A 144,179-nucleotide genomic window follows, 5' to 3' on the forward strand; every position below is an offset into this window, starting at 1 on the left:
AATACCAAGTGCATGTGTGGATTGGTAGCGGACAATCAGGTCCTGGTGTCTGGGCCCTGGTATCATTTCAAAGTGCTGTAAAGATGTGTACTAGGGGGTGTGGATCAGTGGTAGAGTGCTTGCCTAGCATGCACAAGGTCCTCGGTTCCATCCTCAGCACCAACCAACAAACAAAGCAGGGGGGCATCTGCTGGCTGTAGTTAAATGACCTCAGCCTGGGCCTCTTTCAGTTCACTTGCTAGCCAGGCACAGGGGCACACGCCTGTAATCCCAGCAAGTTGGGAGACTGAGGCAGGAGGATTCCAAGTTCAAAGCCAGTCTCAGTAACTTAGTGAGACCCTGTCTCAAAATAAAACATAAAAAGGGCTGGGGATCTGGCTCCATGATCCAGTGACCTGGGTTCAACCCCCAGTACCAAAGGGAAAAAAATGCATGAACTATACTTCTGGTCCTCAGAGATTTTGCCTCTTTACATATCAGCATTTTTCATAGTTGCCATTCCTACCTCTGTATGTATGTGTTTTGGTATTTCATGACATTGTTTCAAATATCCAATATTCCAGGCTTTCCTTATTCATTTCTTGGTATTCATGAACACATACATGTATACCATACTTGATACTTGAAGGTACTCAAGACACTGTTTGTGGGAATAAATGAATAGTTCTTCCACAAATACAGGCATGTTACTTGGACTTTCTGAACATCAGTATCCTGATGGTGCCAATAATCATACCTATCTCCACCCATTTAGTATCTGTCTAGTTAGACTTCTGGACTTTTCAAATCCTAAAACTGAGCCTATTTGCAAATACTCAAGAGCATTCAGAGGAGCTATGTGATTTTCCCAAGATATGGTGGTAACAAATTACACACACACACACACACACACACACACATTGGTACTTAAAAACATAGACAGAGAAAAATGGAGATCAATGAGATCAATGACATAAGGAAATATATAGGCCCTGGATCAATGTCAGCAACTGTTGTTATTTCTGTGAATATACTGATTGTACTAGGGTAGTCCAGAAAATGGAACCAATAGTGTGTGCAGGCATATAAAGAGGAAAGAACAGGGATGGAGGCATGAAGGGAGGCAGGGAGCAATGGGGGAAAGAGCGAGAGAGATTAAGAGGATGAGATTGATTCATTAAGGAACTGGTTCATGCAATATTGAATAAGTTCAAAGTCTGCAGGGTGAGTGGCAGGCTGGAGACCAGAAAGACTGAGTTACAAGTTCATGTCTAAAGGCTGTCATATTTCTTCCTGCTGAGCAGAGATTCAGACTTTTGTTCTATTTAGGCCTTCAAATTGGATATGGCCCACCTCCATCGTGGAAGGCAATCTGCTTCACTCAAAGTCCACTGATTGCAGTGTTAATCACATTCAAAAACACCCTCCATCCCAGAACAGCCTGCAATCCCAGGCACTGAGGAGGCTGAGGCAAGAGGATGGCCTCAGTAACTTAGAGACCCTCAGCTACTTAGAAAGATAAAAAATAAAAAGGATGGGGATTAGCTCAGTGGTTAAGCACCTCTGGGTTAATTACTCAGTAAAAAATAATAATAATAATAATCTCTCAAACAACAAACATCCAGAATGATATTTGACTAAACATCTTAGCACCCATCTATATTCCCTTAAATCATGCATAATTTTTAAAAGACAGCAAAGAACAAAATGACCTCACTTCTACCTAGCATTATACAACATGCTGTGCACAATCCAAAAGGTACTCTTTTCCTGAGAAGAGCATGCAAAGGCTTTGGATAAAGTTTACTCTTCTCCGTGACATCTCGTAACTTAAATATGTTATGTAAAGTTAACACCATTTTAATATTGTGAAATAAAGCCCATACATCTTACATCACATAAGAAAAGAATAAGAGGAGGAAGAATACAAGATATTTGCAGAATAAGCATACCCACCATCATAACCAACACAGGAAGGTGTACTCATGACAACTATCACTGGTCATGTATGTGGTCAAAGCTGGTGTTTATAACTACCTCCATTCCACGTGAAATTTGCCCTCTGTTGGCCATGGTCCTTAGTCTGGTGAGATGACCCAAACCTTCATTCTAGAAGGGTCTGGGCCATTTGTTGTCCCACCTGGATTGGATGTTGTAGTTTTCTATTGACCCTTATCACAAGTCATAGTAAAGACTATCCAAGGACCTACGGGGTGTTCTCTATTCCAGAAAGACTTTTCTCCACTTCCATTATGGAGTAACAATTTCTCCTTGGTAGTCAGGATCAATTAGTCCAGCCACTAAATCCCTTTTTTACCAGCTGATTCAAGCCCTGAGGAGCCTAAAGGGACCAGACAGCAGTTTCAAGTTCCAGTTCGGTGGGATCTTTGTCTTTTGATGCAAGCATTCCTCCCTCTAGAACTAAGACCTTGGAGGTCAGCAAAGCAGCAGGTCCTGACTCTAATGATGGGGATGGTGGTGGTAGCCTAAGGATACATCCAGTCCTATGTACTTTGATTTATTTCAATAATGAAATAGTTAATCCATTGGCACTAATGCGTATGACACTTCAGGTATTTTGAATCCTGTAATTACTTACAGAAAATCACTACTAACAGTGATGGCCACCATTTACTGAGTGTCTATTGAATACATCATTTTGGACAGTGCTGTACAGATATTAATTTGATTCATGTGTCAAAACTGCAAGGCGGTTGTGCCAGCCCGTTTTAATAGTTATGAAAAGTAAAGTTCAGATGTCAATAAGCCAAAAGCACATTGCTTATAAATGTCAGAGCTGGAATTGGACATTATGTCTAGCTCCATGATTAAAAAAAATGGAATAATAAATTTTTGTGATTTCTTTAAACTGCTTCAGGAAATACTTTCCATGTCAAATTCCAAACAAGCTCCTTCTCTTCCTGCTCCCACGAACAACTTATTCTAACATGACTTATAGTATATTGAAATTTACTGTTTAGTCACCAATTTTTTCCCAACATTCTGATTCTTCTTTGTAGTCAAAAAGAATGGGATCTATGTCCAGATTCTCTTCTATTTAGCACAAGGTCAAATACATTGAGGGAGAGGAGAAAAGAGGAAGGAGAAATGGCTAATATCCACACATTCACCCCTATATATAGTCAGGTACTTACCTTGAACTGCAAGCTTAGTCATCCAGTTCTAATGACTTGGAAATTGTTACACAAATGGTATGATTGGAAGGCAGGTAAATAGACTCCTGGACTGAATTTCAAGAAATCTGAGATCTAATATTGGATCTTACTCATAAATATTTGTGATACTTGTCTTCTTGTCTCTAAATTAAAATCATTGGTCTAGCTTATCTCAACACACTCTTGCTTGTTTGGACATCTTATGATTCTGCAGTTTAAATCAATTTTTTCCTCCTCCCTGTGTGTATACTGTGCTATCCCTCCCAGCCTGACCTGTGGATAGGGAAGAATCATGGGACTAAGTACAGTGGTGAAAGTGATGTACATGGAACCCTCTCGTTCTCTCTCTCTCTGCTATAGCAGTCAGAGAATTAGCATGTAAAGATGGCAGAGCAATAGATGTAAGTGGAAGGATACTTCTTTTCCCTGTGCCACAGCTTGGAAAGGAACTTCCCTGAACAGGATTTCCATTAAAGTAAAAAAAAAAAAAAAAAAAAAAAAAAAAAAAAAAAAAAATCAGGGGCTGGGGTGGTGGCTCAGTGGTAGAGCCCTTGCCTAGCATGTGTGAGACACGAGGTTCAATTCTCAGTACTACATAAAAATGAATAAATAAAATAAAGGTATTGTGTCCACCTACAGCTAAAAACATTTAAAAAAAAAATAGATTCTGGGCCTGCCCTCTAAAGCCCAATAACTTCATTAAGTTGAGAAGCATGTGAATGAGAAGCAAAGAAATAACGATTTTTTAAAATCTGAGATCCGTGGTAAGTATGATCACTGGCACATGGAATTATCTGGAAGTAGATATATGGAGATCCTACCAGGACATTTGATATAATTTTGTTACGGAAAAAAACCTGAGCATGGAGGTGGTGGGGGGGTTGCAAAAAGTGTCACAGCTTCAGATTTAAAATGGCTCTTGGCCATTAAAAACTCCTATGGTGTGAGAAAGTTGTGTGGCACCCTGTAAGGACACAGGCCCCAGGGACCACTTTGAATGTAGCCAAGAAATAGAATGGGAAGAAACCCCAAAAAGAACAAGTATGGGGAAACAGAGAATAGTGCCCAGTGCAAAGGTAGGGTCACGAGAGGGAAGGAGAAGGGGGCCTCTTGGAAGAAAGGAGACTCACAGCAGTTGGGCCCAAAGCCGAAATCGTGTGAGCCAGAAATGAACCTTTATGTGTCCAGTCCCAGAGTTCTGCGGTTGGTGTGTCATCCATGCAGAGACCAACTTAACTTGACTATTACAGATAAATCTTCCATGTGGGTAAACACACAAGCTATTTCTTACCAACTATTCAGCTGGTTATTAATTTGGGGCACCATGAAAATGGACAGCTAGTTCTCTCTGACCAGAATTCCAGAAAAAAGATGAAGGAAAAGGGGAAAAGGACCCCTAGTAACATAAAGCAAACTGAGTCATTTGTCTTCTCCAAGACTTGGAGCTAATAAAACTTTCCAAAGTGTTTCCCTAGGACATGTGTGGTCATGATGCAGTTTCATTTTAAAAGAATTATAAGAAAACCAAGGTGATATGTACTTTGTTCTCTCTGAGATCAGAGTGTGTGCAGCTATGTGAGTGTGTGTGTGCGTGTGTGTGTGTGTGTGTGTGTGTGTGTGTCCTCTCCAGGGACATTAATAAATCTACTTACAGTTCGATGTGACTTTTATAAACTAATTCCTCCATTACATGGAGTGTTACATGGAGACTTTATGAGACTCATATGAGATCAACACTCAAGCAACTGAAATCCAGTCTGCCTTTTGGTAAGAACCCAGGTTTGTTATTTAGCAGTGATTAAAAGCTTAGGAGTCACAGTGCTGTAAGTGGTGATGCTTGAAGATGTCAAGATTATATCCCACTGGAGACCAAGCCCACTAATGTGCAAGGGGCCTCTGAGAATCTTGTACAGCTCTGTTCCTGATCTCGCAGACAGGAAGTGCCAAAATACTGACTCTAAAAAAAAAGTAAGACTCCTCATCCATTTATCACAGGAATCAAATGCATTGCCTTCTGTCCTTGGCAGTTGGTGCCTTGTTTTGTCTGTCTTCCTTTCCAGATGACCCTAGAGAGGATTGGGATTTTTTACGTATAGTGAATCAATATTCAGGAGGCAAAGTATTGGTATGGCAAACTGCAAAGTCTCAGCTGAGTGAGTAGGTCATACCATATCCATAGACTGTATTTCAATTATCTTCCTTCATTCTGTGTGTTTCAAATATGGGAAGCTTGCAGGCCCTTCTTTTCTGGTGGCCACACATGTATCAATGGCAATACATACCTGCTGTTTAATGAGAATTTATGACTTGCTATATATTGTTCTTCTAAGAGCTGTAGCATATATGTTTGCTTTATAAAACATACTATTTCCCATTTTTTTTAATGAGGGAAAAAATCAACATTGAAACAGCCAGAATGCCAGGCCTTTCTCCAAAAAGATCACCAAAGCTTACAAATGGAACCACCACGACAGGCAATATACATATAAACCAGAGAGCCATAAGCAAAACAGGAAAAACCTTTTTTTATCCATTTGGTCTGAATCCTCTCTACACAAGATTACAGTAGTATTAACCAGAATTGAGTGCCTCTACCCTTGCATCCATATGAAAACAGTACTTCTGAAAATTGACTCTTCAATAGAAGCGTACAGGAGTCCAGAGGCTTGAGACTGAAATAATTCAAATCTCTGTTAGGTAAAATTCCTTCAGAGTTTGAAATCAGTCTTAAATAGGAATTTGCAGACACACATTTTCAAAATGACTTGTTCAAATAAGTCCTAAAGAACTTAGTGAGTTAGAAACACTCTTATTTTAATCATGGAAGGAAGGAAGGAAGGAAGGAAGGAAGGAAGGAAGGAAGGAAGGAAGGAAGGAAGGAAGGAAGGAAAGAGGGAGGGAGGGAGGGAAGGAAGAAAGGAAGGAGGGAGGGAGGAAGGGAGGGAGGGAGGGAAGGAAGGAAGGAAGGAAGTCAGCCAGCTAGCCAGGCAGGCACTGTGGCACACACCAGTAATCCCAGAGACTCAGGAGGCTGAGGCAGGAGGACTGCAAGTTCAAGGGCAACCTCAGAAACTTAGCGAGGTCCTAAGCAACTTAGTGAGACCCTGTCTCAAAAAAAAAAAAATTTTTTTTAAGAGGCTGAGGATGTGGTCCAATAGTAAAGTGCTTCTGGGTTATATTACTAATACCAAAAAAAAAAACCAAAAAACAAAAACAAAAGAAGTGCCAACCTGCAACGGCTTGGGTTCAGTTTCTGTAATGCATGGGAAGCAGTTTGATACTTATTTAGGAGGGTGAATTGCCTTCACAGTCACCATGCCTGTTTTCCCAACTAAGAAACTGAGTTTCAGAGGTTTAATGATATCCTATATGAGCCAGGATAGCCAAAGTTATACTACAGTAACTAAAACACACAAATCTCCCATCTCAAAAATGTGAAGTATTTTTCCTCCTTACTTTATTTCACTGGTGATTGGGATGGGGGTTCGGATCAGCAAAATCACTCAGGACTTAGAGACATGCTTTCTGTGCAGATGGAGGCCAGGAGCCTGGGAAACCCAGGTGGTCCTTAGAACCTCTGGAAGTGGCACCCACTCACTTCCTCTTACACATCACTGACCAGAGCAAAGCCAAAGGCCCCGCCTAATATCATCACAGATGACCCCTGATTTAGGGTTGTTCTAATCTATGATTTTTTGGCTGCCTGATGCTGGGAAAAGTGTTACGAATCCAGGAGAAGCCACAGATGCCCATATATGTTTTTTTTACTTTCATTACATTATTCAATAAATCATGAGATATTCAACACTTCATTATAAAACAGCCTTCATGTTAGCTGATTTTGCCGTACTGGAGGCTAATGGAAGCATCCCAAGAACAGTTAAGGTAGACCAGGCTAGGCTATGATGCACAGTAGGTGAACTGTATTAAATGCATTTTTAAAAATTATTTATTTATTTTTAAATTTTTTACAGACTGAATTTTGATTCATTTGTACACAAATGGGGTACATCATTTCATTTCTATGGTTGTACATGATGTAGATTCACGCCATTCGTGTAATCATGCATGTACATAGACAGGGTAATGATGTCTGTCTCAGTCCATGATTTTTCATACCTCCCCTCCCTCTCATTTCCTTCTACATAATCTAAAGTTCCTTCATTCTTCTCTCACACCCCCACCCCGCAGCCCCCATTATATATCACAATCCACCTCTCAGGGAAAACATTCAGCCTTTGGTTTTATGGACTTGGTTTATTTCACTTAGCATGATATTCTCCAGCTCCATCCATTTACCTGCAAATGCCATAATATTATTCTTCTTTATGGCTGAATAATATTCCATTGTATATATATAGTATAAGAATATATATATATATATAATATAAGAATAATATATATATATCACAGTTTCTTTATCCATTCCTCTGTTGAAGGGCATCTAGGTTGGTTCCACAATCTAGCTATTGTGAATTGTGCTGCTATAAACATTGATGTGACTGTGTTACTGTAGTATGCTGATTTTAAGTCCTTTGGGTATAAACCGAGGAGCGGGATAACTGGGTCACAAAAGGTGGGTCCATTCTTTTTCTGAGGAATCTCTACACTGTTTTCCAGAGTGGCTGCCCCACCCCCGCTGCAGATAAATACATTTTCAATTGATGACGTTTTCAATTTATAACGGGTTTATTGGGACACAACCCCATCATTAACCAAGAAGCACATGTACTGTGATTAAAAAAAAAAAAAGGCACAGGTCTCCCCAGTGGGCCATCTTTTAACTTCCACTCCAAAGCCTTCCCCAGCCCCCTTCTGCTCCAAGGGACTTAATTCCATAAGCTCTGCAGTGAGTTTCCCCGTCCTCCTTGAGAGTGGAAGAAGGCACGTCAAGATTTTCAGTACTGTCAGTCTCTGCGATGTCACCTCCAGCTCACTGTGCTTCTGGAGTCAAGGCCACCACTTCTCTCTCAAGAGTTCCCTCAGGGCTGGGGATATGGCTCAGTTGGTAGAGTGCCTGCCTTGCAAGCCCACGGCCCTGGGTTCAATACCCAGCATTGCACACAAAAAGAAGAAAGAAAAAGAAAAAAGAGTTCTCTCTCTATATGATTCCCTTTTCCTGGCTCTGCTTACACTTTCTACCTTTGTCCAGATGCATTCAGGTTAGAAAGAGCTCCTCTGCCTTTGGACCCTAAATTTTTGTGCTATTACAACTACCTTGTACTCTGCCTTTGTGAATCACAGCTTTGTGAATCGCAACGCCTGGACTTACCCTCACCGGGGTGTGCCATCTGTTTCTGTCGGAATTCTCAAAGGGCAATGGGTGTTTGTGAATAATGATCCTGAGTTCCACACTGTTCTCTCTTAACACAGTGGCAGAGCAAGAAAGCGGGATTGTGAAGATAGTCTCACTGATCTTTAATGATACTATCAGGAACTATTCTCTGGAAACAAAGAACCTATTTGTTATGTGACTAAAACCAATATATTTCTTACTAGCAAATTTTCCCAAACACATGGTGAAAACTTGAACTCTTTATGGTATTGCCGGAAAAAAATATATATTTGTGTGTGTGTGTGCACATGCACATATAAATATATGTATGTGTGTGTGTATATCTATCTATATACATATATATAGTGTGTGTATATCTATATATATATATATAATGTATATATACACACACATATATATAAAATGGCATAAACGTATGTATAATTTGTTATCTGTTCTTTTCCCACATATTCCTCACAACTAATTTGCCCAAACTAATTCCTAGACAATGCAAATAATAGTAATCTAAGGATGTGCTTTTAGATATCGAATACATAAAACATTGATTATATTGGAGGTTTTTATCTTTTAAAAATATCACTTAATCACAGCTTGTCATACTGACTTTATTGATTTGTTAGCAACCATTGTTCATTAAAATGCCAGAGAGCAAGGAATTCATTTTTAGTACTCTTCCGTCTACCAGATTTTTATCTCCTCACAGTATAATTCAAGGTCAAGGGTGTTTATTGGGTTTAGACAGAAAAGCAATCAAAGTAGTTTGGGTTTTAAAACACACAGAGAAAGGGAAGTTTGCAGTTTTTGCTTACCCTAAGGACTGCTGCTTTGATCACAAGATGTGATCTGAAGAGTCTCTGGGTATTTGCTGAGGTTTCAAGGTTTAGAGTGGGAGTACCTCCCCCCATTTTAATTTCACTAGTTGCAGAAAGAGTGATAGTAATTACTGTCTTTTATTCCCTGGCAATTTTGCTTTCTGAGTGACTGCATTTTAAATTCTGTGATCTATCTCCAAGGTAATCTTAAAGTCAACAGACCGCTTAATTCACCACTTTCTGGAGCAGAGGAATCCGTTTAGAAATGTCAACAGCCAGTTTCTCCCCTAATCTTTAAGTTCTTCAGAAGTAAGTGACATAGAATTTCTGTATATGTTTGACCGCCATAAACCCTGGTGGACTTTAAGGCATAACAAGTAAAGAAAAGGTGGCAAACAGAGACTAACTACTCTTTTGAAGAGAATGTATATGAATTTCCCAGAGAAATTGAAATGAACATATGCAAATGACTAACACTTCCCCTAAGTTCATGGAAAAAAAAAAAAGACAAATCCCAGGGAAAGGTTATAAGCGGACAACTTTCAGAAAAGGAGGCACAAGGGCAGCATGCATGTTAAGTGATCAAGCTCACTTAACAGGGCAAAATGTATATGAAAAATGAGATCGCATTTCTCTTGACCATCGCAATTATAACGTTTATATAAATAATATTCAAATCCTGAGCATATAAGAGAAAATGAGTACTGCTAAGCACTGTTGGTGCAAATGAAATGCTTCTCTTCCGAACTCTAGAAATGTCTATGGCAACAGAAAAATCAAAAACCTATTTTTGATCAGGTGCTCCTACTTTTGGTAGCCTCTATAAAAATGAAAGTGCAAATATGCAAGAATATATCTGCAAAAATATGTATTACTTTACAATAATGGAAATGATGAGAATCAATAGGGATAAAATAAACTGATTACAATGTCAGTTACCATGCAAACAATGATTCAAATCCATCCATAAACACCAATCAAGAAAAGGGTAGTCAAGGGTTTTTACTTGAAAAAAAAAAAGTTCCCAATACATGTGTATAGAATAACTCTATTTTCTTTTTTAAATCTTTAGTCGTAAATGGACACGATATCTTTATTTTATTTATTTTTATGTGGTGCTGAGGATCAAACCTAGTGCCTCACATGTGTTGGGCATACACTCTATCTCTGAGCTACAGCCCCAGCCCTATGATAACTCTATTTGTTAATAACAATATGAGAAACTCTCTATATGGGTGGTAGCCAGCCTCTAAGATTTCTCCCAGTCACCCTTGCTTGCTGGCATTCACATTCTTATGTATTTTCCCCACCACACACTGTTATTAGAGTGCAATACTGGAAGATAAGTCAAAGTTCTGCTAGTCTTGCAACACATACCTCTTTTAACATCTTTACCATCGCAGAGAATAAAAATTAATAATCTATACTAAACAGCATGCCAGGTCATACTTTCTTTTACTTATATGCTAACTTACTATGAGTGTTAAAGAAGAAAATGTGTGCCATGATTCACTTCTGAAATCTACTCTGGTAACTGGGCGTGGTGGCACATACCTATAATCCTGGTGACTCAGAAGGCTGAGGCAGGAGGATCACAAGTTTGAGGTCAGGCTCAGCAACTTAGCAAGGCCTTAAGCAATTTTGCGAGACCCTGTCTCAAAATTTAAAAATACAGTGAGAGCTGGGGTGGTGGCTCAGTGGTAGAGCGCTCGCCTAGCATGTGTGAGGCCCTGGGTTCGATCCTCAGCACCACATAAAAAAATAAAACAAAATAAAGGTATTGTGTCCACCTATAACTAAAACACAAGATTTAAAAAATAAAATAAAATAAAATGGGCTGGGGATGTGGCTCAGTGGTTAAGCGACCCTGGGTCAGTTCCCAGCCAAAAAAAAAAAAAAAAAAAAAAAAACAAGAAATTCATGTTGGTGGAATCCAATGCTCCAGAGTAGAACTGGAGGACATGAAACTTTGCTCAGGTATTAATTACCCATTTATATAATGAATGGTAAATGTCCAAACAGTCAGCAAGAGTGTTCACTGGTCATATCACACTGGATATTCTAGGGCCTGTTCTGTGATTTGAACCCTCCAAAACTCAGGTGTTACCAATGCTGTTGCATGGTATGAACAGGAAGGCCTTATGAGGTGATTAGACCATGGGGGCCTCTCCGTCAAGAATGGGTTCAGGTCCCCTTGCAAAAGGCTTGAGAGAGGGAGTTCAAGTCATGTTGCCCTGACACCTTGTGCCACAAGAGAACACAGTATTCCTCCCGTCCAGAGGATGCAGTGTTCCAGGTCATGCTGGAAGCCAAGGCTGGACCTTCACCAAACAGAGCCTGCTGGTACCCTGAACCTGGACTTTCCAGTCACCTCACTTGTGAAAAATAAATGTCTACTGCTTATAAATTACCCAGTGTGTGGCATTCTGTTACTGCAGCACAAAGGGACTGATATAGCCTGAGACTAAGTGACTTGCAGGCTGAATGATGTCACTTCACATCAGTGCCCTTTAGATGCATCTGCAGAGCTGGGTGGCTTAGATTAACTCTGCCTTTTGTTTTGCACAGGACTTTCTAGTTTTTGAAGACAGCAGTCCACGTGTGCATTTGTAAAGTTACAAATGGTAATTATGAGTAGGCCTTTTTTTTTTTTCAAGCTGTCATATATGCAGAGTAAACACTGGGCTCATGTTTTTAGAAAACAGGATCTGGTATACAATACAGGACAAAATGACTTAAATAAATGAAAACCTGCCATTCTATTCCTATTCCCAAATCTCATTCTATGATAATTAAGACCTTGGGGATACATCTCTGTACATTTTATTTTTTATGGCATCCAATTCTTACACTTATTAGAAATGAGAGTTGTGTCTCTTTTATCTGCCTCATGCCGTTCTGAAAGGCATCATGAAGCAACGATGCAAGAGAAAGATTGACAATCCTTCTCTCAGTGCAGTTAAGACCATTATCTCTTAAATTCTGGCCATTTAAGTTTCAATCAATGCGGCAGGGAAGAGCTGATTTTGTGGACCAGCCAAATGTGTAAGTTGATTTCAAAGACAGAAATGTATAAAATGTTTGAACCACTCAGCAGTTATATAAATTAGGACTATGTATATTGTAAGTGACAGAAAATCTGACGAGTCCTGGCTCCAACAGAATATATTGATTATGTAGTGGGAAACCTAGAAGTTAGGATTACTTCAAGGAAGGTATTAGTCAAGACTCCTATGACCTCTCTGTTGATAGTCTGGTCCCCTTGTAAATTGAGTTGACTCCATTCTCAGAGACACTTGTTCATTATTGAGCCCAGATCACTCCTAAAGATATGGCCTTAGAGTCAATAAGGTTTGCATCTAGTAACATAGAGGATCTGCCTTGTATTAGGTATCTGCTGAATAGCACAGCATCACTAGTGCCAATTGCACTATTTTATCCACTACAACAGTAATCATGTGGCCCAGGTGATGAACTTCAGGTCCAGGCAAGCCCTGGAGCCAAAGGTGGGTTTAAAACCATTAGAATTATAAGGACTGGGAGTTCCAAACCTAGGGCTCTTGTGTCTTCTCAACACATCATCATCTATAAAGTTGTCAAAAAATAGTCCAAAGCATCATAAGGCTTCAAAGGTTGCATGAACAGTTTGATTTCCAAACCTTAGAGACTTCCTAACTGCTTGTCTCATTTCCCTAATTCTCTGTCATTCCTCACCTTCTGAGTTTTCCTGAAGTCCAAGGAGAGAGAAGAGGACACTGAAAGTCTGAAACACTCTTTTCCAATGGTGGATGCTAGCATTACAAAAAGCTTAGAGCTTTGAAGACCACTGTCGCCTTATGACCATTGAGTGGTCCATGACAGAAGGCATCACAGTCTCTGGGCCACACACATCCTGCCACCTGGGTATGTGAAGATAACGATTTAAGGATTTTTACATTTTTTAAGTGGTTAACACAATCAAAGGATTCTTATCTTATAGCTCATGACACAGGAAAAAGTGATAGGAATTTCAAGTAAGAGTGTTCATCCATAAATGAATTTTTGCTGAAACGCAGTTACATTCATTCATTTACATATTGCTACCCTTGTTCTTGTGCTACAATGACAGAGTTGAATCATTGTACCAGAGAGCATCCGGCCAGCAATGCTGAAAATGCTTACTATCTGGGCCTGTAGAGAAGATGCTTTCTAACCCCAGGGTCAAGGGCAGTTGCTCTTATATTATAGTTACTGCAGTTGCCAGAGCTGCTGATTCCTGGGCCCCTCAAAAAGAGTCTAGGTCCAACTCAGTAATATGTGGTTGGAGTCCAGGAAACTGCACTTTGAACCTCTATAGGTAATTCTGTACACATCTTCTGAAGCCAATATTTCAGAAAAACCACATTTTTCTCATAAAGTACTCTAAGGAGTAGGATCTTGACAATCTACGTTTGGATTTTTCTTTAACACAGCATTTATGCTGGAAGGCAACTTAAGGGCACCAGCAATTATGAACACAAAAATAAGAGCCAAAGGTTATTTTCATTTTAATAACAGCAACCCCTCAAGGGGAGAAAAATCATTGGTTTCTTTCCTGTTTCATTCAGAGGAGTTTTTAGGGATGAGACCCAGACAGGCTGTGGTTTTCTAAATCAATTTTTCATGCTCCTTAGAAGCCAGAGGTTAAATGAAGACAAGAGACGACACTGACCACAGACTAGAGATGGTGGAGCTGGAGGCAAAGCAAATCAAGCCACAAGAGAGGATTCGGGATCCCTGAGCTCAGTTTACCCAGGGAAATACCAACTAAGCAGCAAGTCAGAAGTCAGCTGGAAAGACAACTAGCCATGAAGAGCTTAAAAGGCAGGTATCAATGGTCAGAAGAAGACCAGAATTCCGGAAAATAGAGCTCAAGAAATGAACCTAAGAAGCAGACATTCTATGCAGGGACACATCATTTGTTTGCAGGCAATGGCAGGGCGTCTTCTCATTAAATAGGTATTTTGGTACTACATGTCAGTTCCTGAGCAAGAGAAAGATCATTAAATAAGACATATGTGACATCTAGTGCTGAGACCATCTAGCTACAAAGATAAACATTAAATGGCATGGCATATATATATATATAAATTTTTTTTTCATCAGTTCACAAAGTGCCCACAGGCCAGCAGCATCAACTTTACCTGAGAACTTGTTAAAAATGAGAATTCCCAAAATGGGAATCAGAAACTTTGGAGGCAGTGCCCACCAACCATCTGTGTTTTGATAAGCCCAGCGGGTGATTCTGATGCATGATTGACATGCTTGTCCTCAATTTCTTCATTTGCAAAATGGGGTTAATAACACTTTACGTATCTACAGATATAGTCCATGAAGTCCATGGTAACAGTCCCAAGATGCCTTTCAACCAAAGCTGGAGAGAGGGTAACCGATGGTATTATACATAACTGTCCAAAGCTGCAAAGAAGAGTAGACTGTTGTCAATTCTCCTGTGATTCAAAAAATGCTCCCTGCTTGGGAACATCAAAACAGCATCCCATGAAGCCAGCACTTGGAGATCAAAGTCATAGAGCAGAACAACTCTGATCCATGCAGACAGAAAATAGGCAGACACCAAACCACCAGTCTGCAATGCTGGTTTCCTGCTAAGAAGATGGATTCAAAACCTTCCAGGATCATTCATAAGCCTTTGATGCACAAAGCAGATGTCCCTGTGCATACTACCTGAGAAACAGTGGTATCAAACCTTCCACTGTCACCCTCTCACCACCCCAGTTAGTGGGAAGGTGCTGTATCGTGGGTCAGAACCCTTCACAAATAACTGCATTGTATAGGCGTTGTATAGTAGTGGGTAGAATGTGCAGGGTATAACTTATTCTCTGATTCCTGGCCTGGCAACTTCTTGTGTGTTTAGTTAGCTCCTGTGTGGCCAATTATGCAGAACTTGGAATTTAATAACCCAGGAAGAACTCTGAATCCATAAGAAACAGAGGTCATTCCATATATAATCCAGCTATTCCATGAGGCAATTCCAAAGCACATTCTCTGGGGAACCCCAGAGAGACCATGGCTGGATAAAGTCTCAGTCACACACAGCACTAATGAACCATTAACACATCCCCTTGCTAGCTACTCTTCTAACAGATGATTAATGCCTAGAACATATAAAGAACTGAAAAAAAAAAAAAAAAAAAAAACAGCAAAAAACCCAAATTACCCAATTAATAAATAGGCAAAAGAATTAAACAAACACTTCTCCAAAGAAGAAGTACAAATGGCCAACTATATGAAAAAATGTTTGACATCATTAGCAATTTGGTTAAAAAAAATCAAAACTACACTGAGATTCTATCACACACCAGTCAAAATGGCAGTCATCAAGAATACAAATAGTAATACATGCTGGAGAAGATGTGGAGAAAAAGGAACATTTTTTACACTGTTGGTGGGATTGAAAATTGATATAACCACTATGGAAATGAGTATGGATGCTCCTCAAAAGACTAGGCATGGAACCACCATATGACCCAGCTATACCACTCCTCCATGTTTGTCCTAAGGAATTAAAATCATCATACTACACTGACACATGTATACCCATGTTTATAGCAGAACAATCCACAATAACCAAACTATGGAATCAGCCCAAGTGTCCATTATCAGAGGAATGGATGAAGAAAATGTGCTGTATATACACAATGGAGTTTTACTCAACCACAAAGAAAAATTAAATTATGTCATTTGCAAGAAATGGATTGAACTTGAGACCATTATATTAAGTGAAATAAGCCAAATGTAGAAGGTAAAACTCTCATATTTGGAAGCCAGAAAGGAAAAAGGAAAATAAATGTTGGGGGTGGGAGGATCATGAAATTAAAAGGAGGCTAGTAGAGGAAAGATACCAGGGTGTGGGAGAATGGGAGGGAGGGGGAAGCACTGGGGAGTTATACTGGCCAAATTATATTTTTATCTTTTGTTCATGTACAAATATGTAACAACAGGGCTGGGGATGTAGCTCAGTGGTAAAGTGTTTGCTTAGCATGCATAGGGATCTGGGTTTGATCCCCAGCATCATAACTAAAAAATAAAATAAATTTGAAATAGTTTAAAAAATATGTAACAACCAATCCCATCACTAAGTATAACTATAATGTATCAATAAAAAATATGGAAAGAAAAAAATGTATACTTAAAAAAAAACAAAAACACATCCCCATTGTCTTTTCTGTCTTTCCCAGTTCCTCAACTTTGTTTCCCAGGATCAACTCCCAACTGAATGTCCAATGTCTGAAGCCAAGTTCCTAAGGGTCAGCTTTCAGGAGAATGCAAGTATTCACAGCTAGAACTCAGTGGCACTGTGGTCCAGACCCAGACAATTGGACCCAAGAGCAGACTGTTTTCTGTGTTCTTTTCTGCTCACTGTGTTCTACTCTGAGTACAGCATCTAAAAAAACAAAACAAAAGTTACAAAAGCAATGATCCTTTTCCTACATAAGCCAGGAGCAGAAAAGTTCCATCTCAAGTAATTTAGTCCTGAAAACTCCATAAACTAGATCAGGAGTCATTGGGAGAACAGAAGGAGAGCTTTCTCACTGAAAGAATTTGTAGTTTTTATTTATAAAACTACTGAGATGCTTCAAGGATAAGAATGCCTCAATGACATCAAACCAGCCTACCAACAGGAGCACTGTTTGATGCGTGTCTCTTGGGAGACCAGCAAGCAGTATAAATGCATTCTTGTTTTTCAAAAATGCCCATTGTAACAAAGGATTCAATATTTCCACCCATTGCAACACTGTTGATTTTGTTATGCATTTCAGCGTTTCAGAGACAGTCATTTAAAAAGCCAAGTTGAATTACACACACTTTTAGGGGGCTGCATGTCAGCTCATCTAAATAGTTTTATCATACAAACCTACAAAGAAAATAACAGACTTGAGTAAGCAGAATAATCCCAAAGGAAAGTACCAGGGAAAAATAATGCTTTCAGCCTTTCTCAAAGACAAGGAGAGAGATTAAAACGTCTTCTGAGATTCCTTCCATCTCAATGATCCAGGATATAAAAAGTAGGCGGAAAGTAAGTTTCTGGTCATATCTGTCCATTAGGTCTATTTGCACCCTTTTCTTCAGAAACCTTTCATTCTAAGACTTAATGAATGTCCTCAGTCTACAACAACGAATTTGTCTTCACGTTGGAAATAGCAGGTAGAAAAGTGGGTGACAGAGATACACTTCTTTGACTATTGACTAATAATCATCTACATCATTATCAGTATTGGGACAGCCTAGCATTTAATTTTACTCTACCACATTATTTTTCTACATTCAATTAAATCTGACATGGAGATCCCATTAACCAAAGTGGTAAGAAATCAATTTAATTCCTGCTGGAAGGTGATAGTTACACTTCCTCAGTTGTATAAGCATCCAGGGAGATTATGCAGTGTTTGCAAAAGAGGTGAAGACCCTGTTGCCTTTATTCAAATTTGGTCAATGGTAATATGTAAATTGTCCAGTAGGGTCCCCTGGAGACAAGTTGGCTCACTATACCTAATAACTCGTCTCAGGAGTATATCATGAGCTGCCAGAGTCACGTATCTTCTAATTTAGACCCCTGACCTTCTCAAGACTGTGTATGTCTTCTGAAGTAGCACTGCGGAGGAGTGGGGGTCTGGTGCTCACTGTACCTAGATCTAAAGAGCCTTTCCTAGTCTGCAGAATGCTCCAGAATTCCTGCTCCATTTCTGTCTCCTCCATACTTAGCTTTCTCCTTCATCAATTTTTCTCCTAAGAGAACATCTCCTTTCTCCTCTCAGTGAGCTTTGTGAACACCAATGCTAGCCCCCTCTCCTGTGGGTGGGAGTGAGCAGAAGGAAAAAAGACTCCTTTTATCTTCTAATTCATTGAATACACTGCAATGTCTGCTAAGAGTCAAGAGTAATGCTTCATACTTACTGATTATAATAATGATGCATGTTCTTCACAACTTTTACCTCATTTATTAATCACTAATGAAATGGTGTTATCCTTGTCATTCTGCAGATTATCATCTAAAACCCAGTAAAACTGGAAGCCTGTTCAATGTTGCATTGCTAAAAAGATGAGCTAGAATTTGATCACAGATTGTCTGACTCCAGTTATTTTATTTTTGCTCATTTACCCCTAAGTTGGACCAATAAAGGCTAACCATAAACTGTCTTAATAATTAACAAGTACTGAGCACTTACTAAATATCCTTCTAGACTCTGAAGATAAAGCAAGAGAAAACTTTGCCTTCCTTATTCACTGCCAAAGACAACACCTGGGAATTGGGGGTCCTTATAGAAATAAACTGAGAAAATTCTAATTGAACAGCAACCAGGGTCAGCCCACATGAACTCTATTAGGTGTAGTATAGAGGTAAATATCAAAGACATGTGTTATAGAAAAATTGGGAGAGTTCATCTAGATGCTACCCCAATGAAAGGATACAGCAGAGTGAGGAAGCAAAAATAGACTCACACACTCTGCTATTCAGTTATTTACTTTCCCCCTGTTTATTAAAAGCATAAGACAGAGTGTCTCTTCTTTTCCCAGCTTTAAACTAAAAAACATAAACTGTTTCTTTGTATTTAAAATTAAAAGCAAAATTCTTACCATGTTCTGGTCACTGCCTTCTTCTCCCAACCTAGCTTCATCTCCAACCCTTTAACTTCAAATGCAGCTGTACCACCTGCACAGAAACCCATTTCCTCCTTAGGACCTGGACATTCTCCACTTCCTCCACCTGAAATTTCATCTCCTTTTTCTTTTCTTGGCCAGCTCCTTCTCATCAGTTAAGTCTCAGCTCAAACGTTGGAGAAATCTCTCCTGGTTACCAGTATTGCAACTTTCTTATGTTTTGGCCCAGGGGATAAAGCAGGGAAAAAATTTGACCAAGTACTTGTCCCTGGGACCCTTATCTTCTGGTAGGAGGACTGAACCACAAGCAGGGAGGAAGGAAGTGCTCAGGAGTACTTCTTTCCTGGCCAGCTCTCTGGCACTGCACAAGCTGGCTGCCTGCCTTCATGGAAGTCACTGCCCCCGTTGAACAGTCCTCACTATACAGCCCTGCCCCAAATATCTATCACCTGTTTCTTTCTCTTGAAAGTCTCCTCGTCCAACTTAGGATACTATATTTTCCTTTGCAAATTTCCTATAACCTGCCTACACCCTTACAGCTACTTTATTCAAACCCTCACATGACCCAATATAGCAGTGCCAGGGCCCTGGGTGTTATGGAAGACTTCAGTGGGGAGATGGCAATAGAACAGAAACCTGGAGAAAGTGAGAGAGCAAGCTAGAGAGCTCTCTGGGAGGTAAACAGGAAAAAACATTCTAGGAAAGAACAATAGGGAATGCAAAGAGACTGTATTAGTTTTGTATTGCTGCATAACAAATTACCCCAAACACAGTAGTGGCTTGAAACAACAGAATCTATTATTCCACTGATCTTATAGTGAGAGCAGGTTCTGTGCTTGGGGTCTCATACGACTGAAATGAAGGAACTGGTTGGGTTGCTATGTCATGTAGTGCTCAGGATCCTCATCCAAGCTCATTCAAGTTGATGATAGAATTCAGTTCCCTGTGGTGACCATTTCCCCCATTTCCTTGGTGTCTGTGAGCTTATGGCTGCTCTCTGGTATGCATTCCCCTCTAACTTTAAGTCAGGAACAGAGAACTCCTCAAACATCAAATCCCCTTTATAATTTGAATTACTGACTTCCTCTGTATCACTACATTCATGTTTAAGGGTCCACGGAATCAGGGCAGCACTCCCCCAGGACAGTCTCCCTGCCTTAAAGTCAAATGACTTAGGACTTTAGCTATGTTTGTAAAATCCCATTATAGAAGTGCTAGATTCACATTTGATTAAATAACTGGGAGTGGGTACGTGTACATCAGGGCTCAAGACAATTGAGGTGCCATCTTGAAATTCTGCTGACCACAGAGCCTAAGGCAAGAGCACAGCTTCCCTGCTTGAGTAATAGCAAGAAAGTCAGTATCCTATGGAAGAGTTGGCAAGGACAAAGGTACTGGGAAATCAAGTCACCAAGATAGAGGGAGAGGAGCTGAGAAAAAGGCTTGAAGACAGGCATTGCAGGGACTCTGGCTTACACTCTGAGATCTGAGGCCATTGGCATGATCTGACCCATGTACTGGAAATGGACGTATTACTCTAGCTGCATGAAAACAGACTATAGGGAAGACAGGGACTGAAGAACAGTTAGGAGGTTATTATGATAACACAAAAACAGTGTGTTGGCTGGGACCAGAATTTAGAAGGTGTGGGACTCTGGATAGATGATGAAGGGGGAACTAGTTTTCCTAGCTGGAATGTGGGCTCTGAGAGAAGGGAGAAGGCAATTCACACCACCATTCTGCTTAAATAAATATTTTATGCATCTTTCACTCTCTTAAAAAATTTTATATGCTTCTTTAATTATTGTCTGTTGGCTCCTACTAAAAAATAGGCTCCATCGAGGCAGGGATGCTCTTGTACACTCCTGCAGCATCCCTAGAACCTAGCCTGCATCCAATGTGGAGTGTGCTGAATGAATGAATGAATGAGGTGACTTTCAAATTCAGTCACTCAGCCTCTTTTCGCTGTTTATTCCAACATAGCAGGAAGAGAAGGTAAACATAAGCGTTAAGGACCGAGGGCAATTTATACACTCCACAGGATCCGATCCAAACCTAACCATGTATTATGCTCCAACATACTGGCCTCCTAGGAAAAATAACTGATTTTGCCAAATGGTTATTTGTCAACCATTTTAAACTTCTGTAAAATACATGAGAGGTTCTTTCAAATCCCACAACTTGGGGGGGTGGGGATTCAATTAAATAACTTAAGATTTGCTTTGCTTTTTCTTTCTTCTTTCTCTTTGTTGTTTTTGTCTCCAATAGTCTGGGTTTTCATTATTCAATTCTGGAGGTTCTCTGGAGCAGAGATCTATTCACCCACTAAACAATGCATTTCTAGTTTTCCAGATAATATTCACTTGGTTTAGTTATTGGGCACAATGAGCTCTGAAGACAGAATTTCATGGCAACCTGTCCATGGGGCATTTAGAAAATCACAGAGGCAGGAAAACATGATGAGTGAGTTCAAAGAGATCAGGGACTGACTGACTTAGGAGAGGACAGAAATCCAGAGAAATTATATGGATAACAGTATATAAAATATAACCCAATAAAGTCTTTTACTTGGCAACAAATGAGTCATTATAATCATGAAGTGTTTATTGTAAAGATACTCAGAGTAAACAAAGTGGATCGTGGATAATGAAAAGAAAATGTGCACAATCTTATTTCTCCATTTTCATGAAAAATGTGTGATTTTTTTTCTGGTAAATAATAAATAGATACTGATTATGGAGATTATGGTTTCCATTCCAGAAATAATATAATCCAAAAAAGAATGAACTTTGACTATTTTCCATTTGTAGATGTAATCAATAATTTGTACAGCTTTCTGAAGGTCTGGTGATAAAACAGATTCTCCTCTTCTTTAAGGCCTGGGTGACTATACAATTGATTTTTATGCATAATAGGTCAGAAGATTACATATACTTAGTTGCTAAGTATATTTGTTGCTTGACTGGCTGAAGAGAATGCCTAAGCAATACTGTCCTAAAAGTGATGTGTTCCATCCGAGTGTGCTACATTCTGTAGAGGCTTGGGTAATAACTGATCAATTCCCCTCAGCCTTTCCAAAATGATCTGGGCTTCTCCACAAAATGGTGACTGAATTCTAGAAATAGGTATCCCAAGAAAGAAGTCTGAGAGAAATCCCGACTGAAACATCATGGAACACCACATCATTCTATTCATTTAAATGGTGACAGAAGCTCATCTAGCCTCATAAGAAGGGGAGAGAGATCCCATCTCTTGGTGGAGATATACCAAAGCTCAGGGAAAACATGTGGAGGATACTTCTGTGGTCATTTTGAGAGAAAAAATAAGTGTATTGTCACAAAGTCATGACAGAGCTGGGCACAGGGGCACAGATCTATAATCCCAGTGACTCAGGAGGCTGAGGCAGGAGGATCTCAATTTCAAAGCCAGCCTCCACAGTTTAGGAAGCACCCAAGCCACTCAGTGAGACCCTGTCTCTAAATAAAATATTTTTAAAGAGGGTTGGGGATGTGACTCAGTGGTTAAGCACCCCTGGGTTCATTCCCCAGTATCAAAAAAAAAAAAAAAAAAAGTCATTACAGTATTTTGGTCAATGTAAAGGTAGAATTATACTTTTATTAAAAGCTGCAGATGAGGGCTGGAGTTGTGGCTCAGGGGTAGAGCACTTGCCTAGCACATATGAGGCACTGGATTTGGTCCTCAGCACCACATAAAAATAAATAAATCAAATAAAGGTATTTTGTCCATCTATAATTAAGAAAAAAAAATTTAAAGGATGCAAATGAATGTCAATATTCAAACTTCATGGACTACAGGTAAAATTTAAGAGGCCCTAATGTCCCCGGGAGGTCAAGTAGGTTACAGTCATGCATTCTATTTGGTTTTCATATTTTTTTCCCAAACCTAATACTAGGTGTCTACATTTTGTTACAGAGAGTTCACTTCCAGTCAAGAGAAACCTTATATACCCGAACCCTGGAAACATCTGGTAAGCAGAATCTTTAGAATAAAGCTGACTAGAAAATCTAACTAAAACTGGCTACTAACTCATCTTTCATGGTTAGAATTCAGAACAGACATGGCTTATAGGGAGCTCCATGGATGTGGGAGCAATCTAAATTAAGCGCAAATTTACTTCTGCTTTTATTCCTGCCTCCACTGATAACAGAATGACGTATACCACCTGATCTTCTCCTTCTTTCCTTTCTGAGGTAAGACCTGAGAATTAAAGAACCTAAGGTAAGAAAGAATCTCCTCCCTGACCCACAATGGAAATAAAACACGGACAGCTGCCAGGACAGAGTTATGTAGGCTAGGGCTTGGTCTGCCATGATGCCCTTAGGTGACTTTCACAGAAGACCAACATGTGAAACAGAAACACAGAGACTCAGAAACGGTGCAGGAAAAAAACAGAAAGACACAGGGAGACTCAGTCTTGAAGGTGACAAGGAAAGAGAGATCAGATGGTCCTTGCCACTGCCCTGCTTACTTTATTGGTCCAAGACAGATAGCAGAGAGCTGAGATAAGGTAGAAGTAAAGTGATGCTTATCCCTAATCCTCTGGAAGGAATCTGTCATCTAAGGAGGAGCTGAGATCCTTATATTAGAGGAAGGTCAGAGTTATCAGAAGGGTTGAGCAAAGAAGGTTCTCTCAAGAGTTAAATCTAGTTCAAGTTTATTTATAGCTCCATTCAGATCATAGTTAATCCACATTCCTATACAGTACAGCCTGTCCTGTAGGACACCAAAGTTTCATTTTCTGCATTTTCCAAGAAGAATTAGAAAAACTCATATAATAATAATTTGGGCACCTCCAACCATGGAATATTCTCCACAGAGACTGTGAGGTGTAAGGGAGAGAAAATTAATATGAATGTTCTGGCTTTATCTCAGAAGCTGATTCCTGCTCCTTCCCAGCTTCTCCAAGGCCAAGAGTATACTTTACAACTTCTCAGCACATCCAGCTTTTTTTTTTTTTTTTCTTATGGTACCTGTATTCCTTAGTGTATGAGTCAGGGTTCTCTACAGGAACAAAACCAACAGGAAGTATGACTATAAAAAGGGGATATGTTAGATTGGCTTACATGACCAGAAGCTGTATAGTCCACAATGGCTGTCTGCAGGTCGGAGAGCTGGAGGAACCAGTAACTGCACAGTCCAAGATGCTGAAGCCTCAGAACAAGAGGGATCAACAATGCTACCCCAGTCTGAGAACAAAAGTTTCTAGAAACTGTCTGGAGAATCACCTGTAAGTCTGCTTTGGAAGAGTGAAAGAGCGAGGGTCAGATATGCTCAAACAATTGCAGCAGAAGAAACGTTCAAGAAGAATCCAGCTTGCATCTGCTGCTGCTTCCTTGTTCTTCCAACTTTTATTCCATCTAAGCATCCAATGTACTGGATGGTGCTACCCACACTTAGGGAGGGTCTCCACTTCAGTTCACTCTCCCACATGCCAATCATTCCTAGACCCTCACTGACACACCCAGATGCCTCTTAATCTTCTGCATCTCTTAATTCAATCAAGTTGACAATTCAAATAAAAGATTACACCTAGGAACCCATCTCTCACCCCAGGCCCTTATTCCATGTGGTTTGGGAGGGGGCTGGACCTGAGATGAAGGACACAGGAACTCATCAATAAGTTTTGAGTTCAGCATATCATCAAGTATTTCAAATCAGAACTAGTCCTTTGACTTTATGGAAGGAATATTTTATTTGATGCTGTATAGATGCAAATTTAGAGTTGCCAGAGAATCAAGAAAAGTAGGAATGAGAAACAGAGAAGACAAAACAGGATCCTGAGGACACCATTTGAGCCTTTGGATCTAACCGGTTCAGAAGTTGCTCCCTGGACTTCTTTACTATGTGATCTAATTAATTCCCTATCACACCAGTCTGGATTGTTCTTATTCCATTACTTGTTATTTGCAAAGCAATTTGTAGCCCTATATATATGCTGATGGGGTGGGATTTGTCAGCCTTTATATACAATCCCAGCTCTAAAACTTTGTGCAAGGTCATACTGTGGGTATGTGGGGTCTGATCCCATCTCTATAGCTGACATTGTAGCAGTTACAGGGTAAGGTTTGCTCCATTCTCAATTTAGGCCTCAGCTTTGGCAACCAGAGAGTTTGGGGTCTAATTTGGGAAGAAATCTCATTCCTAATTGCTTTTGCAACCTTAGGCAATATTTAGGGTAATTGCAACCACAAAAATATAAGAAATGATGGCAAACAGTGGTGGATCCAAATTTCCAATTGTTTATTGATTATCATGGGAAATTGGGTCCTATATTAAGAAGAATACCAAGTTCAAAACTCTGTTCTAATACCGAGTCCAGATTTGCAAGTTGTGTGGGCAATTACTTAACATAATATCCCACAATATAAGGATAAATTAGGGTATTATAAACTATTAATTGTTATATATTAATGGAAATATTTTTACTAATACTAGTATTAATGCCTAATTCATTTTATCTCTCTTTGGTTGTCATTTTTTCAGGTATAGAAAATAGTTCGCAATTGGATCTTCCTGGTAGTGAAATTTTTCCAGTGTTGCAAAATCCAACATTATGATACAAGAGACACCACTTAGATTTCCAGATATTCATTATATTATAAACAAGTCCTCTCTTTACTCCCTATCACTGTCTTTAAAATATGAAAAACACTATCTTGATTTATAGGTTCATTAAGTTATTTTATGGGAATTTTCAATGTTTCTGATCATCAGATAAACCCACAAGGTGGCGCTACCTTGAAGGTGAACACTTTGTTTAAAAGTAGAATTGTACATCTGGTCTACACAGCAGCTGTGGTGCCATATGCTGAGGGAATAAGAAGTTGAAAATGATCGTGTGACATCATGAAATCCCGGAAAGAGAACAGGACTTTTATCAGAATAGCCTAGAGACAGCCTGACTCCATGTCTGCTAAATTCACATCCAAGGAACAAATCATATTCTGTTTACACAATTGCTCTCTACTGAGAAGACCAGATAGGAATTATTTTTTATAACACTCTGTCTTTTTATATTTACTTGGTTGGAGAGTAATTTCAAAGGAGCCAAAGATAATTAATTGCTCTGAGTGGGTGTGCTGGATGTGATTGAATAAAAGCAAAGAAAAAAAAAATAGCTAATGAAGCCAAGGAGTCAAGGAGAAGGAACGAGTAGCTGTGTTTGTCCCCTTGGTGACTTTGGGAATATGCATGTTGGGGATAAGCAGCCCGAGTTACTTGAGTCTCCAGATTGAGACACATCCACCTGCTCAGATGTTGTCACTAAATGATGTTCCAGGGCCTCACAATGACCAAATAGGCAGTGACCCAAGAACTAATACCCTTCTGACAATGGTTTACTTTTATCACCAAATGAGGTCAAGGAAGTGGTTTTTAAATAAATGATGCAGATGTACTTAAAAGTCATGGAGCTGTGCACATCTCATGGCTACCAGCTGGATCAACAAAGCGTGCTCCTAAAGTTGCTTACATTTGTGGGTGGGGCTAAACCAATTTTGGGACCAAGATTTTGATCCATCGCTTTTCCTCTAAATTTCCTGCAGGGAGGATAGAGATTAGAAACTAAAACCAAAGAGTGAGTCTTTTCTCCACCCTTTCTGTTACTCTGCAAACCCAATTCACCAAAGAAATCCTCCAAAACACATCCCACTCTCCTCTACTTCCATGGACATCCATCTTTACTCATTAGACCCAGGCTAATGAGTAGTGCAGATTATAAAGCAGATTAAATTCCTTGTGATAGTTAAATAGCTCTTCTAGATCAAAGTTACGTGGGGTCCCCCAAAGCCTCCCTTCAGAGAAAAGAAAGGGTTTGGACAGCATCCTCTGACAAAGGCTGTCAATCAAGAGAACACTGGTAGACTCCTTATCAGAGAATTAATGAGAATTTTTTTTTTTCAAACTCCCTCTGCACTTGTAGGTAATTCAGGGGACCAGAGAGTATTTAGTGCCTCTACTCTTGCCAAAATTCATTTTTACAATGCTTTGTTTAACATCTAAACTCCTTGGTGAGACCTGGAAGGCCCTGGTGTGTGCTGCACCTTCCTTTCCTTCTTTCTGCCTTCTACTCTTCCTTCCTAACTCCCTCACCTTTTTCTTGGCTCTTCCCACCTTCTCAACCTTCAGGACTCCATTTCCACAAGCGCTTTCCTCGTCCTTTCTCTACAGCAAGCCAGCATCCTCTCTCAGAGCCTCCCCGACTCAAGTATACTCCTTCACATTGTTTAGGGGATATTTTATTTATGTCTTTGTCTCTGAGTTCCAAACAGTATAGGGATTTCTAAAAATCTTAATAGATCTACAGCAACCGCACTCCTATGGACTTGACTCCAAAGGACTTGAAACCAGTATCTTAATGAGACATCTCCTCTCCTATATCCACTGCACCATTACTCTCCATAGCCAAAATATGGAAATAATTTAAGTGTCTGTCAACAAATGAATGGATAAAGGAAATGTGAATTCAAAAAGAGAAAATTCTGCCATTGGTTAGAACAGGTATGAATCTGGATGGCGTTATGCTCAGTGAAAATAAAGCCAGACCCAAAAGGGCAAAGATGATATGGTTCATTTAGAAGTATAATTGTTAAAAATCAAACTCTCAAAAGCAGTGAATAGGATTGTGCAATGAGTGGGTACAAAGGATAAAACCTTTCAGTTACAAGATGAATTGATTCTGGGGGTCTAAGGTACAGGCAATCTAATTGCAACTCTAACTAATAATACAGCATTGAGGGGGATTTGCCAAGAATAGATCCGAAGTGCACGTTCACACATATGGTTAAGTATGCGAGGTGATGGATTTGTTAGTTTGATCATGGTAATCAATTCACAATGGGTAGAAACATCAAATCATCATGTACATCTTAAGTATTAATAATTTCTATTTGTCAATTATATCTCAATAAAGTTGGAAAAGAGAAAAATAAATTAAAAATCATTCCCTTCTGCTCTATATATTTCTACAATTTCAAACAGTAATGCTGTGCTAACTTTGCAGTTTGCCTCAACATCTACTAACTTCACAGACCTGCTTCCTTTGAGTTGGCCATTCTGAAGTGAATTTTGCAAAGTTAAGTAGACTCCAATGTCTCAAAGAAAAAGGCGGATTTAGAATCTGGTTTCTAATGAGGAGCATCTCAAGAATGCCGGTGGGTATATAAAGCAGATTAAATTCCTTGTGATAGCTAAATAGTTCTCCTAGACCAAAGTCATGTGGGCTTCCCCAAAGCCTCCCTTCAGAGAAAAGGAAGAGTTTGGACAGCATCATCTGATAAAGGCTGTCAATCAAGAGGACACTGGTGGATTCCTTATCAGAGAATTAATGAGTATATTTTCAAACTTCCTCTGTACTTGTAGGTAATTCAGGAGACCAGAGAATAACTGAGATGGAAAACATTAAGAAAGTACAGAACACAGTAACATAGGAGAGGTAATTAGGAACAGTGTATGTTATTTTTTAAATGAGAAACAGCAACATTTTCTAAAAGTTGAGGGTGAAGATTTCTGAACACAGGGAGCATTTTACATTGATCACTCACTCTCCGGAGGAGGAAGCCTGGAGGGCATTGCTTTTAAAGTACAGTACACCCTTTGGAAGAGGTGCACAGCCCTAGTAGTTCTCCGACACGACCTTTAGTAATCCTGTAGAAATGTCTTAGGCAATGTTGAAGCAACACCTCTCTTTAGCCCAAGGTGTCTTTGCTTTGGTGAACTGTAACTTTTAACACATTAACATTAAATGTAATGTCTGCCTATTAATTAAAATGCAGATTTTAATTAGGCTACAGGTTCTAATTTTATTAAATATAAATACGAAGCCGGGGCTGTGGCTCAGTGGTAGAGCACCGGCCTGTAAGGCACTAGGTTCGATTCTCAGTACCACATAAGAAACAAATAAATAAAATAAAGGTATTGTGTCCATCTACCACTAAAACATATTTTTAAAAATATAAATACAGGATAGGATTCTAGTTTGGATCAGATATTATTTTAAAATAAAACTCACACTCATGAGGTGCTGTAGAAGGAGGTCTTTGAACCTTGAAGCAGGAAAGGAATGCCTTAGTTTAACTTCTGCTCCTAGACAATCATCAAAGCTAGGTAAACTGCAAATCCAGGATCAGGAAATCTGTTTGCGGGTCTGGAGGGCAGCCTGATGGATTCATAATAGTATTTATTGACATCTCTTGTGAACCAAGCAATTAGAAGAACCTTTCTCAGAGATGGCAAACAGATTTGTAACTGCAGAGTCAATGTTGATTGGTTGATAGTGGTTATGTGGAAAAAAAACAGAAAAAAAACAGCAACTTGAACCCTTCAGCAGGAGTGAGTGTTAAGATCTCTTGATAATGGATTTCATCAAGGGACTGGGAAGTGGAAGTTGTGGCCCCAGGAACTTGTCATTCGTGTGCTAGTTAGGTTAATGATTCTCAGCAGTGGCTACATATTAACCTGGGGAGGTTTTAAAAGTACGGTGCCCAGTCCTTACCTGCCAAAGATTCTGATTTGACTGTTGTAGATGCACCCAGACAGCACGGTAACTCTTACGAGAATCAAGAACCAATAATCATTGCTAAAAATCATACATAGGCATCAGAAAGTCTCCAGCTCCTGGAATTCATTTAGATTTTTATATGGCATTTCTGGGAAGCTATCTTTATTCTTTAAGAATCTGGGAGCCACTGAAAAATAACCATTTTTATGAACTTCGTAAATGGTATCCAATTCCTGTGAATGCATTTTTTTACAAAATGAAAAGATACACTAGTTAGCAGATACTCTATTTCCATGTGCCATCAAGACCCTTAAATGAAAAGATAAAATGTTATTGGTGATTCAAATTTTATGCATTTATGAACCTGACTTGTTAAAAAAAAAAAGCTGTATTATAATTCTAAGCAATGATGATTTCAAAATGGTGGTGACACCTGAGTATCTTTAAAGCAATCTATTTTTTAATACACTCATTTAGCATTTATTCAACCTACTTTATTCTTCTGGGAATGCCACATTTCCAAAATAGCTTCCAGATTGTGTTAGGAAATTTTGAAATGATTTTAAAATAGACTTCTCACCTCTTGTGAAAATTACATACTAAAATGAAAAAGGGGAAAATCAGTTCCAACTAAAAGATGCTTTGACTAGTCAATGAGATTGTGAAACAGCTTCCCAATCTCATATTTGGTCAGACAATAATGTTTACTATGATACTAACTCTCTCCCGTATCCAGATCCCACCCTCGTTGGAATGCTTTGTAGAAGGTAATGAAAAGGGTAGAAGACCCATCTCGATCCTAGCATGAATTTTATATGAGTAGATTCTATCCATGTGTGGAGTTGCTCAGGGCTCCTACTTGAGGCTAAACATCCTGAGTACCTATTATGTCCACCCCTGTACTTTATTCTGGGGATATGGAGGTCAATAAGATACTGTTCCTCCCTAGGGTAGTTTATAATCTAAGCCTGAAACTAGACGTAGCAAAAATCCCTTGAAACAAACAAACAAAAGGACACCTGATTAGCTTTCTGTCACTGACAGGTGATCTGTAGTTTTAGTTTCTCAGATTTGTGAGCATGCTATAGTCAGATCATCCTCATTTTAAAGTTACTAATATTGCCAGGCACGGTGGCAATATTAGTAACTTTACACACCTGTAACCACAGCAGCTTGGGAAGCTGAGGAAGGAGGATGACAATCTCAAAGTCAGTCTCAGCAACTTAGCTAGGTGCTCAGTACTTTAGCGAGACCCATCTCTAAATTTAAAAAATACAAAAAAGGGCTGGGGATGTGGCTCAGTGGTTAAGTGCCCCTGGGTTCCATCCCCGGTACCTCAAAATAAAAATAAAATAAAATAAAATAAAAAATAAAGTTACTAATATTTTTTAAGACTTTAGATGGAAATCACTTTGACAAAAAGGACTGCCCTTAAAAAGTGGTGATAAGACCCCTGTGAATATGAACATCTGACATTAAACATATATATATGCACACACACACATACTCATATATACTATACTTATTGCCTCTTGACCAATACAACATATTCCCAAGAGGACAAACCTCATTGTCTCATAAAAACTGCCTGCAAAATTATGACTACATTACTGGTAAAATTAATTATTTCCTATTTCAGAGGCAAGGAAACTGAACTTCATAGCAATTGAATGATTTACTGAGGTTTGTAGTTAGGAAGGCTGGATTATGAAGGGGGTCAGTTCTGAGGACACGATAAGGGTCTTACTGCATAATGCCACCACAGAAATGTGCATAAAAATACAGCATCTCTCATGAGAATTGAAGCAAGTGTACCAATCACATGGGCAATTACCCATGCACCAATCACTGCAAAATTTACATAAATAAAAATCAATATTTATATTAATGATTAATTAGCAGGAAAAGAAGTATTCATCTTCAATTTTCCATAGGTTGTGTGTTTTATCTCAACTGTTAATTTTGCCTAGACACTATGTGCTAATAAGAAGCAGTTATTACTGATGTTGATTGACTGATAGCTTAGCAGATAATAAACCTTTCTTCATGCTGAATTACTCATATTAAGTGCCCATTTATTCTCACTATCTGAATTCCTACCATGTCAAAATATATTAATACCACTAATCTTCTAGTAGATTTTTTTCTTCTTACACCAAAACTTCTGATAGTTTTGGAAGCAGATGAGAAATGGGCTCTGGCTTTTAATTTCCCTTGAGATCTGGACGTAACAGTAGCATAGACTTCATTTAAATGGATATGTGCATTTGGAATCCATTTGTAGGGCCAAATGTTTAGCAAACAAGATGAATTTATTTGAGCATTTTCCAATCACCATGTGAATATGGAGGACTATTAAATAAATGATATTTCTACTTATATATGGGTCTTAAAAGAGGCAGATAACATCAAAAACAAAGACTCCAACTGTTAATCACTCAGTTTAGAGATTCCTGCCAGTGTGTTTCTTGGTCAATCAGCACTAGATGATGCCAGACTGCCATCTCTCCACCAGCCCCAGTGAACAAGTGACTTCCAGGCAGAAGCTCACAAAGAGAGAAAATAATGCTTATGTTCAGAGGTACCAAAACCCAAGTCAGGCCAAAGGTAACAGCTATAGACTGTGCTTTCAAATTTCATTCTCTCTTGAGAAAAATCCCACAGTTCTTAGGGAGAAAACTGGAGCAACTGCTTTGTCACATCTATCTCTGACAAAAATTGGTAGATAGGAATCACGTTTTTTGTCTTCCTTCTAGTCCTAGCTGAGGGTTTATATCTCAAAGAGTTGTTTATTTAATGTTGTGATTTTCAATGAGCTCTATAAATATTGAGCCTATTCTGAAAAGGTCTCTGGAAATTATGGCCTATTCTAATTCAAAATTCAGTATGGCTGAAATAGAAATCCTTTGTTAGTCATATTATCACAGACATCAGTGGGATTCATTCAATAATCAACCCAAATTTTAGAAAACTATATAAGCTTATTTAGTTTTTAGTCTTGTTTACAGTGACTTCTCATTTGAAAATGGTATTTGACCTTTCTAATCAACTAAATTAATGGTTATGTCTTCAGAAACTATAGCATCTGACAAATATATGATCATTTAATAGGAAATAAATATTGAATTCATAAGCAAATAAAAGACAAATAAAGGGATAAGTGAATTCTAAATCATTTTGACCAAGTAAATAGACTTACATTAGCCATCTAATTTTATGTTATCATTGGCCAATGAGTGCATACAAAACTTAAAATAACAATATAGTTTATTTCTAGTCTATAGCAATTGTTTTTATTTAGATCTCTAATGGAAAAACAAAGTTTCCAAGTGAAAGATTGCTAGTTATCCCATTTACTCTAAATTCAAGATTATATGAAATGTAATGTGTTTATATATTATATGCAAGTACATATATGGTGTATACATACAATATGTATAAACATAAGCTATGTAAATATATATGCATGTGTGTGTGTATAGTCATATATAGTATTTATATAGTATTATTGATTCTTTTCTTATATCTTCTAATAGGTTTTGGGGGATATTTTGGTTCTCTTTTTCATTCAAATCAATAAGTCTGTTCAGTCCAACAGCTGAATAAATCTTTCATAAACCAATTATCCTAAAATACCTAAGATTTTGACATAGTATATAAATAGGTCTTCAAAAAGGGATGGAGGGAAAAAAGCGAGGAGTGAAAGGAAGAAGGTTGGTGATTAAAAGTTACATCCTTTATTTTTTTTTCCCCCTTACCACCAGACAGCCCAGCAAAACAACACTGAAGAGGTGGGGAAATGACATTGCAAATTTTAGTAGAAAATCAGTGAAATTTATTCAGGCCCACAAAAAATGTGGGCCAATTGTTAATCCTTAAAGATCTTTATAAGGCCTGCTTATCAAAATCTTACTCTCTGACACGACTTAGCAGGCCCTCCCCAGAGCACACCCCCTCTCTGGGGCTTCATCTGAGGCACCTGCTGCCTTGGTCCAGATGCTTCAGCTCTGTAGAACCTTCTCTCCTCCAGCAGGTCAGGGCTGCACTCTTGTACCTCCCTCCACCTGGCAGGCAGAAATGGCTGCTCCTTGTCATTCAACTCCTGAAGTGTACCTGAAGACTGGAAATATCCTTAACAAAATCCCTGTCCATGCTTCCGCATCAGGCTGACTGAGCTGTTGTTGCCATCTTGAGATCATAACTCTTTTTTTTTTTTTAAATAAAAGGACCCTACATTTTCATTTTTCACTGAATACCTCAAATCACTTTGTTGATCCTAATGACTCTATGTCACACTTTTTTTTAATCTTTGAATCATTTATAATGATAGCTCTTTTAAATTTCTGCTTCATTCTACTAAATTATAAACTCCAAAAAGAAGCAGAGATAGAAGAAATATTTGTTAAATGGATCTGTAACAAATAAGAGAAGTTTGCTCTATTGGGAATGTACTCACACTCACCACTTTAGGCATAAAACAAAGATAAAGACTGCCCAAAGTACTGGCCATTGGTAGGTATTGAAGGATTCTCTGTGGTTTTTTCCTGATTTAAAAGTGTCACTGGAGTGCAGAATTCCAACGACAAATGTAATACGTGATGGAAATGCAGTTAGAAAATCTCCTAAACTCTCAAGGTCTAAGAGGCATCTAAGCAATATCTTGGATCAGCAGTCCCAAGAGGTTTGTGGCACTGAAAATATAAATAATAAATTATTCAAGGGGAAAAAAAAAAGTCAAAAGCTTTTGATAATTATCCAAACCCAGTTGAGGTTATAGTGTGCAGGTGAGGTGGGACAGTTTCAGGTGGGTGTAAAGTACAAAGCTGTTCCCCCTGACCTTTCCAGTGCAGCCATTTTCCCCACCTCCCAACCACTTATCAATCTGTGAACATCCTAGCTAGCTATTGGTTCATCAGTCAGCTTGCAAGTATCCTTCTCCATTATTGGTCCCCTGTTAGCCCGGGGGAATTCAATTGCTTTACTGTAGCTACCCCCATCTTTCCTCATCTTTCTCTCCTACTCACTTTCTCTATCCTCCTCGCTTTCACACTTTCTTGCGAGCACCCTTTCTCATTTCCTTTCTTTCCTCTCATTTTCTCTCTTACCCAGCAGGGAGATACTCTGTTTGCTTAATAAACTCCCTTATGTGATTTCCCGGGTCCATTGTGGTTTCTGTGGGATCCCTTACAGTGGGAATGATCAAAGGTAAGTTGCCACAGTTCCAAAAACCAAAACAGAGCAAACTGATTAAATCAAGAACCGATTCTTTTATTTATTAGTGGGGGAAGAATGTTAATTCTCAAAATGAAAATGGAGCTCTACTCCATACTTCATATCTTAGTAACTTACATAATGTAGTTATTGAGTATTCTTAGGCTACATAGTAATTAGGCGATCTTACTCCCTGCTCAGGAAATATACTTCTAAAGGCTAAAATATTTAATGACTACATAATTTAGTCCTAAATTATGAAGATAAAGAAATGCTATACTTATTTTTCTAAGGACTACTTAGTTTTTCCTTTCATCTCAGGCTTGTGACTGAATCTTCAATTTTACTCCGGGACAATTGTCTACAACTAAAGTATACCCTAATTTAACTGTGCCCGCTCCATGCAAATATGTATGCCAGTAATGCACTAATTCACTTGCGTCCCTGCCCGCCCCCCTCAGCTCACTTGGACATATCATGTAAGAAATAAATGACAGAATAAAAACACCAGGCTAATGTGGGCCTATTTCTCTGCTGGGGGCTCCCAACAGTGAGTATGAGACTCCCAATCCAGAAAGGAATCACAGTAAAGGTGGGAAATGCAGGTGGTCCAGTCACTTTAGCAAAGCAGATGACCTTGAGTACAGCCCAAGATGCTTGACCCTGTATGTCAGCAGATCTTTGTGTGATGTTAAATGCTCAGCAACGCTCTGCTGGCAGGGAGTTTTCATTTGTATTGATGTTTTCCCCAATTACCGCTGAGTAACTGCTTTATTATAGGCCCCTGTGAGTCTATGGGTAGAAGGATGGATGAAGACCTCATTTTGTCAACAATATCTGGATATTTTCAATGACTGCTCTGTATTTACTTCATTACCTCTGCTTCTCTTAAGAACAATGACTGTACACATGGGTAATTTGGAAGTAAGCAGATGGGAAAGAAATGGCATAGGAACACTACTAAGAAATCCAGTGTAGAGCTGTGCTATTCGGAGAAAAGGTGAACTTCAACACAAGAAGCAGTACTAGAAATAGAATATTTTCCTATGGTAAAAGAGTGAACACATCAGGAGGACAAAGCAATCCCAAATATTCATGGATTTAATAGCATAGATTCAAATACAAGAAACAAAAAATGATAGTGAGAGGAAGAGACAAATTGCTAAAACAAACATTTAAAATATTAATAAGAATGCAGGAAAAGTACACAGAACTAATAGTTTAGGATAGTATGACCAAGAACTTCAGAACGTAAATTCTAATCTAGTGTGAGTGAAATTTTCCCTAACAAGCAAGGAATGCTTTCTAACTCAAGCTCAATAAATTTGAAATGATTGAAAACATACAGGACATGATCTCTAATACAACAGAGTCAACTCGAATCCATGAGAAAATAATATAAAATGCTAACTAGCTAAGTGAGACTTCTAAAATATCATAAATCAACAACAACAACAAAAAAAAAACAGTGAAAAGTAGAATGTGTTTTGATCTGAAAACATAACAGCAACATTTATGAACAGTTCTGCTGGCTTTGGATGCAAATGCAACAGAGAATGTCATTCCATTATAGAAATAATAGAAAGTTAGAGGATTTATAAAATCATAACCTTTTTTGTGTCTATTTCAGAACCCAAACTGCAAAGCAAACAGGTGGAGTGAACTCGATTAAGTGTCAAGTTTGTCTAATGAAAGACAGGACACACAAATTGATTTATGCATGGCAGAACGTGGAAGCAGAAGGCAACCACCATAAAATTGGTGGCAAGAAAACAGAGGCAATTTTAACAGCACCAGAAAACACTCCCTGTTTCTAGATGATATAATTACCATAAAATACCTAGGAGTAAATCTGACAAAAGACATCCAAAATTGCTTTACTGAAAAACCACAAAACATTGCAGAGAGTGTTTAAACATACCTACACCAACTTCAGAGATGGGGAACTATTTTTAAAATAGATAATATGAATTTAAACCACAGGTGCAAGGTAATATCGATAAAATTCTAGTAGGATTTTCAAAAAAGAAGTTGGTAAGATGACACTAAAATATTAACCGGACCTAACAAAGCCACGGTTGTCTAAAAATTAAAAGGAGAACAGGTGACTTTTTGGGATTTTAGGCTTACTTTAAAGCTACAATTCAATAGTAGTGAAAATACAGATTAATAGAAATAGCTCAGAAACAGACCTATACATATAATTGATTTTTGGCAAATATTCCAAAGCAGCTCAATAGAGAAGGGAAAATTTCTTAACAAATTGTGGATATACACATGGAAAAAATTGAACATAAATCTTTACCTCTAACCATGTATGAATCGAAGTGGACCACAGAATTAAATGTAAAACCCAAACTATACAATTTCTATAATAAAACATAGAAAAACATCTTTACAACCTTAGAACTTGACATTGTTTTATATATAGAACATCAAGAAAAAAAACAAAGAAAGAAAAATGAGAGATGATGTGTCAAAATTTTAAATTTTGTTCTTCAAAAGACAGTAGTTAGGAAACCAAGAAACAAGTGTAGACAGGAGGAAACAGTTATAATACACATATCAGATAATGGGTAAAATCAAGAATAGACAAAACATTCTTATAACTAAAAAGCAAGACAAAAGGGGGTAGGGTTAAAATTTGAAATGACATGTCACCAAAATGAAGACACACAGAGACAGGGACAAACGAAAATACATGAAAGCATTCTATCTTGTTATTCATTATGTAAATGCATATTAAAACTAAAATGAGATACTAATACATATCCATTAGCCTATCGGAAACTTAAAAGATTGCCCACATATTGGTGAGGATGTGGAACAACTAGAGCTTTCACATAAATTAGGGGTGGGAATATGAAATGCTACAGTTATTTTAAAGAAGAAATACACACAAATATTTATATCACAGAGTGAAGTCACTCCATTCCTAAATATTTACTCAAGAGTAGTAATGACGTTAATTACCCCAGAGTTGTATACAATTATTTATTTGTAACTAAAAATTTTAAAAAATCTTTTGACAGAGGAATGTATGAACGAATTGTGTTATATCGACAGAATAAATCATGCAGTAATAAAAATGAATGAATTTTTATACATGGTAAAAATATGAATGAATTTCAAAATTATTATATAGCATGAGAGAAGCCAGAGTAAAAACAAACAAAAAAGAAATTGTATACTCTATGATTTTATTTATATAACTCTACAGAACCTAAAGTAATCTATTATGACAGAAAGAAGATCAGTGGAACCTTGGGATAGGAGTGGAGGGAAACACTGATTACAAAGAGAAAAGAAAACTGTTAAGAACAATATAAATATTTAATCTTGTGACAAAGGTTTCAAGAATGCATATGCTTGTCAAAACTCATCAAATAGTGTGTTTTAAATACATGAATTTTATGTTGTATTCCTAAAAACTACTGTACATTTTTAAATAAATGAATAATCCAATGCACTTTCTTTTTTAAAAATTATTTATTTTTATATTTGTCAATGAATCTTTTATTTTATTTATTTATATGTGGTGCTGAGTATTGAGCCCAGGGCCTCACACGTGCCAGGTAAGAACTCTACCACTGAGCCACAACTCCAGCCCCAATAATGCACTTTCTTTATAAAACAGAACAAAACTCTCAGCAAACTGGTGTAGAAAAAAATTGTCTTCAGTCTAGGAATAGATACCTATAACAATCTATAATTAATATTCCATCTAATGACAAACATTGTCTTTGAATGTCAGGAATAAGATAAGCACATCCAAACTATTTCTATTCACACTTAAGTACATAGCTAGTGCAATATGGCAAGAAAAATAAATTAAAAGCTTAAGACTAGAAAAGAGAAATCAAAGTATTGGTAGATGACAAGATTCCATACATAGAAAGATGAAAAATAAAATAAAAACTGCCGTAACTAATAAATGAATATCATAAAATCACTGGATACAAGGTCAGACTGCAATAATTAATTTTTGTATAAATCAGAAGATTCAGAAAATGAGATTTAAAATAACAACACCATTTTTAATAGCACTAAATAAGATGAAATTTCTTAGGAATAAATTAACACATAGTTTGTCTTCATTTATATGAAGTGCAAAAAATAGGTAGAACTGGTTTACGGGGGTGGAAATCAGAATAGTAGTGAATTCTTTTATGAGTGGGAGATAATTAATCAGGAAGGGGCACGAGGAATTTTTTTCATGTAATGGATATGTTTTTTACCCTGATCCAATTGGAGGTTACCAGTTACATTTGTAAGAAAAACTCAAGTAACATGCTTAAGTGCTATACCTTTTACTTTTAAGAACAAAGAGGGGTTGTGTAAAAGATATCAAACATTTTCTGATACAGCTAGCCCTTCTGACACCATGTAGGCAGAAAGAAGGAATTTATGGTCCCGTAGTCACTCATTCACTCATCTATTCACCTTCTCATTCATTCTACAAATATTTAATATTTCCCTTTCCCTACATATGAAAACCAGAGTTGAGACAAATGAGCATTTGACAGCCTGTGGTCAGACTTAGATTGTATGCCCAGCCAGGACCAAGAATTTAGTGACACAAGGAAGACACCAAGAATGCAAAGATATTTTATATACAAATTGTCTGAGAATCATTTCTAGGTTCAGATTCATGATTTAGATTTGATTTGTTGAAAATTTATTTATTTATTTATTTTTTGTGGTGCTGGGGATTGAACCCAGGGCCTTGGTGCTTGCGAGGCAAGCACTCTACCAACTGAGCTATATCCCCAGCCCTGATTTGTTAAAAAATTTTTAAAAATTTCCACATCAGATTTTTCCATTGTGTATGAAGGTTTTAATGAGAGCACTGATTTCCATCTCAAGTATATAGATTCTTTTAAAAAGACAGTAAGAATTTGGATTTATTGAGCACATGCTATATGCCAGGTTCAGCAACATCTCATCAATGCTTACAACTCTGTGACTGTGTCATTCCCTCACTATAAGCATCTATAGTTACAGGACTAATAAGTAGCAGGGCCAAGTATCAAGTAGAAACCAAACATGCTGAACAATTATAATATAGTTTAACAGAACTTATTTTTCATTATAAAAAGTGTGCATTTTTGAGGGAGTATCACCTAGGTTATGTGGTTGGGCGGTGAGCAACAGAACTTGAAAACTATCAACTTCAATGCAAAAGCCTATTATTTCTTGGGTTGAGAGATACAGCTCAGTGGTAGAGTATTGAACACATGCAAGGCCCTGGGTTTGAGTCTTGGCACTACAGGGGGAAAAAAAAAGATTCCCTTTTGTTGGAGTTAGACAGTCAAAAATTAATATGGCAGTTCCAAGCAACTTATCAAGGGTCCAGGTCTCCCTCCTGCTCCTTTCCTCCTCCTCCTCCTCCTCCTTTTTTCCACTCTTCTACTTCACTACCCTTCTGGAGCCTTGGCTTCAAGCATCAAGATCTCTGCATGGTTCAAAATGGTTCCTCAACTTCCAGCCATCAGTTCTGTATTCCAGGAAGATGGATGGAAGAAGAACAAAAGAAGGGCAGCCCATTTCCATTTTAAAGAACCCCCCGTAAGCCCATTCTGCATATACTTGGGCTTCTATCTCATTAAATAAAATTGACTTGCACCTCAATTCACAATAGCCAGATTGTGGAACCAACCTAGATGTCCTTCAATTGATGAATGATAAAGAAACTGTGGTATATATATACAATGGAATATTACTCAGTCATAAAGAATAATAAAATCATGGCATTTGCAGGCAAATGGATGAAATTGGAGAATATTATGCTAAGTGAGATAAGCCAATCTCAAAAAACCAAAGGACAAATGATCTCGCTGATAGCAGATGATGACACATAATGGGGGGTGGAGGGGACAAGAATGGAGGAAGGAGGGACGGTATAGAGGGAAAAGAGGGGTGGGGGGGTGGGGGGGAGGAAAAAATAACAGAATGAATCAAACATCATCACCCTATGTAAATGTATGATTATGCAAATGGTATGCCTTGACTCCATGTACAAACAGAAACGACATGTATCCCATTTGTTTACAATAAAAATTAAAAATAAATAAATAAATAAATAAAATTAAAAACAAAACAAAAAAAAATTGACTTGCACCATCACACAGGTCAATCTACCATTAAGAAACATGGGGAGAACAGACATTTCAGGGACTGTTGAATTCCAGGTTACGTTTAGTCCCTGAAGCACATGAGCTCAAGAACAGGTACTTGTTTAAAAAATAAATGCTTACAATGCTCTGAAAAGGCTTAGACTGCTTTGGGAAAAGGTTCTGTCAATAATCCCCATGAAGCTACACACTTTGGCATTTAAACGGAAGGTTTTTAAATAAATGGTGAATGCCTACTGTTGGAAAAGAGGAAGAAACAAAACCTGCAATGCTTTTATTCTTTCGGTTTATATTACCATGTGAGGTTCTATTTTATTTAAAAACTAGAATTTACCATAAAATAGAAATTTTTATGATTTTCTGCCCAGTGTTAAGACCTGTCCCAGTGGGGTACCCCTGTTTTATATGAAAAAAAAAAAAAAAAACCTTCCAAATAGAAATGAATTAAAAAATGTGTTTGATCAACTGTGACTGAGGACAGATTGACATACCTGGCTATATTTTCTACTGCAAAGATCAATTTTGATGATGTGACTGACTGATTTGCAGAAGTTAAATCTCAAAAACTGAAATTGTATTCATCATAAGCACAGGTATACAATCTGAAGCATAAGGTTTTCCCTTTGTAGAAAAACATACCATGGGAATTAAAGGTATTAAATTTTTACATCTTTTCTTTTGTTCCTTTAGTATTTTACCAACATTAGTGTGCAAATTCAATCACAGAACATTTTCACGCCTGCATATCATTTCTAATCATTATTATTTTTTGTTTTACTAAAAGTTACTCCTTAAAATAACTCACAGAGAGAAAAGGAATGTGTAAAAACTACCTACCTAGTTAGTGCAGTGGTGCTCACTTGTAATGCCAGTGACTCAGGAGGCTGAGGCAGGAGGATCTCAAGTTTTTGAGGCTGGCCTCAGCGAATTAGTGAGGCCCTAAGCAACTTAGTGAGTCACCGTTTCAAAATAAAAATTTTTTAAAAAGGGTGGGGAATGGGACTCAGTGGTAAAGCACTCCTGGGTTCAATACCTAGTACCCATCCCCCAGTAAAAAATTATCTTGTCATTAAATGTATTATTACTGACATACATAAGTGTGATGGTCCTCATTTTCCTTAATATAAGAAACAAAAACAAAAACAAAACAAAACACAGGCTATTCTCTTCTTTCCTTGGCAGAAGTGAAACAGTTCTAAGAGAAAAATAAGTTCTCAGTCTAATTCCCAGTTTTGCCATTGAGTATATAATCTCCGGGAATCCACTTAATCTTGTTGATCCTTATTTATTCATAATTAAAATTATATAATGCCACTTACTAAACTGAGTGTTATCAAATGCAAACAAGATCCAAGTAAATGAAATCCTTAGAAGAACTGCAGAAAGAACAAAGCATCACCTCCTCCATCTGCCCCACCCTCCCGTGTTTCCCTGGCAAGTTTGCTCTGATGCTTAGCCTTGGAGATTGGAAAACTAGCAGAGAACGGAAGAGCCCTCGTCTTAGTTCTCCCACTTGCTGCCTCAGCTGCTCCTGTATCTACTCCTGTTTTACGATAGTGAAGCAGTAGCTACTCACCAAGCACAGGCCCACTGGCAAGTCAAAAGAAATGCAGCACCTGGCACTGTGGCACACGCCCCCAATCCCGGCAGTTCCGGAGGCTGAGGTAGGAGGATCCCAAGTTCAAGGCCAGCCTCAGCAATTTAGTGAGGCCCTGTCTCAAAATAAAAATGTAAAAAGGACTGGGAATGTGGCTCAGTGGTTAAGCATTCCTGGGTCCAATTCCCAGTACCACAAAAAAAAAAAAAAAGAAAGAAAGAAAAAGAAAATAAAAGCAATAGCAGTGACCACAGGGAGAACTTGAAGCCCATGGAAGAGAGAAGGAACCAGAACTAAAGAGGACTGGAGGGTTGGGTGAGAGTGCTGCTCGGTCTCCTGTCTCTCCCTGCTCTGGAGAGAAGAGAAGGCCCGCTCTGTACTGTGGGGCAGGGTAGGCCCTGGATGGCTGTACTTCCTGCCCTCCTCTCCTGCTGGAGGCTGTGCAGCCCTGTTGGAAGAGACACTTTTGAAAGCCTTGTCTGCAGGTCGCTCTACCATCCATTCTCATCGTCAGCAGTTAAATTCATCCGGAAATGCAAAATCCCAAATACTACAAAATCGGATGCGTTTCCACACCAACGTGACACCATAAATGGAAGATTTCACACGGACCTCAGGTGAGCTGCCACGGTCCAAAACAGGAACAGGTACCATGCACAACCACCTTCAGGCTACGTGCACAAAGAATAGGTGAGACAAAAAATGGATGTCACATTTCGACTTGGGCTCCATTCCCAGGATCTTTCACTGTGTATGCAAATATCCCTGAATTTGAAAAAAAATTCCCAAATATAAAACCCAATATACCTCTGGCCCCACACATGTTGGATAAAGGATATGGCCACCTGGATCTAGTTCTCCATTTCTCCAAACCTTTCACCAGAAAGTAACTGGCGTGATTCTTTTAGCTGCAACTGAATACGACACCTACCAGATGCAAGCTTCCGTAACCGTTGCTCCTATTATTACTACTATTAATTCACACAGGCAGGTTTTAGCCCCAAATAAGAAATTTCACACAATTAATTTAAAATGGAATGGGCTACCTCTGGAGATTGTGAATTAACCCCCTCCAGAGGTTTCTGAGCTGTGGAGGCATAAAGAGTTATAAAAGAGATTCCTCATAAGGTATATTGGCTTTTGCTGTGACCCCTGAAATTGTTTCCAGTGCTGAGATTTAGTAATTCTATTTTTAACAGGTGCTGTGAGTGAAACCCACAGGAGCTTTGAGGGGTGTGAATCATTTTATTCTAAGAAACGGGAAGAGCGAGAATGAATCCCTTCTTTCCCTTGCACTTCCAACCCAGGATGACACTTGCTGATGGGCGCCTCCACTTGTAGTTAGCAGCTCGCATGCTGTCAGCTGGAGAAGCTAGGAAATGATTTCTTAACACTGACATATCATTCTTGTCTCCATCAGGATTTTGCTTAATTTTATTATTTGAAAAAAATATTTAAATTGGTTTAAATGTCACCCATGAATATTCTATGTTTTTATGACATCAAAATTATATAAAATGAAATATAATTAAATGCATTTAACCCATTTTTGAATGTATTTTTAGTTATAGGTGGACATATACCTTTTTTTTTTTTTTCATTTTTATGTGGTGCTGAGGATCGAACCCAGTGCCTCACACGTGTTAGGCAAGCGCTCTACCACTGAGCCACTACCCCAGCCTTATGTAACCCATTTTTAATAAAATTTAACAGATGCAGGTATTTATGGAGTAAGTGTAACAGAGAACAATATTTTAAGTGGTATTTTACACTATACTCAAAATTGTTGAAAAATAACAAAGGAAAATAATGTTACAAAATTTTTGTAACGGATAGGTCTACCCCTCCTTAACTGGAATCCCTTGTCAAATCACCATATTGGACTGAAGAGTAAATCATTTCAAAAATAGATTGGAATGATAAAGACAGAGACCTAGGCAGATAAGACATTTCCCAAAATTAGGATGGTTTGACTTATGATTTTTCAACAACACAGTGGTGTCAAAATGATAGATGCTCAATAGAAATCATACTTCACATATTGGACTGTTACTTCTCCTGAGCTAGTGATATGTACTGTGATACTCTCTCATGGCGCTGGGCAGCACAGTGAGCCACAGTTCCAGTTAGCCGTGGGATCCTGAGTGTAAACTACCAATATTCTATGGGGTACTGTCTTGCTAAGCTATGACACTTGGCCGATTGGTCATATTAATTTTGTTTTTACATGATATTTTTGACTTATGATAGGATATAACCTCATCAAAAGTCAAGGTGCACACATAGGCACACAGGTGTGCACACACACATACACACACACACACACACACACAAACCCAAAGATACACTGTTTAGCTCCTGGTCGTCAGTGTAATTCCCCATGATCTCTCAAAGTTTGGCATAGGTATAAATGGAAGATATACAAATGCCCAGAAAAACTATCCACACATATTATGAGAAGCATTAGACTTAAATAAAGATGTAGCTAGGCTCACTATATTATATTATAGTTGAAACCAGAAAGGATTTCTCTCCCTGGTATATTTCAGCTATACAGGTTTTCTTCTGGATGGTTCTTTCTCTCTCCCTGAAGCACTTGCCCATCCCACTCCCTTCAGTTACCCTCCTTGGCAATCCAAATATCCAACATCCCAAAAAATCAACCAAGACACACGTATATGTTTCCTTCTACCCTGAAGGCTATTCTATTAAAATCACCACATTCTTGAATGAATGATCATTTTCTTATTACTCTGCTGTTATCACTATCCTATCTCTGTTACTGGCACCAATGTTCAATAGTCAATCAGAGTCTAGTGTTTAGAACTTGTCTGACATGCAGTGAGCACTTAAAACAATGTTGGCAATTGTTAACGCCATTAGCCAATCTTCAGTCTTCCCTGTTGGAAGTCTGACTCAGTGGGTTCTCTTTCTTATGGGCATCATTGCCAAGAATTTTGGATCCCACTCTTTTATATCACTTATAATTATCTCTTACTCCCCAATCTTCCTGAACTGTGGATTAGAACCATCATTGCCTGCTAATAATTAAAAACAATCATAACCACAATGATAGTGGCTAAAAATGAATGAGATATACCGTCGACTAGGCATGCTGACAATCGCTTTGTATTTTGTTTTAGTCAGAACCGGGCTCAGATTCACGAAACAAACCTAACTACAGTGGTTTGAACCTAACATGGTTTTGCTTTTTTCACAGGGGAGTTTGGAGGAACCCATCCAGATCCATCCAGCTTGAAGAGAAAATCATCCAGGGTCCAGGTTCTTTCTGCACAATCATCTTTTCTACTCACCCAGAAGGGAAGTCCATTCATGATCTGGGCATCACCTGGGCCTTTGATGCACAGGGAAAAAGAGAGGAAAAAGCAAATGCAGATGCCAATTGAGTCTGGTGCTGAGTCTAGCTCATAAATCAGTGTGTTAGTCGGGTTTAATGTAATGTTGCATGCAGTCTCGATTTCCCCGTCTTAGAAGATCTAGACCTACATGGCTTCTTACTTCATCTCAAATGGGTCATGCAAAAGACATTGAGATGTAGTATAAAAACCTTAGTTATGCACCTGTTACCTGCTCCTTTTTCATTTTTCTGTGTTACTTTACCACTTTCTTGCTCCTGTTTCCTTGGAGCTCTTCCTAAATAAACTGCCTGCAACCTTCAGTGATCTGCTTTTGGGGAGACCAAACCTATAACAAATCTATTTGTACAGAATAACATGACTAAACCTCTCAGGAGAACACTCAGAATCTGACACAATTTTCTCTATAACTACTAGTAATCTTTCTGTCCATTTGTCTCCTATCCTAGCATCTAGCCAACATCTCTTTTTCTCACTTTCCCTGGCTCCCTCTGGCTGTTAATGCTTATAAAATTTCTAAATACAGCCATGGTTGTTCCCATTACCATTGGGCACCACATTATGTCATCACTGTTCATCAATATCCATTACCCCTCCATAAGGGAAGATTATACTTTCCCATCCTTTCCACTATGGCATACAATGATTAATAAAGTATGACAGAAATGACTTGAAGCTAGAAGCTTTAGGAGCCAGCACCTTCTGCACTACAGTTATTTATCCCTGTTTCTTGAAGACTAGCAAGGTTGGGTGAAGAATTTCCCTCATTTTGAGACTCAGGGCAAAAATGGTGTGAAGCATACAGAGTCATACTTCAACCGTAATGTAAATGAAGCACAATTGATAAAGATTTATATCAGGTATCACTGAGATTGGGGGCTATTTGTTATCACAGCAAACTTACTCTGTTCTGACGGATACATCATACTCTATTTGGCCTGGATAGAAATTTCCATACCTCTTAGCCAACCTCTTTCTCAAAAGATACCTGAAACACTTCTTCACTTATTCTTAAGCCATCTTTAATTTCTTACATCCCTTGAAGGCTTTCTCTCCATTTGTAACCCATTTGCTTGTCTTCTAATAACATATCCTTGGCTTTATGGCATTCAATTCCTTTTTAAATACTCATTCTGAAAAATCAGGTGCCCCATGTTTTTTATAAATAGGTTTTCTTTGTCTTATTACTTTTTTGTAAAAAAACATTATCCAAATTCTATTCAAGTCATAGTGAAAACTGTCAAAATGGAAGCAAGTATTTTCTTTGAGAAAGTTCCATCAACATCTGAAAATTTCCTCCTGTTTTTTTTTTTTTTTCAGATGATGTATAAGAAGAAAAGGTTACTTATTCAATGAAATAGGGGCTTAGGTTCATTTCATAAATATGCCAGCACTCAGTCACAAAAAGGCAGGCTAGTATATGGTCCAAGAAATTGTTTCTGAAACACACATTCACATGTCAATGCTAAATGTCAACTAAGTTTCTACATCATAACCGTCAGTACAGAATGAGATCAGAAAGCAAAAATGTATTATTTTTGTTGCTTCGAATTGATGCATGTAATTTATTGCAACCCAACTCTGATCATTCATTGTTTCTGAAGTATCTTTTAGATTTCGTTTGTTCTTTCTGCTTTTATTTGAAGAGTAAAGTGCTATGAGAAGCAGAAAGTGTGCTTTATAAAAACATGTTTAACTGCCAAAAAGAAATACGAGTGCTGTAATTTAAGAACGTGTGGTGACTCAGATGCCAAGTGTGCAGACATTGAAACCTACCCTCTCCATGAGTAAAGTGGCCTATGTGGACTTGACCTCTACAAGGTCACAGTTAGTCAGCACTTATTGTAATAAATATCCCCTGCACTTTATTTTTATTATTTTTTTGGTACTTAAGGCTGAACTCAGGGTGCTTTATCCCTGAGTCACATCCCCAGTACTTTTTATTTTTTAATTTGAGACAGGGTCTTGCTAAGTTGCCTCGTAAGTTGCTAAGGCTGGTCTTGAACTTGCAATCCTCCTGCCTCTGCCTCCTAAGCCATTGAGATTCCAGGCCTGTGCGGCTATCCCTGGCCTCCGTGTGCTTTTGACAGATGCAGTTTCTTATGAAGTAGAACCTACCCCATTTTCCTGATGTCAAAATTTCTATAAACACTTCACAATTCAGAGCAAATATTTTTCTCATAGATCACAAAAGGAAACCATCAGCAAGAAATTTTGTAACAAAACAACTTCTGCACTTAGGACAATCTGGAGTTCATTATTTAATTTGTAGACTTATAGATAATCAGTCAACAGTAATCAAGTTCTCAATATTGGTAGAAGAATGGACTAGACACTTAGGAGATAAGGAAACACCTTGAAAATGTGATAGTCTAACTAATAGAGCATATGACAAGTCAATGTGCAAAATACACAAGAACGTCTGATATGTATGTAAAATGTACATATAAATGTACAGTTATTGATAGATACAGATACTGATATATACAGGACTATCAATATGTAGAATACATGTGTGCATGTATGTCTAACTGCTCTACATGCTGAAATTTACTGTTTGAAGTAATAATCAATTATTTAATCAATTACTTACATTGTTCACTGATCTCCCTGATACCTAACACAGTGATTGGCAAAGAAGCTTGACAAATTTCTATTTAAAAGTAATTTGTTGAATTTGATCTCAAAAACAGAAACAAATTTTACAGTTCTCTTAGCAGGTTGTATTTCTGAGCTTTACAAAATCTGATCACTTGTGTTATCAGCTAGAATATGACTTGAATGACCATAGGCTATTTCTGTAAATTTAATTCAACTTTCAAGGAAACAGATTTGCACCACTAAGCATGTTTTCAAGAATGTATTCTAAGGGCAATTCCAAACATCAGGTGAAAGTGTTGGAAATAATTTTTACCATTTCCAAGTTGCTATTAAAACAGGAATACATGTCCATATGGATAAGTAAAGTCTGGCATGTAAAGCATTTGTTCAATCATAAATCCTAGTTTTTTTTTATCAATTGTAATTAGCTAATAATCTGGACAATAGAAGAGACTCCTTCACAAGGTAATAGCGAATATCATAGATAAAGAAGGATGTAATCAATTCCTTTTTCATAGCAGACAGAAGACCACTGATAATTCAGAAAGTACTCTGATCAGAAGCACACACAAACATACCCTGGATTCTGGAAATGACAGTTTGAAAATTGATTCTGACTAAGAATTACCCAAGTCTCCTGGTTGAACCCCTGAAGAAAAGTTGGGTGAGGTTATAGTATCCCCACTTTTATTTCACAGGGGATGGACAGATGCAAGTGGTGGTTAATCTGAGGTTAAAGGGACAATTCTATACACTGGGTCCTCTGGGCCGACCCCCACATGCTTTCTTTTCCAGGAAACAATTTACCTGCAGCCCTGCCTGGCCTAAGAGGACAGGATATGTCACATTCCTCAGCAAACTGTTATCTGTAGAAAAAATGCAGACCTGAAATAATGCCAATAGAGGTCCAACCACTCTGGAAAGCAGTATGGAGATTCCTCAAAAATCTAGGAATGGAACCACCATTTGACCCAAATATCCCACTCCTCAGTTTATATCCAAAAGATTCAAAATCAGCATAATACATTGACACATCCACATCAATGTTTATAGCAACTAATAAACACAATAGCTAATCTATGGAACCAACCTAGATGTCCTTTAACGGATGAATGGATAAAGGTCAAATGTTTCCTGTGATATGATGATGCTAACCCACAGTAAGTGGAGAGAGGGGAAGAATAGATATTCAAAAGATCAGACAAAGGGGAAATGAAGGGAAGGGGGACTAGGAAAAGGAAAGGCCGTGGAATTAATCTCCAATAATTTTCCTATGTACTTACATAAATAAACCATAGTGAATCCCACCATTGTGTACATCCACAAGACTGGGGTCCTAACTAGAATAAGATATATTCCATACTTGCACAATTTATACAAAAAGGAATTCTACCATCACATATAACTGAAAAAAAAAAAAAAAAAACTGGAAAAAAAAAAAAAAAAAGAGGAACCCAAGTTATACTGAAGGGGGAGACTTTTATGACTCTTTACATAGACCAGATCCTGAAACTCAGGAAGATTAGGATAATTCTTCCTAACCATTAAATCTGTAAGAATTTATGATTAAGAATCCAATTAGAATAGGTCAGTATGGGTCAAGGTGACCTAGAGTTGTCATGGCAGTAGGACTTCAAAGTCTGATATCACTCTGCTGTCAGTTAAAAGTCAAGTGGTAGACCTGGGCGGGACTCTGGAAACTTCTCTGGTTCCCCCAACAAAACTGGAGTCCAGGAGAAGTACCTTGTCCCTCTCCTGAAAGGGCCCACTCTCTTCCTTGAGAGTATCCCCAATCCCTTTTCCTATTTCTCCAATAAACTTATTCCTATTACTCTGAGCAACATGTCTGAAATATTTCTGTATCGATTGCAAGAATCAGGGCTTGAAGGGGGGTGTCTTCATGCTGCCGCAGTTTCCATGAAGGCCCCAGCTCTGTAACATATTGATGCTCGACAGTTTATTATAGATTGGCTATCTTATTAAGAACTAGAAATACTGCACAAAAGCTATTGAATATGTTGGAGGTATCAGAGACCTAGCAAGGTAGCAGGGACAGGCAGACTCAGCATCTCAAGAAAGCAGGACAGCAGGGTCAGAGCTGGACTGTTTTTCTCTCGAGGTATTTACCAATGTGTAATTCGCACAGAGCTGAGAGCCCAGGAACTGAAGAAGAAAGCAGAGGCTAAGAGGCTGGCAACTTGAGCAGAGGCTTGAAGGAGTCTCAGGGTTGGGGAAGTGAAAATTGGAGATCAGGGTGAACCAGGCACGCAGGAGTCTGAGGAGCACCTAGATTTCAAATCACTACCACAAAAGGGATTTAGTTAAGAGGGAATGAGAATTAGATTAGTTATCACGCAGACGAAGCTCCATTTCAAGCAAACTCGATCTCGAACTAGACTAAGTGCTCTATCTCTGCCAGGAAGCAGAATAAAACCTTCCTAAGAGAAAATAATACCAAACAGCTACAGGTAATCACAATTTTCACATATGAAATCTGGTATTTAGGGACTGGGCGTGGTGGCTCAGTGGTAGAGCACTTGCCTAAAACATGTGAGGCACTGGGTTCCATCCTCAGCACCACATGACAGTAAATAAATAAAATAAAGGTATTGTATCCATCTACTACTCAATGAGGGCCACAGGGAGTAAAAAAGAAAGAGAGGGAGGGAGGGAGAGGAAGAGAGCGCCAAACAAACAAACAAAAAAATCCTTACAAGAACCAGACACTAACTTTAAGATAATTACAATTTATATACTCAGTAAAACAGAATATAAGATGGAGAATCTCACTAGAGAACCAGAATTTATAGAGAAGAAATATATGAAAAATTTAACAGAAAAATACAATGCTGGGTCTTGTGGGGGAAAAGGCACACTTGTACATTGCTGGTAGAGTTGCACATTGGAGCAGCCACTCTGGAAAGCAGTGTGGAGATTCCTCAGAAGATTTGGAATGGACCTACCTTTTGACCCAGTTACCCCACTCCTCAGTTCATACCCAAAGGACTTAAAATTAGCATACTATAGTAAAGCAGCCACATCAATGTTTATAGCAGCTCACTTAACAATAGCTAGATTGTGGAACCAACCTAGATGCCCTTCAATAGATGAAATGTGGTATATATACACAATGGAATATTATTCAGCTATAAAGAAGAATAATATTATGGCATTTGCAGATAAATGGATGGAATCAGAGAATATCATGCTGAGTGAAGTAAGTCAATTCCAAAACACCAAAGGGCTGAAATGTTTTCTCTGATAAGTGGATGATGATACATAATGGGTTGGGAGGGGTAAGAGAAGAATGGAGGAACAGGGAGGGGTAGAGGAGAAGAGACAGACATCATTACCTTATGTACATGTATGATTACACAAATGCTATGAATCTACATCGTGTACAACCATAGAAACAAAAAGTTGTACCCCATTTGTGTACAGTGAATCAAAATACAGTCTGTAAAAATAAAAATAAATAAATAGAAAGAACCATTAAAAAAAGAAAAAGAAAAAAGCACAGCAAAAGGGGTCAATAGTAAAATCTCGGCTCTGCATGAGTAGAGCAAAGAATGGAGAGTTGGCAAATGGTTGTGAGTCCTGGAGGGAACTGCTGAGGTGTGGGCAGGAAGGGCTTGGAAACCCAGGGAGGGGAGGAGAAAGAAGTGGTGGAGAAGCAAAATTTGAAAACTCCCCACACTTATGAGGAAAGTCAAGTTAAAGAGTCAAGGGGCTTTTCCAACTTCATACAGGATTTAAAAAAAAATAGGCACATTGGGCATCTTACCATTTAAATTACTGAAAATTACAGAGGAGGAGGGGACAAACTTTTTCAGAACAGGCCAAATACCAAAGAGCTTAGGCCTTGAGGGCGGCACTCTCTCCGCCACAAAGATTCAGCTCTTCCACAGCTAACACAGAGACTGTGCTCCAACACCCACCCAGGAAAACAGGCAGTGGGACTGGTGGGGTCCCTGGGCCACAATCTGCTACAGACAAAGTGAAAACGGCAAAAGCAGTCAGAGAAAAGAAAACTTCATTTCTAAAGAAGCAACATTAAGTCTGACTGCTGACTTCCCCTCAGACGTGCCAAAAGCCAGAAGACGAGGAACACGCGTTTTTTAATCTGTTGGAAGAAAATAATTGCCAAGTTTCCAATCCAATTTGATGGATTATAAAAGACATCTTGGAAAGAAAGGTGAAATAAAGATGCTTCCAGCCAAACAGAAACTGAGCATGTGTCAACAGTATTTACTTATTTATTTAGTGAAATATCACTGAAGAAAAAAAAAAAGAGAGAGAGAGAGAGTACTTCAGGCAGAACAAAATGAAGCCAGACAGAAGCTCAAAAACAAAGGAAGAAATGACAATTCCTATGCAAGATAAATACGTGGGTAAATCTAAATGGCTTCTTATCACAGTAAATTATATTAAGCCCACGGTGACTGAACAGCATGTAGAATTAAAAATAACAACATAAGCAGCAAAATGAGTAAAATAGAAATCTAGAGTCCAAACATGTTTGAATTATCTGGGAAGTGGTAAGGTTCCTACCATATTTAATTAAAGATACATGTTGTAATCTCTGGGGTAGCATCGAAATGATAATAATATAAACAACCTTGGTCAGAACTATTAGAGAAAGGAAAACAAGGTTTTTGAAAATAATTTGATTAGATAAAAGAAAGCAAAACAGAAGAGGGGGAAAAAGCAACTTAAAACAAGGGAAAGAAATAGAAAAGTAAGATGATAAACTCAAATTGTATGGCAGAAAATGTAAAGAGATGAAATATTTGAGAGGAGGAAAAAAAAACAGACAAGGATGACTAGTGAACTGAGAAGACATACCTTAAATATAAAGTCTGAAAGGTACAAAGTAAAAGAATGGGAAAAGATTTGTCATGTAGATACCAAGCTCTATGTAATTAGACATACTGAAATTAAACAAACCAGAACTTAAAGCCAAAAGTGCCTCTTTAGGTAACACAGAATATTTCATAGGGATAAAGAGAACCAAAATGGACAGCAAAATAATATGTGTGTGTATCCTAAAATATGTAGAACAAAAATAGAAAGGTAAAGGAGAAATAGACTAATCTGTGATCAGAGTAAGAAACTTTTACACACGTTGTCCTGTAACTGTTACAATAAATACATTGCATATGTGAATAAATATCAACCAATTGGCATATATAGAAAACTACCCAATAATGGAAGAACATACGTATTTCCCATGTGACTTGAGTATATATATGTTCGTATATACACACACGCACACACACACACACATAATATATATGAAACTAGGCACTGTACTAAAGCGAAAAGTCAGTAATAACAAATGTGAAAAAAGAAAATGAGATCATTGAGGATATGTTCTGACTACAGTGGAGTGAGACCAGAAATCAGCACCCAAAAGACAACCAGAAAATTCCAACTGCTTGAAAAATAATCAATTTCAAAATAATCCCAGCATCAAAGAAGGTACCTCAGTAGAAATTATAAAGTGAAAATGATTACATTTCAACTGAATAATAATGAAAGCAAATCATGTTAAGACTTGTGGGATACTCACAGAGCTGTGTGTATGATGATTTTTATAAGTTCAAATACATAGATTAAAATAATAGGCTGAAATTTATTTATAGAACACCACCTCAAGAAAATAAGTAATACATAAGAAAGTGAAATAATACAGGTAAAATGAAAAATGAATAACAATAAAATGAAAATAAAAGTGAAAACAAGTTTTAAATACAGATGCTCCTTGACTTTTGATGGGTTTATGTCCTAATAAATATACTGTGAGTTAAAATATTATAAGCTAAAAATAAGTTTAGTATGTTACACCTATTGAATATCCCCAACAGATAGTATGATTGCCTTAGAACCTCCTTTTGCTTCATATATTCCAGAACTGCATTGGAATAAACCACCATATTAAGACACCAGTGGCCACTGTAAAAAGCAGCTCCATCAAAAGCCTACTGTCTCTGGACAAAAGAAAGGACCAGTCTAGCATGACAGAAAACTTTTAGACAATAACTGTCTTATTTGAGGCAAACTCCATAGTACAAGAACAAAAACCAAGCCAAAGCAAACAAAACAGACCTTCACCTCGACCCATGCTAAAAAGGTCAAGTGGGAGCCCAGATTCCCACTCTCTCTCTGAGTAATATGTCTACCCACAAAGGTAGGAGCAGGGAATTTTATCCTTATCAGGCAGGAACACAGAACCCCTCATGCTGTCAGCAAAGGCCACACGGGAAGCCTGGATTTCCACCATCACCCCAACGTTATGAAGGGTCTCTCACCCACTAGATGATGCATGAGAAGAACTAACAGAACATCAGGATTTTCACAACTGTAATAATGAAACCAACACACCATGGTGTCAATGGAACTCACAAAAGAAGTAATGAGATGTTGTTTCTATTTCTACTATACAGAGAAAGAACACAAATTTGGAATTCCCATAAACCTCAGACTGTAAGGAAACCTTACTTTTTGGATTTCAATACATACAGAGCTGGGAACCTTGACTTTTACCCCTATTTAGAAGTAATGGAATGGTGTTTTCCCTGTCTTCAATGAACTGATAGAAGAAAAAAAAAAAAAAAAAAAAGCAAGAGTAGATGATTTAAATAAGATCCAGTATCTTACAATTTACTAACCAAGAAGTCAGAGTCTTCTTAAAATCCTTCCAGAAAAATTGCAGAAATATATAAAAGAGAATGAAAAATAACAATTGATAACAATGGTGAGATGACAGAAATTTAGAAGTATCTGACAACAATTTTAAAGCACCCATAATGAAAATGCTTTAACCAAAATTATAAACACACTTGACACCAAAGACAAAAAGTTTCAAAAAGGAAATTTAAGTTTCAGTAAAGAAAAAATTAGATAGCCAGGCATGGTGGCATATGCCAGTAACCCCAGTGACTTGGGAGGCTAAGGCAGGATGTTTACAAGTTCAAAGCCAGCCTCAGAAACTTAGCAAAGCCCTAAACAACTTAGTGAGATCCTGTCTCAAAATAAAACAAAAAGGGTTGGGGATATAGCTCAGTGGTTAAGCATCCCTGATACCAAAAAAAAAAAAAAAAAAAAAAAAAGAAAAGAAAAAAGAAATGACAAAATAAGTGGAATCAATAAAATTTAAGCATGAAAAATATACAACCAATTTTTTTAAAGATCTTAATGGATAGGTTCAACAGTATACTAGAGTGGGACAGACTTAAGGCCTACCCAAAAAATTACATTAAATACATTAAATATAAGTGGTCTAAATACACCAATTAAAAGACAGAGGTTGGGAGACTAGGTTAAAAAATATAGTCCCATTATTATTATATATAAGAAATAATTTCAAATATGATATAAGTAGGTTGTAACTAAAAGAATGGGAAAAGATACACAATGTGAACATTAACTAAAAGAAACCAGGAACAAACTTATTAATAATAGATAATGTAGACTGCAAAGCAAAGATAGAGCCAGAGATTAGGTCATCATAAAGGGTGAACCCACCAAAGGGATATAACAATACAAAATGTATATGCACCATAAAACACAGGTACAGGGGCTGGGGTTGTGGCTCAGTGGTAGAGCAGTTGCCTGGCATGTGTGAGACACTGGATTTGATTCTCAGGACCACACATAAATAAATGAATAAAATAAAGGTCCATCAACATCTAAAAAAATATTTGAAATAAACAAATAAAGGTATTGCATCCATCTACAACTAATAAAAAAGAGATGCAAAATATGAGTAAAAAAAAAAAAACAGAAAAAACAAAACCAGAAATTGAACAATCCACAATTATTTATGGAAACTTAAACATTCCTCTCTCAACCTCAGACAGAAAAACTAGTCAGAAAATTATCAAGAGAGAACTCGACAGCACTATCAACCAACAGGTTCTAATCAACACTCATAGAAGACTAGCAAATATTAACTTTGCCTCACAAGCTTACACAGCCTATAACAAAATAGAAATCATCTTTCACCATGGAGCAAATATGAAAGAACTAAACCCACACACAGTGTGTCCTCTGGGCACAATGGAATCAAACTAGAAATCCATAGAAGAAAGATACCATGGGAATCTCTAAACACATGGAAACTAAAAACACTTCCAGGGGCTGGGGAGATAGCTCAGTCGGTAGAGTGCTTGCCTTGTAAGCACAAGGCCCTGGGTTCGAACCCCAGCACCCAAAAAAAAAAAAAAAAAAAAAAAAAAAACCACTTCCAAATAACTAGTGAGTAAAAATATTAATCAGGGAAATTTTTAAAATGCATTGAACTGAAACTAAAAATACAACATAATCAAATATGTGGGACACAGTTAAAGCAGGTATCAGAGGAAGATTTATAGTACTCATGTTATACATCGGAAATGAAGAAGTGCCTCCAATCAATAATATGAGAAGCTAGATAAGGAAGAGCAAAACCAGGCCCAGCAGCTCATGCCTATAATCTCAGTGGCTCAGGAGGCTGAGGCAGGAGGATCGCGAGTTCAAAGCCAGACTCAATGAAAGCGAGGCGCTAAGCAACTCACTGAAACCCTGTTTCTAAATAAAATACAAAACAGGGCTGGGGATGTGGCTCAGTGGTCGAGTGCCCCTGAGTTCAATCTCCCATATCAACACCCCCCCCAAAAAGAGCAAAATAAATCAAAAGCAAGCAGAAGACAATGAACCCCAAACAGGAAAACAAAAGAGAAAATCTGTGAGAGAAAGAGCTAATTTCTCAGAGAGTTCAGTAACACTGATCAAACTCTAGGAGGACTGACAAAGGAGAGGGGAAGACAGAGAACACAAATAAAACAGGGTTATTAACACAAACCCTGCAGATATTAAATGAATGATAAGAAAATACTTCAACTCTACATATATAAATTTGACACCTTAGATGAAATGGACCAATTCCTTAAAAAATGCAAACTGGAACAATTCATTCAGTATATAATAGGTAATTTTAAAAGTCTTGCAACTATTAGTATTTGTATTTATAATTAAAAACTCCCCAAAGAGAAAATGTCTCGGTCAGATTGATTGTTTCAATAGAGAATTCTCCCAGATATTTGAAGAATATCAAAATCGTGCACAATCTCTTCCAAAGAAAAAAGGACTATTTCCCAATTTGTTTTTTATTAAGTTTGTATTACCCTGATACCAAAACCAAAGTCAAAAGATAAAACTGCAAACTAATGTAGTAGGGGAATGTAGACATGAAAGTACTTCAAAAAACAGTGGCAAGCAGAATTCAGTAATACATAAAAACATCAAATTGATCAAGTGGGGTTTATTGGAGGACACAAAGATGCAATATTTGGAAATCCAATGTAATCAACCATAAAAGTGGCTAAAGAAGGAAAATTTTGTATCATTCTATCAATTGATACAGGAAAAGCATTCAATGGTATTCAAACCAATTCATGATCAAATTTCGCAGGTAGAAAGAAAAAGGAATAGAGGGGAACTTCCTCAATTCAATGAAGACCACCTACATTTCAAAGATTTATCTCTATAAATAAATATATAAATATATAAATATAAGGAACAAGTCAGGATAGGGCTCTGGAAACCCTTACTCAGGCTCCTGGTTGGAGTGAATGACTATTCACTTTTGGCTATGCCAAAAATCCTAAGGAATCTATAAAACCTCTTAACATAATGAGTGAGTTCAGCAAGGCCACAAGACCAAGAGTAACACACAATAATACACTGCATTTCTACATATTAACAATGAATATGTAGAAACTGAATAAAACACAATGTCACCTTTAATTGCTCAAAGAAAATTGAAATTTTCTGTGTGCATTGAAAGGATGCTATGTGCTGAAAATTACAATACACTGATGAAAGAAATTAAAGATATAAATAGGAAGTTCACTAAGTTCATGGGTAAGGAGTCACATATTAAACATGTCAGTTCTTCTCAAATTGATACACAGGTTTAGCACAATTCCTATCAAAAGCTTATTATAGCCATAGATAATATTATTCTATAATGTATAAGGAAAGGCAAAGAAAGAACAAAATGCTTTTGAAAAAGAAGACTAATGTAGAAGGAATTTGCTTACCTGATTTTAAGGTATATAACGTAGCTAAAATAATAAAACAAGGGACAAAGACACATAGATTCACAGAACAGGAAAAATAACCCAGAAAGAGACCAATATGATTTTTCCAATTGATTTTTGACAAAGGAGTACAAGCACTTCAACATAGGAAGAAGACAGCCAGCCCTTCCAACAAATGGTGCTGACAAAAAAAAGGACAGCATTGTTTTTTAAAAAATTAACTTTGGCGTTAGCCTCATCATGTTATTCAAACAACTCAGAATGGATCAAACATTCATATGCAAAACATAAAATTAGAAAATGTTTAGAAAAACATGTGACGATATGTCTAGAATCTAAGACCTAGTAAAGAGTTCATACATTAACACCAAAGGCATGATCCATAAAAGGAAAAACTGATAAATTTATAATATATATCATGGGTAAAAATAAATATCCAGAATATAGACCATGGATAAAAAAATTAAAGTTATTCAGTCACCAACAATCAGGAACATGCAAAATAAAATAAAAATGGCAGACTGTCTGATCCCTATCAGAGTAATTTTTTTTTTTTTTTTTTTTTTTGCCAAAAATATCAAAGAACCAAATGTTTCTCAGGATATAGAGGCATAGGTGCTCATGTTCTTCTAGCGGCCCAATAACACTCTGTAGACATTAAAAGGAGAGTAGAGTGTTTTTCTGCTATCTAGCAACATTGAGGGAAGTAGAGTATTTATCTGCTATCTAGCAACATTGAGGGTATACACATCCTATCATTCACAAATTTCATTAATAGGAATATTTTCCTGGAAGAACATCACTTCATAAATCTTGGAAACATGAACATTGATATTCACAGCAGAGCAGTTTATGAAAAGAAAATTTTAAGAGGAATAAACTATGTGGAAGATGGATAATTTAACTATGGCACATTCACATGATAGAATATGATACATCTCACATTTCAAATGAATAAACTACAACAATTTTTGTCCATGTGGATGAATATAATCACTGACAGAAAAGAAAACCTGTAAAAGGCTAATACTATTCACCTAAAATTTGAAAGGAAGCCAAATTTAAGTATTGGTGGGTGTGTGTGAGGTAAACAGTTGTGTAAAAGAATCAAATACAAATGGGAAGATCTACACACCAGTTCAGAACCAGGGTTACCTCTGAGGAAGAAAGATACCAAAAGAGTAGGTCTTCAGATTTACCTGCAATGATGTGTTTTCTTAAAAAGAACAATTGAGAAAGGGAGTGAAATTTGAAGTGAATGCAACAAATTCCTGACCTCTGTTCCTTGTTGCTACTACCTGCACAGATATTTACTATACTATCAGATTACAACAGTCCAGCATCTGCTGTCAATAGTCCATAATTTAAAAAATGCAGAACTCTGACCTGTGAGATAACTTACCACTGAAAATACTCGAGTACATACTTTAAAGAACACATTTACACTGAGGAATAATGAAGAGAGATAACATTATCTGCTGGGTATGATGATTCCAGATACGTGTCTGTCCAGGCCCTGTACGGTACATGTAGCAGACAGCAAAAGTTTCGACAGAGGTTAGGAAATCTTTTCCAGCTGACAAATCTTACAACTAGAAATTCAAATCGTCCTTGACTTACCCTGCAAATTCATCAGTGTCCTTCGAAAAATTACACTGAAGCCTAATGAAGGAAATTAGTACTCTTCCCCTTCACGTTCCATCAATCGCCACTCACCTCCAGAAGATGAAATTTTGCTTGTGTTGTTCTCCATACTCCAGAGTGCACCCATCATGAGATACCACTTACCTCCAACTGGTTTGAAGAATCATTGCATTTCTCATGATAATGCACTTACAGGGAAATGCAAACTTGAAATACATTTAGCCATCTACTGTAATGTAAGCATCACTCACAAAACAAAAAATACTAGTAGTTAATTAACACATGCTCATGAGGAAAGTACAAATGGTACAAATAAGGAGGAAACTCTGCTTGAAGCCTCAAATCTAACTCCTAGTGTCCACTTACCCCTTGGGAGGAAGCCACCATTTGAGAGCCGGGTTTTCAGTTCCAGCACCACCAGCATCCTCAGCTACCATTCCTTAGATGCCAGGTGCACTTCACTTGCCCCACCTGTGACAACAAAAATGTCTATAGGTATTGTCGAACGTCCCCTGGGGGGAGGGCAAAGTTAAACCTAGTTCAGAACTGCTATCTAGGGTCTATCATGTGAGACTTTGTCCATGGATTTAAATAGCGCTTCATCCAGATTTTGAAATATGCATGGATCTGTGCATGTTTCACATATCATACCACAGGTATTAGTTTACATCTTGGTTCCTTTCACTGAATAGTAGGTTTTCACAAATCTTCCAACATCAGTATTTGTGATTACTACTCCTTAGTATAAATGTGCACCTTTTTTTTTTTTTTAAGTCTGCCGTCTTAGAATATTTAAGAAAACACGGGAACATTTAACCTGCTAGGGAAAATGTGACAAATTTTTGCTTCTAGTTGTGCCTAAAATCAATGCCTTTCCAGTCTTGCTTTCCATTTCTACCAAGCAGAATAAAAATATGCAATACCAATATTTCAAAATGCCCTCAGTAATCTCTTACCTGCCTCCTAAATTATTCTCTACTCCATCCTCCCCTCTCTGATGAAGGAGCCACAATGTCTAGGTATAAATAGGCCCCGGTATCAGCCCTGCAGTTCCTATCATAGTCTGCCTTCTTTCCTTGGAGGCTAAACTTTATGTAGCTATAAATCACACATTCACAGTTGCTTCCCCTGAAAGGGTCTAAGAGCCTCTCAGGTGTCCTGTATTTGAGATGGAATTGATCTAAGCAGGAAGCTGTGAGGCAGGAGTAAAAAGAGCCAGGTTCTGCCCTCATTGGCTCCAGAAAAGTTTCTTTCTACCCTGAGCCTCAGTTTACTAGTGAGTTTGATAAGGGTTTGTGTAAGATTATGTCTTTGCAGTCTTCCACAGCAAATTCTGAGGTTTCATGACTTTTTCTAGAATAGAAGACCAAAATTTTGCATAGTATTCATTCATCCACCCGTTAGTGACCATATAAAATGTGCCTTCTTTAGACATAGTAGGGCTAGGAGTTAAAGCAGTTTTCAGTTTGATTCACAGAGGATGATGATGAAAACCCAAAACACAGTTTATGGTGTCTCCCTTGAAACAGGCAATGAGATTTTTTTTCTAACTCAGCCTTTTCCATCCAAACCATCTCTGATTATTCAAAATCTATATTATTTTTTATATGACAGCACAGGCTATGTTTCTATGTGAAAACTAGCTCCATGTCTGAAAAGTTGAATTATCATTTATTTCTTTGTTGAATGAACAGAAACCTGGCTATTGGTCTGAATTCAATTAACTAGGTATTTCATAAATCACCATGAGCGGTGCAGATACAGTTTTCTCATGTCAGTTACAAAATGCATGTTATTTTTCCAAAAAGAAACAAAAACTTATGCTAACAAGAGACTGTTAATGATTTTTCTCCACCTTGTCAAGTCCAATGGACAATTTTTAGACCATGCAAATATAACTATTCTAACAATATCCATTTATGGTATAGTCAGAGGAGAGCATCCCTGGGGAATCCCTTAGGGAAAAGTTAGCATAATTTTGATTCTGTAAATACAAACTCTGAACACAGATGATTGTCAGCTCTAGGCAGTGACTGAGAGGCAGGCTTCCATCCTTGCAGGGCTAAACCTTCTGCCCTTTTAAATGAATGTTAAGATTCCTCCAAAGTTGTTTTTTTGGTTCAGATAAGATTCTTCAGAGAAAACCACTAGGAGCCTATTTAAAAGAGCCAAGGTGGCCCAGTCCCTCCTCTTGATGACACAGAGTAAACCTTGCTCATTATAATCTCAATATGATGCGAAACTCCCCTCCCCTTAGCTATTCCTAACCACTTTTTTCACATGCAAAATATGAAACATCATCTCCCACTGAGCATGCTCAGGAATGTGCACACTTCTATATGGGATGAGAGTATTTCTGATGTAAATATTCATGACTTTCCCCAATAAAACTCCTTGCTTTTTTTTGTTGTTGTTTTTGTTCAGGGAGACATTCCTTTGAGAAAATTATCCCCAGTGCTCCTCTTCCTTGCTGCAAGCAACAAACCTATCTTCACTCTTTTTTCTCCTGGTTGTGCATACTGACTTTACACTCATCAATGGGTGAATTCATTGGGTTCAGTTACAAATGGACCACAGGACCTGAAAGCAGCCCAATCCCATTGAACTGACCAATGAGACACTCTCAATGAGAGCGTCTTCTCCATTAGGAATAGTAAGAGTTAATTAAACCATTCAGACCCTCTTTTATGGTGGCTGGAAATGGAGATGCAGAAAATCCATTTGCAGCCACGGAAGAAAATAAAAGGCACAGCAACAAGAAAGTATGTAAAGAGCAAGGTAATAGAATACAGGAAGAAATTAAAGCTACAGGTAAATGGAAATCATAATATGGAGAAGAGAATCTATAAATAGGGAGAGAAGAGCTGTGGAACAGAAACAAGATGGAGTTGCTGTGCTGTAGAAGGCTCTGGGGACTCTTGCTGATGAAAAGACAACATGACAGCCAGAAGGACGAGTGGATTCTGCTCCAGATCCTAAGTGCTGACAATGCAGACTCTGAGATCTCAGCTGTGCACTCTGGGACTACACTGAATAAACCCTGGCACTGGACCTTTAACTGTGTAACGGAAGAGAGGAAAGTCCTGCTGTCTGATAGCAAAGGTTATTCAAAACCTCAGCTGCGTTCTCTTCCCATCCTAGCCCATACCTCTGCACTAAGGAAAAGTGCCTAAATCATGAATGGATATCCTAAATGGATATCTCACTGTGAGAAACAAACTCATAGTAGGAAGCAAATCAAAGAGACATTACCCCATGCCATAACAACCAATAGAAAACAATAACAGTATTTTCTTACAGCATCATATAAAGTTATAGAAATGGAATTTGGGTAGCTGATTTAAATGTCTAATTTTTTTTCTTCCCTTTTTTCAATTTTGGGTCATGCATCACTTGATAAGCTCAAGAACACTTTGGGGCCCATCCAAAGAAAAAAGAACCTACACTCGCACAATCTATTTCATGCTTCCACTTGAGAGGGTTCGCGGGATCTCTGAAATTGACTCACTGGCACCAGATAAAACAATTCTGTGTGTGCAGCATCTCTTAGCATATAGTGGTTTTTGGTAAAGTATTCCTCGCTGCCCCTTCTGCACTGTGTGTGTTTGAGGACACATGCTAAAATCAGAAGCACAGGATCCCACAGGTCAAGTATGACATATAGGACCAGTAACTGCAAGACACATTGCTGATAAGGAAAAAACCAATTGTCCTATATAAGAAAATAAATCAGCCGAATCATTCTGAGGACAGACCTGAAGCTTTATAAATGATGCACAGAAACAAGCTAAGGTGATCAAGGACAGTCATGGAGCATTCTTTGTCTCTGAGAATCACAACATTTCAAGATAGCAAAAACCAAGAACAAATGAGTCTGACTCTGGGTCCTTGCCACTGCAGAGTTGCTGTCTGCCACCAAACCTATGTATTTTTCCACTTGGATTTCCAACTCCCAAGGTGACAGCAATTCTGTCATTTGCCTCAGGAGACGAGTCTGTCATCTAACACTGCCAGCAAGATGTCGCTGAGAAGAAGCCTAAATGTTTCCATTATTCTCATCCCATTACTCCTAGTTATCCCCTACTGGGCCATTCTAAATACTGTGATTTCACTCTCATCTGTTTTTATTTCTTTCAAATATTCACAGGCTATCACTATTCCCCCCTGTTTGTCCCTAAGCTCTTTTAATCTTTCCTTCCCTGAGTAAGACCCTCCATCATTTTTCCCCCTTTCAAGACATAGCAGAGAATATAAGGGTGCCTTTCATTTTTCTTCATTGTATGGGGGAAAATATGACCCATTTATAAAAATTCCTCAGGAGATAAATCACTTAGATCCAGAGGAGCTGGAAGGTTTTGACAATACATTATTTGCTCTGCCAGTGATGTTTGAATTTGGGGGCTGTTCTCATAAAATTGGCCCCCGTGGAACATTTGACATAGACTATGATGCTGATAGTACCTCTGAGAAGTCCTCATCAGATGGGTCTGTGGCTTTGTTGATGCTCACCACAGCAGTTCTATGGTCCAAGTAAGTTTCAGTAAAGTTTGTGAGTGTCCAAGTGGATATCAGCAAGAAATTCATGAGATGTATCACTAATGCAAATGGAGAGTTTATTGGGCAGTGATAAGTTCAGTTTCAATTATGCAGCTGTTTGCCAGGGAGCCCTAACAGTTATCCATAAAACATATTCTTTGCACCTGGGAAGCATCCATGATTCCTCCTCTCATTTAGAAAGCTCTGAGACATGGCCTGGATGATGATAAACTAATGCTTTTCATGCTCTCTGAGCTAGAAGAGATCATTACTGCTCAACTTACCAATTCAAATTGGACGCTGGGCTTAGCTGCATGTGTATCAAGATGGTGCAGAACTCCCCTGTGAACATGAATGGAAGAGCGTCCATCTGTAACCCAACATTTCCTCCACCTCTGTATTTTTCACAGTGGGGTCACAGAAATGGATCAGCTATGGCCACCACGATTTCCCTGAGTTAGTTTATAACCCACAATGTAGCAGAGGTCTTTAGAAGGAACCATACTTCAAAGCCGAAACCCAGATGCTAAAGAGAAAAATGCAGCTTTTCAAAAGAAAATCAAAATGGAATGTTCCTAAGAAAACAATAAAGGCTATATTCATCATCTTCAACTATTAATCAACATTCCTTATCATTCCTCAGGACACTGCGCTGTAGATTCCTGTCTTCGCCTGTTGGTTTTGGTTTCTAATTTGTTTCTGTTTTGGTCTAGCCTATTCATTTATGTTCATCTTCTTGTCTCTGTAAATATAGCTGTTGCCCAAGAACTTGTTTTTGAACTGGATGTTTGGCTTCTTATCATTTTCTTATTGTGAATTTGTAGTCACTTATCAATTAGCTTAATATGAGTGGTGTCTGATCTCCATTCTGTCCCCTGGGATACAGATGTGTATGTCCAGCTATTTGGTAGAAATCATCTGAAATTTCACATGTGAACCTGCATGTAGAATAGTTCAATCTGAATTAAACTTCTCTATCTTCCCTAGTTTTGCGTAATGGCTCCATTTCCTCAATTATGACATTCCAAAATTCAATATCATCTTTGAATCTCTCTTCTCTCCTTTTCTACTTTTTCTCCCCACATTATAGTGCATTATAGTTCTACATGATGGTGGGATTTGTTGCTACCTATTTGTACATGCACACAATATAATAATATAAGATTATAATTTGACCAGTATCACCCCCAACATTCTACCCCCCCCATCCTCTGACCCTTTTCCTCTACTGGTCTCCCTTTGATTTTCCTAAGAACCACCTCCCCCACCTTTCTTTTCCTTTTTCCTCTCTAGCTTCCACATATGAAAACATAGGACCCTGATCATCTGAGTTTGGTTTATTCCTTTCACTTAACGTAATGATCTCAAGTTACATCCATTTTCCTGCAAATGAGAAAGAAAATTCAAAAAAGAAAAAAAATGCTTTTTCTTTATGGCTGAATAAAACTCCATTGCATATATGTGTGACTTTTTTTTTATCAGTTTATCAGTTGATGAGCACCTAGGCCTTTTCCACTATTCTTCCTTTCCTAATAAACTAATTTGCTTCTAAGTACTACTGTACTTCAAAGGAACACCCTTTGATGTATTTCCAAAGGTCTTCGGTATCAAATACATTTGGCAATGTGGATTACAAAAGATATTTAACTCAGGAATTTTTTTTTTCTTTTCTTTTTTTTTTGGTACTAGAGATTGAATTCAGGGGCACTTAACCACTGAGCCACATCCCCGCCCCTTTTTATATTTTATTTAGAGACAGGGCCTCTCTAAGTTGCTTAGAGTCTTGCTAAGTTGCTAAGGCTGACTTTATGAACTTAAATCCTCCTGCCTCAGTGTCCTGAGCTGCTGGAATTACAGTAATGTGCCAACGCACTTGACTAACTTCTTAAAGAGTTTGTAACTATCATAATGTGGATTACAGGATAGAAGATGCAGGGTTTATCAAACCCATGGAACTAGCTAGATTTAGCCACCTAAAATATTTATCTTCTCAAATACAGTTCCAGTGAAATTTATTTCTCTAATTTTCATTCTGAAATGTAAAAGAAATGTAAAATGCCAACATGTTTATCTCACAGTATTCTCTATGCATATGTATTGTGTGTATGCGCATCTCTAGTTATGTTTATATTTTCTTCTCCCAGCTAATTCCAGGCTCTCTGAGGGCCTTAAAGGTGTGTTATATATTTTCAGGTTCATAATGTCATGTCAAAATATGCAGAAGAATCATCTGATAAAATTCAAAGTAAGTATATGGTTTTAAAAAATTCTAGTAGGTCAGAAAAAGAACAAAACTTCCTTAACCAGATAAAGGGTTTCAATTAAATAACAGCAATAACAAGTAACATTCTAAGTGGAGGAATGTTTGAAGCACTTCATTTAAAATCAGAACTAAAACAACACCAAAAATATTCACACCACTCAAATTAGCATTGTACCAGATGTTCATCCCATTAAAATCAGACAGGGAAAAGACATTTAAGCCATAAAGATTAGAAACAGAAAAGAAAATTCTCACTACTTGCAGATGATATGATAATTTTTATGGAATATCCAAAAGAACCTCCAGATAGATCGTCGAGAGGCATTTTACAGAGAAAAAAATCACATGTCAGTCAACACAGGAGTAGAGGTTCTTTTAAAGAGTAAGAGGTGAAACAAACCAAAACTATGGTCGGGGATCATTTCATACAAATCCCATGGGCAAAAATGAAGAAATATAATAAAACCAAACGTTGGAAGGAAAACAAAGCTTTGAGGTTTCTCATGCATTACTGATGAAAGTGCAAACTGGAACCATTACTTTGGAAAATGGGTAAGAATAATACTGTAAAATTAAACATTTCCTTACTTACAACCAAGGAATGCACCTCAGGTTAAATACCCCAAAGAGATTAAATGCATATAGTACACACACACAAGTATGTACACAAATTATCATGTTTATGACAGTAACCTAACTGTCCAATGAAATGAGAATCAATAAAGTGTGCTCTACTTTGAATATGAAACAGTTTCTGTTTTTGAAACTATGGATACATAAAATAATATGGGGAGAAATTAACAGTGTAACAGGGAATATAAAGTTAAATCCTAGAAGATTAAACACAGCATAACTCTCTTTTTATAAATATTAATACAAATAAACAATATGTTTTCAGAATGCATGTGTGCACCTTGTAGGTATGTGCACGTGTGCATATGAATAATTAATAAGAAAAAGCAAAGAGAAAATTAAAGATAGCAGTTATCTTCAGACAAAGGAGTAGGGGAATGGTAAAGGTATAGCCCCAAGAGTGTCATGAACCAAGAATCATTAAAACCCGACTCTGCTTACCTGTGTTTAAAATAAATAAAAGACAGGAGTCATAAATGAACTGGATGACAGAGTGAGGGAAGGGACTCTCAGATCTGGCTTGAGCAGTCGAGTGGACAATAAAGTCACTTACTCAGATAAAAGAGCAAGACTTCATTTCAAGATGAATGTGACATCTCCAAGGGGAGAAGTCAGAAACCCAGGGTACGGCCAGTGACCAACTGGATACAGAGGGCGCAGAGCAGCTGACACTGCCCAAATACTTACCCCTTTCTGTGCCTGGTCCCCAGGCTAGACTCTGGGTGTTGACCTGTCTTGCAGTCAAACAATAATTAGGTAGCCAAGATCTAGCTCAGGAAGCATAAATGAAAATTTTCTGCAGTCCTTTCCCTTTCCTGAGGCCACAGAGATGGTGTACATTTACAGTGGAAGAAACTAATGCTTTGTAATCATTCCAAGGAACAAAGCCACACACAAATGATGCCTGCCTGGAATAGATTTGTGATCAAGAAATAAACTTCATCTGTGTTGGAACTGTTTTACCTTTCTAGATCTATATGTTAAAGCAGTTCAATCTAGATCCCACCTTATAGGAATTAGCACCTTCAAATGATGATTTAACAAAAATTATATAATATTGTAGTAATGTTGAACTTACTGAATGTGCAACAGGTAGTACCAAAATAGATTTCACAGTCTAGAAAGGCAGAACATGTCACCTACAGTCACTTGGAGAGAAGATCAACTGCATCCTGAACGTGTGGCTCTGGAAGCAGCAGATGGAAGAGCCAGAGTATCAGTACTTCTTGCTGCTGATAGCAAGCAATTATAAGCAAGGTTTGCATGCAGAAATTAAAGAACTCCACAAAGCTGAAGAAGTCAATTTCTTCTGGAATACAAAGCACAGGAGACAATTTAAAGAAAACCCATTAAGAATTCTCAGTTAAAAAAAATAATAGGAACTCAGCCTTGTGGCAAAGACAGATAAAGGTGGTTATATATTTCTACCCAAGTCTTTTGTTTCATATAACCTCAAGGTACTTGCCATTAATATGAGAAAGGAAAGTATGGGGACAAAGAAGAAAGGAAATATGGGGGATATGCATTCTTCTTATTTTTCATAAGTATCAACAATCATAAGCTTTAACATGGTCTCTGCCCCCTAGAGCTCCCTAAAAGTAAACAGTCCAAAGTCTACTAAGTATTTTGGTTCTTTTAAGTTTTTCTGCTTTTATTTTTTCTTATTGTTTTGTTGTTGTTGATGTTGTTACTGGGGATTGGACACAGGGCTGCTTAACCATCAAGTCACAAAGTCAACCTTTTTTATTTTATTTTTTTAAATTTTGAGACAAGGTCTTGCTAAGTTGCTGAGTCTGGCCTTGAACCTGCCATCCTCCTGCATCACCCCTCCCAGTCACTAGGATTATTGGTGTGCACCACCATGCCAGGCCCTACTAAGTTTTTGAGAGAGTTGTATTGTCAATGAAACTGCAAGCCTGACCTAAAGATAACTTTAACTGCTCAAGTCATAAAAACTGCCAAGAGCTCAAAACCCCACCAGCAGCAAGTAGGCTTCACAAGCACAGCATAAGCACCTATAAGCACTTTAGATGTGGCTCAGTGAGAATCAGAAAAGGAAGAACTTCCTAGAAGGGGCTCCTCCCAGGGAGCAGAATGGCTGTCTGATGACTCTAGTCAAGGAACTTCTACTGCTTGGAACTTCAGGGTGCCTGTCCCCAGGTTCCACCATCACAGAGGGCCAGCCTGGAGACTCTTCAGCATCCTTCTCTTTTTAAGGACTTTTCTCATGGTCAACCTATCTCTGTTCCACCTCTGTACACTGGGGAATGTCAAGAGGTACTCATGGGGGCAGAGCTTGTTGCATGGAAGAGTGCTTGCCTAGCATATATGAGGCGCTGGGTTTGATCCTGAGTAGCACATAAAAATAAATAAAACAAATGTACTGTGTTCATCTACAACTAAAAAAAATTAAAATTAAAATTAAAAAGAGGTACTCATCTAGGGGTGATTTCATACCCCAGAGGATGCTCAGCAACCTCTGGAGATATTTTTGGTAGTTATAACTATAGCAGTTGGGCACCATTGGCCTCAGAGTGTAGAGACCACACACATGATACTAAATATTCTACCAGGCAATCCCCCACACAGCAAAGAACTCTCCAAACTCATCTGCCACCTTGAATTGAGCCCCTTGGATTTAAGTGAAACAGTATGACTGGGTTCTACTCAATGAAAAATGAACAGAGATAATGAGATTTTCAGAGAATAGATGTGCTTTGTGCTATACTGGCTGTGTATACGTGAAACCCTAAGTGAATTGGGGAGCCACAATATAGAGAGGGTCTGGGCATTTCATTTACCACAACCTGAGAATGAAAGACTATAGATTCAGAATCTATTCATGATAATAGTTCTGCCTACCCTAATAAGATGATACCTTAAAGTTGATACTTTATAGCCATTATGAAAAATTGTATAAAATTTCCTAAATAAATAAATAAATAATAAAAACAGAATTGCTCTATGATCTGGCAATCCCACTTCTGGGTATTTACCCCAAAGATCTGAAGTTAGTTTGTTAAAGAGATGCCTATACTCCCAAGTCTACTACAGCGCTGTTCACAACGGCCACGTTATAGAATCAGTGTGTGTCCATCGACAGGTGAATGGTTGAAGAAAATGTGGTACACACACACAATGGAATGCCATCCAGTCTTAAAACAGAAGGAAATTTTGTTCTGTGACCACGCGGATGGAATGGAGGTAGGGAAAAAAGCATGCTAAGTGAGACAGACAGGCCCTGAAAGATAGCTATCACATATTCTCACTCAGTTGTGGAATTTAAGTCAAACTCATGGAGACAGAAAGGGAAATGATAATGAAAGAAGCTTGGAGGGTGGAAGAAATGAAAAGGTAAAAAATATCAAACAGAGAAAAACTTTAGTGTTGTTGTATTGGTGTGTTTTGGCAAATTTTTTTTTTCTTTGTACCAGGGATTGAACCCAGGGGCACTTAACCACTGAGCCAGATCCCAAGCCCTTTTTATATTTTATTTAGAGACAGGATCTCACTGAGTTGCTTAGGCCCTTGCTAAGTTGCTGAGACTGGTTTTGAACTCATGATCCTCCTGCCTCAGCCTCCCCAGCAGCTAGGATTACAGGCATAAGCACTATGTTTTGATGAACTATTTCACTATGTGATAAATAGCTAATAACAGTGTGTCGTCCATTTCAAAGTTGCTAAAAGAGTAAATTTCAAATATCCTCATCACAACAAATAAATATTTAAAGCAGGGGATTCATTAATTAGCTTGATTTAATTATTCCACATTGTATTAATAAATCAGCATCACTTTGTATCCTACAAATATAAATAAACTGCCAATTTATAAGAAATAAATTTGATATCTTAAATAAGACAACAAATAAAGATCAAACTCACAATTGGCTCTCATTAGATTTTTTTCTATATCTGAGCCTATCTTTTATTTGAATAAACATTTTATGTACTCAGAATGATGAAAAAGCTAGCAATATACGCAAGAAAATAAATAGCATTATCCCTGACTTTAAGGAGCTCACAGGCATTGAGGAATTAAGATACTTAAAATAACAACCAACTATGAAGAGTTCAGCAAATTCTTGCCTTCTGATGCATTACTTGATTTTCCCCACAGTTTCTATGTATTGGGTGATAATTATAAACTCACATGGCTGTCATAACTTTTGCATGGTAAACATACTGCATTTTCTCTATTGTCCCCACCTCCTCAGTGAGATGATTAAAAAAAGAGAAAACCAAAGATGAGAGAATATGCAGTGTGCTTGGGAAGGACCTATCCAAAGGCAGCTTGCCTGGGAAGCTCATCCTTCTTACCCCAGATGACGGGGCAGAGAATTGTGCTGAGCGGTTGTAAAGAAGCCATCATGGGCTGAAGTTACAAAGAGGAGCTGGTGTTTCCAAATTCTGGGACTGTGAGCATCCCAGAGGAGACAGGATGAAGTCAGAGCAGTATGCGAACCATAGCTGTTCAGCTGGGCCAATCACCTCATCAGCAGAACACAAACACGGGAACAGAAACTGCTGTCCTTGTGCAGTTTTTAACAACTCCCACTTACCAAGCTCTTAAAGTAAGTGTGGCACCATACTTTCTGTTTATTTAATCCCCCAAACTATTATGTTTTATATATAACTTTATGTTCCAAGAATATTTTACCTCTATAAAGTATTTTTATAAAAAACATGAAAATTGAGACTCAGAAATGGGAAATGATAGGTCAAAGGTCACACACAATATAAAGTTGGAGATAGGAGTCATGGTAACCCCAGAAATATTGTGGCCATGTGGTCAAGCACTGGAGATTTGAAACTTGTCCTCACGTAGAAGTCATCAGGCAGAATTAACACCCAAGCTGACAAGAATTGCTTAGTCTGACCCCTTAGCTATAATCACATAGCAATGTACTAACACTGAGTAACCTACTTTATTATTATTATTTTTTTTCCTTTGTGCAGAATCTTGTGGGCCAAGAATTCAGGAAGGGCTCAGCTGGGCAGTTTAAATCTGGACCATGTGGCATCAACTGGGGCAGGCAGGGCTGGAAGATCACTGCCAAAATCCTTGACTCACACATCTGACATCTGACTCCTTGGTGGGGCTGTCTATCTGTCTATCTGTCGCTCTCTTTCCACAGTGCATCTCCACACTAGTTCAGAGCTCACTCAGCGTAGGCGCCTCTGGGTAGACATAATTCAGATGAGATTGCTGGCTTCCTACAGGGAGAAATAAGAAGTTGCCAGGACAGCTAATGGCTACGCTCAAAATAGACACAGCATCACTTCCACAGGTCCGTCAGTCAAGGCTAAACGGAAGCTGTCTAGAATGAAGGAGCTGGGGAAACAGGCCTAGCCTCTTGATGGGGGAGTGTTCAGGTCATGCTGCAGAAGAGCATGAGAAGTGGGATTCAACGGGGTTCATTTTGGACAAGAAAACCTGTTCCACATCCCGACACTCCCAGGAGTCAGGGATGAATGGGAGACCAGGATAGTGTGGGAAGATCTTCAGAATGGAGATAAAATTTTACTGACCCTGACCACCTCCATCTGGCAGTGCTAAGACAATACCCAAGTAAGCAAACATGAAGAGAAAGAAATAGAAAAAGGGTAGTTTAAAAAGCAAAATGTGAACACCCAGAATCAAAATGGAGTCTCTTGGGTCGACCCCAACGAAAACATAAATAATACCAAAGGTTAGGAATGGTGGGTTCTCAGAAACAATTGCTGATGTTAAGGCTCTGCCAGAACTATAGTGTTGAACAAAGGCCACTGCAAACTTACCCCAAATCTCCATCTGTGAGGCTGTCCGCCCAGTAACTGTCTGTTCCATTTCGGAATGGTGCCACCCTTGTTTTTAATTCTGCAGCCAAGGATCACTAAAATATCTGATGTGATCCTCTACATCTTGGTCTTTATAAATGTCCCCTGGTGTCAATCTCCTTGAATGTGCTCACAGTTGACCATGGAACGGGCCATCCCATTGCCATGCTCTGCTACTCCCAAATGAGCATCATCATTCTTTGGAGAATCCCTCTCTGGTTGCTATTGAGATTGACAGCTACGCTTTGAAACTGTGCTCAAGGGAAGACATTTGACTCTAGTTGTCCTTTATTAGCTGCTGGAGGATTGGTTCTAGAACTACCTTGGCAAACACTAAGATCTGTGCATGCTCAAGTCTCTTATGTGAAATGGTATAGTATTTCCATATATCCTACACACTCCTCCTAAATACCTTAACTCATCCCTAGATTACTTAGAATATCTAATTCAATACAAATGCTATATAATTAGTTGTTATTCTATATTGCTTAGGGAGTAATGATAAGAAAAAGATCTGTGTGTATTCAGTATAGATACAAATTTTTTAAAAAATCTGTATCTTCAGTCCATGGTTAGAAGTACCCACAGTGGCAGAACCTGTGCCAATGGAGAGCCAACAATATTATTAGCACTCACAGGCCAGGCCCTCTTTTAGATTCTGGGAATACAAGGGTTATAACACAATTCCTGACTCCAGGAAGCTCAAAGACCCAATGGAGTGTTAAGGGACCTTTTAGTCAATATTCTATATTAACACTTAGTCAAAGGCTGACACTGGAAATGGAGGGAAAGAGGAAGCAAAAAGAAATCAGGACAAAGAAAAATTTTGCCTCTGAAAATCAATAGTATGATGATGCTTCCTTGGTGAATTGGGATCAGTTGCTAAATATAAATTCAGCCTGAATTGAACATGATTTAACATGGAGATCTCTGCAAAAGTCCTGGGTTGGATAATACATGGCCCTGACATGACCTGACTTTCTACTCTATCTCCAGTAGATCCCTGCAGCATTTCCCACTAAGACCATTTACGGTTTTAATACCCTTTTCAATATTGAACTCCAGGCAGCTACCACCTGTCTGTCAAGTTGCCAAGAGAGAAGAAACCTCATCGTGATCAAGTGGGCGTGAGGGTCTCTCAATTAATGCATGTGATCCCAACCTTCTGAGTCAATGACCAGACACATCTAAAGATAACCCAAATGCATCTTAGGACTTACAGTAAAAACTACCCAGGGATCTCTATTAAAAAATCCATTGCCCATTTGCACTACAAACCAATTAAATGCAAATCTCCAGAGAGCAGCAATATTTTTAAAGTTCCCTAGGAGACAACAATATTCCTCCAAGACCGGAACCATTGTGCCCAAACAGAATGCACCACTGAATTTCTGGGGACAAAGACACTAATTACACAGCAGGCTCCTAAAGGCGTGTATTTGCTGATGCAGACATCGTCAGAGAACTGTGTCTCATACCCTCTCAGTTTAAATGTCCAGCTGAGCTCCAGTTATACTGTATTTCACAACTGCATCCATGTTTATGTGCTGATAAAACCTGAGAATAATCATCACATCACCAACTTAATTTTGTTGCATCCTTGATTCTGTTAATTTCTTCATTTTACATTGGCAGATGGGGACCATCTTATAATCATGGGGAGAGGAGGGAATGGCTGTTCTGTTTGTTTCTGCTTTGGCTTACTTGAAATATTGACATTATTGGAAAAGCCACAAAAACGAAAACATCAGAAACAATAAAAATGCCCCCATTAGAAAGGAATTTATCACATCAAAATTAATGATTTTCAGCCCATAACAATGCCACTCTTTAGTTGTCAAGTTAACTCAATTTCAATTTAACGGAGCCACTCTATCATCTAAATCAGAGTAACAGACAGAGATGAATGAAGGTGATCCGGCAGCTGCAAATACTATGTGCCCTGGATAAGAATTGATCCTGGGGAAGGCTTTCAACTTTTCATTTCCCTCTCTCCTGTTTCTTAAAGAATTATCTTTTTTAATGGTTGTGATGAAGGTGTCAACCAACTTATTCAACATATTCAACTTCTGTGATGTTCATTTTCTTTGTTAAATGAGAGTGAAAGGGAGAAAATTCGAGGCAACAAATTTGAGGGTCTCTTTTCCACTTAACTCTGGGATCTTTCCCCCAGCTTGCTTGCAGAATCCACGGTTATTTTAGCAAATACTGTAAGCCACTCTCTATTCAGCTCTTTATGACACTAGAAAGCTTTCAGTCTGAATGCAAAAACATTTTTTTGCAGGGAGAGTACTGGGGATTGGACCCAAGGGTGCTCTAACACTGAGCCACATCCCCAGCAATTTTAGTTTTTAATTCTGAGACAGGGTCTCGCTAAGTTGCTTAGAGCTTCGATAAGGCTAGCCTTATGAACTTGTGATCCTCCTGCCTTGGCCTCCTGAGTTGTTGGGATTATAGACTTGCTCCTCCACACCTATCACAAAAGTATTTTAGTGAAGTGAGTGAAACATGGACTAAAGGATTCACAGAGAGCTTGGCATTAATTGAGATACTGATTTGTCTAACACTTCCTGGAAATACAGAGATCAAGACAACCCCCGGGGCCCATAGGATATAAGGATGAATAAGATATGGCCCCTACAATCAGAGCAGTTATAGCACCACTTGCTAAGTCTGGTAGCAGTCACCTTGAGAAGGACAGAGAGCAGGAAGACTGACCAGCTGTTGGAGAGGTCCTCCTTTCCCCGGGTACAGCGAGTTAGCACCGAGTGGGATGCAGGATCACTTTCTGCACCTTTGTGGGCAGGTGCACTTATGTGTTTTCTCCACACCCAGGTAGAACATTCTAGTTTCTTCTAAAAATTCAATAAATTCTGGAGCCCTCATGGGGCTCCCTCTGCACAGAACAGCATTTGTGAAGCTCTTTGCAGTCTAGGATCAAACCTTAAAGAGAAATCCTCTCTTAGTCCATTTGGGCTGCTATCCAAAAATACCAGACAGGGTGGCTTAGAAACAACAAGCATTTATTTCTCACATTTCTCATGGCTGAGAAATTCAAAATCGAGCACCCAGCAGATTTCATATCTCATGAGGGCTCATTTCCTGTCATGTGTGATGCCTTAAGGTGAGAAAGTTCTTTGGGGTGTCTTTTATGATGCTTTTTATAAGGTACCCACTATCAACCTAATTGCCTGCCAAAGTTCCCACTTCCAAATACAATTGGAGATTCTGTTTCATTGTATGCCTTTGGTGGGATATGAACATTTGGTCTGTAGCAAACCCATTCTTTGAGTTGTTCCAATTGTATTCAAGGAGCCCACCCATAAACCACACCAATACTTCACAAATCTCCCACCCCACCACTGTCCCTAGGTTCAAAACACTCCCCCAACTCAGATTATTCCTTTCTCTCTCCTCTTTCCTTTTTCCTTCCCATCTTTTCCTCTATTAATCATTATATACATCATGCTGATTTCTTTTTTCTTTTCTTTTTTTTTTTTTTTTCAAATCTTTCTCTAGTCTCCTTTGGGCCTCAAGTGGGGGAAACTATTCATTTCTCTCTTGCCTCTCAATTATTGTCTTCTCCAACGTACTCAGACTCCTGTTTCATGAAATCCTGGGAACTGGGCAGGCAAATAGACAAAGCCTGAGATGCTCTCCCTTTAAATCATAAAAGTTCAGGATAGGACTCTTCAAAATCCAGTCTTCAGATGACGTAAATGAGAATTACTGAGATCTTTTGGTTTGAAATCACTTCTTGGTCCCATTGATTCATAATCTCTGGGGGTTGGGAGGAGTTCATCCATCTGTATTTTAATAAATACCCAGCAGGGTTTTTAAACAACTTGGGAATCTGTTATAAAACTATAAATATGTAGGGAGATGATGGAGGGCTGGAGTTCCAAGGAAGATTGCTTTGGAGTCAAGTGTGGAAGAGTGAGTAGGATTTAGATAAGTGGAAGATGAAAAAGAGGTATAAAGGTGTTTCAAGGAATTACACATGAAGGACTATGATAGAGTTATAAGCCCACAGAAATGGAATGAGTGAGAGAATGTAGTGTCCATGTGCCCATGAGATAGACACAGAACCAGAGAGACAGATTCTGTAACTGAGAGAAATCCTGTGGCTTTCTAAGTATCCATGTCTTTCAGAACAGGAATGTTTATCTTCAAATTTTCCCACTTTAACTTGTGGAAAATTATTCCTATTTGCCATATATTTTTCATTCTTGGCTATCTCCACATTTTTGCTTATAGCTTCTCATATATATGAATGGATAAAATTCTAGTATAATAACAGCCATCAGTGTTTTTATTGAACCATAATCTGGGATAAGCTGATGTAAGAACATGAACCATGTGGTTAGCATTAGTTCATACTTTGCCAACGTGAAGACTCTTCAGATCAATGAATCCTCTTGTTGGAATCAGCTCCAACAATAGGAGATATTTTTTAAAAATATTTTAGCCATGGATGGTCTTCTGAGAATCAAATGTAAGTCACAGTAATGTGTTTAAGAAGATGGTCTTGAGTGTCTTACCAGATTCTATCTTTGATCCCCAGAGGTATGACCTTAGATAAGATGCTTCATTTCTCTCAGCCCTAGTTTTTCATCTTTTGAATGGGATGAGAGATAACACCACAAGGCAGAGTGGAGATTAAATATTATATATAAAGCTCCTTGTCACAGTGTCTGACATAAGAAAAACATTTAAGAATGGTAGTTATCATTATTTACCCCACTATCCATGTGTGAATATATTAACTGATATTAATACAAATATGCATTTTAATATTCGGAGGGGGTTGGGGTAGTAGTTTTTACAGTAGTCTCTGGAAGCAGGGATTTGACTTCAAATCCTCTAGACTTCTCTAATATCATCTGAGTGACCTTAAGAAAGTGATTTAATCTCTCTCTTCCTCTGTTCCTTCCACTTCTAAGTAGGGATAATAACAGTGCTTTCTTTACAAGGTTACTGAAGAATTTAATTAGATAATCCATAGAATGTATTTAAGTAATGACTACAAAATCTAGATGATATACTCTCTACTTTGCATTATGTTGCAAGGAGGAAGGTGTCCAAGTATAAACTTGAAATGTGCAGAATGTGACCTATACAGCTATTGGATGAATGATGATAGAGATTTTGGAAGCAACAAGATAGTAAAGCTCATCCCAAGATGACTTGAAGGATAATATATTAAAAATGAAATAGAACAGTTTAAAATATCAACATTAGAATCAGATTGGCAGGAAAAGAGGTCCCTATAAGGACAATAAAACCATAAACTTCGGTATTGTTCCACCAAACAGAAACCTATAAAGAAACATGTAACTTCACAGTGCTAGACTCTAATTAGTGAATAGCAATGACAAAGACAGGTACATTTAACTCTTGGGTGAGTCTGTTAAATTACACCCTAGTGTGACACTGAATGGATGTATTATATAATTTTGCCTTTTTTTTTTTTCAAGTTTGGGGAAAATCTTTCTTAACAAATACAAAACAGAATTACAGTGGTATATCAGGTTGTAAGCAGGTTGAAGTTGGGATCTTAACATGTATATTTTGAATATTCTTCGTATTATTTGTTCAGTGACATTTATTTAATATCTATTATGGTTTTCTGGACTAGAGTCTGCATAAAAAGAGAAAAAATAAAAGGTCTTTGTACTTGAAGGATTCACAGATAAGCGGATGTGCTCAGTGCATGCTTGTTGATTGATGGACCAGATATGAACTATATTTATTGGAATACTTCTGGCTGTGTTGCCTTGGCCAGTTTCTTCTTCCTTTTGACCTCCAACTTTCCAGCCTCAATCATGAAAGAAGCTAATACACATAATTTTAAAAATATGTAAGACTATTAAATGAATTGGTATTTAGAAAAGGGTCCAGCAAATAGTAATTGCACAATAAATATTAGCATCATTATTACCACAATTAAGTATTGTAAAAATTGGGTTTCAACTGCAAAACTTGCCTTATCCTAACATTTTAATGAGAGAAGTATGTAATGCCTAGCTGATGGAAAATTCTCAAATAGTGAATAGATTAATGAGCAAATTAATGAATGCATATTGAATTTTGTATCATGCCTGAAAATAAAGCAGTCTATCTTCATTACCCCTCCAAATTTTTTGCAAGATAGATAATATATGACAGTCAGAACTTTACCTGTCTTTCTGTATTTCTAGAACCTTACCTCCAAATAGGTCAGCACAGTTAACCAGAGACCTAGCAATGTATGACTTGCAAAAAAATATTAAAGACTGAGTTCCAAACAAATTACTGAACTGAGACTTAATTATAGGAAATAGAGATACCAAATAAAATTGTTCTCTAAATGTTGTTTACTTTTTAGCCCATTGTTTGTTTATAACCTTCTTATGCTTCTTCCAATTATCAGCAAAAACCAGATTCCCTCAAACAATCCATTTGGCTTTTAAACTACAGAAGCTGGAGTCTGCAGAGCTGACGCGGCTGTAAATGGTGTTCTGTGCTATTATAAATGCTTCCCAAAAAGCCAGAAAAAAAAAAAGTCTTTGTTTCCACATCTTTCTTTTTGCCTCCTAAGTTTCTCAAACTCTACACTGTCAGCTGCAGGGCTAAGGCTGAGTGGTCCAGGTGAAAAGACCAGAGTTTTTGAGTCAGATCACTTTAGAACCTGATCTGCCGGGAAGACGATTCACATTTTGCCACTGAGGATTTTTCCCATAACATCTACAACAAATGTGCTTGAATCCAGCTTTCTGATCTGAACGCTATAATGAAAAAAAGATCGTCTTTATTTCTAAGAACTACCACCTAGAAGACATATGTGTTTTTTGTTGTTGTTGTTACTGTTGTTGTTTCTGCCACTTGGAGATCTCAAAACCTCCGATATTGTGCTATAACACTGATTTTTGTGATTTTTAAAAAAATTGTTTCAGTGGGCAGTGAGATTCAAGAGTAATAAATCACACTTATTTTTTTTAACTCTGGTTCTTAAAGTGGTGCCTATTAGGCATTTAATAAATGTTTAATATACTACACAATCTCGTTTTTGCCTACTCTTCAGTTCACACTGAGTCATCTAGCAAAAATCACCAAGGTGTCTCTCACACACACCCAGAGAGGGTTTATCCACCTTCGAGGGGATCCCAGGGTAGTTTCCACACCTAAGGATCTCTTTCTGTCATTTGGAATTTATCCAAAACCTTCCTGACTTTCAACATTTTTTCTATTCCCTACTCTACCTGACTCACCACCTCCCTCCTCTGATCTTCCTGAATGCTTCTGGTGGTGCTGAAACCAGAATTGAGGACAGGCAGTTAGTGTAGACAAGGGAATCTGGTGGAATCAAGGAATGGAGGCCATCTGAGACTGGGAAGTTGGAGACAAACCCTGGGAGATTGGAATGCCAGTGTCTCCAGAGCCCTTTTGATCACCAAGGTTACCTGCCTATACAACCCGCCACAATGCAGACAGGGAATTGCTAATTAATGGCCTCTGAGACCCTACCTCCCTGAATCACTCCATGTGGCCCTTCCCCTGCCCATCTGCTTCCCACCTTTTAGCCCAGGAGATGCCTAGTCACTTAGGCAGGAAGGAGAGATAAGGGGCAGGATGGGGGGGTTGGGGGAGAGCAGGAGAACAAAGGAGACTGTAGTCTATAAAAAGGGCAGGGCAGGCTTGCTCACTTCTCGGGATTCCAGAAGACCAGCCATGGCCCCTTTCTCCCTCCTGGGAGAAGTCTGTGTTACTACCTTTAAATAAAACCTGACTTCACACCTCGGTGTGCTTCTCTATGTTCAAACTCCAACATTTGAGGAAGCAGAACTCATCACTGAAAACCGGCAGTATCAGTGCCACACTTGAACTGCGCCGTGTCCCGCCCTGAATGACCTCACATGTCTGACTGGGTCCATATGCTGTCTTCTTCCTTTTTTATTGTCATGCTTCAGGATGCCCAGTGCTAGGTGCAGAAAAAGAGCTTGAAGGTTTTTTGTTTTTGTTTTTGTTTTTTTTCTGAAATAGAGTTTACTCACGTATCATAAACCAATGTCTTCCAGCAATTGCAAGAGAAGCTTCTTGTGTCAAATTGAAATCTCACGCATAGGAATGCCTAGAATATTTGATCATGGCCATCAAGAAAGTTAAATAGACTCCTTCCACTTTCGAAATCTTAAGAAACTAGCAGCCAATTCAAAAACATTAACCTGTGGCTCAATTCTAAAATAAAACTAAGACTTTTACTTTTAAAATTCTGTTCCTCCTCCTTCCTCCTCCCATCCTGGGGTACCTCATTGCAAAGGTACACTTAATGCAAAAGCTAGTCAGTTTCTCTCTTTTTTTTTCTTTCAATGTTTTAATTTAGAAGAATACTGCTCAGGAACAGCTTGAAAGACATAAAATCCCATTACTACTCTTTTCAAAGGAGGAAAAAATTGATAGATTCCTTGCCTCTTCTGAAATCTTCCTCACCTCCAAACTCATTTCTATCATCACAACACTCCGTCTCTTCCTAGCATTCCCCTGCTGCCTGCTCTACTTTCCCTTTGCATACTTGAGGGTCACAATTCTTACCTTCCATGGAGCAAATCTAACCTCAGCAAGAGATTCTTGACCCAAGGAGGCTCAGAAAATGTCTTTAAATTAGAGAAAATGAAAGGAAAGTAAACAATGCTAAGAGCTTCCTGGAATCACAGTTCATGGAAGTCTTCCTGTAGACTTTTTTAGACCCTGTAACTGATATGAAAATCACTAAGCATCAGAAAATGACAGGAAAGCATCTTGCTTTATTCCATTAGCAATGTATGAGCGCTTCCAAGCCACAGGTTTTAAAAATAGCAGACATCTTCCAGTAAGACTCTTGCCTGGGCCACAGTAGGTACCACCTGTGGTACTCCTGAAATGGAAATAAAAAGATAAAATCATTGTCACTTTATGATTCTCAAACATAGTAGAAGAGCCTTGTAGTTTTTCAGTATGAAACCATCAATGCATGGTCAAACCCAGATGAGAGCCAACACTTCAAGGGCTGAAGGCTGCTGGTTGCTCCTACTGCAGTAGTGATGTTGGAAACTCCTGGGTCGATCCCTGCACTTCCTCTCCTCCAGACAGCAAAGGGCAAGTACATTTGGGTGTATCTCATTTAACCTCACCATCTCTGCTCTGGAAAATTTCAAGACTACCAAACCAAAATTACCCCACGTGTAACCACCAATCTAGAGGTGAATGTTGTCTCTTAGGGAAGAAGAGGGTGGTAAAAGAAGGACCATGGTAACTAACTGGTAGAGGAAGAAAGAATAACACAGAGGAAAAGAGGAAAGAGGACGAGTAAGACTATGAAGGAAAACGGAAGGGAAGACCTACTTTATGAACAAGGAGCTTGCCAGAGGGATGTGCAGAGAGACCGGAGGATTGGTGCAGACATTGACAGTAGGGACATCTCAAAGAGGGAAGAAGAAAAAGACTAAAGAATGTTAGTGGATGATGCATGGGTTAAACTGGAGCAAATTTAGAAGCCCAGAACTCTGTTTCTTTTTTTCTTTTTTATTGTAAACAAATGGGATACATGTTGATTCTCTGTTTGTACGTGGAGTAAAGGCATACCATTTGTGTAATCATATATTTACATAGGGTAATGTTGTTTGATTCATTCTGTTATTTTTCAGAACTCTGTTTCTAAAGTTTCTGACATTAGAAGAGCCCCATGACCAGATTTCCCATTGCATTCCAGTAGCTGTGTTAGAGCTACTACGTGCTGAAGGTTTCTATGCATGAGGACAGTAGCAGACCTCTGCCTGTGAGGGTGTAGTTAGAATGGGACAGAAACTGTAGGTTTCTTCTCCACAGTGTGGAAGGATTAGTAACTTTTGGTGTGGTTTCTTGGTCTGAGGTACTCCAGTGTCCAGTCTGGCTTGTTTTAAAAGGTTCAAATCATGGCAGATTGAAGGGCAGAAGTTTCCCTTGGGCAGACACTTCACAGAAGAAGATATATGAGTGATCAACAAATACCTGAAAAAGTGTTCAACATCTCTAGTAATTTGAGAAATGTAAATAAAAACCACCCTATAATTTCATCTCCAATTAGAATGTCTGTTATCAAGAATACAAGCAATGGGCTGGGGATATAGCTCAGTTGGTAGAGTGCTTGCCTCCCATGTACAAGGTCCTGGGTTCAATCCCCAGCACCACACACACGCAAAAAAAGAATACAATCAATAATAGGTGTTGGCATGGATGTGGGGAAAAAGGCACACTCATACATTGCTGGTGGAGTTGCAAATTGATGCAGCCACTCTGGAAAGCAGTGTGGATATTCCTCAGAAAACTTGGAATGACCCCACCATTTGACCCAGTTATCCCACTCCTCGGTTTATACCCAAAGGACTTAAAATCAGCATACTACAATAACACAGTCACATCAATGTTTATAACAACTCAATTCACAATAGCTAGATTGTGGAACCAACCTAGATGCCTTTCAACAGATGAATGGATAAAGAAATTGTGGTATATATACTCAATGGAATATTATTCAGCCATAAAGAATTAATATTATGGCATTTGCAGGTAAATGGATGGAGTTGGGGAATATCATGCTAGATGAAATAAGCCAATCCCCCAAAACCAAAGGCTAAATGTTTTCTCTGATAAGTGGATGATGATACATAATGGAGTGGGGGTAAGGAAAGAATGTAAGAATGTTGGATTGTGTAGAGGGAAATGGGAGAGGGGAGGGGCGGGTATATAAAAGATGGTGGAATGAGACAAACATCATTACCCAATGTACATGTATGATCACACGAATGGTGTGACTCTACATGGTGCACAATCACAGAAATGAAAAGTTGTACCTCATTTGTGTATAATGAATCAAAATGCAGTCTGTAAAAATAAAAATAAATGAAATTAAAAAATAGAATAAAATTTTAAAAGATGAAAAAAGGAAAAAGAAAAAGAAACTGGTCTTCTAAATTGTCATTTGGTGTGTTCCCTTCTCGAGGGAAGAAAGAACAATGGGAATAAAATAAGAAGCATTTCACAAGGGTCCATATCTGATTTAGGTTCTGAGTGGGCAATGTCCGATCCCCAGTGGTTTGACGCAGGTGCCTATATAATGACGTATTTTTCTTCAAGACAAGCCTTCTCTGTCACTCCTGTGTTCCATGTGGACACTGAAGAGTCATAGATAAGGGGTCACTGAAACATTCACAACAAAGTAGAAGAAGGACTGTCCCAGATATAAGGAGGAGAGAGAAATCAAAAGGCAGAAAAGAACAGAGGATATGTAATAAAGAGAATCTTTCAGGATAAGGAGAAAACTGAGGAGAAACTCAGTTGAGGGTTGTCCCAGCTGGGAACCAGGGCCAAGTTCATGGATGTGTAACCTGGGGAACTTCACAGGGTTGGCACTTAGAAGATCCCAGGTGTGCTTTAATGCTCTTCTGCCTCCATCTTGAGATTCCTAATCATTTCTAAACAAAGGGACTCACAAATTGTGCAGCTCATCTTACTGGAATCAGATACCATTTCCCCTGCCCTGTAGCTAAATGCACAAGTCACATAACACCAGTCCTACCTAGTCTCCTCCTGTGAGGTGGAGAGAAGGTGTCTAGCTCACCAGATGATTAGGGAGATCAGAGAGGTAACGCAAGCTGAGGGCTTACGACAAGCCTGGCAACTACTACATGCACCATAAAGGTTGGTGTTTGCTGTTATTATCACTGGATATGCTGAACGTGAGGCACAGGAGAAGGCCACCAACTATCACCCAGGTCACGCAGGCAGATCACAAGTATACTGACAGATGCCATATTCTCACATCAACTATGGCAGCAGTGTATGACAAAATGGGTCAGACCCTAAGGCTGATCCCTCTTGCCCTATGGAATCTCCCTCAAGGCACTCAATTCCCCACCCATCAAAACCTCCAACGCCTCCCTCCCCAACCTCCTGGTAGCACTGGCACCCACAGTCCAGTCATTCCTGCTGCCCTAACTGACCACCTTTCCTCTGTCGACTGTACCAAGCATTCCAAGTACATCTCTGCCCTGAACTTAGAACACTTTCTCCTCTGATTTGGGATTGGGGTGAGGAACATGCTTTCCTAAAGGTTTAATTTATAAACTGATGTTTCTATTTCTCATTGCTTTTCATTGGAAGACAGATGGGTACCACCGTCCCTGAAAACAAACTCCCGATGCCTCTGTTGTGACCCATCTTTATGTTCACCTTGGGCTCATTCATCCCCAAAGTCAGAGTCAGCAGAGGGGCCATGCTAGGGCTCAGGCCTTCCGATCCTTTCCGAAGACCCTGGAGCCAATCATTCTCTTTGTCCCGAGGTGGGTGGAACTCAGGGACCGGTCGCTTAGCAGCGAGGGGGTCCTGGGAAGACAGCAGCATCTTGAAGATACTTAGAACATAATAAGAATATTCAACTGTTTGATTTGCAAAAAGATTGGCCCAGCAGGCAATATATGAAAGCATGGTGGAAATACTGAAAAGAGAGGAGGAGCGAGTTAGGAGAGAAAGACAGAAATGAAAAACAAACCGATAAAGGATATCATCATTTCCACTTTGCCCCAGCTTTACAGGACACTTCTCGGAAGAGAATACTAATGGAAGACAATGAAAGTACCTGAAAACGTAAAATGCTCTTGTTTTCTTTGTGGAATAGTTGGAAAAGGAAAATTGCTTTTGATTATATAGCTGTGTCAGAATATACTTTCTTATTTGAAGGTTGATATTCACACCACATTCAAGTCCAATGACACAAGATACAAGTTTGAAAACAAAGTTGTTTAGAAAGAATCTCCTTGGCCAACAGAGAGTTTGGGCAGACTTAGATGACCCAACGATATTCTGGACTCCCTAATGCGAGTTGGGGCTAAGAGACAAGTAGAATTTTAATTGACTTAGACCTGTAATACAGTTAAACATATATTACAGGTCTAAGTGAAACTAAGTTACTGTTCTATAAAAGAACCAAATCTCTCTCCCCATCATTTCTTTGCTCTGGAACACATTACAGACAAATGTGATTTTTTTTTTTTTTTTTTTTTTTAGTTCCATAAAGTTATTTATAAAGTGGTGTTAAACTATTTAGGACTCAACTTAATGAATGCTAAAGGTTAAAGGACACCAAATACAGTATGCACTCTATGGTGACTTTACTATCCTAACTGCAGATTGAGGAACTTAGTCTAACTTAAAACACTACCTATAGTTGCACTAATCTTTGAATCTACATATCAAGACCTGATCATGTTTTGCAGAGTTGGATGCCTATCAAAGATCTTCCCACTCCCTGTAAAGATGACCAAAAAACTGTTTTATATTTGACCCCATAATCAACTGGGATAGAGCAGAACCAAAGACCCTTAGGACTGACATTTTTGTTTCTGTGGTTTTTTGTTTGTTTGTTTGTTTGTTTTGTTTTGGCGGGGGTCTCCAAATTTCAAATTGTTTTTTGTTGCCTTGTTTAATCAAACACCACTCTAGGTACAACATGTATATCAATAAAGGCAAAATCAGCATATTTTCCTGCATGATCTTTCATTCAGGGAATTACTGTGTTTCATTTTTGGAACCCATTATCACTGGTTTGTGCGCATTTTGAGGTCACTGACCATGTTAGTGTTCAAACGTGTACCCTCAACTTGAAAAACAAGAGTGAGCACAGGTGGAGAAATAAGCTTCAGGCCGTTCCTCTATCCACTTTGGAGATCAGAAAGAAATCATAAAAGCTGCTTCTGTTCTTCCAGAGTAGCTCTAATAGAAGATGGGGAATGTGGAAAAGCAAGGGCATGGATTTTTTTTTTTTTAAGAATATGCACTCTTTCCATGGACTCAATGAAGTATCCATTCTATTCACAGAAAACAGGACTCATGTTTGGAAGAGAATCAATCTTTGTGGTTTTAAGCTCTATTGACCTTCAAATTGTACAACAGGTTTGGGGCACAGAAGAAACAAATGGAGAACTCAGCTCCTTCTTCTTCCAGAGGAATGGTATTTGCAAACAACAAAAAGAATTTGGGATGTTCTAATTCTGTGGGGAGAGTGGTAGTGAGTACAACAAAGGATCTAGAGACACTGAACTCCATTAGAAGGCTGGACTAAAAAGAGGTGAGGAAGAGGACTCAGAGAAGCAGCAGGGAATCCACATGGGATTCCCCCCTCGGGCCTCCTCCTTTATGGCCTGGTTGTGATGGTTAATTTTATCTGGGCCATGGCTTCCCCAAATATCTGCTCAGATGTTATCCTGGGTGCATCCTGGGTGAGGGCATTTGGGGATAACTTGAACATTTAAATCGACAGACAGAGCAAAGTGGAGTGTACTCTGTAACAAAGGAGAGTCTCGTTCTATCCTGAGGAAGAAGAAACTCCCCCTGTCTGGCTGCCTTGAGATGGGAGGCACTGACCTTTTCCTGTCTTGGTACTCAAACGGAAACGGGGGTTCCCTCAGCATCCTGAGCCTGCTGGCCTTCAGATCAGAACTGATACCATCAGCTCTCTTGGGTCTCCAGCTCACAGAATCACCCTGCACGTCTTAGGACTTGCCTACCTCCAAAATTATGCATCCAATTCCTTATAATACCTCCCTGTACACAAGTAAACACATACGTATAAACATACACACACACACACACACACACACATACACACACACAGCCTATTGGTTTCTCCAGAGAATCCTGCATAATTCCCTCCTTTTGGAATAATATAATGGAACACGTTATCTAAATAAGAGGCTCAGCTCCTAACATCCTGATTTGGTACTGCTTGGGGTGAGAATTTGAAAATTCCCTCAGTAATAGAACTTCTTAATATTTTATCGCCTGTCAACATATCTTTCCATTTCACAAAAAGGAATAAAGAAAAAGTAATGTTCTTTAAGAAAGGAGGATCATATTGCTTTATATTTATCTATTGTGCACAAAAACAGCTCCTTGTGAAATACAATGGGGACACACACAGACACTAATAGAAGTCATCTTGGTTACTCAGAAGAGAGATCATAACCATTTTTTCCCCTGTTGTCTGCCTTGTGTGGACAAAGAAAACTTATAAACCTCCTCTGTGGGAGAGAAAGTGTGTGTGTGTTTGTGTGTGTGTACAGGGCAGGAGTGCTACACAGATTCTATGCACATTTTGGCAAAATCCTCTGATTTTCCATGAACCCCGATTTATGAACCTCTTCCTTCTATGCTTTGATTCATGCATTTGTCAACAAAAAGTTCTGGTTCTTCTCCAAAATTAGTACTTAAATCTCATCATCATTGACAGGCCCTCCCAGAGTCTTCTAAAATAGGTCTTACTTATTTTCATTTGCAGAACCGGAATCTTAAAACCTAGTCCTAGTTCATCTCTTCAAACAGATGCACAAGCAGATCTAAGAGGAAGTCTCCAGGAGAGGAAGACAGAAAGGTGCAAAGTTCTCTTCTCTAAGCCCGGAGCCCGTCACAGCCCCACCTGCTCCCCCTCCAGCTATGACTCAAAGGACCTTGATGGACATATAGAGGCTGCAATACAGTCCTTCAGAAGATATCCCTGGGTAAACAAGGCAAGGTCAGGAACAGTCAGGTTTCAAATGGCTCAGAGCATCACAGCCCGGAAGCCACAGAGAAACACACTGAATTATCGTCTTTCTAAACCTGCTTTGGGATGAAGAGAGAGAAACCTCTTTACTTAAAGGGTCCTTGATACTTGGCCCCTGGATCATCAGAAGGGACAGTGGGAGACTGAAGACCTGTACTTTAGTCCCAATGCCCCTACAAACCAAAACAAAGGAATAAAGAAGAATGAAGAATTGGGGGAGGAAAAAAAATGTTACACAGCTCTTTTGTTAAAAGAAGCCTTATGCCAAAATTCAGAATATAAAACAGACAAAACTGGCAGTTGTCTTATGGAGTGCGAGTAGCCTTTATGATGCTTTCCCTGAATAACTACAGCAGTTTATAAATCAATGGTTTTGATTTAAAGAGGTTCCCAACCTACTGAAAAGCCTTTTTATATAAGCATAGATTCCAGATCTACTGACTCAGAATCTCAAGAGGCAGAACCCAGAAAACTCTTACTTCCAACAAGCTCCCTGGGTAATTCTTATGGTGCTCAGTTGGTTGGTATGAATCAGCATTTGGAACTACTACTGTAAAATCTCTCTGATGTTCTTCTGAGTGCTTGAAACACCCACCAACAACAAATAAATAACACATGATTCCCCTTCCAAAGCACCAGACTATTTTTATTAGCTTCAAGTTAGCATGTTAAAAGCAGATGGCTCGTAAATTGCCTTATCATTCCACCTGGGTCTCACACCCCTAAATGGTAACCGGCAAGTAATGGAATTGCTTGAAAGGATTTTTTTTATCCCTTACCTCTTTTGCAAAAGCTCTCCTTTTCACCATCAAAAATTTCCGGGTGGTTCTTTAGAGTGATGTTCTGAGAGAATGAGAGGGGCCCCCAAAGCCCCTTAAAAATACATAGGAGAGGCTCTGCAGAGGGTCTACCCTTTCAGAGGGGGTCAAAAATCCAGGGCTGACAACCAGGGAACCGAGTACTCATTCCAAGGAGAAACAGGAAAAAAAAGAATTAAAAATTCCACAGTGCCAAACTTTACAAAAAAGGAAGGGAAAACCTGTAAAGAAAGTGTCAAGATTTTTGGTATATAATAAGCATTCAGTGAAATTTAGGTATTACTATTTGTACTCTTTACTCTCATGCTATTAACAGAAATAAATAGGCGGAGGCATTTTCAGGTTATCTAGAACAGGCAAGCTATTTAGATAAGGAAGATTTCTTTGTGTGATAACTGTTCCTTAACTATTACTACTCAGTATATTCCTTAACAAGCTCTCTTAAAGAATGAGAAAAACCAGAAAACTAAAAAAATTCAGTTTTTTTTGTAATTCAATTATGCAACAGATGTCTTGTTAAAATACAGATTTCTGGCTCCCACCATGGAATTTCCAATTCTGGGGAAGGGTCAAGAATTCAAATTTCCAACAACTATTCAGTTATTATGGTTTGGGTGTGAGATGTTTCCCAAAAGCTCATGTGTGAGACAATGCAAGGTTTAGAAGAGAAATGATCAGAGGTTGGGGTGTGGCTCAGTGGTAGAGCGCTTGCCTGGCTCATGTGAGGCACTGGGTTCAATCCTCAGTACCACATAAAAAATAAATAAGTAAGTAAAATAAAAGGTATTTTGTTCCTCTACAACTAAAAAGTCTTTTTTTTAAATGATCGGCTTATAAAAGCCTTAATCCAATTAGTGAATTAGTACCCTGATGGGATTAACTGAGTGGTGACTGAAGGTGGGTAGGATGTGGCTGGAGGAGGTAGGTCCCTGGGAGCATGGCCTTGGTGTATCAATTTTGTATCTGGGAACTGGAGACTCTCTCTGCTTTCTGATCATCACGTGAGCTGCTTCCTTCTACCACATTCTTCCGCCATGATGTTCAGCCTCACCTGGAGCCCCGAGGAATGGAGCTGGCTGTCCCTGGACTAAGACCTCTGAAACCCTGAGCCCTCAAATAAACTTTTCCTCTTCTACAGTTGTTCTGGTTGGGCCTTTTAGTTGCAGCAGTGAAAAAGTTGACTGAAACATAAACCAATGCTGATGCTGCCAGTCTGGGGACCCCCGTTTCTCTAGAGCATGCTTCTCACTCCGTGGTGCTTGGAGGCGTGTGCTGTGTAGTCAAGGCCCAGTACTATGTTTGGATGACTACTGTCCTAAAAACTTTTAGTGATGGGTAATAACCCCATTCTAAGCTGAAATTGGTTAATCAAAACCATTTTCATATGCCCCACATAAGCTGTGTGGTTCAATGTTCTGAGAAATACAATCTATAGTGCCTGATGTTGTAAGAAGAATTTGTTGGTTCATGTAATTGGGAAGTTCGAGACATAGTTGGATCCAGAGGACAACATGGTATGTCCCAATCCCCACTCTCTTCATTGCTTGGTTCTGCTTCTCTATGGTCTCAGTGCCCCCCTAACACAGACAACTGAAGGCATATCACAGGTCATCGTTCACCAGAAAGAAAGACACAATATCTCTTGTTATCCTCAAGGGAAATCACATTGACCATGCATATTTCAGACCAAACACCATAAACAGAGGAAACAGGTACCTGGATTGTTCAGTCCTTAGTTACACAACTGACATGGTAGTTGGGGAAAGAGAACACTTTGATGGACAGCTGTAGCAGAAGCACATGCATAGCCATGGCCAGGTCCATCTTGGCAACAATACCTAACAACGATGACTATTTGTTGAAAGTAGAGACTGAACAACTGCAATGGAGAGAAGAGAATGAAGACAAGGTACAGAGGATACAGCAGTCGACTCTTTGCAATGAATTCAAGTCTGTGTTAGCAGATCCCTGCCAGAATGCCCTCCACAGAAACCCCTTCTTCCAGATGCTTGATGATACATGCTTCTGCCCCAGCCCGCCACCACTTTTGCTGCCTGTAACACTGCATTCTTCTGCTGCTATTTCCAAACAGGTTAACTCAGAAGCCTCATCACAGAGCGGAGATATTCACTATTACATGATTCAGTAAATGAATGGAAGAAAGAAAGGGAAAACCAAATTGAACTTAGGGAAGTCAAATTAGCTCTCTGAGACCATTTGTTCACCAAAAAAACAAAAAAAAATCAAAAAACCCAGACTATATTTTCTGATTATTCTTGGGGATGGATTTGAAAATTAAATATAATAGGAACATGTCTCTGAAAATTGACAATAAAAACACAAATATGAGGTGTCACTGTTGATGATGCTGGGCAAGATTTTGTAGGGTCTCTGCACCACAGTGGCTAGGGCATCTAGTAACATTGCAAACAATGCACTGTATCTATGCAGCCAAGTGGCCTCATTCACCTCTGCCAAAACAGCTCAACTACTCATACACTGGTCAGCTATTTCTTCACCTCCAACAGTGGATCTCAACTCTGGCAAAATCTAAACTACATGGAAATCTTTGGAACACTCTGATATTAAGACTCATGCCAGAGATTCTGCTTAAATTGTGTGAGCTAGGCACAGGAATCTGTATGTTTAAAATCTACGCAGATGGTTCTTACATGTAACCAGGGCTGAGAAGCACAGATCTCAGCTCTATTTAGCCTCATTAGTACCTAAGTGCTTTTCTTTTCTTTGCATCTTGGGAACTGACTTTAGGTGAGTTTCTTGAACATCAGGTACAATAGATGAACTTGTCATTTCCCTTAAGTCAGCACTCTCTCCCTCAAGAACATGACAGGGCACTTTGGTAATCGTCTCTCAAGCAGAAATTATCTTCCAAATATATCTTCTTGCAGGGATTTGAAGGGAGCACATAAAGTAAAACAATTTAACCATCCAAATAAATTGACAACACATGCTAGAGAGGAAATTCTTGTCTATGAGGTTTGCAGTTATTAAAATTTTACTTCTGCTTCTAAATACTCAGTAAATTAAAGAGAAAGAGCCTGGGAGGATGAATTAATTCAAATCTGAAACTTTGCATTCTAAGTTCTAATTACAGAAGAGTACTCTCAATTTACCAAGTAGTTGTTGCAAAAGTTAACTGCGGTGGGGTAGGAGGAAGCTAACTACTTCTCTTGCTGTTAATAATCAAAATATTGTTTGTTGCCTACTGTATCTTAGGCAAAGTGCAATTGCCAGAGTTAGAGGGAGCTAGGGGAGGTAAGTAAAAGTGGGAAAACAAAGAGAAATACTCATTTATGCTCCCACTGAAAAGTTACAGGGGCTGATGATGTAGTGTGACTTTAGCACTACTGACATCTGAGACCAGACACTTCTTTCTTGGGTGGAAGAAGGGACGTCCTGTGTACTGTAGATGCTGGTAATATCTAGAGAACACAATCTCTACACGCTAGGTGCATACAGCACCCCATTTTAATCCATAGCAATAAAAAAATCTCTCTAGACCATGCAAATGCCCCTTGGGTTCACCCCAGTTAAAAGCCACCACTGTAGAGTGACCACAGAATTAAGTTTTGCTCAATTTAGGAAGTACTTTTACAAAAAGTTATTCTAGGGCTGTGGATGCAAATCAGTGGTAGAATACTTGTCTAGTAAGCACAAGTTCCTAGGTTGGATCGCCAACAGCAACACCCTCAAAATGAATATTAACAATGATAATGAATTACATTGACTTCAATGATTTCATCACTATGTATGAAGAACTGATAGAGACTGGATGAATATGATTCCATGTAATTCTTCACACTCAGAGTCCTAAGGTGATTCAGGCTGTTTACGTTGGTAATAACTGACAAGAATTTGGATTCAGTTTCAGATCTGTTCTCTGGACTCAATTTTTAAGCAGCTGGAGTTCTGAGAGGTCAGATCCACATCTTAGATCGAAAGATTTCACTGTTTTCACACTAAAGTATGAAGGTCCTCATGTCACCAAGAAGCTCTGGTATAGAAAACCACATGTTCCAATGCCCAGACCAGCTGTGCCACCTCAACATCTTGAGAAAGCATTTCACTACTACACCAAATTTCCAGTGCGGTGGGGCTGGGTGTGACACTGTACAGGACATAGGCTCCTCCCTTCCAAAGGAGTACAGCCCAGTAATACAGGTGTGATTTCCAAACTGGTGATTAATTGGTAGACTATCATAAATTGAGGGCCCTCAGAGTATACAAGGCCAAGAAGGTATCAGGGGTGCGAATTGGGCATGCATTAGAAATCCACATAAAGCTTTATTTAAGAAAAAAGATTTTACTGACAAACGATTTGGAAATGAGTTGTCTCCTACACCACCAATACATCTTACCCGTTGGCTCCTGCCACTGATCATACTGGTTATAACTTCGGTGTAACAACAGAGTGACTCCTATCTCTGAATCTTTGCATATGATGTCACTCTGACCAGAATTATTTGATTTCCCCATTTCCTACTCCCCAACTACTCACTCCCAGAAAGAAAACTGCAAGGCCTATGAAATCATCAAACCATTATTCAAATATCATTTGAATAGTATAATGGTTTAGATATTTGGTGTTCCCTCAAAACTCATGTGAAACAATGCAAAAATTTTCAGAGGTGAAAGGATTAGGTTATGAGAACTGTAGCCTAATTGGTGGAAAATCCTCTGATATGGATAAATGGGGTAGTAACTATAGGCAGGTAGGGCCTGGCTGGAGGTTACTGGGGGGTGTGCCTTTGGGGTTTATATTTTGTCCCTGGTGAGCAGAGCTCTCTCTTTCTGCTTCCTTGTTGCCATTTCCTGAGCTGCTTTCCTCCATCATGCCCTCCTGCCATGATATTCTGCCTCACCTTGGGCCAGAGCAATGGGTCAGCTAACACTGGACTGAACCTTTGAAACCATGAGCCAAAATAAGCTTTTCCTCCTCTAACTTGTTCCTGTGAGGTGTTTTGGTCACAGTGATGCAAAAAGCTGACTAAAACACACAGGAAAGCCCACCTGAGTTCTCTAAGTCAAACCTTCTTACTACTGGCTTGTAGTCTCCATGGATTCACTGATTCCTTCATCCATTCCTTTTGGGGGATGTACCTGTGCAGCTACTTCTATAAGTCAGGCACTGTTCTTGGCATTGGGGAAACACATGATACATACAAATAAGGTCTTTGCTCTTAACCAGTGAAAAAAATTTTAGATGTACCAGGATGAATCCTAAGAAATCAATCATTTCTTTTTAAAAAATTGTACTTTATTGTAGTTCATTTAATGTTAAATAAAATGATAAAATAAAAGAGGGTAATGTCATAGGGCATCGTTGTATGTTCCTACTTTAAACAGAGTCAGAGGGAAAGCCCTCTCGGTTGATAGGAACTCTGAGAACTCAGCAAGGAGAAGAATTTTGTACGAGCATTTCAAGACAGGAAGAAAGAAGTACAAAGGCTCAAATAGGGCTAATGGTATTATATCTGGGGCAGAGAAAAGAGATGGGGCAGACAGAGACAGAAAATGGGAATATGGAAGTTTGGAGGGATAGCTGAATCAGATCACATGTGGTTTTTCTGGAGGTGGAAAGGAGTTGGGGTTTTATGCTAAGGGTGACAGGAAATCAGTGGAAGATTTTCATTGAAAGCATTGTACCGAGGGCAAGAGTTAGAAAAGAGAGACCAGTTAGGAAGTGATTTCATGAATCAAGTCAAGAGATAACAGCTCCAGTTAGAAATGATAACTATACATAATGAGAAGCTCTGGGATTCAGGGCACATTGTGAGAATTGAATCAACTGAACATTCTTTTGGAAGGAAAAGGTATAAAAGTGTGAACTAATTTATTCATAACTCCTTGGAGTTTTAGCCTGAGTACAGGTGGCACTGCTATTTTCTAAGATGGACACGTCTAGGGATGAGATGGATAGAGAGAGGAGGTAAGGGGATGCACATCTGCAGCTCAGTTCTGTATTGTAGCTGTGATGATTTAGGTGCATGTTACTTAAGTGACCCTGTCAAGTGATGGCTGGGTCCCAACATGTAGAGCACTCAGGGTCAGAGAGATGAATCTGGAAGTAAATACACAGATTACATTATGACCAGGAGACCTGATGATCTCAGGAAGAAAACAATAATAAGAGTCCAATGTGAGCAATTAAACAGAATCAGAAAATGAGTCAAAGAGAAACTAATCAGTGAGAGTAGGGGAGGGAAAAAAAAAAAGGAAAGAAAATTAGAAAATGTCACAACCAAGAAGCTAAATGATAACAAATATTTTTGGGAAAAAAAATGTTTGTGGTACTTACTGTTAACCCCTTAAACAGAAACCAACTGTTTATCAGGTGGAAAAAAGTCTCGATAATCTATGAGCCTCAGGGAGAAAGCATACTAAAGTGCCCTTAAAGGAGATGGGAGAAGATGAAACTGACTTATTGGAGTCTGACGGATAAATAAATCAATAAAAGCATGAATTATAAATACATGATCATTTTTCTTGGACACAGGTCAGCTCTGAGTAATGGACCTTGCATGCAGGAGGATTTCTGGGCAGAGACTTTGTGCACACCACAGAAATGAAGCCAACGCAGGCTGGGGCAGACAGGCTCAAGCAACAGACATTCCACAGTAGATGTCCCAACCGTGGTGTCTGCTCAAACACCTATCCCTGCTACCAACTATCCCACTTTTCACTAAGGCACCAACCTATGAATCATGAACAAGCGCTCTTCCCTGGAAATTGAAACGGACAGACAGATAGATCACTATAGGAAGAGATACAGCTTTTAGTTTTTAATTTTCTCACTTGTTTGACAAATCAGCAATACAATAGTAATGATAATTGTCGCCCATCTTGAAGCCTGGACTCCATCAGGCTCTGTGTTGGAAAATTCATGAACCATGAGCTCTTTCTGGCAAGCAATAGAGAAATCACTAACAAAATTATCCCAGTAATTTAATCAATTTGCATAGCTGGTATAATTCACTCTAAAAATGAATGTTCCTTTTCCACAGGAACATTCTTTTGGACCATACTCCATTTTGTTTTATCTTGGTACATTTAGCCCATCTCTTAAGACCTTTAAATACTCAGAAATAATCTGCCAAGTATTTTTCTCTGCTTTGTCCAGAAATCTACCACACTCAGGAAACTGGCAAAGATAATTTATAAGATATTCTCATTCTGGGTTGTTTATTTCCTCGTCACCTTGACTTTTGTCAAAGATTATACCTGAATAAACCAATCCCAAGAAACCAAAGGCCAAATGTTTTCTCTGATATATGGACACTAATTCATAATAAGGGGAGGGGGCACTAAGGAAAAATAGAGGTACTTTGGATTAGACAGAGGGGAGTGAAGGGAGGGGAAGGGGTGTGGGAGTAGGAAAGACAGTAGAATGAATCAGACATTATTTTATTTATTTATTTTTTTTATTGTACACAAATGGGATACATGTTGTTTCTCTGTCTGTACATGGCGTAAAGGCATACCATTTGTGTAATCATAAATTTACATAGGGTAATGTTGTTTGATTCATTCTGCCATTTTTTCCCTTCCCCCCCTCCCCTCCCACCCTTCCCCTCCATCTATACAGTCCTTCCTTCCTCCATTCCTGCCCCCCTCCCTAAACCCAACTCCAACCCCAACACTAACCCTTCCCACCCCCCATTATGTGTCATCATCCACTTATTAGCAATATCATTCTTCCTTTGGTTTTTTGAGATTGGCTTATCTCACTTAGCATGATATTCTCCAGTTTCATCCATTTGCCTGCAAATGCCATAATTTTATCATTCTTTATGGCTGAGTAATATTCCATTGTATATATATACCACATTTTCTTTATCCATTCATCAATTGAAGGACATCTAGGTTGGTTCCACAATCTGGCTATTGTGAACTGAGCAGCTATGAACATTGATGTGGCTGTATCTCTGTAATATGCTGATTTTAAGTCCTTTGGGTATAGGCCAAGGAGTGGGATAACTGGGTCAAATGGTGTTTCCATTCCAAGTTTTCTAAGGAATCTCCACACTGCTTTCCAGAGTGGCTGCACTAATTTGCAGCCCCACCAGCAATGTAAGAGTGTACCTTTCTCCCCACATCCTCGCCAACACCTGTTGTTGCTTGTATTCTTGATAATTGCCATTCTAATTGGGGTGAGATGGAATCTTAGGGTGGTTTTGATTTGCATTTCTCTTATTACTAGAGATGTTGAACATTTTTCCATATGTTTGTTGATTGCTTGTATATCTTCTTCTGTGAAGTGTCTATTCATTTCCTTAGCCCATTTGTCAGTTGGATTATTTACATTCTTGGTGTAGAGTTTTTTGAGTTCTTTATAGTGAATCAGACATTATTACCCTGTGTACATATGTGATTACACCACTGGTATGAGTCTACATCATGTAGAATAATGAGAAGTTATGCTCCAGCCATGATGTGTCAGAATGCATTCTACTGTCATGTATTATTAATCAGAATTTTAAAAAAGATAATATATGGAGGTACGATTAGTATTTTTGTTTTTGTTTTTTGTACCGGGAATTGAACCAATGGGTGCTTAAACCACTGAGCCACATCTACAGCCATTTTTTACATTTTATTTTGACACGGGGTGTCACTAAGTTGCTTAGGGCCTCACTAAATTTCTGAGGCTGGTTTTGAACTTGTGATCCTCCTGCCTCAGCCTCCCAAACCTCTGGGATTACAGGTATGCACCACCACATGCAGCTTGAAGATACGAGTTGTAAGTTAGGTCACTTACCCTGGCTACCATACGTGTATGATAATCTTTACCCTATCAGTTTTAGTCTCAGATAAATAAAGCCATTCATACTAATGAGCATATGTAAAATGCCACCTAGAAATACAGAGCGAGTTTTAAAATAAATTCTTAACACTTTTTGAGACTAAGTTAAGGGATTTGGGGATATTACTTGAAAATTCTTTAACAAGTGGTTCTTAAGTTACCTGCTCCATTCTTGGTAAGTAAACCTATGTTGGAAAAGAGGATTCATGCATTATTGGTTAAGATTTCTACTTTGAAAATTGTGTTCCCTCCTTGTTTGAGTGTACTTAAAAATTTCCTTTTAAAAAACTTTTTTAGTTGTAGATGGACATAATACCTTTATTTTATTTATTCATTTTTATGTGGTGCTGAGGATCAAACCCAGTGCCTCACACATGCCAGGCAAGTGCTCCACCACTGAGCCACAAACCCAGCCCGAGTGTACTTAAAAATTTCAGAGCCTAAAAAATGGATTCCCAAGGTCTGTTTCCAAGCTTTCTCTAGTTTGACAATTTATGAAGTGGTATAACAATCAGGATCTTTTTGGAAAAAATGAAAAATTCAACTCCAACTCAATTAACCCAATGTTGATTCTAAATATTTAGGATTGGTTGGTTCCAGCCTTGGTTGGGAGCCGGGGCCCTTCCCCATCTGCGGAATTCTTCCATCTCGAGTTAATTTTCCCAGTCAATGGCATTACTACTAAATCCCATAATTCCAGTGGAAGAAAATTCTTTACTTCCCCCAAATTCTAATACTTCCTGGCATTTTCTTTGTTCATGATCAATGTAGGACCTTCCTGATAAGCCAAGACCCTGCCAGGTAGCAACCATCTAATATACAAATATTGATAATGGATGAAGGACAGTTTTCCCAGTGAAGTAGATTTTAAAACAAAATACAGGTTTCTACTAGAGAGTCAAGAAAAAAAAAAACTCACAGGTACATGGTTTTGGGGATAAATTTTCTTAGACATCTCAGACCTAGAGCACACTCAGTGATTATACCATCAACCCCTCCATAGCCACAGATTCAACCATGGACTGAAAACATTTAAAATTTAAAAAGCTGGATTTGTGCTGACCATGTGCAGACTTCTTTTTCCTGTCATCATCCCCTCAATGATGCAGTATAACAACTATTTGCCTCCCATTTCCGTTGCATAAGGTATGCTAAGTTTTATTCAGCTTTCTTGCTGTTTTAACCAAAGGACCTGACAAGAACAATTGTAAGGAGGCAAAGTTTGTTTGGCGGCTTATGGTTTCAGAGGTCTTAGTCCACAGAGGGCCAGCTCCATTGCTCTGGGCCCAAAATGAGGGAGGACATCATGGTGCAAAAGCATGGTGGAGGAAAGCAGGTCAGGATATGGCAACCAAGAAACAGGGAGAGTGTCTAAGTTCAGCTCTCAAAATATATACCCCAAAGGCACACCCCCAATGATCCACCTCCTCCAGCCACATCCTACCTGTCAACAGTCACCACCCAGTTACTCCCTGTCAGAGGATTAATGCATTGACTAGGTAAAAGCTCTTGTAACCCAATCATTTCACCTCTAAACTTTCTTGCATTGTCTCACACATGAGCTCTAGGGACACACCTCATATTTAAGCCATAACAGACACCTAGACACGATTTAAAGTCTACAGGAAGATATGAATAGGTGATACTGTGCCATTTTACATAAGGGATTTGAGCATCCACAGATTTGGGTATCTGTGGGGTCCTAGAAACCATCCCTATGGATGCCAAAGGATGGCGGCATTGTACTTGTTTCATTGCAGTGAATTCAGCTCTAAATATTTCTCTATATAGGCCAAACATTCTCTATCTGAAAAGAATTTCAATTCCTGATTTAGTAAACACAGATCAACAACAATGAAGAGGAGGAAGAGGAAGAAGAACTGCTTCACCTACTGTATTTATTTACAAACCAAGACACTTTCCTATGATTCTTTTTCTTTTATCAGAATCTTAATGGGGAAAATGGTTTTGTCATTCACAATTCAGAAATGCCAATTGTCGCCTCCTCAGGGACGTGAAGAGCCAGGGATGAGAGAGCTCACAATGATCAATCTACCCACTCAGAGGTGGTGGGTAAGATTCACAGGGCTGATTCTTTTGAGGACATTTGTTACATTTGAATCCCCGGACAAAAAGTAATAGCATTTCCTCTTCAAAAGAGCTACCAGGTGATAGAGGCTTAGGAGGTGGAATTTACAGGTTGATGATCATTGTGTGATTTTGGGATGGGGCAAAGGACAGGTAGCTGATTATCAAAGAAAAGGAAATGGACTGCTTAACAGTCAACCTGCAGATTGTATTTCCCCTACCAACAGGCTCCTAACACCTCTGAAGATCCACCCTTCCCATGGAGCTGCTAATGACTACCCCTGGGCCTGCTCTTTTCCTGCTTTGGGGCACATAGGCTGGAAAGAAAGTGGGCGAGGGTCTATAAAAAAGCAAGGCACCCCAACTTCCATAGGCACCAGCTCTGGGACCTGGCTTCTCTCCAGAAAAGTCTGCTATTTCTGTCTTGTCTCTTAAATAAAACTTGCTTTCTATACTTCCCTTGGGGTTTCTTGGGTGTTTAATCTTCAACACCAGGGAACAAGGACAAGATCCTGATTTCCAAAACCGTTATCAATTTAATCAGCACACAAGACTCAAATGTCTGGGAGAAGAAGAGTGGGTACTGGGTAGAAGGGGTTTAAGTTCATGCTACTGACCAAGGTCTCAATTCCTCTTCAAAATCTTAAATGGTATTTATGTAATCTTTCCATGATATCAATTATTCCAGAAGACCTGCTATTCCTTTAGTGAAATGTGTTCACCCGAGAAAAAAATTAAGAGCAATTTGTTTAGGAAGAACAACATTTCCTGAAATTTAACATAGCTACTCTATCTTTCCAAATATCTCTAGAGACTTAATTATTGTATAGTGTGGGGGTGCTCTTTTCCATTTACCTTTTCTACTTGACATGTTTTCATACAGTCTTTCACATTAATGTGTTAAAACTTTCTTGGCTGCTTAAATCTTGGCTATTATAAACAATATTTCTATGAATATCTTCCTACCTATTTTTGGTTTTGAAATCATATTTTTAAGTCCCTAGGATTCAGATAGCTGTGCCAAAGACAACAACACCATTAGGGTTGTGATTCTAAGATAATATATTGTCGTCCAAAACTGTCTGGTAATTCACTCCCTCTTCATAGCACAGAAGAATAACAATTTCAACCAGAGGCTGACACCACAGGGCACCAAGGAGAGGATAAACCCTGTCAGATGGGTTTAACCCTTTGAGAATGTCTACACGTATGAGGGTTTCTCAAGGTGCGGCAAAACCCGAGGACCAGCAACTCTCACCTCATGTACAGTAGAGATCACAACCTCGAATGCCCTGAAAGTTCTGGCACGGAGTGTGAATTAATCAAGCCAGGTGCCAGGGAGCCTGGAGGAAAAGATGGAAATCACACACAAAAAATAATAATAATACTAAAATAAAGTTCACGCTCCATCTGCACTTTTAAAAAAGGCACCTCCAACTCAGTTCCCCCTGAAATGTCCCAGTTTCAAGATAACAGCCACTAATTCAAATTCGATATGTATAAAACATATTAACACAAAGAAAGGAAGGGAAAAGAACTGAACTGCTGCTTTGAAGCCTCTGCATGCAGACTTTACAACATACCGTTTGCAATGATCTTTTCTTTATGGAAGTAAAGCAAATCACAATGAGAAGAGGCCTTGTAAAACTGATTACTGGGATTGGTACTGATGGAGAAAAAAAAAAAAAAAGACAAAATGAAAGTGCTAAGCAACCGGCATCATCCAAAAGAAATGTCATTTGTAATGATGTACGGTAGGCATGCACGAAAAGTAGAATGGGATGTTGGGCTTTAGCAGATGTAATTATACAGCATGATGAAGTCAGGCACAAAGGAAGCTGAACCACTCTTTCCAAATTACAAAGCTGTAAAGCATTCAGCAGTCGAGTACTAAAAGGAAAGAAAAAAAAAAAAACAACAAGTTTTACTTCTTTAATTTGCTGACCTATCGTTCCTCTCCAAATTGCCTCAGAGGAACAAACCATCCAGAAGATACAGCGTGAGGCCGTCCCTCTCCACTCACTCCCCAAGTGACTTCATTTCCTCAGTAAGATGGGCCACCCCGGAGGGTAAGAAGACCAAATGAGTGTGTGTGTTTCCAGACATGGTTCTGTGACCCGCGAATCTGTACAGGACCAGAGCGAGGGAGGAACACATTCCTCTGCATCCAGGATTAACAAGGGTGACTCAGTCCTCTAATAGCAAAGCTCTCCCTTCCCATCTCAGTATGGTGTAGAATGTATTGTCATGAATTTGAGTGGAAGGCAGGCTTTGTCTGATCCACATGACCACCTGAAGTTGTCCACGAGGTCATCTGCTATCAAAAATGCAAGTGGATGGACTGGGGATGCAGTTTGGTGATAGAGTGCTTGCCTAGCAGGTGTGAGGTACTGGGTTCGAGTCTCAGCACCATATATAAATAAATAAAATAAAGGTTCATCGACAACTAAAAAAATATTTTCAAAAAATCCAAGTGGAGCAAGAGTGAGATAAAAGAGGATTTGGAGGAATAAGGGGTAGGAAGGTGACATCAGTGCTCAAAAGGAGGCACTTTGTCATGCACTCTCAAAAGGCATTCTGTCATGGAGACAAGGACCTAGATGCATTTACTGTTGGGAAATATTTCCAAGCTAAGAATGTAAGGGAAAAGGACAACTAGAAAGCTCTGCAAATTGCCTCCTACTGGAACAATGGAAATCCAGGGAATGGCAGAAAGTCAACCCATGCAGACATTTAAGCCATTGCTCCTTGCTGGTTTCCTCCCCTTTCAGCAGACTTTGCAGGGGTACCATTTTGGCATGTGAGGCACAGTTAGCCTTCATAAGTTCATGTGGCTGCCATGAAAACGTGTATATTTTAAGTGAGATGCTGGTAGTGTAAGTCAAGTTCTTTTTTTTTTTTTTTCTTTTGGTGGTGAGGATTGAACCTAGGGATGTTTTGCCACTGAGACACATCCCCAGCCTTTAAAAAAAAAAAAAAAAATAGGGCCTCCCTAAGTTGCTGAGCCTGCTGGTCTCCATCTTGCAATCCTCCTGTTTCAGCCTCCCAAGTTGCTGGGATTACAGGCATGTGCTAAAATGCCCAGCAAGCCAAGTTAGTCTTGAGTCTAAAATAGGTTTTTAGACATATTGGTGCTTAAGTATGGTTTTCTAGTGAGTTTGAGGGTTTAAATTCCTTCATGACTAATGTTTTCTAAGCCAAGGTGCTCTGATGGAACTCTTCAGTGGAGGGCCCTACAAGGTTTCCCTGTATTAGGAAAAGCTGTAGGAAGTAACCTCCGTGAGAACCTTTACTCGAGCCAGGATGTCACCCTCCTCTTTGCTGCTCTTTCCTTGCTCTCAAGGAATCTGCCCCCATGACATCATGCTGTCTCACGTTGTACCTCACTCCCTATCTCTTCTTCAGTATTGCTTAGTTCAACCGACATTGCATTGAGGTGGAGAGTCTGCTCCACCCCAGGCCTTGTGAATTTAGAGATGAGCCATATCATAGGGGTTAATCATCTTATTTTAAGACATCTGACACCTTGTAAAGACGTGGCCTTATCTTAGGACTTAAACCGATTCGGCACTTACTGTATATCAGGCACAGCAGTAAAGGCTTGATGGACATAAATAATCTCAATTATTACAGCAACTCAGGCATCAAGGGCTATTTTGACTCCTGATCTGAAGATGGAAAAACTGAGATAAGAGAGATGAATTTATTTTTCAAAAGGGGTACATGCGCCTTTGAGGGGCAAGACTGCCCATCTGACTCCAAATGTGAGACTTTTCAGTTGCTACTTAATAACATAAATGATGATGGAGAAGAAGGTAACGATGATGATGGCAATGCCGATTGAGCAATTTTTATGCGACAGGCAAAGTGTGAGGTCACTCACACTTTGAATAATAGAAGAATAAGATTCCTATTCAATTAGAACAATCATTTTGTGAGGTCAACCACATTGTCACCCTCAATATGAGACTATGGAAACTAAGGCATGCGGAAATCAGTCTTACCAAAGGCCATTCGAAGTGATCTTCTATAGCAGAGAAGGTCCCTGTGCTAAAGCAGAACCCAGTGCTAAGTTTTACCTGGCAGGCACCACATTAGTCTTTGGTCTCTAAAGAATCAAAGGAATAGAAAGAAATTACATAGCTGAACACAATGTTTGCCCTTGCTTGTCTGGAGTAATATGGGGAAATAGCCAAATAAAAGAACAAAATTACACACAAAAAATTAACTTCTCCTTCCCACACCTTTGCAGAACTCCTCAGGGACTGTTACAGGCAGTTCGTTGCCGTGTCAAAGAGCTGGACCTGTCTTTCCCCACGTTTCCCTTCAAGCATCACACCAAGGTTATTTGAAATGAATTAGTTTCAAGGGGTCCAGTTTCCAAATATACTGAGGTAACAACTTAGGTGTTTTAGGATTCCCACATCCAGCCGAATGTCTTGTAAACATTTAGCAAATACTGGTTGCTGACAAACTTGATGCTCAGGAATCAAGTAGTTAACAATTAGTTTTCATTCACAAAATGGAAATGGTATTCTCTTATATCCCTGAAGCATTTTGGCTTTAGAAAAATTAATGGTAGCAGAACACTGTTACATTTGACCAACCAAAGAAAACAAAGGTTCTTTTCCTACACATTGCTGTGAAACTTACTTGAAAGATAATCAATGATGGGAACGTTGTTTTCTTTTTCTTAAATTTGTTTTTTTTATAGATAGACATGACAGTAGAGTGTATTCTGACATATTATACGTACATGGAATACATAACTTATTCTAACATGATGTGGGTGTAACAATACATGTTGGCAAGGATGTGGGAAGAAAAGGTACACTCATACTTTGCTGGTGGGACTGCAAATTTGTGAAACCACTCTAGAAAGCAGTATGGAGATTCCTTAGAAAACTTGGAATGAACCCACCATTTGATCCAGTTATCCCACTCCTCAGTATATATACCCAAAGGACTTAAAATCAGTATACTACAGTAACGCAGTCACATCAATGTTTATAGCAGCTCAATTCACAATAACAAAGCTATAGAACCAACTTAGATACCCTTTGACAGATGAATAGACAAAGAATATGGTTTAAAAAAAATAAAGATAGGACTGGTTTATTTCACTAAGTATCAGTCTCTAGTTCCATCTGTTTATCAGCAAATGCCATAAAGTCATTCTTCTTTTTTTTTTTTATGTGCAAATCATATAATAGACACAATGCTTATTATTTTTAACAGGTAAGGAACATGTAAGAAACAAACAGATAATTTGCAAAAACAAAAAATGATTATGATATATGATTAACCCTTAAAAATACATACTGTGGTCAAACTGACAAGACAAATGCAAATTAAAATGGCACAGAAATGGAATATTGCATTTTTCACACTGATAATAATCAAAAAGTTTGATAACACTATGTTATCAGACTGTGGGGGGGTGGAAACCTCATACATTTCTGGTGGAAATATAAATTGGTATAACCTCTATGGGGGACAGTCTCAACAGCTATCAAAATTTCAAACATACCACTGAGTCAACAATTTGACTTCAAAGTATCCATCCTACAATTAAGATTTATATAAGTAAAATATATATAGGATACTCATTTCAGAAAAGTTTGTTATAGTAAACATTAAGAAACAATCTAAAGGAACAACTTAAATGGAACAACTAAAACTCCTTGAACAGGAGTTAAATAAATTATGATACATCCATACAATGGATATAAAAAGAGCAAGGCAGATGTATTTGCACAAATTAAGATACAGGAAAAAAGAAAGAGGCAGAAGTGTATAGACCTAAAAACATTTGTGTGTGTCTTTAAAGCACATTATATACACATATGCTAAAATATAAATGATATGGTATATCTCTATAAGGGTATACAAGTTTCATGTAACAACAGCTGCCTCTGGAGAGGAGAATTAGGCAGTTGGGAAATTAGGGGTGGGAGGAAAACTTACTTTTCATTACAACCTTATGTACCTTTTTGGATTTTGTATCATGTCATTCAAAAAATAAATACAATCTTAAAAATAAATAAAATCGCTGATTGTCTTCTACAGGTTAACACACTGGATATTGCTTCTCTCTGCTGGAGTGGCAGGAAATCTCCACAGTGAACCTATTGCCTGCGTTCCTCGAGTTCTCTCTGTATACTTTCTATCACAGCCACAGCCTCTTCTCCACTTTCAGGATGATGTTCTCTCACCCAGGCCTGGAACTCTTCAGGTAGGATGGTCAGGAACTGCTCCAGCACCAGCAGCTCCAGGATCTGTTCCTTAGTGTGCAGCTCAGGCCTCAGCCACTCACAGCAGAGCACCCGGAGTTGGCTGAGAGCCTCACGTGGACCTGATGCCTCATGGTACTGGAAATGCCTGAAGCGATGGTAAAAAGTCTCAAACGGTGGCGGATTGTACTCCTGCATCCAGGTGCAGTCTTCTTCTTCCACCTTCACTATTAGAAGGTCTTCCTGCTCCTGTGAAGTTTCAGCTGGAGGGTCTAAGTCTATAACTTCCCGGGATTCCGTCATTATCATTCCAACTCAGAGGGAATTCTCTCGAGGCTGGCTGTGTTACTCTGACCCAATCTGTTTCTACTGAAACTACTGAGCACTTTCAGTAGTGTACAACCTACTGATATATATTGGGAATCATTATGAGCAAACAGAGATGGTAAAGACGTTCCATACTAAAGACAACCGCTCAACGAAGTAATTTACTTTAAAATGTGGACTGCAAGGCAGTCACCACTCCATCCATAAAATGATTATTAATAGAGATTACTTCCAAGATTTAAAAAACGTAAAGAACACTCATAAAAATCTCACATCAGATTCAACCTAAAACACAATTTTAGAGACAAAAAAATTTACATTTCATATAAATAATGGGACAAAACTTACTATTACAGATGGAGCCCTTTCTTTTCTCTACCACAAGCCAAACTTAACTCAGAAAAGGAGTGAAAAGCATTAAAATGGTCATAACTGGTCCCTTCCGTCAAGCCATAAGAGCTTGACAGACTAACGGAAGACTTCATTGGTCCAGAAGAGAAATGGTATAAATAAAGATCTAGACCTAAATTCCTCGGAAATACTCCAGCCCCGGAGACACAGAGACAGCCCGCTCAAGGTTAGGGACAGGATCCCCCGTCCGGACACAAAAGCACTACTCCCTCCCCTCAAATCCCCAGTCCCGATTAGCTCTCCTGGAAGATCAAACTCTCCGCAGCCAAGATTTGGAAGACCAGGAATCTTACAAAACACAGAACACAGAAGCCAACACTTCCCAACACTTCCTCACCGCAAGTCATTCTTCTTTATGGCTGAATAATACTCCATTGTGTATATATACCACTTTTTTTTTTAATCCATTCATCGATTGATGGGCATCTAGGTTAGCTCCGTAGCTTGGCCATTGTGAATTCTGCTGCTATAAGCATTGATGTGGCTGCATCACTGTTGATGGTTAAAAAGAATAAGTTGTCATTATTGTTTATTTATCTGGAAGACATTACTGAAAGCCTGTTTATAATGTGCTAGGCACCTTGCTGAACCTGCTGAGAGAGGAGAAGATATATGAAGATATACGGTCATTCCGCCAGCAAACTTCAGTTGCAGGCTTCGGTAAGCTGAGGATAAGCATCTTGCCTCATCTGCGATTTGTAACCCACTTCATACTCCTCATTTGCAAGAACAATTAATGATCCTGTTAGTCACTGTGTAAACAACGGTCATTAAATTCGTAAATATGCCCATTTAACTGCTCTGTCCCTTTTGCCAATGAAATAAATCTCTATTAATAAACTGCTATACACAAAAGTAGTTTATAGATGAGCTGCACTTAGACATGAAAATATGTCCTGAGTGTGCAGTGGTAGAAATGATAAAAGTTTCCAGAAATAAGGGACACCAGAAAAATTAATCCCATCCCTTTGGATTGAGCTGCCTGTGGGTCTTCATGGAAGCATTTATTAAAGAATCAGAAGTACATTCGCTTTCAAGACTTTTGTTACAGAAATGACAGCTTTACTATACCTTTGGAAATTATATCTGCAATTATATTACTTAATACTTTGTTTTAATACATTTTCTCTATGAGATGTTTCCACTCGTTCAGATCCTGACTATAAAAACAAAATGAAATGTGGAATTTAAGTTATGATAAAAAAATTAAAATCCTATTGCTGAAAACGGAGAGGTAGGAGTTTTATATTCCCATTGCCTTCTTTAAATAGCTGTCCAATCTTGCGCTGCACGATGGCAAAGTAGGCAATGAATATAAATGCCTTATATTTGTAGAGCACTTGGGGTTTTATTTGCAGTAGCAAAAGAGATGAGGTACCTGGGCCCCAAACCAACTAAAACTGGAGGATATCTGCTTTTCTTTACTGAGAGAGAACCTACACACATTAAGGCAAGGAAAATGTACTAATCATCATGCTATAGCTAGGTAAGTTTTTACATCACAAGATAAAGATCTGTAATATTTCAAGAAGTTGTAAATCTCTTTTAACCCTCCACTAGTCAATAACAAGTTCCCTTCCCCAACTGGGGTACCCAGTGATATACTTTGAATTAACAGGGGACACTTTTGCTTGTTTGGGGACATCATACAGAGTGACAATTATGCAATATGTACTCTTTGTTGTTCAGGTTTTTTCCATTCATCAAAATATGAGATTTACCTATGTTGTGTGTAACTGGCTGTTGGGTATGCTTAGTTTTTTCATGATCATTGCTGAATTGTATCATGTTGGATGAATACAATACTATGCATTCATCTATATATCTGAGTTATTTCCAGTTTGGGAGTATGATGTGAAAAAATATTTAAAATAAAACTTAAGGGTAGTAACAAACTAAAAATAATAGTCAAAAGACCAAAAATGAAGAACAAGCAGAGATTGAAGATGGTTTAAACTTGAAGGTTTTTGCTAATTCTTTTGAACCTGAACCTCAACTGTCACATCACAGACTCTCAGTTTCCATACGGCAGAACAAGCCCCACACAAGCAGCCAGAGGAAAAAGAAGTCAAATAGGAACCCCTTGCATTAATCTGGAGGCCTCATTTTGGGGGTGAAGGGGAAATAAACCTAGTTCTACAAGGTGCTAGAAAAAAATACTCATCTTTAAATTTAGTAAAAATGCAGAAGAAAAAGAAATCCCCCTTGAAAATCTACATCCTCAAATTAGGTTCTGTGGATTTGAAGACCAATTTGAACTTCTAGTTAATCCTGAAAAGTTCAAATCTAAAATTTTCTTGGAAGTTTTTCTAGGCTATGGTATCACCCTGTTACTGGATGGAATACAAATGCTTCCTGGGAAAATTTGCCTTCAATTAAGACCTCAAAATTCTCACAAAGTTAAAAGAAAATTTAAATTGTGAAACACACACAAATAAAGCACCAGGGCAAGAACCAGTAGAAATAGACCACGATCTACATTCTGTATTGGAACTATAAAAAGAGATGGTAAAAGAAAATAATTATTATGCCAAATGAAATAAGAAATTGAAAACATGAGTCAGAGCAAGGGACCTGAAAGACTAAGTTTTGGGGAGGTAGGAGGTAAACAGAAAATAAAATAATTGAAAATAAGGCAAGAATGGAACTGAAATATATAGATTATATTTAATCAGTGCTCCAAAATGAGAAGAGAGAAAATGAGAGATAGTACTGTCACAGATGACAAAGCTCTTATCAGAAGAGATGAAAGATAGTTTATTGATCAGACAATGCTAACAAAGAGAAAAGCTATAATAAAAATAAAAATAAAAACAGAACTCACATCTGAATGCCTCACTGAATATATGCAGGGCACAAAGACAAAGAGAGGATGTTAAAATCAATTAGAGAAGAAAGACATGCTTTCAAATGAATGATAAAGTGCCCACCCGACCTCTCGAAAGTTATAGAAGCCAAAATGAATGTAATATCAAATGTACTTAAGAGTGGTTAACTTAGAATCATTCACTTGTTCAAATATATCTTTTAAAACAGGTGAAATTGAGACCTTTTAAAATAAACAAAACTGGGGAGCTTGCCTGCTGCAAACCTGTATTCAGGAGAATTCAGAAAAATAGACTATAGACTATAGAAGGAAAATGATTCCTGATTGAAGGTATAAAATACACGAATGAAATATCGAGCTACAAATATTATAAGTTTGCAAGCAAATCTACACACTGTCAATTGTGTATAACCATATTGTATAAGAAAAAAACAACAAGGACAAATAGACAACAACATAGCACTTGAAAAATAATGCCAAAGTGTTCTGAGGTCTTTGTGTTTGAGACAGGATTAAAGGTATTGATCGCCCTTAGGTCTTCTTACAAAGTGTGTCTGTTAAGATTCCAGAGTAACTGTAATAGAACAGAGTTACAAATACGTAGAGGGAAAACTGAATGAGGAAAGAAAACATAATATAAAAGAAGAAAGAATAAGAAAAAGAAAAGGTGAGATAAAAAGATAAAATACAATAGAGATGAATCTCAAAATATCAGCAATACTTAAAAGGTTTAAATGCTTTAATTAACACAAAATGTATAAATGCATTCTACTGTCACATACAACTAATTAGAACAAACAAAAAATTAATAAGTAATAAAGGTGTCAAAAAGATATTGTCAAGTGAATTCATAAAAATTCTAGCTGTATGCTGGTTATGAGGCAAATCTAAAATTTTAAGACGTGGAAAAGGATGAAAGTAAGAGAACAGAAAAGATTTACTGCAAAAATACTAATTTAAAAAGCTGAAATAACCATAATAAAACAAAATGCAATATTTATTATGGCCAAAAAAGCATTACTTAAATTAAGGAGGTAACTGCAATATGGAAAAAGCTCAATACATAGAACGACATAACTCACCAAGTATATGAACCAATATGTTTTTAAATTTTTTTGACACAGGGTCAATATAAGTTCAAAATGTACCAAAGGAAAAAAATTACAATTATAGAAAGAAAACTGAGAAACGGACCCAAACAAGTAGAGCAAATTGATTTCTAGCAGAGATGCAAAATCAATACTATGGAAAAAGGATATTCTTTTTAGTAGTTGCTATTGGAACAAATGCCTAACTACAGGTACAAAATTACCCTCAATCCAAACCTCACACCTTACAAAAAAAATGAATTCAAGATGAATTATAGACTAAATGTAAAAGTTAAAAGTATGAAAGTATAATACCTTTCCTTTTTTTTTTTTTTTTTTCATTCTGGGGATCAAACTTAGTACCTTATACCTACTAGGCAAGAGCTCTTTCTACCACTGAACTATTCCCCAAATTCCTTCACTTTTAGAAGAAAACAAAGAAGAAAATCTTCAGATCCTAGGGTACTGTGAAGTGTTCTCAGATATAACTACAAAGACACATTCCAGAAAAGGAAAAGTCAATAAATTGGATTTAATCAAAATTAAAAATGTTTTCTCAGCCAAAGACTCTATTAAGAGGATGAAAAGACAAGCTACAGACTGGTATAAAATATGTATAATCCGCAGAGCTGTCAAAGGACTCCTCTTATCTAGTATATAAAGAGGTCTCAAAACGCAACAGTAAAAATCAAACCATCTGTTATGGTTTGAATGTGAGGTGCCCCCCAGAAGCTCATGTGTGAGAGACAATGCAAGAAGGTGCAGAGGAGAAATGATTGGGTTATGACAGTCTTAACCCAATCAGTGGGTTAATCCCCTGATAGTAATTAACTGAGTGGTAACTAAAGTGGTGGGGTGTGGCTGGAGGAGGTGGAAATTGGAGGTGTGGCTTTGGGTTATATATTTGTATCTGGCAAGTGGAGTCTCTCTCTGCTTCCTGATTTTCATGTGAGCTGCTTTCCTCCTCCATACTCTTCTGCCATGTTGTTCTGCCTCACCTTAAGCCCCAAGGAATGGAGCCTGCTGTTCATGGACTGAGACCTCTGAAATCATGAGCCCCAAAATACACTTTTCCTCCTTTACAATAGTGCTGGTTGGGTCTTTTAGTCACAGCAGTGAAAAAGCTGACTAAAACACAATCCAGTTAGAATGTGGGCAAAGAACATGAAGATACATGTCACCACGGAGGATATATAGATAGCAAATAAGCACATAACAAGGTATTAACCTTATTATACATTGGGAAAATGTATGTAAAGTCCATGATGAGAGATGGGCTGTTGTGTTAAAATAGATCTGTAGGAAAACAGCTAAAATAAGATTTAAAAAATTTACAACATCCAATGCTAGCAAGGATATAGAGAAAGTGGGTCTCTCATCAGTGCTGGTGGAATGTAAAATGGAACAGCTATTCTGGAGAATAGTTTTAACAGTTTTATAAAATAACTAAGCATACACCTATCATATAACCCAGTAATGTGCTTCTGGGCCTTTATCCAGTAAAGTAAAATGTATTATCCACGTAAAAACCTGTACACAAATTATCCCTAACAGTTTTGTTGGCAACAGCCCTGTTTTAGTCAGCTTTTTCGCTGCTGTGACCAAAGACCTGACAAGAACAATTGTAGAGGACGAAAAGTTTATTCAGGAACTCAAGGTTTCAGAGGTCTCAGTCCATAGACAGCTGGCTCCATTCCTCCAGAGTCAAGTTGAGCCAGAACATCATGGTGGAAGACTGGTGGAGGAAAGCAGTTCAGGATATGGGTAATCAGGTAGTAAAGAGACTAAACTCAACTCACAAACTATATCCCCCAATCACTATTTATGTCTCCAAAGATCCACCTCCTCCAGTCACACCCCACCTGCCTTCAGTTACCACCCAGTTAATCCCTAGCAGGATTAGCACACTTATTAGGTTAAGGCTCTCATAACCCAATCATTTCACCTCTAAATCTTCTTGCATTATCTCACACCTGACCTTTTGGAGGACACCTAATATTCAAACCATAACAAACCCAAAACTGGGACCTCGCCCTCAATGAATGAATGGTTACACAAAATGTGGTAGACCCATGCCATACACTACCACTCAGCAACAAAATGCAATAGGCTGTCAATGTGCAACTTGTATGGAAAAGGGCTCTATGCCGAGGTTAAACAGCCAATTTCAAAAGGCTACATTCTTTAAGATTCGTGTTAGATGCATTCTCAAAATGATAAAATTATATATAGGGAAAACAGGTGAGTGACTAGTCACCAGGGTTTGAGATGGTGGCAGGGAGGGGAAGAGTGTGACTATAAAAGAGCGACAGGAAAGAGGTCTTAGTGGTGATTGAACAGTCCTGTGTGTCAGCTGCAGTGGAATCCAGGTTGCAGGAACCACCATGTGTGATTAAATACGGTGGTCTGTGCACACACGTTGCACAGGTGACATCTCCTGGTTTAGATCTCAGGATAGATGTGAAATACAAACATTGGTAGAAATGGGGTGTAGTGTTGATAGGAACTCTCTGCACTATTTCTACAACTTCCTGTGACTCTATTATTTCAAAACAAACAGTTAAATGATAAATGAGACAAATCTACCATTGTACTGGGAGATTTTGCACATTTCAATTAAAAATGGATAACACAGGCAAGCCAAAAGGGAAAAAAAGAGAAGAGAGAGAGAGAGAGAGAGAGAGAGAGAGAGAGAGAGAAGAACAATTGAATAGGATATAGATCTGAAAGACTCGATTAAAATGTTTTAAGAATACATACACACACACACACACAGAACACTGACCTCAGCTTATACACTATACAAAAGCAAATTCACATTATGCAAACACACACACACACACACAAATCTGGTTTCAATGAAAACATACTGTAAATATTAACAACTATTTTTAGTTGACTAATTGTAAACTGAGCATACCAGAGCTTGCCTCTAGCCCCAAAGGCTAAGGCAGGAGGATCCCAGTTTGAGGCCAGCCTGGAAAACTTAGAAAGGCCCAAACAACTTAGGGAGTCTCTGTCTCAAAATAAAAAGTAAAATGGATTGGGGATGTGGCTCAGTGGTTAAACATCTCTGAGTTCAATCCCAGTACCAAAAAAAAAAAAAAAAAATTGAGTCAGTATAAATTATATTACATTGTCTAATGATCATATAATCAGTAATAAAAAGAAAACAGGGCTGGAGGATATTACTCAGTGGTATCATTCTTACCTGCCAAGTAAAGGACCTGTTCTAGTGTGGAAAAAAAAGAAAAGAAAGAAAACTAAGCATGTTTGGAAATGAGGAAGTATATTTTTAAACAATAAAAACTAAATAAAAAATTAGACAAAAAAAAAACAACTTTACTGAATGATAACGGCATGTAAAGGCCAGCATTATACTGCCAACACTGTGCTGGGAGAGGAATTTTTAATTTGAAGTACTGGAGAAAATAAAAAGGCCTGGATATAAAGGTACAAAGCATCTATTTCAAATGTTATGAAACAAATTACTGGATAAACTCAAAGAAAGTCATAATAAAAATAATAAAGATAAGAGCAGAAGTTATTGATCTATAAGGCCATCATACAGCTCTCTCGACAAAGACAAAAGCTGGTTCTTTACAAAGACTCATAAAAATGACAAATGTCTGCAGCCACATTGATCAGGAGTGAAAAAAGAGGGAAGGGAGATCTAATGAGGTGATACTAGAATTGAAAAGGGGACATAACTACAGATATTGCAGATGGCACCAAATACTGAGAAAATCTCTTAAACCCCTTATGCCAGTAAATTTGAAACTTAGATAAAATGAACAAATACCTAGAAAAGGATAACTAAGATTAAGCTGCCCAAACAATTGGGAAACCCAATATTTTAAAAAATATAACAGATTACTAACAGTAGGGATGCAGAGATGGCTGTAAGAACATCTTCCTTTTCTGCTAGCTCTACCAGAAAAATGCCAGGAAGGACTAGGACTGCTTATGGCTTTGGATGCAGGCCAATTTCCAAATCAATCATTAGAGCAATGGAAGGACATGATGGCTCAGGTAGGCCTCTTGGTATCAGTTTCTGTAGCAACATTTCAGGAGCCAGTTGCTGAGTCTACAACAGCTATTAACGCCATCAGCAGCGAAGACATTTCTCCAAGGGAACAGAAAGGGAATGTCCTTGTCACTCAAAGTCTACAGAACACTCCCCCTCATCAACATTCATATTAGTTGCATTGCTCCAAGTTTCAACTGGCACACAGCAATATAGGCCAGAGTTCCCCAGACGTGAAATGAAGACGTCCAGAGTTTCCTTCACACCTAGGTGTAAAAAGGGCTTGTGGGGTAAATGTCTGATTGCAGCATAAGGCTTTAAAATTTCAGCTGTAAGGTTAAAGACATTTCAAGAAGCCATTCACAATATGATCAAATAATCTGAGTTACATTGACATTCGCTTCAAACTCTAATATTCCATTCTGTATACAGACTCTGGCCATTTTAGAGCCAGTTCACTCCCTTAAAAATGTGTAATAACATCATTACCCTATGTGCATGTATGATTACACAAATGGTGTGAATCTACATCGTGTACAACCATAGAAATGAAAAGTTGTATCCCATTTGTGTGCAATGAATCAAAGTGCAGTCTGTAAAAATATTTTTAAAATTAAAAAAAAAGTTTTGCTGGGGGGAAAATATGGAATAATTGGAAAAAAGAAAAAACAGGCAGAAATGGCTAATGAAATCTGAGACAGCAACCTCATCAGAAGGCTTGGAACTATGTGCTAATATTTGACATCACTGTTATCACTTTCGTTCTTCATTTTTTTTTTTTTTTTTTCCAGTTCTCACGGAATTGCAAAGCTTTCCCAAGTCTCTCCAAAGCTCTAATCAATACCTGAACAGGGGCCAGTTCTTCACCAGCATCACATCGAGCAAGAGACAAAGATCATTAACAAAGGATCAACTTATGGCAAGGAAAATTCATAGAGTACACAAAAAAAGATGCTTCATTTCTTGGCTATTTATTTTTCTGGACACCACATTGATTTTCGTGGCATTATCTTTTATTTATTGTTTACGTATTATGAGTCTTGCAACCTTAAGGAACTGTGAATTTCAGCAACTAAGTTTTTTTTTTTTTTAACTGCACAGCGACATTTATTGTTCCAGCCTGGAAAAAATCCCTTTTTTTTAAATTTCACACAGCAAAGCAAGTTAAAAACTTCACTCATCAAATAAATGATAATTTAAATAAGAACGTGCAAAAGAAACCTCATCACAACAACCCTTTAGGGTCTGATCACTTTTAAGTCCACAGGGTCATTAATGAATATCAATCAACCATGCATCTCTTTATATAAAATCTGCAAGCTGTTTTTCCTACAACAAGAAGGCATAATGTGTTTCCTTGACTCAGGTGAAACAGAAAAGAAATCGTGTTTGTTTTTCTTTTGCTGTAACAGGCCCACACGGACTTCTTAAAGACGGCCGCCCTTCTCTTGCTGCACTCAACAGCTTGTCACGCATTATCTCAATGCTTGAAAAGTCCGGCCACTTAGGATAGTTCACACAAGTCATTACAGAAGGGAAGGGAAGAAGTCATCCGGGTTTTCTGTTGACTCAAATGTTCTCCAGACAATCGTCAAAGGTGCATCAGACTGGAATCCTCCAACGGACAGTCATGGGCTACCAGTCACAAACTGGAGTCACGACCTCTGCTGCCCATTACCAAAACTACTGAGAATCTCAAACAAGAACTTCACAGTCCGACTGTCACGTGTATAACCGTGGTCACGCCTGCAGTACTCCAGCAAGGTCTTTACCGCCCAAGTGTCTGCTTTACTGTCACACAGGAGCTGATCCAGTTCCTCTGGGTAGAAGTCCTGAAGATGACAAGTGGGAAAACTGATTGAATCCACCTCTGAACCAATCAAGTTGCCTACATTTATAACCAGTCTTAGATACTCCTCTAAATTGTGGATAGTGAGCAACTAAGTTCTATTTCAGGTAAACAAAGCAAAGGTGTGGCCAGGTTTCTCCCAAACTGACTTCCCCACCACGGTCTTCCCTCATGACCTGAGCTTCTGAGCCTCTGCGATCTCATTCTCTTATATGTCCGTGCATCCATCAACGTTTGAAGAAGTATTTGTGTATGTTTCCAAGAACAGACTGACTCAGAAAATGTTGTATGCATTATTTGAAGAAATAAGTGTTGAGAATATATTCAGCTAGATGCCAGATTGTTTTGTTTTCTTTTTCTTTTTTTTTAATTTATTCATTTTTTTAAGCAAGTCTCATTCAGCAGATTTCAGAAGTGGAGATATTCCTGTTACTCTATTCTCTTGAGCAAGAGTATTCACTCTTGTTTATGTTCAACCAACAGGTACAGAATACTATTTTTATGTTAGACCCTGCAGAAGGATTTAAACTTTTTGTACTTTCATTTCCTTGTTTATAATATGGGAGCAACAGCAATAATGTTATCTCACTGCCCTGTTGCTGATGTTAAAAGAGCGAATGCATTTGGAAGATTTAGAATTAATTGGGTCCAGCACATGTAAAGCCTAGGGAAGTACTGACTCTTGTTTTCACCCAGGTCCTCTAAAAGGCGTGGGCTAAGTGAGGTTCTCCATTAAGTACCCTGCTCAGACAATGACACTATTTGGGAAGTGTAAGCCCAGGATAGTGAGAGTGAAATAAAAGAAGATGAAGAAACAGAACCATGCAAAGAAAAAGGAAAGCGATGTACAATGACATCTTTCTGCACTGGGGACCACTTCTGAAGAAGCTGTCAAGAGACCAAAAGGACACTGAGCAGATATATTTGCTTGTGACATACAACTTCTCCCGAAGGACTGCATGGGAGAATCACATCTTGGGCTAGCCCATGGCAGAGAGAGAGAGGAGGAGAAATGAATCTGCCCAGGTCCCTTCCCCCTCTCACTTCCCACTGAGTTCATCCCTTGCATCCTCACAGGTAGCAAAACCCAGTTCATCCGGGGTCTGGCAGGGAACCAGATCCCACACCAGGTGCTGCTGTGTTGTACCCCAGTCATTTTCTCTTACATTCTGCTTGCTATCAATCAAACTAGAGAATGAGAACCAAAACCAACACGAAGGCTGCCTTTGAATCAAATCTCTTTTTCACAGCTCTCAGCATAGTGCAGTTGATCAAAGCAGTTCTTTGGAGTTAGACAAGCAATTTTTGAGTTCCGGATCTGCTACTCGCTAGCTGTGCAAATTATTTAAGCTGCCTGAGTCTTGGTTCCTTCATCTATTAAATGGAAATGTTAATATCTACCTCACAGAGCTGTTATAAAGCATGAATGAGCAGTAAAGTAATTAGAGCTGTGATTGGCACATAAATGTTCAATAAATGTTTACTACTACCATAATCATCATTGCATACAAATGAGACTGGGAAAGCCCAATCAGACCACTAACTGAGTCTACTAGGATCACACTCAAAGGAACACATGACAGCCTGCAGCTGCAAGGGAAAGTAAAATTGAGTAATGACCATGATGGGTTGAATCGACACAGAAAGAATGAATTAGGAATTCAGAATCCAAACCACATTGTCCTCACTTGCCTGAATTACCCAGAAAAGCACCATGCCCCCTGTGCTTCAATTCTCCTTATAGATGCTGCTATAAAGTTACTTTTAAAAAAAAAATGTAATTGGACAGCATGTATTTATTTACTTGTTTATTTATTTATTTATTTATTTAATGCGGTGCTGAGGATGGAACCCAGTGCTTCACACATGCTAGGCAACTGTTCTGCCACTGAGCTAAGCCCAAGCCCTAAAGTTACTTTCTACACCATTATTTGATTATTTGATAGTCCTGCTCAGAAATACATCATCAGAATCTAAAGCCATCAGATCAGAGGTTGTCAAATCTTATTTTATTCTACCCAGAGTCATACAAGAGCTTCAAGACCTGTAGCGGTGTTTACTACAACACATTTATTACAACTTTGTGATGAGAAATGATATCACTGATGGATGCCTGAATGTGAGATGCTTAAATTTTTAAAATAGTCATCTTCCTGCAGATTGTGCCATACATTCTCTTCCCACTCGCTGGAGGCTTCAATTTGGCGATTATTTGATATTAAAATAAGTGTGATGTACAAGAGATTCATTTTATGCTGAGGCAAAACAAAAACTTAGAATTTTGAACAATGCATGACTTACCTTAGGCAGAGGCAGAGAAATAAAAAGCTTCAATTTCCTTAAACTTCTAGGTTTCTATAGATGTTTGTTTTACTTCACTTCTCTGCTTTTGAAGACCTTTAAAAAATGAACCAAGTGAAACAAGAATTAAAGAGGATACAATAAGATAAAGAATAAGTTCATACTCATTTTCTTTAGATTCCAATGAGTTCCAACACCCAGTGCTTCATATATTAACCTGCATTTCAAGAATCTGTCAAGAATATATTAGGTAACAAACCAAACTGAAGTGGAGACAGGTCTGAAGAGCTGTGCTAAATCTTAATAGGTTTCAGAATCACACTATGCTTCCAGATTAAACTTCTGGGTTCTCATTCATTGCACCCAACTTAAGATTTGTGGTCAGGAGCTCTGGGGTGGTAAGTAGGCATCTGCATTTTTAACAAATGCCCTAGTTTATGATTCAGGTGCAGAAAATGCATAGATTACAATTTGAGCAACAGGTGAATAAGCCATTTCTGGATCAGACTCAGAAGAGCTGGAGGACAGATCTTCAGTAACTCTGTCATACTGTCACAAAAGTCCTACCTTAGGCTGCTAAAAGTTCAAGGATATTTGGACTTTTAGATCACTGTAAACTGATGTTTTCTCCAAATCCAATGGAGATCACTGCTATCTTACCAGGGAGTGATGCCTCTCTCAGTAATCCTTACATTCTTGCAGATGTACTTGTTTTTCTATTTACCAGGTGATCAAGAAAACAAAACAAAACCTCTTCATCTGGTTTCTAAAAAGGCTTTGGATTTATACAAACTTCTCTGCTGCTGAGGAAGAAGTGATCTCTGATCCATTTCAAAGACATTCTCATGCACGCAACCAACGACTTTTCAAGGAACTTCTAGTAAATTTAAAGTGCATTTCGCTTTGAATTTTGCTTCTTTGATTCCTGATCATTCTCTTACTGTTTGAATTTTCCCACTAAGTCTTTCTACTCAGTTGTTTAATGATGTTCCAGCATTACCCCCTACAGCTTCAAAGCAGTCCTAGTCAAAAACTCACGTTTGGATGAGATAAATGCATATCCAATAAGCCCAACATAAAGGTAATGAGCAGATACACTTTGGGCAGAATGGCCACAGAGCAAGCAGGAAATGGGTTTTTACCTCCAAGCTAATTCCAATTTATTGATATTGGCTCCCCTGTAGGATATTACTACAACAGGCTGTGGGGCCAGAGTTTTCAAGGAAGATTTCCACCTGGAGAAAAGCAACTAAGAAAACAGGATACAACTATTTACTCATACAAATGCTCACGACCCCACATCAAGTGTCAGAAGAAGTGGGACTCGGAAAACCCAATTCAGTACAAGTGGTAGGTTGAATTAAACACAATCTCCAATATGCAGGCAGGTTTCAAGAATAACGCTGCTGTTCTAACACACAGGTGGAAGATGTGAGTCCTCAAGGCTGCCTTCCATGGTGGCCCTGTCCAATAATACACGTGGAATCAGTATTCTCACCTCCTAAAGAGAAATGAGGGAGAAGAGCCGAGGTTGGCAAAGGGACAGAAGCTCTCTCAAGCTGGGAAGAGAGGGTTGAGGAATCACCTTCCCCAAGTAAGCCTGCACCATGATACTGTTAGAAAAACACAAAGAATAATGCTTCATTTTTAAAATAATCTATCAATCCTTCAAAACTTAGTTGAGGCATTTTTTTTAAATATAATTTTTTATTTGTTGATGGACCTTAATTTTATTTACTTATATGCATGTGGTTCTGAGAATTGAACCCAGTGTCTCACACATGCTAGGCGAGAGCTCTACCACTGAGCGACAACCCCAGCCTCTTTTTTTTTTTTTTTTTTTTAAATAATCTATCCATCCTTCAAAACTTAACTGAGGTGTTTTTTTATCTCATAAAATTCTTACGTTTTTTCACTCGCATGTGATCCCATGATTTTTCACTCCTGGGAGATGTTAATGTACTATATGAACATCTCTTTTTTATTGGTTCTTTTTAGTTATATGTAATATTTGGATTCATTTTGACATAATTATGAAAGCATGGAATATAATTTGCTGTAATTCATTCCCTGGTACTTCCCTTTTTCCCACTCTCCTCCTTCCTTCCCCTGTTCCCTTCCCTCTACAGATTTTTCTGTTATTTACCAATAGTTTTTTTAAATTTTAATTAGTGCCTTGTGGATATATATATATAAAACTCACTATGGTATATTCATATATGTAGATAGGAAAGTTAGGTCAGATGCATTCCACTGTTCTTCCCGGATCCTACCCCTCCTTCCTCACTCTCAATCCCCTTCCTTCACTCCCCTCCTTCCTCACTCTCAATCCCCTTCCTTCACTCCCCTGATCTTTCTTCTATTTTGATGAACTTTCCCCCTATACTTTTTTTTTAATTGGCATAATACAGTGACACAATCTCATCAAAGTTTATAAGCAGCCCAACTCACAATAGCCAAGGTATGGAACCAGCCTAGGTGCCCATCAACAGATGAATGGATAAAGAAAATGTGGTACATATATACAATGGAGTATTACTCAGCCATAAATAAGAACAAAATTATGCCCTTTGCTGGTAAATGTATGGAACTGGAGATATCATGTTAGCTGAGATAAGCCAATCCCAGGAAGTCAAAGGTTCAATGTGTCCTCTAATAGTAGAATATAATCCAACATAAGGAGGAAAAAAGAGAAAAAAAGATACATAAACATCTCTTAAGAAGCTGTTACTATTCTCCTTTGTGTTACAGATATCATTGATCTAAAAGTTTTTCCTCCTCATCTACCATTCAACTGTGTATGTTGCGCAGTAATATGTGATGATCAGTATACTAAGTATAGGACCACATAAACAAATAAATGACATATTCCCACCCTCACCCACAGCATAAACTCACATTCTGATAGGGGATAAAAGTCATAAATAGACAGCTGTATGAGAGTGAGAAGCTGTATGCTACAGTTAATTGGAATCTAGATTTGACATCCCAGTTTTATGGAACTGAGGAAGCTGTGACTCTCACGGATAAGCCAGGGGTAAGTTTCTTTCTTGCTGTTTGATGTTTGGATCATGGTTATGAGAAGATGAAATTGATTTTTATGAGATTTATACTATTTTCTTTTGCTTTTCTTAACACTGAATTCCAGCATCCTCTCTTAGTAATTATAATCTCTCTTACTTTTATTATTTTGGATTTCTCTTCAATACTTCTTCCTTATTAAATCATTTTTATCTTTATTTGCTGTCAGTCTTTTAGAACATGGCTTAGAAAGCAACAGCCCATACACTGGGGAGCTACTTTTATAACTAATTTTTTGTTGTTGTTGAAATATAACAAAGTAAAATAGAAAATAAACAAAATATAATATAACCAAGTCCATAATTTATATATTGTCTGTGTCCTTTTGTGCTATCATGATAGAGTGGAGCTGTTGCTGATTCTGACAGAGCTTGTAAAACTGGTCCATGAATCTAAAATTTTCACAATCTTGCCCTGAAAGAAAGAGTTTGTTGGGGTTGTAGGAGGGTACAAGCTACATCATGGTCAGCTTTGCAATCTCAGGAACAGGGAACAGGGAATTCCACTATACACAGATCACCATACATATAGGGATACACTAACCCCATGAATTGCCCCCTAAATTGCCTATGTACTAGTGTGTGTGTTCACTTGCACATGTACATTTATGTGTATTAGGGGAAGAGTTCCAGTTGTCCACATTCCTAGGAGAGAACAGGTCAAGTAACACCTATCCAGCCAAACCTCCCATAGAGCTATAATCTCTGAAGGCAATTCAAAGAACATTCTTGAAGATGCAAAGAGAAAACAAACACAGGCAGTTCCTGGAAAGGAATCAAAACCTGGAAGAAGGGAACCATACTTAGTTAATTTACCTCCTTCTTTCTCCATCTTTAGAGCCATGCAGAGTATCTAAATCTCTCATTGAAAGCCCACATGTGCAGGCCCATGAGAGAAATCAGAGGACAGATTTTGGGATATCCATAATATCTAGAAAATAAAGTGTTGTTGTTGGTGGTGGTGGAGATGGCGAGAAAAAAGAGAGCCAGAGAAGGGAATACCCAAAATCTGTGCCCCTATCTCTGGCTCATCCCTAAATTCACACATGTGGAATAGACATAAGATACCCAGGTTAGAATAAAACAACTGAAATGAGTTTTCAATAGTTTTCCAACAGAGTTTGCATTTTGAGTCCAACTAAGTTAACTGCATGCTAAAGCCTAATTGTCTGAAGAATGTAACAGAATCCAGAGACTCTAAAAGACAATAGGATACAATTCGAAAGTGCCCATCTAAAGAAACAGAAATGTATAATCAATACTCAAAACAATACAGTCATTTTTTTAAAATCCCTAAGTATTTAACTTTTGACTGTAAAGTTTTGTAAGGCAAAGGAAAATATGCTCCTAAATTAAAAGTTGGAAATTTTCAGCAAATAAAAACAAATGATGAAGTAGGACCCAATGGAAATTCTATAACTGTGATGTACAATAAATCAAAGGAATATGTGGCTGTCTCAAATTACATTTCACAACCTACTGGATTCACTCTTTATCTGACTTGACTTTCATTTTCTCTGAAGAAGGAAGACATCATAACAGAAAGAAATAGTCCTGAGTAATGAGGATATAAGAAATCAGTTGTTGCCTAAGTAAATTGACCTTGAGCAACTTAATTTTATTATATTTCCATACCTTGCTTTCCTTAACTAGAAAAAACAGGGATGATCACTTTTATGCCAAAATATTCTATATTCCTATAACATGGTAATTGTTCAATGAATGTTATCTGTGATGATGATAATTTTTTGTAACTGGATTCTGAAAGCACCTTCTTTTTAAAAGAGTACCATTGAGGTAGATGACATGTTTTAGCTGGGTTTTGGGAGCTCCCTAAAGGAACAGAGACCAGAACCAGTTAAAAAAACTTAAAAAGAAGGTTCCAAAGTAGAGTCTCATTCCAAGTCTCAATTCATAATCCCTTGTAGAATTTGTCCACTGCTAATTAGCTTTTGACATCAGTGCCACCCCTCTCAATTTAATGTGAACAGTCTTTGTCAAATGACTCCACTAATGTGTCTTGTTAACACTAAAATAATGGTGAAATGATTAATTTCTAGGTGCTGACTTGAATAACATTAATCTTGTTAAAATCATTTGGTATGAATGTGACTGTCATATGTATTTAAAAAGACTGAAGGCAGCTGACTGATTCTGATCTGTCTTGTCATGCAGCTGATGTTTGAAGGATCTGTGGGTTCTGCTCTCCTGAGAAGCATATTCCACATGTTTGACACTCACTGATAGAGGTTGTAATTGTAGTACGGAGGGAGGGGGAATTGATTTCTCAGCCGCTTATGAAGCAAATCTTCCCTTCACTCCCTACAAGAATTGAGATGCATAGTCGAAATATAAATTCTCATCATCACCTGCCTTTAATCTCAGATGACTGTTCCAACGTGCTACTTAAATACAGGAAATATTTAGCATATGGCTCTAAATGTAGAAGCAAGGTTGTCTTTTGCCTTCATCCTGATAGCTCCATGCAAAAGGGAGCTTCTAAGTTTGGACCATGAGATCCTATAACAGACGTGGGATCCATCCATCATGGAAGATACTACACCAATGTGTCAGTGCTTACATAAGGGAGTATATAAGGTAGAAAGGGCAAAGAGAAGGGAGACACAGTTCTGTTATCAAGTTCCCTATAACTAGTTAAAGGAAATAAGGTATTTAAACCTGTGAGGCAAGTATCTGATATGTTGAATACAAAAAATTTGAATTAATCCTCACAAACTTGAGGCAAGATGAATGTTATCTTCTTCATTTCAAATGGGAGCAACTGAGAATCCAAGAGAGTTATATAAGATTTTTTGTAATCATTGTTGTAGCCCAAGAAAGAGAGAACAACAGCTCAAATTTAGAAAACCCCAGTATATGCTCAATAACTTATTATGTGAGCACTGTGCAGAATAAATAAAGGGGGAAAAAAGCTTGAAAACTATAAAACGCAGTAACTAATTTATATCTAAACATGAATACAAACACGCAGATGCATGAAGGACTTGTTTTGGATCTCTTTATCAAAGTCTTGAGAATTAAGGGAATGTATTATTCCTGCCATTTCAACCATCAGCAGGAATGCGGGACCAATGACGGGGAACCTAGGACTGTGGTAATTGCTTTATAAACTACATTTGACTATGTATTCAGATGTAACCCAGTTATTGGGACAAAATGTTGCAATACTCAATGATTTTGAATAAAAAACAATGCCCCTCTTTTTTGTTGCCCCTAACTATGTGTCCGGTATGGAGGTATTTTACTTCGTTTCATAATGTAACATCCATGCCCAAAAGAAGGAGACTAGACTCCCCATCTACTCTTGAGGCAGCTGAAGCTTGGTCATTAATTTTCCAAGCTCATTAAATTATTTTTTAAGCAGATACTGAGTAGAGAGAACAGGAAAAGGGCTAGAGGATATTATTCCCAAGAAAAGAAAAAAAAAAAGTCCCTTTCAATTATAACCCTCCTTGGCATAATTCTTTGCCAAAAGTAGGTGGGAAGCATAACTAGCCTGTAATGATGAACAGAAATTGTAATTCACCAGTCTTATCATCCCTGTTTTATACCAATCAAAACACATCTATGGTATTTTGCACAGTTTGGAGTATCATAACAGAGGACATTTTTTGATAATCATAACACACCCCAGTAAAGTTCCCCAGATTGACAGAGAAGTGCTCAAACTCAGTGATGACTTGCAGAGGGCAAATGAGTAATCTGGGAATTTTCTGTTTTTTGGGTACTGGGGACTGAACCTAGGGGCACTTAACCACTGAGCCACATCCCCAGCCCTGATTATTTTTTATTTTGAGACAGGGTCTCACTAATTTCTTAAGGCCTTGCTAAGTTGCTAAGGCCAGCTTTGAACTTTGGATCCTCCTGCCTCAGCCTCCTGAGCTGTTGGGATTACAGGTGCGCACCACTGTGCCAAGCTCTGGGAATGTTTAAATTCCAGAGGAGGTGGCTTTGGTCAGGTTGGGAAAGAAGGAAGGTCATGAGAACTCCCTTTAATTGGGATTTGTGGATACACAAAAGAGAAAAAGGTATTATATTTATATACAGTGAGGAAAATGGGAAATTCTATTTAGAAATGTCAAGGCATCTGGTGTCCACTCAGTATATTATTTCTGTAATTATAATTTTCCCATTGTGAAAGCCTGCCTCCTGGGATCTTGATTACTCCATAATGTGAGGTATTTAATGAGAAGTCAGTTGCTGAACATGGTATAGAAAAAGATTCTTATCTAGATAAACTCAGGCTTCTGGCTACTGGATTTATAAAGCAATGTTAAACAACTTCTGAGGTAGATGGAAGTACAATAAGGTAGTCAAATCTTTTTATTTCCTTCTCATAAAACTCTGGTCTTATAGTTTCTGACTTTGTGAAATTGGGCAAGTTATTTAATTTATCTAAGCCTCAACTTCTTCATCAAATAAAGTTGGAACTATAGTACATCATAGAAATATTGAGAAATAAAGATCATTTATGGTTTAGCCCATCTCTTGCCATATTATACTCAGCAATCAACTGGAGATTTTGTATACTCAAGATAGATGTCTATTATTATATGCATTTTCTTTCTACATATGGAGAAACTGAGTATCAGAATTAATTGATAGAGGTGGGGTCCAAATCTGAGATGGCTACCTCCATTTATCCTGCGGGAGATGAATACCAAATGGATAATTCTGACGCAGTTTTTCTCAAGAGGAAATATCACAAGTTATCTGTCATTCCATAGATATTTACTGATGATTTAGCATGTTCTAGGACATTTTTAGCATTAAAAGTACTGAAAATAACAAACAATTGCCACTCCCAAGTTGTTCAAAAAAAGAAGCAATTAGAAAACCATGTGATGATGGCCAAGATAGGGTACACCAGGTGAAATGAAGTCCCACAGTGCATGAGATAGATGTCAGTTTGGTGAGGGATGTAAGGTAACTTTTGCAGTGGAGAGGAAAAGCTTAGATTAACTGATTGAAGTGTGGAAAGAGCTGACATTGTTTATGTCAATGTGACTTAAATTCTTGTCCAAGACTTTATACAAATATATACTTTTTAAAAAATTTTAGTGTTCAGGAAATTATTGCAATTCAATTATATTTATAAGCAGCTTACTGATATGGGCAAACAGCTCTTTTCCTAGGATAACAAACTGATTATTTGGGCAAACGAAACAAGAACATGAAAACTTTAATACTGTGGCTTTCTCCTAGGATTCTGTAAAGTTGGAGTTCTCTTCTACTGGGTTAAGACCAATGAACTCATCTTTGCTTTATCAACATTTTCTTCCCCTGGTGGTCTTTCTAGGAAACCAATGATCAATAAGACTATGGACCAAAGGGTGACAGAATGTAGGAGAAACTTCACACAGAGTTAAAATTGTGCCCTTTGGGGGCAGGTCAGAGGAAAATCCCTTTCCTGTTTGTAAGGCACAGATTTCTGATGATTATGTGGTCTACCCTAATAATAATTTTAAAAAAGCATCTCCCTCTAAGAGCATATTGGCATGTAGTTTGCTACATCTGTTTATATGCTTTCTGTAGAACAACTTCCTACCTGGTATGTCGAATCATCACTGTGCTTCAGCTTAAAAAGGAATGTAACTATGAAGGGTGATGGGAAGTTTTCTCTAATAACAACCAATGCCCGTGGCAAGGCCCCAGGCTGTCTTAGAAGACTGGGAAGTGTCCCCAGAATGTATTATACTTTTTTTCTTTTTTTTTTTTAAAGCAATTCAAGGACTTGGCAATAATAAGAACCATAGAGTAGCTATAAAATTACGCAACCAAGACTCTGCTGAGAATATTTCCAATGTAATTTGAAAGTAGACCCTACCTGGCACTCTATGGACTTCTCATTCAGTTGTCTTAAAAAATATCCCTCAACTTAGAGCTGTGTTCAGAGAGCTTGAAAATGGGTACTGAGTACCACCAACTGATTCAATACCTGAGAGGTAAGTATCATTGTTCTAGATCCTCAAAGCAACCTGTGCTTTCCGAATCAATAGGCAATGGTTGGGGACATATGTATGACCAGTTAGACCACTGCCTACATAGGGTCACTCACATAAAGGGGAGACGGAGGCAGAAACCCAGACCTTTTGTTAAAGAGACAAGTCTACCCAGAGGAAAGGGCTTAGATGTATAAATCACAAAGTTACCACATGGTCTAACACAGACCTGGGGTATGAGAGCAACTATGGTTTTAAGTCTCCTGATGTATTTTGAAAGATACAGAGGCTCAGACTGGCTCAGACCCAATAGACTGCAAGATCCTTGAAGATGAAAGCATATCCACTAGAGTGCTTCTCACTCAATGGATACTCAACTGTTGGCTCCTTCACTGAAACACTGCTTATTAACACCCCAGGCACAGCAGGGTCCAGGCCTGAGGGTGCTCCAATGTCTCAATCACAGCTCTGAGCTCCAGGAGCTCACCATCTTGTGAATGCGGCAAAGGAGAACAACAGCTATAAGATGGAATATTGCTGAAGTCATTAGAAGCTACAGATGAATGCTACTGCACATTCTGAGGAGGTCAGACATGCATTATAAGCAAATGGCAGGCTTCAACCCAAATATCTCAAAACTGTGAATTAATGTTCCAGAGAATCCCCATGTCTTTTCACCTCAGGCTCCTCTGGACAGAGGCTGTAGATGCTCTTCCTCCTCCCAAATTTGTTCAATATAACACAATTACACACTTAGGCAACTGTTAGAAAATAAGAAGGCCTCTGGTTTGATCTCCGAATAAAGAAAAGACTCCTTGTGACTCTTGTTACACAAACATCCTGAATATTCGGAGAATTATCTTCATTTCTTGATTTTTAGCATTACAAGTAGAAATCAATAGTATAGTAACCATCATTGTTAATTTCAAATTATATGGATTTCTTTTATGTTGTATCTTTATTATTTGGGAGTGAGTGAGTGTATGTACCTCATTATTCATATGATCCGATTATATATATATATATATACATCTCATTATATATGTAATACGTATAATCTCTTCACATATAAATATGTGAATATATGTAATGAGATTTCAAGGACAGGTTTATTTCCAAGTTAGTTTCTTCAGCTTATATGGATATGAATATCTATGTGTTTTCATTCTTCAAACCTAAATTTTCTTACAACGAAAATTTTTTCATAAAAAATTAGTTTTTATAAAGCTCAACATTAGTAGAGAAAGATGCATTATTGCAAATGCATAAGAAATTCTCACCACACTCCTTAAAGTAGCATTAATTACAGTTGAATCAGGAGGTAAGGGACAATTGATGCTAAGGTCGTTTTAAGTGGAAGGCTGTTTCAGTTCTCTGTAAGAACTGTGCTACCCTGTGTTGTACTAAATTTCCTCTCTGTACTCAAGAGAAATATTCCTAGAAAAAGTGACTAATTTTAGCAAGAGAGAGGTTTGTTTTATAGGTCTACTTTGAACAATGTGTGAGTTCCCAGCAAATTCATTTTATAAGGCAACTGCAAATACAAAGCTTTCTATACATTTATAAGAGACGGCAACAGAATTAAGAAGCCAGGCCTGGCAGGATAAAGTGCCATGAAGGAAGGAGGGATGACGTGGGCCTTCTCAGAGAAGCAGGTGGGGCAGGGACAGAAGCGCAGATCTGAGAAGAGTAAAAGAATCCTTAATCTACCTTCTGGATTCTTAGATTACACAGCCGAAATCTAGAGGTCATTTCAATCAGTGATGGAGCCACGGGGCTTTTTAGCTGGTATGTGGGTTGGTAGTAGAGCAGCCCTTCACGGAGTGGAGTGTGAATGTGTGAATACAGAAGAAAAATCAAAATAAGGGCACTCAGCATCCGCGACTGGACCTGTTGGCTCTGTTCGACACACCCTGCGTCCCATGAGATTTTGGACAGCGGCAGCAGCAGCCAGTGGGCCTGGGAGGAAGTCTTTGCCATGGAGTCCACAGCTTCCTCTTGACTGTTACACAGGCAGAAGTTACTGGAGTCTGCAGAACAGATAACAGAGCCTGCACTCCAGGCAGGAGAAAGAGGCCGACTTCCAAGAAAGTCATCACACAGATGTTGTGATGAGCTCTACCACAATGCACTCTGGTGGAGGGAAAAAAAACCTCAGAGTCTAAACCTGCGACGGGTGGCAGAAAGAAGCCAATGAAACGCAGGCTGAGGTGTTAAATATTTAATACCCACTGAATTGCTTTTGATCTCTCAATCACAGTGACTAGCTGACTGTTTGCCACTCTCTTTTTAGCATCTTCCTTTGGTATTTTATTATGTTTTTTTCTAATAATAATGTATCAAATATTCATTAAAAAGTCAGGGAAAATATGGGAAAGCATATTAGAAAACACAGACCACCTCTGGGATATGCAGCATTAAACTGTGCATTTCTTTCGTTCTTATTTCCACACACATATTTTTTTCAGCCTAACTGTTATCTTGAATACGTGCTTTTACATCCTATATTTATATTAAGGCATGTACATTAGGAGGATTTCCACATTTTTGGAAACACTATTTTAATGTCTGCAAAATACCTAATGATACCATTTACCATAAATTATCTAAAATTTTTACTTTTTCTTTGGAACACTTAGGTTATTTTCAAATTGTTGTGATTCTGAGTTACACTGAAATAATTCTCCCTCATACATAAATTTATGAACTCATCTCGGCATAATTTCTTAGAATAAATTCTTAAACTAGGACTACTATTTCAAAGAGTATGGTCACTTTGAGTCTCTTAAATTAAGAGGTCAGGCTGTTGAAGGCACATAGTGATGTTGAATATAAACTGGAGACAACTCCACTGCACCCAGGGGCCCTGATATCAACAGAAGACATTCTAATCCCAAAGTACCAAACGCATTAGCTCCTATGTGTATTTAGAAAACAGGAGCCATCCAAAATTTGCTACATATGAAGATTTATGCCTGTTGCTTCTGTAGAGTTGTTCTCTGGGTTTTTTTGTTTGTTTCTTTTTTTCTTTTCACATAGCCAACCAAATTTCAATACTTCTCCAAGTCTATAATAGTTATATCCCAGTAGCTTGGTTTGTATGCCCAGAGATCTTTAGTGTATGGCAACATCCCACACAACTCAAATGGAGAGACTGCCTACGCTGTGCCAAGCAGTTTCATAGACACTATATTCAGAGAATCCACCTTGGCTCCAAATTTAAAAATATCTGGGACAAGACTCAGCAAAGTGATGTATGTTTCATCAGGTGGTTCCAACAAGAACTGAAGGCCCACAGTCAAGCAGGCTGGCTGAAAGGAGCACTCTGAAGATCTCTCACACACTCAGTTTCAAAACTTCTTCTGACCATTGCATGTCTTCCAACCAGCCCTCCCTCATACCTCTTCCTCCTTGACCTTGGATCTCTCTAATGTTATAACACAGGACTCAGGCAGAACCACCCTTAACTCACCCAGGTTCAGCAAAGAAGGGGTATGGACATGCATGGTCCATGCCTATGTGGCTACCCTTGACCATGGAGGACTGGAGCCCAGAGACTAATGATTCCTCTTTTTTCTGAGCAGATGCTTCTAAGGATCTTCAGAAGGCCTGGGCAAGAATAAGCACCAGAAAAGAGGAGTGAGAAGTCAGCTAAAAAAAAAAAAAAAAAATCAAACATTGACATATTTGTCTTTTCCTTTTCTCCTAAGGATATTTCCAGAAGACCATAGTTACAAAGAAATTACCCACATGGACGCCTTTGTCCCAGGCTCCATCTTTCTTAGAAGCAAAGCTAAAGCAACCAATATGTCCAGGAATGGTGAACCCCTTTGTTGGTTGCTTTTCTCTTATAACTACCCTTTGTGATGGGCTGACAGATCTGACTCCATGAGAATGTTACAGGCCAGACTCTAAGGGAAATAACTAAACAGACTCCATTTTGCTCTGAGACTCCATGTTGTGTAGGAAATAAGCTTCCCCCATGGGAACACCCCGCCTCTGTACCCATCATCAGTTACTTGGTGTGACATGTTTAATAATATACAATGGCAACTCCTATGTAGTAAAGAATTGCTCTCTTTTGATTCCTATTGCTCCTAAATAATGTACCATGTGAACACTGATCGTGTGAATGTTAGTAGCTATTCTTTAGTTTGTACCTTGGTAAGGGTCATTTTGACCCACTTCCCCCTCTGTCGATGATCTCATGATGTTAGTTTGTAATTTTGAATCATAGCAACAGACACTTATGATTAATGTGATTTTTGGTATAAGAACCCCTACAACCCTGTGGTCAGGGCTGTTCTCCCAATAGCCATTTTTGGGATATTGTGTGAGACAGTCAGCCAGCCGGCTTAAAAAAGACTCTCAAATTTGGACTTCTCAGTGGTGATCGGTCTGTTTTTAAGTTGCATCCCATAACATCTTGATGTGGATACCCTCTGTCTCTGTCTGCCCCTCTTTCTCATTACCTCTTTTTCCTTTCCCTCACCCTCACTTTATCATCTCCAAAAATGTTATTGGGGTTAAGGTAGCAAAACCTGAACCCAGGGAGTCCCCTGTAAATTAGTTCAATTAAAGGTTAGCAAATGATGGGATAATATATGCCATTTTTCATTAGTTTCAATCAAATAAAGAAGAAATTTTCCAAGTATGGTTTGTAAACAGTATGGGTCTACAAGCACCTTTCAGGGGATCCATGTTGTCAAAACATTTTCCTAGTAACATTAAGATGGCAGTTGCCTGGGCATGGTGGTACACGCCTGTAATCTGGCGATTTGGGGAGCTGGTGCAGGAGTATCACCCATTCAAAGCCAGCCTCAGCAACTTAGCGAGGTCCCAAGCAACTTGGCAAAATTCTGCCTCAAAATAAAATATAAAAAGGAATGGGGAGTTGGCTCAGTGGTTAAGCAGCCCTGGGTTCAATCTCTGGTGCCAAAAAAAAAAAAAAGAGAGAGAGAGAGAGAGAGAGAGAGAGAGAGAGAGAGAGAGATGGCAGCTACCTTTGTGTGTGTGTGTGTGCTTGGCATGTAACCCAGGGCCTCACGCATGCTAAGGCTAGGCAAGTGCTGTACCACTGAGCCACACCCAAGCCCTAGCAATTGCCTTTTTCTCTGGCTGACATCTGCATCTGTTGGTGCAAACGCAATGATGGGTGACACTGATGGAAACTTTGCACCCAATCAAAACCGTTTGCTTCACCGAAACACATTCGCAGTTTTTCTACAAATGCCAATTTCATCTAATACTGTTTTTGATGAAGAAGTAGATCTTGACTCTTAGGTACACACCTTGTTAACTTGAGACACTTGGAGATAACAGCTGCATACTGAACTGTGACGGTTATTTCGAGAGAAAGCTCTTCCACACTTGTCTGAATCCCCAGCTCAACAAGCTGCTTCTCTGGTGGAACACCATTTCACGTGAGAGAACAGCGGAGACAGGCTGAGGATTCAGCATGGGGCATTTCACAGATATGTTCTAAATAAAAAAAAAAATTAAGTAAGCCTGTTCTTTCAAGGGAAAATACATTAACAGTATTTGATGTCAATGATGGAATTTGAACCTTCAAGTAAGAATTAGAATACTGAAAAATATCTGCCTGACAGCTGCCCAGTATTTAAAGACTTTTAGGATAAAAGTCGAGTTGTGATGTTAACAATTGTACCTTTTCTGAAAGTCTATAATGAAATGTGTCAACTCTTGGAAGATATTGGCATTGACTGTCTGCTTGATAAACTTTAGTCAGGTGACTCAGTTTCTTTTTGATTCGTCCTTAAACTTAGGCCCCACCCTTGCTGGAACTGCACACATAGCCCAGTTGAAGCAAGAATCCTGCTAACTTAGTTTAGTAAGAATCCCCACAACCTTCCACATCTGGTCACTTCAGTAGCTGAAGTCTGAGTCCTTACCCTGCCTTCAGTAAGAATCCTGTTGTATCAATTAATTACCCTTGATGTCTCCTCTTAGTAAATTTCCATCCACTGACTCTTGGCAATAAATCCCCATCCATTTTTACCCTATTCAGAGGAGAGCCTCATCTCCCTCCCCATTTGTGATAGTCTTGAAAAATGTACATAACAGAATGAACCAATATCCTTCAAAAGATCAATGCATGATATTACAAAATTGTGTATGGGTAAAAGGCCCTTTCAAAATACAAGAGAGATCAAAGAAGATTAATGAAACAGAGCCCAGAAAGGTCACTGACGGAAATTCAGATTCCTCATTGCAGCTAACCTTTAAGAAACCACAACTTGTCAAATTCTATTAGAATATCAAAGAAGATTATTCAAAGTTAGCATGATTAGGATAATGAAATACTCATCCCCCAAACAACATATTGAAACAAACCAAATATGAAACAGATATGAATCCAGCTGTCTTCCCTTAACCCAGTCATTAAAGAGATTCACCAATAAAGCAGACGATGCCATTCTTTTCTCTTTTTGCTTTAGAATATCATAATTCCATTTTTCATTTAACCGTTATTCATGTAACATATAATGGGTTTACCTGAATTAGGAAATAATTTGATTTCTTCTCAGATTTAATTTGTAATTTGGTGCATATCCATAGACATAACTCACAAGAACTAAAGCTCTAAAGAATCATGGATAATTCTTAATAATCTAAAGGGTTTTGTGAATGAAACAGTTGGGAACATCTTATCTAAGTGTACCAGGGACACAACTCTCCCCAACAGTGATTAAAGAGATGTTTGAAAGTAAGAAACTGAAAACTCAGGTCGGGGCTTTGGTGTTGAAGTTGCTTTTATGCTAAGAAAACATATTTATGGATGTTAGTTCCTGGAATCGAAGACAAATATAGAGCTCTAAAGGAAGAGGCAAAGGGGGGGGGGTAACATAAGGGAAGAAAAACAGACCTGGCTTTGGGAAATCTAATCACCAAATCAAATTGGATTCATCTGATCTCATTATACTATCCCAGGACATAAAAGTGTTACTGTTTTTCAGATGGAGCATAACAAAGTCAGTCTGAATTCGGGTTAATACTAAAATGAATTTATGATACCCAGTAAACATACTGATTACCACAATGATGCTTCACGAGGGTTCTTTCATTGTGTTAATAAAATGTGTCATTAACATTTCTAGGACTTTTTGAGAAACCATGAACAACAGCAAACTCAAATCACTTTTGTTGAACACAAAAACTTATATATTTTTTTTCTTCCCAAAATAGGTGAACTACATAAATTCTTACAGGTTTATGGGATTTCATTTCCATAATAAGCCACCTAGGAAAAAAAATATTGTGTATGAGTATATACAATAAATTACACTTTATTATAATTTATAAATTACATAAATGAAAGTAGTCAAGCCTTTGGGCTCTGACCTCATAAAATGTTTGCATAAGAATATCAAAATCCAAAGCACAGAAGGTATGGCCAAAGTGCTGTATAAGATATTATAAGGTTACTTCTCTCTGGGATCAAAGCTTTCTGAAATATACCCCAGCACAACCTCTTCGTGACACTCACTCTCTCAAATTGTGTAGTTCCAGAGTTGGATTCCCTGTTTCAAAACCAGTTTCAGAGTTGGTATAATTGAAGAATCCCATGTTGTCTATCGTAGTATAAAACATCTTCAGAATTAGATATTATTTCCAATAGTGTTGGGACTTCTCAGTATTCAATACTGGCTACTAAAAATAAGGCATTACAATTTATTAAAAATTTTCAAATATCTGTCTATAATCTTGACACAGTCAGACCTCAAAGAACAGGGACATGTGATTGATGGCTGACTAAAGCAAGTTGAAGGTGAGTGAGAAAGACTCAGATGCTCAAGGCATGTGAGAAAGAGTGTGAGCCCGAGGGATTGCCAGTGTTGTTTATTCGATCTGGTCTGAGCTGTGTTTGTGACAGAAGACAGAACTGTCTAGTTGATGCAGCACTGAAATTAATCATCAAGCATTCCTATACTGCACTTATATAATATCAAAACAGCACTTTACTCATAATAGCAAAAACAGATAACATCTGAAATGCCCAACATAATAAACTGCAGAACTCCAGGATGGAATAGTACATAGCCATTAAAAATGATATTTTTATGTTATTCCAATAAAAACACTGAATAACATTAAAATTAAAAAGAGGAAGAAAACCCACACCTATGAAAATTTAAGATTTATAAAAACCACATGGGGATAAGAGTCAATGAAAACACTTCAAGATATAAAATATTGATGTATCATTGAGTATTCATTGGTTATAACATCAGAAACTAATTCTCATGAAAATGCAAATATGCATATTAAAGAAAACTGTGTAGCTCATTGAATTTAAGGAAAGACAGAAATACAACATTTATCAAGAAACTGGGTAGGAGGATTATGGACAACTTCTTCGAGAATTGAGTTTAGCACTTCTTTTCTAATGACTTTCTGTTCTGGAGACTCAATTCCAGGTAAGAAGATACTGAGTGGATTTGTGTAGATCAAGCACCTGCTTCTTAGCCAGCAAGGAAAGTCACTCTGCTGACAGCCCTACTAAAATGGAATGGTAGAAGTGGTGAGGGATTAAGAAAGTGAAGCATATTGTTTATTACTGAAGAGAAAAAGTCAGGGCACAGGTTAAACTACACAGCCAGCCTACAGCACCCCTAAGAACAGCAGCTACCATCTGCTGAACACTTCCTGTGTGCTCAATACTCTTCTGGCTTCTCTGTGCGACATGGCTGCTCTTATTCAGACCTCTCAATGTTCAGGTTTTATCATTAACCCCAATTGACATAAATGAAAATGATGTGCAGGAAGGTTAAATAAATTGCCTAAGGCCATGAATGGGAATGTTGTAGGTCTGGAATTTGTCCTGTGGCTTTTGACTGATTAGTTATGAGGCAGGAAGTCAGGTGTCCCATAGGCAGCCAGGAGGAGGGCCTTGGAGAAGGACAGGAGGGGAGGGGACATCACCCCCACCTGAAAAGAGACAGCGGGTCTGAAAGTCTTCCTGTGACTCCCTGCACCCTGACAGCGTCAACCAGGATGCCTTCCTGTGACCTAGGACACCTGCTTCTGCTCCTCACAGCTTCAAGTCAGGCAGCCCCTCCTCGGTCACCCTTGCCCTTAGCAACAAGCAGACCCCGACCGGAGATGCTTCCTCTTTCTAAAAGACAGGTCCCAAACCTCCAGGGGAGACCCAGCCTCTTAATTATGTAAATAAGGGATTGAAATTATGCACTTCTGATTGGCTCATTGAGCTCAGGGCTTAGAGAGCCCCGTTGGTCCACGTGGGCGTCCCTCACCCCACCAAGCACCTGGGTTGGGCCAGCAGCTACGCCTTTAAAAACCCCTAGACAACAGACACCCCTCGGCAACCCTCTCTTGGGGTCCCTCTCCTTCAGGAGCTCTGCTTTCTTTCCTTCTGTTACTCTAATAAATCCCGGTCCGGTCCTTTGCTTTCACCCTTGTGTTTGGAGATTTCATTCCTTGAATTCCTGAGACAAAGAACCCGACAGCCTAACTCCAGAACGTGGCTGCCAGTATACACTGTGGATGATGATACATTTTTGTCATTACTGCTACTTTATTTCAGCACCACTAGAGTAAATGATGGCCTAAGGATCAGAGCCTAATGCTTATTTATTTTAAGCAATAATTCTGAAGTCCCTCACCCAAGAAAAATGGACTGAGCTCAGAATACAGTTAGATATAATCAAACGAAAGCATTTTAGAAATATTCGCTCTAACATATTTGAATATTAGCTTTAAAACTGTGGAGCAAGCACATTGCAGTGGCTCTCCTGAGATAAAAGATGAGTTTTGTAACACAGCTCATTTCCATTTGTCTTGAAGTGAATCCACAAAGTGTTAGTTATGAATGGGTGATCCATTCCCCCCGAAAAGTGAAGATCCGCTGGCATTTTCAGAGCTCTAACTAGAATGAGAAATAATGCACCTTTTTCACTCCAACAATCTTAGGCTGCTTCCATTCCCTGGATGTTTTATTCCTTATTTTCCAGAATGATTCTGGCATTTTTAACACCAGCTTTGTTTCATGAGTTTAACTTTTTGGAGATCTCAGAAATCTCCCCAGCTCAAACACAGGAACTCACTTCAAATGTCCCCATCATTCAGTAATGACAGGGACAAAAACTTGTAGAAGAATCATCTTATGAACTTCTTTAAAATGAAAATTCCTGGGCCCCAGATTTAGCAATCTAATTCATCAGGTCTTGGGCAGGGTCTAGGTGTATGCACTTTACTCAGAATTCCAAGAGATTCAGATGGTATCTAGACTACATAAGAGACAGCAAAAGCCTTTAGGACAGTCTAAATGCACACTGAGAGAGAAATGGGGTATAAAAAGCCTACAATCCATTCTGTACCCTACCTGGGTGGGGAGGGTAGACAAGGATACTCAGGAAGGAAAGAAAATAAAAGACCATGCTTTATAAGCATGCTAGTAATAATAATAATAATAATAATAATAATAATAATAATAATAATAATAATTTAAAAACCTGGAAAACATAAAGTTGTTGAGTTGTTGTTATTTCTCCAAAATAAGAAAAACAAAAAACAACCTTATCTCTGGAATTCTTTTAGCAAGATATACTGAATCTATCTAAAATTGTTTATGGTAAATAAATCCAAAACTATAAGTTTATATAATATAGTTCCCTAAAATTATTCTGTAAGCTATACAGCTATGTGAACATGTAATTGACATAGCTGATGTCAAAAAAGTTCCCTTGGGGATAGGATTGTGGCTCAGTGATAGAGCTCTTGCCTAGCATGTGTGAGGCACTGGGTTCAGTTCTCAGCAAATAAATATTCATCAACAACTGATAAAAATATTAAAAAAAAAAAACCCTTTATTGTAAACAGTGCAGCCACATAAACCACTTAAACACCTTATGTGTTGATCTGGGCCAGAGTTGATGCTTCACTCAGCAAGAAAGGACTAGGGACCTATACTGATGGTCCCCAAATTCTTTATTTATACATGCCTCATGATTAATTATATTCTGTAACTTATCATTAAACCTGATATTAAGTAAGATCCTTGATTTGTCAGTTTGCTTGACTTTCTGGTCCTTTGTGTAATTTTACAAGCAAAGTCTTCCATGATCTAGGTTCTGCCTCCCTTAGTTCTCCAAAAATCTACCCTTTCTTCCTTTGTCCAGCAGACCCATCAAACAAGCTGGAGTCACACAGCCTTGTGCCTCGGTGCCTTCTCTGAGACCATATCCACACTTTGCCTTTGCCTGGAATTTCTCACAAGACTCAGCTCAAGAGTCACCTCCCTTAGAAGACTCCCAGGGAAAGATGCCTTCCCCTGTGTGTCCACAGCACACCAAGTCTGACCGACTTCCTCCACAGGCCCTCTGCTACTTCACTGCACCTTCTAGTTCTACTTCCTATTTCAGAATCTGGTTCTGTATTTACAGTGAACACACATACCTGTTTTCATTATCAAACAATGTGTCCATGTTATGGAGGGAAACCCTTTGCCTTTACCTGCTCTCAGTTGACTTAAGAAGATCACACATTTTGGAGGTCACACAGCCGTGCAGTACGTTATTAGTCTCCCATCAGCTTTGCTGAAGATAATCCCTCTGATCTGATGTGTGTTATGAGGGTAACACTTGCCTAGGTTCCTTTTCAGGGACTTGAAGGTCTTTTTGATAAACACTGAGTCTTGACTTGGACCTACAGATGTCCAAGGAGTGGATGGAACAAGATGAAAAGACCTGGCATCTCTGCTTTTATATTGTGTCTGATTCCTTCGCTGCCTCAGTCTCTGGGTAAGATTTCTACCCAGATAGTTTAAGAAATGTTCCATGTCTAGGATGCAGGGGTGACTTGACCTGGTCTTGCCTATTCTCTCTCTTCCCCATTCAAAGTAAAAGACACCAAGATGGCAGCTGGATGTCTGCTAATAGATCCTAAACCTCATTTTAATCCATCTGCATGCTAAATGACTGACTCTCCAGTGTCATATCAGTTGACAAAAGTAAAGACAACAGCCAGAAGAAACCATGAAAGGAGCAAAAAGCGGTGACACCCAAATGCCTCAAAAATCTCCACCTATCTCAAGAAAAGACAGGAACATTTGAAATATGAAAACTCTCTCTTCCCCACCTCATTTTTTTTTTTTTTTTTTTTTACCCATATCACTAACTCCTTAACCCCCCTGAAGTTGAGAAGTTGATTTGCAAAGGAGTCTTCCACTGCTTCATTCTCTGGCCACAGAATAAAGCATTTCTTTCTCTCCAACTCTTGTCAATCCAGCATTGGGTTTTCCATGGGATGAGCTCCCAAACCTGAGCTCAGTCACATACAGACATCTAGCCATCCAGGTCCTCTCCCATCACCAAACATTTGTCATTTACAAAGTTAAAGGAGGTTGTGGTTTATTTCTGTATTCCCAGTACTCAGCATACTGAGTGTCTCTGTAAGAAGATGAGAAGCTTAGGGAAAGGGGGAGATTATTCTCCTGAATCTGATCCTGGGACTGTGCGCGCCAATCATGCAGACGGGAAGGAGGGCAGCTGAGATTCCATCAACCCCTGGTTAAGAGCCAACCCTACAGTTACATAGAACTAAATAGTCAAATGAGCACAGTCCCTCAGCAAATTCATCCAAGATTCTAGGACATTACAGTCAAATGTCACGCCTGCTGTGTGCTAAGACCACAAAAGCTTTCCTGCAGAGACCACAGCATTTCTGAGTGTTAAACAGAAGTGGAATTTATGAACTGCGACCTTGATCCTACACAATCTCTCCGGGGAAAAAAGCCTTTGTGAACACATTCTCTTTCCTATTTTAAAAGGATTCAGTTGTTGTGGAACAATTCTCATGCTGTGGGATCGGAGGAAATGCAGTGAGATACATTCAATTACATGCAAAATGCAAGAAGACCACACTGGAAATTCAGACGATGGAGTTTGGAAAAACCAAGCCCAGACTTCTGATGGATCCGTGCTGCCATTTCTGTTAGCAATTGCAACCTTTCCCGGAAGACCTGTTTACAAAGCTTGAGTGGCTTTGGAAGCTCTGCTTAGGGGTTATGATACAGTAGATTTAGCCAACAGGAATCCTGGGAGACTCACAAGTTTACAGCTGTTATCGCTAGACTGCAGTGCCCAGGTTGGCAGAGGAGTTTGCTTGCATTCACTATCATACTCCCCAGGTCTAGCACAGCACCTGACACACAAAACAGGCTCAGTACATTTTTATTGAAATATGCAATAGGTATTTGATCTGCTCGGCACAAGTGTTCACACAAGCACTTTTTCTAGAAACCTGGGTGAAGGAAACAAAGGGATACAAAATAAATCTCTAATAGATAAATAAGTTTGGCAATGTTTTTCTCATTGGGTATGCCCAGAGAAGGACTGATTAATGAATAGTGGCAGAAGTAAAAGAAAGAAACTACCAGAATATGAGATGCATGAATTTCAAATTAGAGAAACCCAAGCACATAATCTTCTACTGCTGGATAGTTCTAAATATACTAAAAATACTCCCAGAAAAAGAAAGAAAAAAAAGTTACACAGAATTATGGCTATTGCTATCATCTTCAGTTTAGTTGAGCTTTATGGGTAAACAGGTCCTTTATTGCACACACAGAATGCTGGGTCTTAGGCAGTAGACAGGTAAGTATCAGGCATCCATGTCACATCCTTGGAAAAACACATCTGAACCTTTCCTAACAGTAAAAAGTCAGAATGCAGCTGAAAAGCAGCATTAACTCTTTAGGTTAAAACTCACTGAACTGAGATCAGACACTTGAGGAAGCCACTGGCATGAATCAATAAATGCATGTCCCCATGGCTTCAGACCCTCAGGGTATTTAAAATACCCGGGTTCTATAGGATTCTTCCAGCTTTCACTCCTTAGAATGTGAGAGCATGCATTTCCTAGGTGGTCCCTAACAGAGTTCAAATAGAAAAATCAAAATTAATTCTGAGATGGTAAGAAGTAGATTATTATAAGCAAAAAAAAGATAATTTATCCCCTGTCAAATTCCCCCCTTGTACTGTTTGTATAGTACTTGTGCAGGAGGTTGGCTAACATTAGGTTTTGACAGCTGTCTTCCCCAAAACAGTCCTACGTTAGTTAGCAGCTACAACTTAAATGACAAAATCCAGAGCAGCTGTCAGCTGCTTCTCCTCTCATTAAGTTCACTTGCTGCTCCTTGAGAAAAGCCCATCTTGCTTTGCCACAAATTCTCCATTCCCCACCTACCCAGACCTGCACCCATGAACTGCCATCCCTGCCAGCCACTTCCCCTAGGCCCTACTCCATGCCACCCTGGTCTCAGACAGGTGTGGCTCCCTGGCCCACAAGAGCTGTTTCTCCTCCCTCAGTGTTCAACACCATCATCCCTACCATTCCCCCTCACATAGGAACACTTCTATCCTATTTGGCTGCTGGAGATCTGAGTAGTCTTTTTTGACTGCGGTTCTCTTTCCCTTCAGGGCAGAGGATGGAAGGGTTATTTAGTGGACTTGCCCCTTTTTCCATTACTATAACAAAACACCTGAGACTGGTAATTTATACTAAGAATTTTATTCAGCTCATGGTTCTGGAGGCTGAGAAGTCCAAGACTGGGGGCCACATTGGACAAGGGCTTTCTGCTGCATCATTACATCCATCTGGGAGACCAGAAGGACAAGCAGGCACATGGGAAGAGCTGAGGCACAGGTGCAGGCTGCCTTGATTTAAAACAACCTGCCCTCTCAGTAACTAAGAATTAATCCACTACTGAAAGAAAGACACACAGACCTCTTTAAGGACCTAATTCCTTCTTCAGGTCCCCCCTCCCATCACTGCCACAATGGCAGTCAAACTCCAGCCTGAGTCTAGGAGGGGAAAAACATCGTCAAACCACAACATTCCATGAAGTGACTGTGGAAATTCCAACAGAATTAAAATTCAAGTCAGTGAAAATCCCAACTCCTAGAATAAACGCCACCCTAATGCAAATTCGAATCTGCTTTTTCGGAGGACCTCTATAGCAAGAGTTTAGTTAGTTATAACTCTGCAATCATTTCTGAAGAATTATGCCAAGCCAGCAAAGCTGTCCACATGTAATGAATGACTACAGTGCACAGGCCACAACCTATATGACAAAGCAAAAATAGAGAAGGGAACAGAGATGACACCTCATTTCCATGAGTCCATTAACATAGCAATAAAGGAGATAATTAACATGAAGAGTTTAATTTGGCACAAAGCCTGAACATAGAAAGCATTCAATATTACAGTTGCTTTAGTATTATTGTTTTTAATTACTTCCAGACTATACAAAGAGTAAGGTGAGAAAATGCTCACTACAAAGACTACAGGATAAAGAAGGAAAATACAGATACACACTAGCCTGGGAATAAAAGACAGGAAAATACTATCAAGTTGGACAAAACCATTGTTGAGGGTTAGTTAGATGTCAGG

General features: G+C 38.5%; 1 protein-coding gene across 1 annotated transcript; it reads right to left on the reverse strand.

The window, feature by feature from the left end:
* Nucleotides 1-52,196: 52,196 nt before the first annotated feature.
* Nucleotides 52,197-107,183, reverse strand: LOC124971227 (zinc finger protein with KRAB and SCAN domains 5-like). Its single transcript, XM_047535008.1, has 3 exons — nt 106,777-107,183; nt 100,023-100,078; nt 52,197-52,327 (listed from the first exon to the last, which is right to left on the reverse strand). Exons 1-3 carry the CDS (start codon nt 107,181-107,183, stop codon nt 52,197-52,199), a joined length of 594 nt encoding a protein of 197 aa, XP_047390964.1.
* Nucleotides 107,184-144,179: the final 36,996 nt, after the last annotated feature.

The sequence above is a fragment of the Sciurus carolinensis genome, chromosome 19 (genome assembly GCF_902686445.1).
Source record: "Sciurus carolinensis chromosome 19, mSciCar1.2, whole genome shotgun sequence".
In the NCBI taxonomy this organism is placed as follows: domain Eukaryota; kingdom Metazoa; phylum Chordata; class Mammalia; order Rodentia; family Sciuridae; genus Sciurus; species Sciurus carolinensis.

Excerpts from the sequence above, each read along its gene's own strand:
- LOC124971227 (XM_047535008.1), bottom strand. The coding sequence starts at position 107,183 with ATGATAATGACGGAATCCCGGGAAGTTATAGACTTAGACCCTCCAGCT. Across the intron at positions 100,079-106,776 it reads AGAGAACTCGAGGAACGCAG|AATGATTGGGTTACAAGAGC; the intron begins GCAATAGGTTCA and ends GTTTAGAGGTGA. Across the intron at positions 52,328-100,022 it reads CATTAATCCTCTGACAGGGA|CAGATTGTGGCCCAGGGACC; the intron begins GTAACTGGGTGG and ends CTTTGTCTGTAG.